Source organism: Poecilia mexicana, unplaced genomic scaffold (assembly GCF_051168715.1).
Source record: "Poecilia mexicana isolate PSO_F unplaced genomic scaffold, ASM5116871v1 scaffold_23, whole genome shotgun sequence".
Lineage (NCBI taxonomy): Eukaryota > Metazoa > Chordata > Actinopteri > Cyprinodontiformes > Poeciliidae > Poecilia > Poecilia mexicana.
Window position 1 is genome coordinate 17,997,167 of NW_028263392.1, and position 142,287 is coordinate 18,139,453.

Genomic DNA, 142,287 nt, shown 5'->3' on the forward strand with positions numbered 1-142,287 from the left:
AGTATTTCATTTTTACACATCAAAGTCAACTCAAAACTTTATACACAAAGCTTATGTTTAAAAACCTTCAGCATCAGCCTGAAGTGCTAAATTATAACATTTCAGAGAAACGAACAATACATGGTTCTGTGGTCTGAGATATGAGACAGGAATGCTGCTTGATGCTGTTATTACCTTAAGAACTATTTTACAGAATCATCTAAACACCTCATGTGTTTAAATGTCAAAATAATCACACGCCTAAACCCATAAAGACTGTTTAGAGAGTCAAAACCACTTTGCGTCCCCTCCAAGCTCTAATGCAGTTTGCTGGCAGAGCAGCGCTCACCACAATCAGAGCTAATTGAGCGTAGGAACGTGACACAGCAGCGCATTACGGAGATCCATCTGGTGACATCCGAGTCCCGCAGAACGCCTGCGACAGGCAGACTGCAGGCGCCTGGAGGCGGCCATGTTGGCCGATAAACTACAGTATAAACTGGTTTAGCAGGCTAAAACACAAAACTACAGCAGGCTAAAAAACCAAACTACAGCAGGCTAAAAAACCAAACTACAGCAGGCTAAAAAACCAAACTACAGCAGGCTAAAAAACCAAACTACAGCAGGCTAAAAAACCAAACTACAGCAGGCTAAACACCAAACTACAGCAGGCTAAAAACCAAACTACAGCAGGCTAAACACCAAACTACAGCAGGCTAAACACCAAACTACAGCAGGCTAAAACACAAAACTACAGCAGGCTAAAACACCAAACTACAGCAGGCTAAAAAACCAAACTACAGCAGGCTAAAAAACCAAACTACAGCAGGCTAAAAAACCAAACTACAGCAGGCTAAAAAACCAAACTACAGCAGGCTAAACACCAAACTACAGCAGGCTAAAACACCAAACAACAGCAGGCTAAACACCAAACTACAGCAGGCTAAACACCAAACTACAGCAGGCTAAAACACCAAACTACAGCAGGCTAAACACCAAACTACAGCAGGCTAAAACACCAAACTACAGCAGGCTAAAACACCAAACTACAGCAGGCTAAAAAACCAAACTACAGCAGGCTAAACACCAAACTACAGCAGGCTAAACACCAAACAACAGCAGGCTAAACACAAAACTACAGCAGGCTAAAACACCAAACTACAGCAGGCTAAAAAACCAAACTACAGCAGGCTAAAAAACCAAACTACAGCAGGCTAAAAAACCAAACTACAGCAGGCTAAAAAACCAAACTACAGCAGGCTAAACACCAAACTACAGCAGGCTAAAACACCAAACAACAGCAGGCTAAACACCAAACTACAGCAGGCTAAACACCAAACTACAGCAGGCTAAAACACCAAACTACAGCAGGCTAAACACCAAACAACAGCAGGCTAAACACCAAACTACAGCAGGCTAAACACCAAACTACAGCAGGCTAAACACCAAACTACAGCAGGCTAAACACCAAACTACAGCAGGCTAAACACCAAACTACAGCAGGCTAAACACCAAACTACATCTTGCATTGGAATTTTAATGTAATTTTCCAGTAACAGAGCCAGTATTCCCAGTAAAACCAGGCTCTGGGTTAAAGTTAAAGTCTGGTAGAAACTACGGGTGTCCATGTTGGGACCAAACCAGGATAAAACCAGGAGGATGGATGTTTTTCAACAAAACCCCCACTGTTGGTCTGTAAATTCCTCCAGAACCGATCCAGAACCGGGCCGCAGAACGGGAGGTGAGCCAGAGGTTAATGGCGGCCACCCCGGTTTCTGGTCCACCACCACCATCCATCACGCTGCGTCCCGTTTTCCCATCGCTGAGTCGCCTTTCCCGCCCTGAGAGCCCCTGATTTACTGCGGGGTTTCCTCCGATTGCTCATCCAGGGAACACCTCACACGATCCGGTTCCCCTCCAGAAACCAGCCTCCACCGGGTTCTGATCCGGTAGAACTGGGTTTACTCGCTCTGATGGCCGGTTCTGATCCGGTAGAACCGGGCCCTTGTTTCCAGGGTGACGTGATGTTTCGGAGCGGCTAATATTCGTGGGACAAATAATTTTTTATGGTTTAATGAGCTGTAATGTCGCCGGTCTCCAGAGCAGAGGTGGAGGTTTTACCGACACGTTTATGATGAAATAAAACAAAACTCAGATTTCATTTGCGGCCCACTCCAATGTTTCTGACCATAAAACCCCGACGGGTCAGGCCCTTAAAACACGGCTCTGTTCTGGGGTTTGGGTTCTGATCAGAAACCAGAAGTTAAAAATAATAAAACTAAGTTTGTGTTCATTTTAAAATACAATTGATTTTTAATTTTTTGGTCAGAAAAGTGGAAGAAATCTTTTTTTTTTACATCTGAAATGAAGAAAGTCACCTGGGGAAATAAAAAATGGTGATGTTTTCTTTCGGCACGCCAAGCGAACCAGAGACGGCACAAAGCTAACATACAACCAAAGCTAACATGCTAGCCTAGCGCTAGCAGCAGAAATGGCTCCTGGTCTACAGAGAAATCCTCCAATACTAAAATCTGACGCCTCCATCTTGTTTCAATTGGTGAAGAAGGAAGTTGCTCTCAGTGTCTTCAGAGGCTTTGGTTTCTTAGTCCAGCGCCCCCACAGGCCAGGAGAGGAACTGAAAATGGAACAAACGAACAAAAACAGCCTAAGGTCTGTTTAACCAGAACCATGTTTAACCCAGATCACGTCACCTCCCAGGACCTCTCCTGCCGGGTGGTTTAGTTGGTTCTGACCCGGTTTAGACTGAGGTGTGTGTAGTTGGAGACCTCTGGATCTCAGCGTGGGATCAGAACCGGGCCAGATGCCAGTGGGGCGTTCAGATGGAAGGTGAATGTTTATTGCATTTATCAGCTGCTTTGCCAAAATGCAGCAAATTTGTGAAAATGTGGAGCAGCTCTGCTGGATCGGATCCAAATGGTTCTGCTGCTGTTCTGGTACAAACAGAACCACAGCCAGTTCCATTCATGGAGGATCCAAACCCGGAGCGGGTTCTGACCCAGACTGGTGCTCTGCTGTGTTCCTTATGTGATTTTCTTGCTCCTGCTGGTTCTGGGTCATGATGGATGCATCAGAACCGCCAGAATATTGGACATATTTGGCTAAGTTAAAAACAGTTTGAGCGAACTGGGCCGGCAACTGCAGGAGGTTCTGATAAACATTTGGACCGGTCTGAAACCCTGGGAGGCCGAGCAGAACCTCAGACATTCAGAACCTCAATCAGCGGACATTAAACCCGGCCCAAAACAAACTGAGGAGTTCTGCTGCAGGTCCGACTCCGTCCCACCCAGGCTGCAGATCCAGAAGCTCGGTCCAAAAGGTTCTGGAGTCAGAACACCTGCTGACCCAAGGGAGGTCCGGTGGTAAACCGGGTTCCCTCTGGTGGGACCTGAGCTCAGTGAAGGAGGAAACATGGTGGCTCATTTTCCAAAATCGTATTTTGTCCATTTATGGAAAACGTCGCCGTTTCCAACAGATACTCAGTTTCAAGGTGAATCGTGACGTTTCTCCACCGCCGGCCCGTTTGTTCCCTCCAGAACCAGAACCGGCGGAGCAGCAGACTTGCATAACTGACCTTTCTGCTTCCGTTTGTCCGCCTGATTTAACGTCACTCATCGTGGACAGGTGGACGGGTTGCCATGGAGACGGGTCCTCTGTTACACAACGCTGCGAACGTTTCTGCAAACTGCAGAAACATTTTTTGCTGGTTCTGTTCTGGACTTTAGATCACCATTTTTGCTGTTTGAACATTTATTCTCTCTGGTTCTGGAAGCATTCTGACTTTTTATATCCAAATGGTTGCTATGACGCGTAACCATGGCAACAGCATTGGTTTTCCAACCAGCAGCAGCTGATTAGCATCTTAAAAGCTCGAATATTAGCTGAACTTTGACCCCAAACAGCAGCAAGAGGAGGCGAGCGGGAAAAGCAAAGGAGGCTGATTAGCAGACTGATGATGTCATCCAGGTCCTGCCGCTGTGGATGTTGAGCTGTTAGCATGTTAGCATGGGGCCGTCATACAGCAGCAGCCTTCAGTCAGAGGCCTCTTCAGATGTAAGACTGACGGCTACTGGAGATCCGTTATGACGATGTTTGATTTCCTGCTGGGATCAATAAAGTTTTTTGGATGTTCTGGTGTTGTGGTTCTGTCCGGCTATGATGGTGCCACCGCCATGCTGCAGTGTGGAGATCCGGTTCTTCCCGTCCGGCTCAGAATTTCTCTGGACTCCATCTCTGATGTTCTAACGGTTCAGAAGAACCGGGTCGTTTGGTAGAACTTGGACTCCAGTCCCGGTCCGTCACATCTGCATCACTAGCTTTTAATATTCCTAAAGGCGGTTCTGATGTCATCGGGTTTTCCTGCTTCTAATGAAGCAGCTGGAGAGAGTCGGTTCCGAGTGGACTGGGTTTAATGTTGGGAGTGGTTCTGGCCGGTTCTCCGGGCCGGGCAGAACAACAGCAGCAGTGTAGAGCTTATGTAAGAGCAGTGCTGTGTTGGTGGTCCGTTTGATCCACAGGCAGGAGGAGTCCGCTCCGAACCGGGTCCTGGAGCTGCGCAGGGGACTCGGGTTTCAGAGAGCGGTTCGGTCCGGTCCAATAATCGGGTCTGACTCAGCTGGACTTCCAGAACCTCTGCTGGTTCTGTTCAGCTGATGGAGAAACATCTCAGGACTTTTCTGATCCGACTCAGCGGTCCACAGTTCCACTCCAACCTGCAGCAGAACCGGGCCGGTTCTCTTCCCCGGATCCGGGTCAGCTGACCCGTGATGTCACAGCGGGCCAATGAAGGACAGCGACCTAAACGGAGAACGGCGCCCCGAGGAACTCCACGGCGCTTCGGCCATTTTGTCCCAAACCTCAAACCGCCACACAGACGGGATGTTTTCAGATCAGTTTTCATCCTGAACGTTTTCACCCTGCCACACCCCTAGGGGGCAGCGTAGCGCTAAGCTAAAACTGCCAATCAGATTGCTTCAAAACAAACATGGCTTCCGGTTTGGAATAAAACATTAGGAGGTTCATCTGCCCAGATCAAAGGTGTTTTTTCACTTATTTAGAGAAATTAAAACATTTAATTTAGTTAAAAAATGACTTACAGAAATGTTTGATGCAACACAATGTGATGTCTGGTACCTTTCTATCGCCATGGTAACCAGGGCGTGGCTTATAAAGTTCATCTTAATGAAGCAGATCTGCTTTAATTCTGGACTAAAACATGAAGAAGTTTCAAATAAACAACCAGATCCTGTTTTTATTGCTGAGAAAAGATTCAACATTTATTTAGTTTCTCCAATTCAGCCAAAGATAATAATCAAAATGGTCGCCTTTCATTTAACAAGGAAAAACTATTAGAAATTTTGATGTATAAAAAATCTTATTTAATTCAAATAGTTTATGTTCAGTTTGTTGTAGGTACAAAAAATTTTTTTTGTTGAGTTTAGATTTTTTTGAAAAAATTGAGTTGATGACTTTTGGCCCACGTGATGAAAGTTTGGACGCCTGGTGTACAGATATCATCTGTTAAGCTTTTAAACAGCGTATTAAATGTAAAGTTGGTAAAACACGTTGGATCGTGTTATATCACATTATTAGACGACCTAAATCTCCACTTTGGTCAGAGTTTATAAATCTTATTGTTTTTATAAATGTATTTCTCCAGTGGATTAAAGACAGAGCCGGCCCAAGGCATGTGTGAGGTAAGAGGCTGGTCAGGCCCTCCAGGCCAGCAGGGGGAGCACAAAGCCAGCGTGGTGAGATATACATGTATGTATCTATAGAGATAGATATATACACACACGGGAAGATGATTTCTATATTATTTTTATAGAAGTTGCAGAAATAATGGAGAATTTCTTCCTGCTGTGGGGAAATAAGAGATCAAACTTATTTACTTTGGTTTTTATCAGCTGATTTTACCTTCAAATAGTTCAAATATTTCAATTTCAAAAGTAACTTTTTAGTTTGTTTCTCCTGTCAGGTTGAAATCTCTGGAATGATGTGAGCTAATTATAATTGATGCTAACGCTAGCAGCTACGCTACACATAGCGTAGCTTAGGAACGTGTAGCTCAGGGCCCCAAAAAGGTTCAGACCGGCCCTGCAGAGCAGCAGGGCTCCACAGACACATCTAGAAACCATGGCAACAGAGGTCAGTCCGGGAGGGCAAGGTGCCGTCCAGATGTTCTGGTCGGTTTAAACCTCCAGCAGAACCTTCCTGGTTCTGGGTCCTGAGGTTGACCCCCGCTGACCCCTGATCTCAGCTCCTCTGAGCTGCAGCGCCTCCTTCCTCCTGCTCCTCCTCCTCTTCCTCTCTTGCTGCAGCAGCGCCGCAGCTCTCAGATGGATCTGCAGCAGCAGCCCAGCGGTTCTGCAGCTCTGCGGCACGCTGAGCCTCACTGGACCTCCTGTTGACGACCCGGTGACCCTGGGGACGGACCTGTGAGTGGAACCTCTCTGATGGAGTTCTGACCGGGTTCTGATGGAGTTCTGTCGGAACCAGACCCAGTTCTAGGTTTCTGCTTTCCTCTGAGATCCGCTTTCTGCTCCCCAGCAGAGTTTGGACCCGGTTCTGACTGTCCTCCTGCTGAGCTCTGGTTGTTCTGCTCCGTGTAGAGTTCTGACCCGGTTCTGATTAGTTTCTGTGAAGTTCTGTAGAGTTCTGCAGATTTCTGACTCTGGTTCTGCCGAGTCCAGTTTAAAGAGTTCTGACTCGGTTCTTGCACATTTCTGAGTCAGTTCTGTTTATTTCTGCCTGAGTTAAAAAGTTTGTTAGAGTTCTGGCTCGGTTCGGTTGGCTCTGACCGGCCTGTGTTCTGTTCTTCCCTTCCAGAACCATGTTGTTCTCCAGCAGCCTCCTGCATCGGTGGTTCTTCGCGGTCTTCCTGCTCTGCTCCCCGGTTCCGTTCGCGGGCCGGCCCGTCGACACCCTGAGCGGCAGAATGTAAGTCCAGTTCTCCTCCGGTTCGGTACCAGAGTGTAAATGTTCGGTTGGTCTCTGCGAGGTCATCTGGACCGCCAGCACGAACCAGTTCGGCTCGGAACCAAAGCAAACCGGGCCGGTCCGGCAGAACTTTTCCACATTTTCTCTGGGTCGGTTCTGGATGTGATCCGGGTCCAGCCGGGTCAGGTCCACTCCACGGAATCAGGACGGGAACAAGTAGAACCGCTGAGGTTCTGGATGTTTTATTTCAACAGAAACCAGAGTTCGGTTCTGGTTCTGATAGATAAAACATTTAAGTTGCTTTGCAGCAGTTCGGATTAGATGGTCCGAACCTTTCCGGTTCTGGTTTTTTGGGGTTAAACCGAACCTGACGGTTCTTATGGAGGGATTTGGATCAGAACCGCTCCATTAGATCAGAACCTGCAGGGATCGCTTTCTTCTCACAAGAGCCGGAACCGGAGCAAAGTTCTCATCAGTTTGTTCTCAGTGGGATGAAAGGTGTATCGGAACCGGAACCGCTCCCCCAGGAGGTTATTGCTGGTCAGCACTTTGGATCAGAACCGAACCTGCGGAGTCAGGTTCGGGAGCTGCTCTTCCTCAGCGGTTCAGCTGCATCCATCCCGCAGGTTCCGAAACTTTCAGACCCTCAGGTGGACCCAAAGAGGACGAGAGATTCTGAGCAGACGGCGCCCTCCTGTGGTCACTTTTATATTCTGTTGGATCGGGAAACGGATTAAAGCGGTTCTGATGAGGTTCGGCTTCTGGAAAGATGGTTCTGGTGGACCAGCAGTTCAGACCCAACATTTTATTAACTCGGTTATTAATGTCACAGTTTAAAACTAAATATTCAGTTAGCAAACATGCTAATTGTTTACATTGAAGCTAAAAGTTAGCAGGCTAAATATCAAACCTGCGAGCTTACCATTATTAAAAACAATGACAGTAATTAGTTTCTAAGCTAATTTCTTTGTTTCGAAAGAGGAAAAATGTTTTTTGTTTTTCATTTGTTAGTAAGTGTCATAGATTCAATCAAACATATTTAGCTAGCATGTGGAGTTAAATATTTAGCATGCTAACATTTGGTTAGCAAGCTTGCTAAACATTTACCTGGAGTTAAATATTCAGCTTTCTAATATTATTAAATTAATGGTAGTAATTAGCATCCTAACTATTCATAACTAGTGACATTTATAAATAAATTAAAAACTGGTGAAAATGTAACTGAACGATGGATCGCCGCTACAGAGCCCGATTTATTTCTGTTTGTCATTAACTTTCCAAACGGCACACCAAAAATCTGTTCCTTACTCATAGATGAAAAATTTTATTATTATTATTACTACTTAGTGTGTGCTGCCCCCTGCCCGTGGACCGAGGCTCAACTGTTTCTCTCTCTGCCACCAGGAGGCGCTCTGTGACCGACACTCAGCTCATGCACGACAAAAGCCGGATGCTGCAGGACTTCCGGCGGCGCATGTTCCTGCAGGGCATCCTGGACGCGGTCCACACGGCCGAGATCCTCCCGGTCCGCAGCGCCGGGGCCGGGGGCAGCAGCGGCGCTGGCGCCGGGCCGCCTGGACTGGGCCTGGGGGTCAACCCGAGCACCACGGGCAGCACCCTGCAGTCCAAGCCCCCCGGAGGAACCAAGAATCTCCCCGTCATGTTCCAGGCGGAGGAGGAGGAGGAGGGCACCCACCTCCCGCAGGAGACCAACAAGTCCTACAAGGAGAAAGTTCCCGGCAAGAGGAAGCGGAAGGGGAAGTCCGGCCGCCGGAAGGAGGCGGAGAAGAGGAAGAGGACGGTTCGCGCCGTCCGGCGAAGGCCAGGGGAAGAGGCGGGCAGCGGGCTCCACCTGGAGTGGAGGCCTCTGCTGGGCCTACAGGGGGCGCTGCAGTGAGACGCCGTCAGCCTCTGACGGAGGTGAGTGGGTTTGGGTCGCCAGGGTAACGGCCGGTCATAGAGGCGTAGCAGAACGTTCTGCTCCGTGGTTCGGCTCCTCAAGCGGTCCAGAATTGGTCCGGTGCTAAAGGAACCCGTTCACCGGTCCCGATCAGTGGGGCAGAGAACCGATAGGGTGCTGCTACTGCGGGTGCCAAAATAACTGTTTCTTTTGAACAATTACAAGATAAAAACATAAAATTCCAGTAAAATATCCTGTAGAATAAACTGGAAAACCAACTGACTCCACCTGGAGTTCAGGACAAACGTTTTCATAGCCTTAGAAACCAGCCGCTGTGTAAATGTTGGTCAGTACCTGAGAGGTTCTGGTACCGGATCTGTTTGGGTTCTGGCTGCCGGGCAGCTTTAACTGCTGGGTTAAAGCGGCCCAGCAGTTAAAGCGGCCCAGTGAGGTTCTGCAGGTTCTGACCTGCAGAACCTCACTGGTACAAACGGTTCTGGTCCAGTCTGGAGCTGATCAAGTTTCCATGGAGACCAGAGACCGGATTTAGCCTCCAGAACCAGATGATACCGTCAGTGAGGCTTTGGACCGCATGGTTCTGGTTCTGCTGTGGTTGGAGCATCTGCACCACTGTCCTGGTCCGATCCCATTGGCTGGTTCTGAAGCCCAGATTAAAATGAGAGAAATGTTTTCACCGGGAAACATTGGAGAGATTCCAGCAGCAGGGATTGATTGATTGATTGATTGATTTTGATTGTATTGTTTGTTCTTTGCTGTCAGAAAAGTTGAAAATTCCTTCATAAATCCACAATTTGATCGTTTTCTCTGAACTGATTTCATTAATAATCTGGATTAAATTAATAAAAACAGCTGAATCTTATCTAAAAATATTCCTCTAGATTTTCAGGATTTCCAGCAGAAACGTGACAGCTGGAACAAATGAACTGTTCGACCTCTGATGTTGGATAATCTGTGGTAATCTGGGTGCTCCAGGTTCTCCTCTGAAGGTTTTCTGTCTCTGTGTCTTGCAGACAGAAATCTTGGCCTCGCCTCCTGGACTCCTAAGTGTTCACGACTCGTTCTCCTGTCACGGAGCGTTTGGACCGCAGAAAGAAAATATTTATTGTGTGTAAATATCTGAGATTAAAAAGCAGAATATGTTTAAATGAAACCTTATCGGCGCTGTGTGCGGCCACAGATTTTAATCTTTGTGAATCCTTTTTTATTCCAGTAATGTCTGATTATTTCCAGTAATTTATTTTGGTGTATTTATTTTGAAACGTATCGAGGTGCTGCTGACCTTCTATATTTTTGTACCATAATGCACTTTAGATATCTGACTATAATCTATAAACTTGTTTTTGTTGACTGAAGTAAAGAAAACTCGACTTTTTTTTGTCATTTTCTTTCATTTGTTTAAACGTTTTGTTGAAGCTGTTTCCTCCTCGTGATGCCTTCACTGACCGTCGGTTTTCTCCACGCTCTGCTTCGCCAGGCCAAAGTTCATGTGTTCATGTTGGTGAAGCCTGTTGTTCTGAGCTGATTAAACATGTCGTCATATCTGAGTCCGACTGGTCCGTCAGAACCTCAAGTTCAGTTCTGGAGAATGAGTCCCATTAGATCTAAGGTTTTAGGTTCCAACACTTAGATTGTTTATTTTTTCTTTTACCAGTTAAAGTCTGAAACTCCAACATTTTCAAACATCACCTTTAATCAAATATAGAAACTACAGTTTAAAACAAAACATCTCATGGTTCAATTTCCTGTTTCAAATAAAACTCTTAGTTCAAAAAATGCATTTCAATCAATTATAAATATAATTAGCTGATATTCCCTAGTAAGTCTTGTAATCTGTATGGACTAATTATTAATTTATTTCTCATGAAATCTGTTAAATCTGGTTTTAATCTAAATATTTTACAACAGCAGTGCCTCTATGTGTCCACTATGGGGCGCCGTTTGCAAGGTTACAGGTTACACAGTCAAAGCTTAGCAGCTGTAATTTTAGCCAGAAGATAAAAGTTATATTCTTACCATATTAATTAAACTATAAATAAATGTGTGTATATGTGTATATATATATATATGTGTTTGTGTGTGTGTGTGTGTGTGTGTGTGTGTGGTCATCGGGGCCCTCGGGGCAGTCACCCCCAAACTGGAGAAGTGCAAACAGACCCCAGGAACAACATCAGACATCTCAGTCCAGAAATGTGCAGTTGTAGCAGCCAAGATACTGGATCAGAACCCTGAAGCTCCTCGGGGGGGGGGAGTGAATTTTATATAAAGGATGTTCTATAAATATAAACAGTATTTAATTTAAGCTAAAACTTATAAAATTAGATGACGGTGAGTATTTGACTAAACTGTTTAACCTATAAATACTTTCGGACTGTGTAGTTTAAAGGGAGGTTCTGCTGCTTTTCTTATGTGCTGTCTGAACAGCAAGGGCGTAGGTTCGGTCTAAGTTTTGGTGGGGACCTTGACCCCCCCCGCAGCACAGTGAAATGCCCAAGAGCACCGAACATTTTTGAGAAGGGGGGGGAAACCACATTGGCTTAATAACCCCCTCCCCCCAACCATAACCATATCATACATCTTATACAACCAGATACAGTCATACTCAGCAGATCAGTTCAAGAACACTTTACTTTTTCCTTTACAAAATTCAGCAAACGTTACAAGTAAGATCAAAAGAAATATCCTCTGGATACAGCAAACACAATTGCAGATAAGAAGAAATCAATAATAAAATAAAAAAGAAAAAATATTACATAATTAACAGACCTATTCTACCTCACATTCAGTGCTGACCTTACTAAACACCGGACTTTACAACAAATGCGTTGCGTGATAGATATCTAACTTATGGGTCCACTCACTGTACTTACAGCCGACGTAGCGAAATAACTTCTAATGTCTGTCCTTTTCTTTTTTGGTGGCGACATGGTCTCGGAGACTCAGAAGGAGACGCGTGTGCCCAGCTAGCCGCCGCCTTTTGCAGCTAATCAAAGAACGTCCGACGATTCAACTGACTCCCCCTCCCCCCACCCCCCCGACAGCACCGTTCCGACACGGTCTCGGAGGCTCATAATAAATGTCAAACTAAGAAGCTTCCGTTCCGCGCACCGCCTGTTGCTGCTAATCAAAGATCGTAGATCCACGTTCTTTGAGCCAATATGGCAAAAATTGGTCGGGACTTTTTCATATCCCGTGAATATTGGTCGGGACATGTCCCTACCGTCCCTACCCAAACCTACGCCCATGCTGAACAGAGAGGTTCAGGTTCTGCATGAGACGGGTTGAGCTAAAAGACTAATCTAGAGTTTGGCCACATGGGGGCGGTGTTGCGCTGTCTGGCGATGAAACAGCAGAAGAAGAAGCGCGGTTCCGTTCCTCGTGGGAGAAGAGGAGCAGCATGGCGCCTCCAGGAGGGAAAATAAACAGACCCAAGACGGTAAGAAGCCGGAGCAAACGGTTCTGGTTCAGGATCTGGGTCAGCCGAACTGAAAGCTGCCAGTCAGAGGTCCAGAAGGTTCCGGTTCCGATCCAACTGCCTGACCAACGGAAGCTGACAGAACATTAAAGCCACCGGCCAGATGTTTCTGGAAAGTCCGTCAAAATCCTTCAAGATCCATTTGGTCAGAACCGGATGTGAGGTTTATTTATCAACTAAAGGTTCAGTTATTGATTAAAGGAATATCTGCCCTCCTGTAAACTAGCTACCCTGTCCACTTGGTTGTGATGACGTCACAAGGGGCAGATGATCTGTTCTGTCAGTTTTCTTCATTTTCTTCACACGTTTACAGTGATTTTTAAAAAGGTTAACTCTTTTCCTCCAATATGGAACAGATTTTAGATCAGTTACTATGACAACATAATCCTGGTCAGTGCTCCTGTTCTGACACAGATGTTCTATAACAGCGCCTCCTCCTGGATGGTCATCTCTGCTCTATACTCCCCTGAAGCCTCCTAACCTTTGACCTGTCCTGGTTTCCTTCAGGAGCTCGGGAAGAAGCTCTTCAAGCGGCGCCGGGTTCTGGGTCGGCAGAAGAAGAAGCAGAACCAGATCATCGGAGCCGTAGTAGACCAAGACCTCATCACCATCCATCACCTGAAGAAGAGACGGTCAGTGCTGCAGATGGACAGAACTCACCTGTCCATCTCTCACCTGTCCTCTTCTCACCTGTCCATCTCTCACCTGTCCTTCGTGTCCTGCGTGTCCCTCAGGTCCAGCCCCAGAGCCAACATCTCGCTCTCTGGGAAGAAGAGGCGGAAGCTGCTGAAGCAGCTGCAGCACCTGCAGACGGAGAAGTCGTCCATGGAAGGTAGAACCTGTGACTCACCTGAAGGTTTATTTTTCTATCAGGCAAATGCTTGAGACACACGCAGACGTCTTCCTTACGAACTGTGAACTGAGCCAGTTGAGGCTACCGCTAACTAGTTGCTAATGCTAGCTAGTTAGCTAATAAAGGTGCAGAAAAGTAGTTTATATAGAGAATAGCATTTACTAGTCCTAGGAGTTCTGAATTAATTCAAAAGCCTTCAAAAAGATGTTAGATTATTTTAGTAAAATTATGTTTTTGAATAATACTTAGATTTTTTTTATCATTTAATAAAAAACAGATGGCTAAACTCCGGTTAGCTGGACAATGAAGCTAGCTACTAGCTACGTCACAATGAGGTGCCATCATTTCCTCAATAGCTTTCAGTGTGTTTAAATATCATATACGTATAAATGTTAGATTTTCTTTTGTACATTTCTGTGGTGATAAAAGTCTTAAATTTAATTCTTAACCGTTTTAAAAAGATCTTAGATTTGAGTTGGTGAAACCTGCTTCTGGTTCTGACCCGACTGGCTGCCAGCAGGAAAACTCAAGTCTGACTGTCCGTCTGACTTCAGTCTGAAATATTTCGTCCTCAGTGGGACCAGAACCACAGAAGAAGATCTCCTCTTCATCATCATCAGCTGCTCCAAAGAAGAGGAAGAAGACGGGGCTTGGTTGCCATGGAGACGTGGAGATGGAGGATGTGGAGTGAGCCGAGGTCCGATTCGTCAGGAAGGTTCTGCATGAATTCAGAACCACCTGGTGTGGATCAGAACCAACGATCAGAACCTTCTCTGAGCTTCATTCTGGTCCGGTTTATCGGAACCGAAGCTGCAGATTAATTTCTGTTTCTGAGGGCAGAACCCGGTCAGGACCCAATGGACATTTTTGCTGTTTCTCTGTTGTAATAAAAAGGTCCAGATGTTCCATCTCTGGTCTCAGTTGGTGATTGGACAGGAGAACCGGCCGTAAATCGGGTAATTTGGACCTGAATCCCCTGCAGGGGTTAAAGGTCAAACGTCTGAGCTGTTTGGGTTTCAGGTTCTGGTGGAACAGAGTCAGAATCCGGTCTTCATTTATACCGAGGTCTGTTTTGAATCAGATGTCTCAGTCCATCATGTCTGAAGACGAAAAAAAGTCATAAATGTTTTTCCGTACGATGTCCGACCATCATGAAGAGATAAACATTTTCATAAATAAGAAGTGAATAAAGTTTGATTTACTATTTTGGGTTATTTAGCCTAAGAGAAAAAATGTGGGTTCGTATTTTCACCATGTTGTTTATTTCTAAATGTTTTAATTTTAAACAGTTTATTTATTTAGCAGTTAGCCACCAATTCTGTTTGCCAAGTGAATAGAAATCCACTTGCTGATAACAGGAAGTGGACTATGAAAATAAAAGCTGGGTTTTCCAAACTTCTTTAAAAACTCCTGTTTCATTTCTTTTCCTCTTGAACATTTCAGCTTAAAACAGTGTGACCGTTTAAAGACAGTGACTTCATTAGCATCGAAGGATTCTGAATCAACTCCAGCTTTTATTTTGGTAATCCACTTCTGCTCATCAGCAAGTTCCATAAATATTTATTTTGGTGCTAAAGCTTGTTAACTAAATATTTAGACTGTAAATATTTAGTTGGTAAGCTAGGGACTTTAACAGTGACAACCAGCAGTGATGTTCAGCTAGCTTCCAGCTAACAAAACTTTCCTGGATTAAATCGCTGTTATTGTTGACATGAATGGGGACAGTATTTAATGTTCATAATATTAAACACTAGAACATTTACAGCCTTGGATAATTTGTAATTCTTGTCCCCAGATGCTCTGCAGGGGCCCAGATCAGATTCTGCTTCAGGCCCCATAGGATCTTTGACCGGCCCTGTATGCAATGTTTCCGCAGTTTAGAGGGTGTTTAATGCTCTAACGGCCTTCCATACAGCAGATACTGGTTTCTACATGGAGACCATCTTCTCTTTCAGATGTTTCCTCCATCAGCTCTTTAATTATTGATCAGCTCGTCTGATTAATAAACTGGTTTAAGTTCCGTCCTCTGCAGCTGAGGACCATAAAGCGTCTTTATAGTAATAATTAATGTGAGTGTTTGTTATTTTCGGGCTGCTTTCGGGGCTTGTTTTGCTCAGACTAGGGGTGCAGGCTTTTCCCTCCCCCTTCCAGAGGACAAAGACTAAAATGGGTCAGACTGAGGAGAGCAGCAGCGGATCCTGCGCACCAGCATCCGGAGGCAGAGAGCAGCTCCTGGCCGCCTTCCAGGCTCTCTGAGCGGGCACCTGCTGCTGCTTTCCTCCGCTGGTTCCTCCTGCTGAGCCCTTTATCCCCGCTCAGCTCACCGGCGTTTTCCTCATTCCTGCTCCGCTTTTCTTTGGTTCCCGACATGTCGTCCTGGGATGGCTGACGCCGCTAACTGGGAATGAACTGGTGCTGGTTCTGGTGAACTGGACCCGCTGGATTCCTCCAGCCTGCAGTGAAACACCGACTCATCCGCCCCCACACTGACCGCCGGAGGACGATGGAGGCCGGACTGAGCTGAACGGAGTCCCCGCTGACCGCTCAGGTACACCGCCGCTTTGTGTTTCTTATCGGCAGCAGTGTAACCAGTATAACCAGTATAACCAGTACGTACCAGTTAACGCGCCGTGATCGGGTTTTTAAAAAAAAGGTGGTTGTATATTTCCACAATCCGGAAACATCCAGTTTTTCCTGAGCATAAACAGCAGAAATCCAGAACCGATTCACTCACACTGAACTGGTTTCACACCGGTTACCAGTAAAACCAGTTCAGCCACCGTGTGACCCATAAGGTCTGAGTCTGGAACTACTATAGATCCTGGGTTTTTATTTCCAAAGTCCAGATTGACTCGGTTCAGTTCATAGCCACTATGGGACCCATATGAGCTGAAAAATGGGCCCCACCATACCCACAGCCTCCTTATTGGGCCCATTACTATGTAAGTTTGAAAAGCCATCAGTAAAGGGGTCAAGCCTCGTAAAAACACACAGAACCAGTTTGGGACCCATATTTAAGTTCTATGTGGGTACCATACGGTGGCCTAGAAATCAATCGGACCATTTAGGAAACAATAACGCTGGTTTGGGTCCAGTCAGGTTTTTTTCTTTCATGTTTCCAGCTGTTATATTTATATTTTCTTAGAACCAAGCTGATTCCTCCTGAAATGGGCCCCATGTGAGACCGGCCGGCTTCCATATTGACCCCATAGAGCATTTGATGAAACCCACGAAGGGGCAGTAAGCGGGCCTCCTCTGGAAAAGACTAACCTAACATATTTGGGTCCCATCTTTAACTTTGTGTGGTACCACATAAAAATGGGCCCCATGACGGGCTTTCCATGTGGACCATAAAGGGGCCTGCAGGTCAACACACATCTGAGCTGAGTATTACTACGGGTATTTTTAATATGTTAATTATTCATTTATAAATGTTGCCGTTTCAAACTGAATATTTAATTAACTAGCTTAGTTTAATATCAAGTTATCGAGCTAAATATTTAGTTTGGCGCCAAATAGCTAAAATGCTAATTCACTTATTGATCCGTTGGTTAACGTCTGTATTACCTTAAAACGGCTCATCCTTTGTTTTAAGCATTAATGTTCATTAAGCGATTTAAATCCAGAAGTTTTGGAAGACCCAGCTTTTATTTTGGTAGTCTATTTTTGGTTGTCGGCAAGTGATTTTTTTATTATTATAATTTTTTTTTTTTTTTTTTTTTTTTTTTAGCAGATTAGCTAAATATTTAACTCCAAGCTAAATATTTAGCTTAACTTGCAACTAAATATTGAGCTTCAAACGAAATAGTTAACCAGTTAGGTTAACTATTTACTGGAAATATGTAGTTTCAAACTCTAACATAACATTTATAAATTAATAGTAAAATCGTGAAAGTGTGATTATGACGGGCTAAAGGCTAACCCAAACGTGGAGCCAACATGCCTAGGTGGGCCCCATGTGGGGGAAAGGAGGGCAGGCCATATGGGTCCCATATGGGTTTGTCCGCGGGTTCCACGATGGCCCCACATGGGTTTGCCCATGTAGGGCCACAGCCCACATGGGCCCCACATGGACAAATACATTGGGGCCATCGTGGAACCCGCGGACAAACCCATATGGGACCCATATGGCCTGCCCTCCTTTCCCCCACATGGGGCCCACCTAAGCATGCTGGCAGGGAGGCCTCACGGAACTGGATCAGAACCAGAACACCGGGTATCGGTTCTGTTCGCAGTGTTCAAACATCATTCTGAGGAAAATTTACAGAGTTTCAGAAGCGACCAGAACCAGAACCTCTACTGCTGATGGTTCTGGGTATCAGTTGGTTTGTGTAGAGCCTTTGAGAATACAGAACCGGAACCATCTGATGAAGTTAGCGCTGATAAGGCCCAGAGTGTGATTGGATCAGAACCGGTTAATCTTAGAACCCAACAGGTTCTGGATGGGGTGGTTCTGCTGATGTCAACTGGACTATGGAGGTCCAGATGTTATCAGCTGCTGAGAAGTTCTGAAAGAGGAACCGTGTTGCTAACAGGTCAAAGTTCTGCTGACCGGACTCTGGACCCACACAACTCCTGAGGTTCTAAAGAGGCTGTGAGTTCTGGTTCTGGTTCTACTGGGTTTTTCTGTCTGTTTCTGTCCAGTCCTGTTAGGTTCTGTTTTGGTCTCTGTGTTCTGGCTGATCCAGAACACGACTCGTCTTTTTGCAGCAGAACTCTGACTTGGCCCGGTTCTGATCCGTTCTTCCTGTCAGGTGTGTTTCTGTGGTTCTCAGCCTCGTTTGTTTCCTGACCTCGATGAAGGAATCTAAAAATGGATCCTCCTCCTTCAGGAGCAGATCCATTTTTAGATTTCTATTTTCCTCCTTTGTCCGGGTCCGATTTAGCTCTTTGTGGCGCCGAGCAGAGGAGGGGACAGATCTGGGACGCCGAGGAAGGAGCTGCAGCTGCTGGAGGATGTTTTCTGTCGGTTCCAGAACCTCCAGAGGAACTCACTGCGTTCTGTTCTTCCTCTCCAGAACCTCCACTGGATCCGTTTTGAGACCTTTGTGATCCCAGCCGACACGCCACAGCCATGACTCCCCCGACCGACCTCCGACCTTTGCCCAGGCTGCTCTTCGTGATGCTGCTGATGTCACTTCCTGCTGCAGCTCTGGAACCAGAGACGTGTTTCTCCCGGCAGCATCAGGGCGCCGCCATCAACGTCAGGGTGGCGCTGAGCCGGGACGCGGCGGCCATGATGACCCGGATAGTCCGGTCAGAGCGAGACTGCGTCCTGGCCTGCTGCTCTGAAGAGGTCCGAACAGGTGAGACCCGATCAGAACCGCTGGTTATCAGCTCTCCTTCATCAGTGTTTTCAAGCTGGAAGTGGACCAAAGCCGAGCCATTCGGTCCAGTCCGCTGATCCGGACTGGTTCTGGTCAGAAATCTGTCCCATTTAAAGGGGCGGTAATCTCTGTTTTCAGCCATTTTATGGTTTAATCAGTAACTGGTTACCTTCAGCTGTTAGAAAAATCTGTGTATACATGAAATATGAGTTAGAAATTTTATTTCCTGATTTAACCTCTTGACATTGGGCCTCTGTGTCTTTAAGAAGCTCCTGCTCTTTCTGAAGCGCCGCCTCCAGGAAGACATCCCAACATGGCTCCTCTATTAACCCTTTAACGTTTTTACCAGCGTTGCTCTGAACAGCAGCTCCTATAATGAGCTCAGCAGATGTTTGCTAATTGCTGCTGGCTAGTCTGAAGGAGCTGAGTGGGGGAGGAGCTAAGCCTTGAAGGCAGGGCTAGGTCCAATCAAACGTTTCGGGCAGCTGAATGGTTGCCATGGAGACTAAAGGATTTGCATTAAAGAATCAAAGCAACACTGCATGTTTGTTTCTGATGAAGGAAAAACATTGAAAACATGAAAAGTTGATTTTACATGACACTGTCCCTTTAAGGCATCTGTTCAGAGCAGAGATGGTGTCTAGAGCTTCTGACTTGGACCGTAAGGTTTTATCAGAACCAGGGCTGCTGCTAACGATTGTTTTACTAATCAATTATTCTGATAATTAAAAGGATTTTTAAAAATTGTCAATCTGCAGATTTTTCATTTAACCATTTGACCATAAACTGAATCTAAACAGAATTTAACTCGGATCGTTCTCACTGCGAAGCTAGCTGCATGAAAAGTTCGATAACCAGAACCAGAAAGTGTTCTGGTACCATGGCCCGGCTGAGCCTGGTGGACCAGCAGCGTATCAGGTTGACTGTGTTTTACTATAAGCTAAAGCAGGGGTCCCCAAACTTTTCCCTGTGAGGGCCACATAACTTTTCCCTTCTCTGCTGGGGGCCGGGTCAGTTTGTAACAGAAAAAGTGACGATTGCAGGAGCCTAAATGTAAAAATGTATTGTTTTCCAGAAAGCACAATCAAATAACCCTCTCTGGGTTCTTCACAGAAACAATCCAGGAAGGATTATTGTCCGTATTTTCTGGACTATAAGCCACACCCCCAAAGTTTGTTTTAAAAACCAGTAAACACACATATAAGCCGCAGATTTCTCTGCCGCTCCAGGTTTTCCACAGCGATGCAGCAGCAGCAGAGGGGCGGACAGCCAACATCTGAGCCATAACAGGTCGATTGAATATCACATTTATTATGGTTGAAAAAGAAAAGTTGCCAAGTTTAGATTTAACTGAACTGATTACGGTAATTTCTGAACGGAAACTGTAACAGTAAAAGTCCTGATCCTTTATGTTGCTGCTAGCATGAGCTAAATGAAAATGGGCGCTTCCTTCTTCTTCTTCTTCTTTAGATTTCAACAGCAGCTTGCATCCATTATTGTTGCACTACTGCCATCTACTGGATCCTAATATCTGTACCTCAAATTCTCATAATGATCCCAGTATTATTAAAACAAACGAAAAATCTTCTTTTTCCCTCAATGCTATTTAACTGATCAACAACATTCTCAAATTTCAATTCCCTATTAAAACCTAATTCCGTTTTAATGAGCACTTTCTTTTTTTATTTCCAATTTTGACTTCCAATGATTCACTTCCTGCTAAAGAGCCCCCTGGTGGTTGAAGAAAAATCCACATATAAGCGGCTTATAGTCCAGAAAATACGGTATATGAAAAAAATCTAAATGCTCTCTGGTATTGTTCAGGGGGCCGGACCAAATGTGGAGGCGGGCCGGATCCGGCCCGCGGGCCATAGTTTGGGGACCACTGAGCTAGCTAGCTAGCTAGCTCCAGTAAGTGTTCAATGTGTAACACTTACTGCCATCTAGTGGTCAGTAAACTGAAGTGCCACCTGTGCTCTGTGTTCTGAAGGCGCTCGGTGCAACATGGCCGTGTTCAAAGCCAACAAACAAGCCGGCGAACACAACTGCCTGCTGTTCCACTGTCCCACCGAGTCGGACTGTCCTCTGATGAAAGCCGCCGAGGGCAGCAACACCTACGACATCTACAAAGGTCTGCTGCTTTTCTGTTTCACCTGTATGGAAGCCCATCTGTGCCATGAAAGAAAGCATAAAAGCCCAACAGAAAGTCAGATTCACCAACTTTAAAGCCTTCATTATGAGAATAAAAATAATTTTCACTTACCTCATAATTTTGACTTTCAGAGTCATAATTTTGAGAAAGTCATGCTGATTTTCTGAGGCTTGCTCCTGAAATTATGACTTTAAATTTCATAATTTACTTTAAAGTGTGAAATTATGACTTTATATGTAACAATTTGGTTGTATTTTTAATTAAAAACTCAAAATAATGACTTTTAAATTCAAATTTTTGAATTTAATTCTCAGAATTGTACTTCTATTTTTTATTATTATAACTGTCTCAAAATTTTGACTTTAAAACTCAGAATCTTGACTTTAACATTCAAAATTATAACTTATTTTCAAGATTGTTGTTGGGCTTTTTTTCAAAATTGAAGACTTTTTACCTCAAAATTGTGATTTTAAAACTCAAAATTGACTTCATTTTTTAAATTATGACTCTTTATGTCAGAATTATGGCTTGCTTTTGGACTTTTTTTCTTCTTTCATGGCATTTATGGTCTTCCATAGACAGGTCAGCAAAGATAATTCTACATCTCTGCTACCCTCTTGTGGCCAAAATGTCATAACACTTCAACTTTCCTCTGTCCTGCTCAGGTTTAAGTCATCCACCCACACTGAGACCTGTTCCCATGACAACCACTCTCCAGACTACCAGCACCTCCACCTCTACCACATCAGCACCAACTACACCAACCACCACCCAGCCCACCAGCACAACCAGCACACCAACCACCGTCCAGGCACTGCACTCCACCCCACAACCTTCCCCACCCATCATCATCATTGCCACAGAGCCTGCAGGTAGTCCATCCACCAACACCACTACAACCACCACCACCACCATAGGACCCTCTTCCACCTTCACCACTAGAAAACCCAACAAAACCAGCAAGAAGCAAAACAAAAGCACCAAGAAAGGAAAATCTCATCCAGCCATCACCACCACTACCCAAACAGCTCCCAGCTCCATGACATCACTTCCTGCTGAAACAGGAAGGAAGGAGGTGGAAGATAAACATACCAGTGTTCCAGAAACTACAACTTCAGCTACAACCACCACTGTGGCTCCGGCCACCAGTACAACCACTACAACTCCAACGACTACAGTCACCTTCCCCATCACCACCACCACCCTTCCTCCGACCACCACCTCCACCACCGAGCCAACCACGACAGTGACAGCTCAACCGCCAAGTCTGATCTTCATTCCCAAAGACCCGGTCCAGTCAGAGCCCGACCTCCAACCAGGCCACCCCACCCTGAACTCCAGCTCCAGCCGTGGGAAAGCGGTGGCAGCCCAGGGGGCGCTGAAGGGCGGCGTGGTGGCCTTCATGGTGCTGGCGCTGGCCGTGCTGACGCTGGCGCTGGCGGTGGGCGGCCGGAAGGCCATGGAGTCCTTCGACCGGCGCCATTACACCAGACTGGAGCTCAACGACCTGCACTATGAGATTTAATGAGAGAATCCAACATTTCTGCTTTATTTAAGGTTATTTAAGTATTAACTACACAACTCTGAACGTCTGCTCACGCTTTGTTTACGAAGTCAGAGAATCCTGCTCTCTGATTGGTCAGACTCGGCTGTTGAAGCTCATGACTCTCCATTGGCCACAGAGATAGTCCCCCGCCCCTTGGCATGGACGGAGAAACTCTGTTCTGTCATTTTTAAGGATTTTGCAGATGAAATTTACAGATAAATTAAATCAAATCTGGTTTAATTTGGTTTTTAAACTGGATCATTGATCTGATCTCTGATCAGTTCATTGATCTGGGCTGTGCAGTTCTAATAACCACCACTAGATGTCATCCTTTCTTCTGTTAATTCAGTTACTGTCACTTAGGATTATTAGTGTTAACCTGGAAATATTTAAATTTCTGAATAATGTACCTTAAATTATTAATATGTTTAAAATTTATATTAAAATATTTGTTCATTTCTGGTAAGGAACCAAAACTGTGAAAAGTTTTCCAAACATCAGGGCGGTGAAGACCTCTCTACCTTCATTTCAGTCATTTAAAGAAATATTAAGCTAACCAAGATTAATTAATTTATTGCTGATAAATATACTGCTAAAACCAGTTCCGCCTCCAGAGGGAATGCTCTGGTGTGAAGGTCAGCTTTATAAAGCTGCCACATGCACAGTGGCCACCAGAGGGCATCATCGTGACAAAAAATGATGAGACGTTAAAAGACCATAAAACCTCCCGTCTCCTGTCAAAATGGGACTAATGTAACAACTCTAAGCTATTTAATATTTTGATCAACCCCAGAAATGAACCTTGACTTCCTTCATGTGTTTTTGAAACTCTTATTTTGAAGTAAGAAGGGAAATAGTTCCTTAGTTGGCCTGTTGATTGATGGACACGACTCGGTGAAGAAACCTCCAACACTAAACCACCTGGAGGATTAGCAATCATTTTTAACAACTGTGAGAATACTGATTAACAAGTTATCTGCTAACAGATTTAAATTAACTGCTACCAAAGTTACAGTCGCCTGCTAACAGCGTTGCAGTTAGCTTCCATTAGTGATAATGTTAACTGCTAACACTTCAACGAAGTCCTGAAACTGTAACTAGAATCTTGAATTTTCCAGTTAATTTGTTGATTTTTATTCTTACTTTAATAAAACAGTTGTGAGTTTGGTGATTGTAATGCAGCAAGTTGGTAATCTGGGATCACTAGTTATGCACTTTGACCATCTAAGCTAGTCACAAAACAAACAGTGATGTTCGGTCTCTTAAAAGACCATAAACCGGGTCAAGGAGGTTTCCTCTGGATCTGCTGACCTTCCCTCTCTGTCCTGAATGTCCGACGCTCCAGCAATCTGCATGCTTATGCCCTCTGGTGACCATTCTAGCCATAGCATGAAAAACCATGAGATGGGAGGAGATGATTAACTGCGTGTTGGAGCTGGAAATCATCTAAAACTGGTAGGAGATCAGTGAACCCAGCTGGGAACTGAACCCACAATCCAGATGTTGCTGTGAGGCAGCAGAGCAGCTGGAAGCTCCAGGTTCTTCCAAACCCTTCTCCTGATTCCTCTGGTTTCCTCCAGGTTCCTCCAGGTTCCTCCAGGTTCCTCCTGGTTCCTCCAGGTTCCTCCTGGTTCCTCCTGGTTTCTCCTGGTTCCTCCAGGTTCCCTAAAGACCCGACAGCAATACCGCCCTCCCCCCAGCGCCTCTCAGGAAGCCTCTGAAGCGGAGACTCCAGATGCAGATCAGAACTCGCTGTGCACGCTCCTGCATGTCCTCTGGGCCTGTGGTGACCTTTGAACCCGCAGGTTCACTGTAGATGTCACATTCACTGTGTGTTTTTGTATTTCCACCAGAATTCCCGCCGTGGATCCAATCCTTTATAAACTGATGCACTACTGTGTTGTGTGTTTTTGATAATCAGCTGCTGTACATATTCCTGGTTGGTTTTCATAGCTCAGAGGAAAATGGCCGCCACTATTTTCTTATAATAAACACATTTTACTGGGTGTGTGTTTTAGACAGGCTGCTGCTGCGGCACCTCTCCAGCAGGGGGCGGCAGCGGGCTGGTCACGTTTCCGTTTTACTCTAATTACTGACATGGATGGTGATGTTTGGTGCCGTTTTGTCAAGTGATGCTTTCACATAACTTTAAATTTAATGTTTTGTTGTAAAGATTAAAAAAATGTGATTTTTGAATTTTTATCTCGTGTTTTCTCTACAAACTAAATCATCGGAGGGTCCAGATGTTCGACGACGTTCAGGGTCATTAGGTAGAAGAAAAAGAAACGAGTATATTTCTATGGAGCTAATTTTCTCGAAAATAATTTAAAATGTTAGGGTTTTTTCCAGAATTGTTATTATTATTATTTTAGCTTAATCTCTTTTTTTTTTTTTTTTTTCTGTGAAATGTACTTTTGTTTCTATTTACAATGGCCCTAATGCAATTGGAAATACACAGAAAGGTAAGATAACAATAAAGCGGAGCTAAATAACAGACGGACGGGTTCTGGATGGGTTCTGGAGGCGAGAGAGTCCAGTTCCAACATGGCCGCTCAGTGAAGTCAGAGCAGAAAAACATCTGGATTGGTTTGTAAATCCTTGACAGCCGGAGAGCTGAAGCTTCGCTACATCTGGAGGAAAAGGGAGGAAGTTGAAGCGGAGGCGCGGCCCTGCAGTGAAGCATGGAGGTGGCAGCATCATGCTGTGGGTCGATTTACAGAACAGACAAAAACATCTCTGAACCTCCCTCCTTCAGGTTCGTGGTTAGGCCCCCCGCTCTCCCCCCTCCCCCACCTGTTGTGGCCCCCAGCTCTCGGCTCCAGGTGTTTTCAAAAGCGCCTCGGCCCCCAGAGGCTTCTCCTGCTCTTTTTCAGAGCCAGTTGGGGAGAAAAAGTAGTCCCTTCTGGTGGTTCGGACCGGATGCGCAGGTCTCTGCGGTTGCGGGCGGTTTGCGGTGTTTTTGTTGCGGCAGTGTGCAGTCCGTGTGCGGCAGAACAACAATAGAAAGCGGAGGAGGAGGAGCACCAGCGGCACCAGCGGCTTCTGGCAGCGGAGCGACACCGACGATCCTGCGGGACGATATGAGACTTTGGATCGGACTCTTAAGCGAACAGAAGCGTGTGATGGAAGCTGGAAGGATCCGAGTCTGATCGGAACCGAACCGAACCGGAGCGGAGCGTGTTTTTGTTGAGAGGAAGCGGCCGCAGCCATGATGGGAATGCTGGGAATCCTGCGCTGAGGATCCACGGCGGCTGGGCCCAGGATCGGGAGAAAGATGGGAATGTGTGTTCGGATCCTGCTGCTGTTGGGTTCCTGCTGGCTTGTCTCAGGTGAGGTTGTGGTTCTGGAGGTTCTGGCTGTTTGGACCGAGGGTGGCGGGGTTCCTGCTGGATTCGGGTTTTGTGTTTAGATTTCCAGGGCCTGTTAACATTAGCTGCTAGCTAACATCCAGTTTGTTCTGGAAAAGGCTTTTTCCTGGGTATTCTGCTCATAAATCCAGTTGTAGGTTCCGGTTCTGGGCGGGATGTGGGGTCTGGTTTGGGTTCTGGTTGGATTCGGGAGTTTGGGTTGATTATTTGGAGCAGAGAGGGAATGTGGGAAACAACAACAGGAGCTATTGAAGCTAGTTAGCATCAAAGCTAACAGGTTAGAGCTGCTAACCAACTAAGTAACTAGCTAGCTGCCTTTCAGCTGGTTAACCAGGGTAGGTTCTGGTTCTGATCCAAATATTATTACAGAGAAAAATCAGTTTTCCTGCAGAGCAACGAAACATTCCTGCAGAAACACTCAGACTGGATGCTTCCCTGGAAAACCCTCCAGGTATGGAGATTCATCTATAACCTGCAGATTGATGGGAAACGTGGAGGAAAACAGGAAAACATGGAGGAAAACAGGAAAACATGGAGGAAAACAGGAAAGTCTCAGCTGGGAATCATCAGCTCCATTAACTTTAATGCACAGCGGAATCACAGAATAACAGGAAGTCCAGGAAATATTCCCTGGAAAACCTCAGAAACAGAAATGCTTGAGTCTGGATTTAAAGGAGCAGACAGCTTTCCAGGTAGCTGAGGAGTTCTGGTTCTGGTTCACTGCAGCCTCTCAGCATGACAGAACCTCCACTGTGCTTCAGTGATGCTAGAAGGAAACCTGTTGCCTCCAGGTTCTGCCATGTTGGGAATTTTGGGCTTTTTCCACATTTTCTTCATTAAATCACCAGAACCGGTGGTTGTGATGGATCCCCCAGGTTGTGAGCTGCTCTTTTTAGACTCCAACACTAAGCTGAAATATTATCTTATTTTATTGAATAACTTTATTGGTGCTGAAATCTCCTCCTGGTACCAAAGATCCAGTTTTTAACAGATAAACTATTCCCACTTTGTTTTATTTATTGTTTTTGGTTGCTTTTTTTAATTTTTTTGGGAAATAAAGGTTGACATCTATCATACTGTTTTTCTTTTATTGTGATAAATTTCCTACTATAACAAGAATTTGAACCTTTTATTGTCTCAGTAAATTCAGGTGAAAGATAAACAGAACCGTCTGTATTGTCAGGATTATTTTACTACTTTTTATGATGTGTGTTTAAATACATTATTGATCAATTAAAAAATAGTCTTGACTAAATGCAGTTATTGTGAGCAGTTTAAATGAAACCGGAGTCCAAAGGAAACAGAAATATGTTTGTGTTTTCAGTTATAAATTGTTCTTATTGCTACTTTTGTCATTATAGCAGTAAAACACATTATAATAATACTTTTTTTTTTAACAAAATTAAACCTTAGGAGAACTTTATTTATTATACTTTTATCAATATATTTCTTTAAAATTAGGAATGCACTGTTATTAATATTAGTTCTGCTGATTTTCCCGATAACCAGTATTTACTGATATTATGCATATTTCACTTCCGCTTCAACTCTTTTGGGGAAAAAATGACCAGAAACAAAAAGCAAGAGAAAAATAAATATCTGTTGTTCATATCGGCTCAGTTTGATTTATCGGACCGATACGGCGCCGATATGTCGCGCATCTCAACTTAAAATGGTCTCCAAACGCTGTTTTGATTTATCTCAGTAATTATTCATTCTCCATTAGTTCTGAAACCGGGTTCGGGTCCTGGTTTGGTTCCGTTTCCACTTCCTGTCTTCCTGCTAACACTTCCTGTGTGTCACCAGGCGAGCCGCTGCTGCTGTACGCCAACCGGCGGGACCTGCGCCTGGTGGACGCGGCTCGCGACAAGGCCAACGCCACGGTGGTGGTGGGCGGCCTGGAGGACGCCGCCGCCGTGGATTACGTCTACGCCCAGGGCCTCATCTACTGGAGCGACGTCAGCGAGGAGGCCATCAAACGGACCTCCTTCAACCGGACCGGCGCCGGCGCCCCCCAGACCGTGGTGCCGGGCCTGGTCGCGCCGGACGGCCTGGCCTGCGACTGGCTGGGCCTCAAGCTGTACTGGACCGACTCGGACACCAACCGGATCGAGGTGGCCGAGCTGGACGGGTCGCTGAGGAAGGTTCTGTTCTGGCAGGAGCTGGACCAGCCCAGAGCCATCGCCCTGGACCCGGAGCGAGGGTGAGTCCAGACGGTTCTGCTGCTGCTAAACAGCCTGGAAGTATCCGGAGTAGAGTCGGATCAGAACCACGTTTCTGTTCATTAGATGTGAAGGAAATGGACCCGGTGATCCCAGTGGTTCTGGTTCTGGGTTGTCCCCATGGTCTCAGCTGTGTGTCGTCCTCAGGTTCATGTACTGGACGGACTGGGGCGATGTCCCAAAGATCGAGCGGGCCGGGATGGACGGGACCAACCGGTCCCTGCTGGTGGACCAGGACATCCACTGGCCCAACGGGCTGACAGTCGACTACGGCCAGCAGAAGCTGTACTGGGCCGACGCCAAGCACAACTTCATCCACCGCTGCAACCTGGACGGCTCCTCCAGGTACCAGCTGCCAGGTCTGAGGCGGTTCTGCCGGGCCCGGACCCAGTCTGATGTGTGTGCTGTGTTGCAGAGAGGTGGTGGTTAAAGGGGAGCTGCCTCACCCCTTCGCCCTCACCCTGTATGAGGACACTCTGTTCTGGACCGACTGGAACACGCACTCCATCCACTCCTGCAGGAAGCAGACGGGCCGGGAGCAGCGCGTCGTCCACTCCCACATCTTCTCCCCGATGGACCTGCACGTCTTCAGCCCCAAGAGGCAGCCCGTCTGTGAGTCTCAGCCGCCGGCAGGGTCTCGTATCGACTGTCTCTGTTGCATATCTGGACCCGTCCAGACCTGCTACACTCTCCTCCCGGCCGGTTCTGACCCATTTCCATGTCACTGTATTGCAGCGCGGAGCAGCCCCTGCTCCCATGGCAACGCGGGATGCTCCCACCTCTGCCTGCTGTCCCCGACCCGGCCCTTCTACCGCTGTGCCTGTCCCACCGGAGTCCAGCTGCTGGAGGACGGACAGACCTGCAGAGACGGTGAGGAAGGCCACCATCATCACCACCATCATCACCATCATCACCATCATCATCATCATCAATCACATTTTATTTGTATAGCAAATTTCAGCAGCAAGGCATTTCAAGGTCCTTTACATAATTAATGAAAAAAATAAGAACAGCATGACATTGAATAAACAGTAAGAAAGAGAAAGAGATTTTGAAAAAAAAGAAAAAGATTAAAAAAGATTTAAAAAAAAAAAGATAAAAACAAACTTTTGTTACGGTATTTAAGCGCCTGGCGTCGCCGGACTCCGCCGTCCGTTTAACACAGGTATTATCCAGGTATTATCCAGGTATTTTCCAGGTATTATCCAGGTATTTTCCAGGTATTATCCAGGTATTATCCAGGTATTTTCCAGGTATTATCCAGGTATTTTCCAGGTATTATCCAGGTATTATCCAGGTATTTTCCAGGTATTATCCAGGTATTATCCAGGTATTTTCCAGGTATTATCCAGGTATTATCCAGGTATTTTCCAGGCCCCGTCGCCTGACTGGACGAAATTTACAGATTTTTAGTCAAAACGCCTTTTGACAAGGATTCTCACACCTCAGAGTTTTAGTTAAAACGCCATTTAAAAGAAATTAATAAATAGATCAAAAATAAAGATAAAAACATCGAAGACATCAAACTCACAGTCTAACCCTAATTTAGCCATAATCAACTCTAACCAGGTGGGTTTTAAGTTGAGATTTAAAGGCTCTCAGTGTTTCAGCTGTTCCAAATCTGTGGTGCATAGAAGCTGAATGCTGCTTCTCCTCGTTTGGTTCTGGTTCTGGGGATGCAGAGCAGAACCAGAAGATCTGAGGGGTCTAGACGGTTGTTACAGCAATAACAGATCTTTAATGTATTGTGGTGCTAAACCGTTCAGTGATTTATAAACTAACAGTATTTTAAAGTCTATCCTCTGAGCTACAGGGAGCCAGTGTAGGGACTTTAAAACTGGTGTTATGTCTCCATCTTCCTGGTTTTAGTGAGATCAGCAGCAGCAGCTTCTGGATCAGCTGCAGCTGTTTGATTGATTTATTAGTCAGACCTTGAAGACGCTGTTGCAGGAATCAATGCGGCTGAAGATAAACGCATGGATGAGTTTCTCTAGATCTCACTGAGACATCAGTCCTCTGATCCTGGAGAACAACAGAACCAGCACTGTGGTTCTCCCACTGTCTGTATTTATATGGATGTCATTGAACACTTTGACTAGGCCGTCTCCGTGCTGTGGTGAGCACGAAAACCAGACTGGAAGGAGTCAAAGCGATTCATTATTGTTAGGAAGTTATTTAATTGTTTAAAAACTGCTTTTTCAATAACTTTGCTGATGAATGGGAGGTCAGAGGTCGGCCTGTAATCCTGCAGTAGTGATTTGTCTAGATTGTTCTTTTTTATCAGTGGTTTGATAACTGCTGTTTTCAAAGTCTGGGATAAAACACCTGAAGAGAGCGATGAGTTACTATTTGGATCAGATCATTAATAACAGGCAGGACTTTCTTAAAGAAATGTGTGGGTAGGACATCCAGACAGCAGGAACTGGAGCTTAATTGACTTATAATTTCTTCTAGGGTTTTATAATGAAGTAGCTGAAATTGGGTCATTTTTCCTGCATTTGTTTTGTTTGGGCACAGCATTGGTACTGGCTTTGGAGAGGATGTCCAGATTAATCCTCTGATCTTTTTAATTTTCTCTGAAAAGAAACTGGAAAACTTGTTGCAGGCGGCATTAGATTCAAGTTCAGGTGGTAACGTCATAGGAGGGTTTGTGAGCCTGTCAACAGTAGCAAACAGAGCTGGAGCATTGTTAAGGTTTTGTTTATGACATCTGCACCATCATCACCATAAGGCCCTGGCCTGGTCTCAGTCTGTCTCAGAGAAGGAAACCAAATGTCAGGCGGTCAGAAATCGTTAGTTATTCTGAAAAACTTTATTTGTGACAATGATCAGTTTGAACTGGAAGCTGCTGCAGCCTGGTGGTTCTGGACCTGGTCCGGTTGGTTTTGAACCCGGTCCGGTTGGGTCTGGACCCGGTCCGGTTGGGTTGGCGGTCCGGTTGGGTTGGACCTGGTCCGGTTGGTTTTGATCCCGGTCCAGTTGGTTTTGAACCCGGTCCGGTTGGGTCTGGACCCGGTCCGGTTGCTTGTTTGTTGGTTCTGATCCGAACCGTTTGCAGAATTTCTCCCAGCTTGCAGATTGAGTCGATGGAGACGTTTGGAGCCAGACTTTGTTCTCCTCTGATCTGGAAGCGGCCGGCGCTGGGCCGACCTGCCGTTTCCGTGGCAACCCATCCCTCCCCCACCCGTCTCTTTTGAAGCACGGCCCCTCCCTCTGGCTCCTCTGTTTACATTTTTCGGTGGGAAGCCGGCCTCGGGGGCGGAGCTCCCGGACAAAGCCGCCTTTCAGGCCGTTGTTGTGGCTCCGTGGTGGGAATGTGGCGGCGGCGTTCCAGGACCAGGAAGTCCTCCCAGCTCTGCACTGGGAACGGGCTGAAGGTCCAGCAGGAAAACTGGGAAAACTCACAGAAACTTCTGGACAGTTTGTAGTTTAGTTTTTATCAGGAACCAGATATTTATTCTCAGGTTACTTTATTTTATGTTTAAGTATTTAAATCAGGGCTGCAGCACACAGTTATATCAGTAATCAATTATTTAGAGGATTAATCAGGAAAATGTACCGAATTTTCATTTAACCACTTATGTATTACACAGAAAAAAATTTAATTCCTTTTTTATATGAGAAAATAAACATTGTGTTGACTAAAACAGCTTTCCTTTAACGAACACCTGATAGTTTATAGATTGATTCATTTTAGTAATAACTAATAATTATTATTGTTTCCAGATTGTGGACCAGCCACAGGCCTGTTCAACCATAAATGTTTTATTTTGTCTTCCTGCTCAGTAAACCGTTACAGACTGATCGATTACTGAATTAGTTCAGTAATTGATTAATCGATTCACCCCTGATTCTGATCAATATTTGATTATTTATTTTATTGTTTTTTTAGTGGCTGTGATAATGACTCCTGGTTGATGCTAACATGCTAACAGGTGCGACCCAGATGCTGCTGCTGGCCCGACGGACCGACCTGCGTCAGATCTCCCTGGACACGCCCGACTTCACCGACGTCATCCTGCAGGTGGGCGACATCCGGCACGCCATCGCCATCGACTACGACCCGGTGGACGGATACGTCTACTGGACAGACGACGACGTGAAGGCCATCCGGCGTGCGCGCCTGGACGGCGGCGACGCCCAGTTCGTGGTCACCTCCCAGGTCAGCCACCCAGACGGCATCGCGGTGGACTGGATCGCCCGGAACCTGTACTGGACCGACACGGGGACGGACCGCATCGAGGTGACCCGACTGGACGGAACCATGAGGAAGATCCTGATCTCCGAGGACCTGGACGAGCCCAGAGCCATTGTCCTGGACCCGGTGGCCGGGTGAGTCCCGCCGCCGGCCCGCTGGACCCTCCGTTGGACGGCTCCGTGACGGTTCTGTTTGACCCGCAGGTACATGTACTGGACGGATTGGGGCGAGGTTCCGAAGATCGAGCGGGCCGACCTGGACGGGCTGGAGCGGCTGGTGATGGTGAACACGTCGCTGGGCTGGCCCAACGGCCTGGCGCTCGACTACGAGCAGCGGCAGATCTACTGGGGAGACGCCAAGACGGACAAGATCGAGGTCAGTTTGGTTCTGGTTCCGGTTGTGCTCTGCATCAGAACCAGCAGGTTGATCCAGCAGCAGATCTTTATTCTGTTCAGTGATTTATAAACTACTGGGTGTAGAACTGGGCGGTGTAGAACCAGGTGGTGTAGAACCGGGCGGTGTAGAACCGGGTGGTGTAGAATCAGGCGGTGTAGAACCAGGCGGTGTAGAACCGGGTGGTGTAGAATCGGGCGGTGTAGAACCGGGCGGTGTAGAACCGGGTGGTGTAGAATCAGGCGGTGTAGAACCAGGCGGTGTAGAACCGGGTGGTGTAGAATCGGGCGGTGTAGAACCGGGTGGTGTAGAATCAGGCGGTGTAGAACCGGGTGGTGTAGAACCGGGTGGTGTAGAACCGGGCGGTGTAGAACCGGGCGGTGTAGAACCGGGCGGTGTAGAACCGGGCGGTGTAGAACCGGGCGGTGTAGAACCGGGCGGTGTAGAATCGGGCGGTGTAGAACCGGGCGGTGTAGAGCCAGGTGGTGTCTCTACCCTCCTGGTTCTAGTCAGATCTCCAGCTGCAGCTTCTGGTCGTCAGTCTGACCTGCTGCAGGAATCAAACCACTAAATCCTGGATGAGTTTCTCTGGTCGGAGACTTTAGTCCTCTGGGCCTGAATGTCCTGCAGCTGCTAGAAGGACCACTGAGGAACAGAAGGGTCAGGGCAGAGGTCAGAGGTCAGCCTGATCTCTAGTTTCCAGATGGAAGAACTGAACCTGTGCCGACTCTAGATCTATAGTTCTAGATCTATAACTCCAGATTCTTCCTCTTTAGGACCAAAGATAACAACATGGTGAGTCCATCTACCAATCACGTTTAACTGCTAACAGCCAATCAGAGTGAGGAGTTCCCTACCAATCAGAACCAGGTGTTCTGGACCGGTCAGACCCGGTTCTGTAAGGCCCAGAGGAAAGATGGATGAGCTGGAAAAGAAAGAGCCATTTGCAAAGACTTCTGGGAGAAATCTGGAAACTTCAGGATCCATGACGGATCAGTCAGAAGTTCAGAATCATTTCTGATCTGGATTAAAAATGAAAAAGCTGTAAAAGTTTCCTGTTGGTTCTGGTTCTGGTCCAGAGTTGGAGACCTGCGGGGAGAAACCAGGCATTCAGGCTGGAAGCTTTGAAGACCCAGACTGATCTGGATCATATATCCGATCAGAACCGGTCCGTTCCGTTCAGCTCCCCTCCCCGCTCAGAACCACATCTGGATCTGATTGTGGTCCGGCTCTCCAGCTGTGGTCGGCTCTGTTTAGAACCGCGCTGCGGTCCGATCCGGCCGGCTGGGTCCGGCGCTCCCGATGGAAACTCCTTATTTATACTGCCAGACTGAGGAAGAGGAGGAGGAAGAAGAGGGCCGACCCGGCGGCAGCCAATCACAACGCTCCACGCCGCCGACCCACACATTCCTCCTGTTTCCAGAAGGATTATCAGAACCGGATCAGAACCAGGTTTTATCTTCTTGATCAGATTATTCTAGGTTATTATGAGGTGGTGACCTCATGAGGATGTGGGAAAGTTTTGGATCTGTGATGAATTTGGCACAAAAAACTAAAATCGTAATATTTCATTGGCTGGGTTTAAATCTGTTTTTTTAATTCTATGTTTTGTGTGTGTGGTGTGTGTGTGTGTGTGTGTGTGTGTGTGTGTGTGCAGGTGATGAACATGAACGGGACGGGCCGACGGGTGCTGGTGGAGGACAAACTTCCCCACATCTTTGGCTTCAGCCTGCTGGGCGACTTCGTCTACTGGACGGACTGGCAGCGTCGCAGCATCGAGCGCGTCCACAAACGCACCGCCGAGCGCGAGTTCATCATCGACCAGCTGCCCGACCTCATGGGCCTGAAGGCCACGCACCTGCACCGCGCCGCCGGTGAGTCTGCTGATGTCACAAGGGGGCGGGGCCTAGCCCGGAAGCAGCATCTTTCTTTTCTTCCCTTCTTCTTCTTTATTTGGTGTACATTAGCACCACCTAGTGGTGGGGAAAGAAGAATGGCAATACTGTTCAAATATGTTTAATTTGATGTGAATTATATCAGTTTCCAGATAAAAGGTGAATAAAGTTTAACTCCACTTCAGCTCCACCTCTCTCCGTTAACCTGCAGCTTAACGTGATTGGACAGTGTCAGCACTGTGACCTTTGAACCTTCTTAGAGACTGCCTGTTTCAGTGAACATTTTTATGACACTAGAGCGCTGAAATAAGCAATCTTATTGCCACATGGTTATTGTTTTTTTGCTGTATTTTTATTTTTGTTTATGAACTTCTGTCCTAGCTTTGTAACATTTATTAAAGAAAACGTTTTTACGTTTGTTCAAACTGTTTGAGTCGGATGGATCTCCCTGAGCTGCTACTTGACGAAATGAACCAAAAACAGCCAATCAGAGCCAAGAGGCGGGGCTTCTTGCTGTCAATCATCATGCTAAATGTGATAATGGTGGAGAAACAGTTTACTGTGACAGGAAAACTGTTTCTGCCATGCCAACTAGCCACAAGCATGCTAACTGCAGCGTAGCAGAGAGAAATGGGGAAGGGTCTGTTCTGGTTCTGGTTTTGTAGTTTTTGTTCTAGTTCTGGTTGTGACTGTGGTTCTGCCTGTGCAGGGACCAACCCGTGCGCTGACAGTAATGGCGGCTGCAGCCACCTGTGCCTGCACACGCCTCACGGCGTGCGGTGCGGCTGCCCGAACGGCCTGGAGCTGCTGGGCGACCTGCAGAGCTGCATCGTCCCGGAGGCCTTCCTGCTGTTCTCGCGCCACACCGACATCCGCCGCATCTCCCTGGAGACCAACAGCAACAACGTGGCTATCCCGCTCACCGGTGTCAAGGAGGCCTCCGCCCTCGACTTCGACATCACCGACAACCGCATCTACTGGACCGACATCACGCTCAAGGTGGGTCCAGGCCCGGCCTGAACCTCCAGAACCACCGGAACTGGCCTCTAACCTGTCCGCCCTCTGGTTCTGCAGACCATCAGCCGGGCCTTCATGAACGGCAGCGCGCTGGAGCACGTGGTCCAGTTCGGCCTGGATTACCCAGAAGGCATGGCGGTGGACTGGCTGGGCAAGAACCTGTACTGGGCCGACACCGGAACCAACCGCATTGAGGTGGCCAAGCTGGACGGGCAGCACCGCCAGGTTCTGGTCTGGAAGGACCTGGACAGCCCGCGGGCCCTGGCGCTGGACCCGGCTGAGGGGTGAGGCTCCACTTCTCCTGAGCCAGGTCCTGTTCCGACCCGGTTCCGTTTTGACCCTTTCCATCCCTGCAGGTACATGTACTGGACCGAGTGGGGGGGCAAGCCCAAGATCGACCGGGCTGCCATGGATGGAACCGGCCGCATCACGCTGGTGTCGAACGTGGGCAGGGCCAACGGACTCACCATCGACTACGCCGAGCGGCGCCTGTACTGGGCCGACCTGGACACCACGCTCATCGAGTCCTCTAACATGCTGGGTAAGGACCCGCAGAACCCGGACAGATCCTCCAGAAGCCCGGGGTCCAAACCCAGCAGGTGCTGCCCCGGGCTGAACCAGGGGAACCCGCTACTGGGTGCGGTTAAGGTTCTGGTAAAGTCTATGTAGCTCACCTGGGTTGGACCTTCAGAGAACTCGTATCAGGTTCTGCAGCTGGAGTCGGGTTTTTGGATTCAGCTGCTTTCGGATCAGTACTCGTTTTAGGATTGACCTGAGATTGTTTTTGAATTTCATGCCGTTAGTCTGGATTCTGGAAGGTACTGGACAGGTTTTAAACTGGTTCTCGGACTCGTCTGTGTGAATAGAAACTGGCTGATTTTCACAGAACCGATTGAACCCAGTTTGGTTCTGAACTGATTTCTGACTAGCTTTGGAAGGCCTAGATACTGTGTTCTAGAAGGTTCTGGACCGGTTTAAGACCTTTTTCCATTTACCTTAGCCTAGTGTTTGGCTCATAATGTTCTGTGTGAATGAAACGTACCATTGGACCCAGTTTGGTTCTGGACTGGTTTCAGACTAGCTTTGGATGGATTATAGCCAGTGGTTTTAGTATTGTTCTGGAAGGTACTGGACTGGTTTTTGGTGGGTCTAGACTGGTATCAGACTGGTGTTGGACTGGTTTTAATCTGGTGGTTTTAGTCTTGAATGTAGAAAGTATTCGACATTTTTTTGAATCGGTTCAAACTGGTATTGATCTGGTTTTGGAATGATTACATGCCCGTGATCCCAGTGTTGATTTTGAACTGGTTTTGGACAGGTACTGGACATGTTTTGGGGTTTAAGACTTGTGGACCATTTTCATTGCCTAGTCTTGGACTCATTACGCTCTGTGTGATCAAAAAACGGCTGTTATCGATCGAACCCGGTCTTGGTCTGGTTCTGGTTATGCTTTCGTCATGATTTTCCGATTTCTCGTCTTGCAGGCAAGGAGCGAGAGGTAATTGCTGACGACCTGCCTCATCCCTTTGGCCTCACCCAGTACCAGGACTACATCTACTGGACGGACTGGAGCCACCGCAGCATCGAGCGGGCCAACAAGACGAGCGGCCAGAACCGGACCCTGATCCAGGGCCACCTGGACTACGTGATGGACATCCTGGTGTTCCACTCGTCCCGGCAGGCCGGCTGGAATGCCTGTGCCTCCACCAATGGCCACTGCTCCCACCTGTGCCTCGCCGTGCCCAGCAGTTTCGTCTGTGGATGCCCCGCCCACTTCTCCCTCAATCGCGACAACAAGACGTGCAGCGGTGAGCCACCCGGACTCGGCCGCGACCTGGACGGGTTTTGTTCAGGTCTCTGATCTGTCTGCTTGTCACCTGCAGCTCCCACGGCGTTCCTGCTGTTCAGTCAGAAGGCGGCCATCAACCGCATGGTGATCGACGAGCAGCAGAGCCCCGACATTGTCCTGCCCATTCAGAACCTGAAGAACGTCCGGGCCATTGACTACGACCCGCTGGACAAGCAGCTGTACTGGATCGACTCCAAGCAGAACGTCATTCGCCGCGCCCAGGAGGACGGCAACCAGGTGGGGAGGCTGACCCGACCGAATCGACTTTGCTCCAACTCCTTTGGGTTCTGATGGTTAGTTTAGGGAGGTTGGAGACCCAACGAGCCCTGCTGAAGCGGGAAGGGTTTGTATGGATTAGCATTAGCGTTATGCTAACAAGAGCAACATTAGCTTTAAATAAACCACAGCAATTTTCACAACTGATTATCAGCTAAGAATAAGTAGCTGATGAAGAGAAAAAGTAAATAATGAAAATGAACAGCACAGAAGCTAACACTAATATATTGGAAGGTCCTGATCCAGTTGGCCGTGTTCTATCTGGTTCTGGTTCTGTTAGAGTGTGACGGTGGTGTCCAGCTCCCTTCTCGGACCATTTGATCTCAGCATCGACATCTTCAGCCGCTTCATCTACTGGACCAGCGAGGTGACCAATGTCATCAATGTGACCCGGACGGATGGCAGTCGGGTCGGCGTGGTTCTACGGGGTGAGCACGACAAGCCGCGGGCCATCGTGGTGAACCCAGAGAGAGGGTGAGTCCAAGTGGTTCTCCCAGTGCTGGGACCTGGGTCTGTGCTAACAGAACCTGCATAAGTGACCTGTTTGTTAGCAATGGGTGTTAGCACTGGGCTAACAAACAGGTCACTCATGCTAGCAGAACCTGTTCCGCAGGTACATGTACTTCACCAACCTGCAGGACCGCTCACCCAAGATTGAGCGGGCGGCACTGGATGGGACGGAGCGCGAAGTTCTGTTCTTCAGCAACCTGGGAAAACCCGTGGCGCTGGCTGTGGACAATGAGGCGGGGAAGCTGTTCTGGGTTGACTCAGATCTGCGCCGCATTGAGAGCAGCGACCTGTCAGGTGAGTTCTGTTAAAGACCCGACTGGAAGCAGAATCTGACCGGAAGCAGGACCCGACCGGAAGCAGAATCTGACAGGAAGCAGAACCCGACAGGAAGCCATCCTGGACTTACCTGCTGCTACCATTCAGCCTGCTGGAAACCATGATCTTTTTTCCAGATGGCGAAAAAAGCTTAGATGTAGAAATTTCTGAAGACTCACTGAGATAAATTTGATATTTTAGTTTCAGTTGGTGCCCCCTGCAGGCCATCCAGAGAAACAGTAGTGTGTCCATTGAGACAAAAACTAAAAGAAAAGAAGATACTTTGGTGTTGAGATATAAATCTCGCAGGTTTTTTTAATCTCATTAAAATGAGAAACTTCTCCTGCATTTATTTCCTAGTTCTGTCAGAGGAACATGAATCCTGATGTTCTCTAAAGCTAGAGAGGCTATGGGTTTTCCTCCACGAGTGAAGAGGATGACTGGATCAATAAAATACTTATTTCTGTCATTTCTAACCTTTCCATACAGAAGTCAAAGAATGTTGAAAAACTGAACAAAAGAATACTGAACTTTATCCCAGAAATATAAGAAAGCTCATTCTGATCATTCTGAGCTCAGGTTAAAGGTGTGTTTAATGGTGTCCCTCCCTTCTCCCTCCTGCCTCCTCTCCCGTTTTGTTGCCTTTGTTCCTGAAGTTCTCGCCCTTGTTTTTTTCTCCCTGGTGCTTTTATTTTGGTGAGCACTGCAGGAGCGAATCGGATCGTGATCGCGGACTCAAACATCCTGCAGCCAGTGGGCCTGACGGTGTTCGGGAACCACCTGTACTGGATCGACAAGCAGCAGCAGATGATCGAACGGATCGACAAGACGACGAGGGAGGGCCGCACCAAGGTGCAGGCGCGGGTCGCCTACCTGAGCGACATCCACGCCGTGCACGAGATCGACATGCACGAGTACAGTGAGTCCACCGCCGCCAGCGGAACGTAGACTGACCTACCAGCTAAGTGTCCAAAATTAGTCTAAGACTGTCCAGAACCAAGCCCAGAATAAAACATCCTCAAATTCAAAACCTGAGTCTAAATTAAATTCTCTAAAGACGTCTCAAACCCAAAACCAGTTCCCAGCTGAAAACTAGTCCAGTCCCAAACTGAGTCCAGAACCAGTCCAGAATCAGTTTAAAAACCGGTTTTAGACTGAAAACATTTCCACAGTCAATCTTAGACCAGTCCACCACAAAAATGACAGAAAAGCCTGAAATGTCTGAAACTTCAGGACCTTCAAAAACTGAGGCTAGAGCCAGTCTAGACCAGAATAACAGTTTTTGAGTAGTTTTCTAGCTGAAATGATCTTACAGCAATCTAGACCAAAGCTAAAGCCAGTCCAGAAGCAAACAAGACAAACCTGAGTTCTGGTTTATCTGGATTCAGCTCTAACTTCCTGTTTCCTCCTGCAGGAAACCATCCGTGCACCCGGGACAACGGCGGCTGCTCCCACATCTGCATCGTGAAGGGCGACGGAACCACGCGCTGCTCCTGCCCCGTCCACCTGGTGCTGCTGTCTGACGAGCTCACCTGTGGAGGTGAGTCCGACGCTCCGCCACCACGCCGCCGGTGGCGACCCATTGACCCGTCCTCTCTCTCCCCTCAGAACCGCCCACCTGCTCACCCGACCAGTTCGCCTGCGTCTCCGGAGAGGTGGACTGCATCCCCAACACCTGGAGGTGCGACGGCTTCGCCGAGTGCGACGACCACAGCGACGAGAAGGAATGTCCCGTCTGCTCCGAGTCCGAGTTCCAGTGCGACAGCCGGCAGTGCGTGGGGCAGAGCGAGCGCTGCAACGGGGAGGTCAACTGCCAGGACGGGTCCGACGAGAACAAGTGTGAAGGTGATCCAGGTCCAGTCCAGATCCAGAGGCCATGAAACCAGTTCTCAACTATACAACCGTCAGTCCAGTCTAAAACTGGGCCGAAACCAGTCCAGAAGCAAAAGCAGGAATAAACCTCAATAGAAACTGACATGTCTGAACCTTTATCCCAGATGTGGGAATGTCTCCCAGTTCTGGTTCTGATGTGTTCTGGTTCTGTTCCCAGTCCGGTGTCCGGCGGACCAGTTCTCCTGCGCCAACAGCCAGTGCATCGGGATCCACAAGAAGTGCGACCACAACACGGACTGCAGCGACAACTCGGACGAGATGGACTGCTGTGAGTCTGGTTCTGACCCGGTCCTGACCTGACTCTGACCCCGATCTGACTCTACTCTGACACGGTCCTGACCGGTTCTCGTGGTCTCTTTGTGCCGACGCTCTCCTGTAGTTACAGATCCGCCGGAGCTGCCGGCGCCGACCAACAGCACCATCAGCTCCATCGTTGCCGTGGTGATGGCGCTGTTCGTGGTGGGCGCCATCTACTTTGTGTGCCAGCGCGTCCTCTGCCCCCACATGAAGGACGACGGCGAGACGGTCGCCAACGACTTCGTGGTCCACGGCCAGGCCTCGGTGCCGCTCGGATACGTGCCGCACCCCGGGTCGCTGTCCAGCTCGCTGCCAGGTGAGACGGGTCTCACCGGGGGGCGGGGCCGGTTCTGACCCGGTTCTGACCCGCTGTCTCTCTGCAGGTATGTCCAGAGGGAAGTCTGTGATTGGCTCCCTGAGCATCATGGGCGGCAGCAGCGGCCCTCCGTACGACCGCGCCCACGTCACCGGAGCGTCGTCCAGCAGCTCTTCCAGCACCAAGGGCACCTACTTCCCCCCGGTGAGACCCGACCTGTCCGGTTCTGGTTCTGGTTCTGGTTCTGGTCTCATGCTGTCTGTCTTCCAGATCCTGAACCCGCCGCCATCTCCCGCCACCGTCCGCTCCCAGTACACCCTGGAGTTCGGCTACTCCTCCAACAGCCCCTCCACCCATCGCTCCTACAGGTACTGACGGGCCGGGTCGGAACCACCAAACGGATCAGGGCAGGCCGCTATGGCATGCAGTTTTAATTCAGATTTCTGATTATATTCGGACTAAATGACGTCAGATTATTAAAGATTATCAAATTTGAGATGCCAGGAATTTATTTTTAGAAACAGATTAAACTAATAAAAACAAATAATGACTCTGGATTTAGTTCTGACTCGTCGTGATTCCTTTTAATTCCCCTTCGATAAATTAAAGAGATCCTGAATGACTTTAATCTAGACCAGTTTTCTATGCTGATATCTTGAATTGACGTTTTGACCAGTCAGAATGACGTCACTCATATCTGCAGTAATTATTATTTCTAGTCAAACTGTTCAGAATGTTTGTTGCCGCAGCAGCTTTTGCTCCTTAAAGCCGTTTTTAGGTGTAAATAACGTCTGCAGCGAAAACAACATCTTTGATATCTTGAATCATCATTCTGTCAAAACGTCCCAAATTTATGAAACAATTTAAAATGTCAATGAGAAATGAAACAATTTTTTGAAAACGCTCCATTTCCAGCTTGTCGCACTTTTTGCTCCTTAAATATTTCCAGATTTATGAAGCAGTTTTTATGGAAGCATTTTGCTGCCCGAGGTTGGAAATCAATTCAGGAGAAAAATCTTATTAGAACAGTGTATATGAGATGATGAATGACGGTAAAGTTTCTCGTTACAATATAAAGATCCAGTCCTCTGACTGATCCTGGGTTATTAAAGACCCATAAATCTGTTCACTCTCTCCTCACAGCTTCAGCCATTCTGACTGAAAACTGAACACATTTTGGGTTTAATAAGATGCAGATCTCATCTTAACATGTTTTTAAAATTTTACTGAATTTCATCTGAACGCTTCCACGCGTTTTTCGCCTTCTGCTGGCAGCTGTATGGGCAGCTCAGTGTCAGCACTATGGGGCCTTAATCACAGATGCTTGGCCACTCGGTGACGCCATCTTGAAAAGCATTTGATCCATTCAAACTAAATAAATCTTCAGCTGTTTTTCCTTCTGCTCAGAACGTGAAAGTCAGCTGATTTTATGTTAAATTAGCTTGCCATAGGTGGTGAACATAAACTGATGTTTTCATCCTTCCAGCTACCGGCCCTACACCTACCGCCACTTTGCCCCGCCCACCACGCCGTGCAGCACCGATGTCTGCGACAGCGACTACACGCCGGGCCGCCGGCCGCTCAAATCCGCCGCGAAGGGCTACACCAGCGACCTCAACTACGACTCGGAGCCGTTCCCACCGCCGCCCACGCCACGCAGCCAGTACCTGTCAGCGGAGGAGAACTGCGAAAGCTGCCCGCCGTCGCCGTACACGGAGCGCAGCTACTCCCACCACCTGTACCCGCCGCCGCCGTCCCCATGCACGGACTCCTCGTGAGCCAAGCCCCGCCCCCTCCCTGTATATAACAATTGTTGATATCCAAGGCGAAAAGAGAAAAGAAAAACGGGAAGAGACTGCGGCGGCGGCGGCGGCGCTGCTAAAAGGGAAGCGGAGGACGGCGAGCTGCAGAACATTTGTACAGAACAGAGAAATCATATTTATATATTTTCTATACTGATGATGATGATGATGATGATGCCATAGAGTTTGTAATTTGTACATTTTTAACAGAAGCTTTTATTAAACTCGCCACAGAGAAAAGTTGCCTTAAAGTCGAACAGGACCGCGGCGGCGCTGGCCAGTCGGACTTCTGATGCCAAATACAAGCAGCAGCCACAGGCCCCGCCCACTCTGGGGTCCTGGGGCGGGGCATCATAGTTTTGTCCCTGTTGGGCGTCCAACCACACGCTGGCCCCGCCCCCGCCTGTTCTCACGCCACGAGGAAGATCTGCTCCTCATCATCATCACAATCTGTGCCTGAGCAGTGCCACAGCTACATGTGCTTTTATTTTGAAATCCCCACTGACAGCTCTAGTATTTTTGTACCACATACTGTGTAGATACGTATTTATAAGCTATATAGAGAATCGATGTAAATGTCTCGCCTGCAGCTCTTCATTCCTCTTTTTTATTCCCTCCTTCTATTTTTCTACAGAATCGCTGACAATCTCACAACCTGTCCTCATTTTTACCGTCCTCAGCATCAGGACGCAGGGGTCGAAGGTCACTGAACCCCTGAACCCAGTCCCAGTCAGAACCGCACCAGCACCAGTCCTGACAATCTCTAGCAGGTCTGACCAGAACCGAGGAGGTCCTGCTCAGACCTGAGAAAGCACAAAGAACCCAGGGCAGCTGGACGGGTTGGAGCTCCGCCCCCTCACAGAAAGCTCTGATTGGCTGATTACATGGAGTCCTTAACAAGCTTTTAAACATGAAGACCAAAATCTGACCAGCGTGTTTTTTCAACGCTGTTTGGCTCTTTCCTGTCTCCTTACGGCCTTGATACTTATTCACAGTCTGCTGCCAGTCCAGAACCTCTAAGGCCTCCACAAAACGTCTTGGCATGCAGGACTTCCATATACCTTAAATACGTCCTTTTGGGTCGCCTGACTCTGGCAGTGCGGGGTCTCTGAACATCACACCCAGTTTCTGTCTGTCCTTGGTCTCCATATTGCCACATTACCAAGTTTTTGGCATTTGGAAGCTCCCATACAGCTCAGACATTCAGTTTTTTACCAGCCTGAGTGTCTGTGACCTGAGGTCTGGTACTGCATGACCACATAGTGTCTGACCATCCCAAGTCTTTGTACTTCCTCCACATTTATTTTTTGACCATCCTGGGTCTCCTTACCTACTTAACATTTAACTCTTGGCCTTTCTGAGCCTCCATACATCCTCCATGTTCCATTTGGAGTTCTTCTGAGCCTTCGTACAGCCTCCAAATGTAGGTTCTTAACCATTCCGTTTTCTTCATTCAGTTTTCGATCCTCCTGTTTCACCATACCTCCTCCACAATCAGTTTTTGGCCCCTCTGAGCCTCCATTCCTCCTCCATGCGTCCTCAGACAATGTTGCCTGTATTTCTGCCCTGCTCCTCTACATGTGCTCTCTTCTGGCGGAAAAGTTCTCATTTCTGCACTTTAGACGGTTTTCTTGTCTGATTTTATTCGGTACCAAGTGACTGAAGCTGAGGCGATGCTAGAGTCTGCTCTGCACCGTCGGTTTTTAAAATCTGGGACATCAGATGTGAACAAAAGTCTTTAAAAACCTCTTTAAGCTGAACTGGAATCAAACCTGTGATCTGATTTTAAAAGCCACTAATGAACCATCTGAGGGAAATAAGTCAATTACAGTGAAATAAATGAGAACTGTTGATTTGATCCTGGTGTTTGTGTTTTTATCTGAAATGTTTTTCACAGATTTCCACCAAATTACTCTCTGTCGGGTTTTGGAGGATTTTCTGTTTGCTGAGTTTCCGGACAGATTACGGATGAAGACTAAATGATGATGATTTGCTCATTGATCCTGCAGACCCTCTTCCGGCCTGCAGGTGGTGCTGTGGGACAGAGAGGACAGTAGAGGCTCGCAGGAAGTAGAAAGGTGGACGGTGGGTTCGGCTCCAGCTGCCGCTATCAGCTCGTTACTCATCAGATGCTGATTCTGTTTTTGTTAAATATAAACTGAGTGAACTTTTCCTGCAAAGTCCGAGTGCTGATTTCACACCAACACGGCAGAATTAATCAAACATTTAAACCAAAAGTTTCCATTTCAACTGAGCAGGAATGTTTGGAATGTGAAAATATTAAATATTTGAATCTACAAACCTGAGTTATTTTCGGTTCAATTTTATTCAGAAAGAATCAAGCTGAGGAAGAACAGTTCTCCAGCTGAATGCCTGTTCAGAATGAGCTTTGCAGGTTTTGTTCTACTGGATCAGATGGAGCTGGAATCAGACGGCCAATCAGGAGGAAGAGGAGAAATGGTCCAGTTCTAGTTACCATGGCAACAGCCTGCAGGTTTCTCTGCATGTTTAGTTTCATTGCTGAAGGTTTCTTTTACTGCAGCTGTAATGTGTCAAAATTCAGTCCTGAGGATTGAGAATAATTTGGCATAAATCAAAAATAGTTTAATAAAAACTGTTGTTAGAAGACGATCCAGGAACTGATGAACCTTATAATTTAATAACATTTTATAACAGTTAGTTACTATTTAAATGATTAAAAACACAAAACAAGAGTAGATGAAATGAAAGATAGCATCTCTAACTACAAACTACAGCTAAATAAACCAGAAACTGGAGGTCCTGGAAATAATCTGAGCTGAATAAATAAACTTTAAAAATATTAGTTTAGTAATTTCTGAGTTCTCTCTGTTTTCAGAACCAAGGTCCAGTACCAGCTGGGACAGAACTGGTTTGGCCCAGTTGGTTCTGATTTCAACGTGAAGTGACACCTTGATGCTTTTGGGGAAGGAGGCGTCGCACTGCCCGATTGACCAGTCAGAAGGGCTCCTGAGAAGCGAAGCATCACATTTACTCCGTCAGTCAGAAACGAATCATGAAGCTGTTTTCACATCCAAGGTTTTACTCAAATAAGAAATAAAAAAACCTCACATTTAGAGTTTAACTCTTTAATCAATGAAGAAATGTTTTCTGACATTAGAGACAACAGAACAAATAATTCCCAAATATTCATCCTGTACGATTCAACTGAAAAACTGACGAGTAAATTAAAGCAGCAACAACCAGTGTGTCTTGGCATTGACACTATTTAACAATAAAACAATGTAATAATAATGTATGTATATTTGTATGTTTTAACTAAGCAGAGATCTGAATATAATTTGTTCTTATTGATGGTCTTTAATATTCAGAAGACTCAGAAATCCATAGTGTGGGAGATAAAGCTGTTAGACGTTTCTGAAGCCAAGTTTCTGTCAATTCAAGTTATTTTAACCAGCAGGGGTCGCCTGTGAGCACTCAGAGCAGCTAATTTAACCTTTTTCAAAATCAGTTTTAGTTTAGTTTTTCTCTCCTTCATGTGTAATCGCTCTCCATTTCTTTCTGCAAATTGTTTTATTTCTTCTGCTTTACAAATGTTTATATAAATATATGTTCTTATTTGAAACTGCAACTCCTCCAGTTTAACTTTTAAATATTTTACTTAGTTGACCCTCCATGTTTTTATTTTTATTAAGCTGGTTGATCAGTTTCACTTTTAGTTTCTGGTTTTTGTCTTTACCGTAGTAATTAGTCCCTTTGCGCTTCTGCAGTTTATGTTCTTCCTGTGTTTTAATTCTGAACTCACATCCTCCAGGTATAAGTTCATAAATTGTTTCCCGTTTTTGTTTTCTTTAAACTTTATTTTGTATGAATTCATCCACGAGGTAATGTGAAGGGCTCCGATTACAGATGGTACCCTCCTTCCTATATTACGGTAGCCTGTAGGTCCCACCCCGCCTCTGCCTGCTCGCTGATTGGTCAGTCGCGGTCAGCTGACAAAGGAGCAGCGGAAGAGGAGCCGAGAGCAGCAGAGAGGAGGTAAGGAAGTAAACAAAAATAAATATCGCTTTATTTTCAGGTAAACCCGCGGTTCTGGTTCTGACCCGAATATGGTTCGGTGTGGGAAGATGTTAGCTAACAGTTCCAGTGCTCTGACCTGTTTTCTGAGCTCTGCTTGACTCAGTTCTACGCGAGGGCCCAAGGTGCGCGTTCCCGCATCCATAGACGGGCTCGCGGCCGGCGCATGCGCGCTCCCTGCTCAGTCAGCCAGAATTAAACTCAAATCAATTCTTTAATCTATCCGTGATTGATCACAGTAATACGCGTAGCCGTCATGACGTCACGACCCGTTGCGTTAAACTCCCAGGACGGGACTTTCCAGGCTGCGTTACGTCATGCCGGGCTGTCCGGTACCTTTTGAACCTGCCTTGTCACCATGGCGACAGGCTGAGATCACGTAACCTGCTCCAGGTTCACGTTGAGCTGATTGAGCTCGCTTCAGTTGTGAGGCTTGAAGCTGGGCGTTGTTCTTATTGTGACCCAGAGGAGCCCGGTCCGGTCCGGTTCGGTTCAGCCTGGGATGGAACATCCTCGCGCGTTCTGAACCCACCTGCTCGTGGTTCTGGTTCTTCTGCAGGTCACAGGTCGGTTCTGGTTTTCATACAACAATAGAACAATAAGTGTAGAATGTTCCGGTGTCTTAATAAACTAAAATGTCTTCACTGATGGATAATAAGGCAAAAGTCTAAATCAGAGTTTAGGATCATAAAATCTAAACTTTATTTAAATCTGTGAGGGAAACAGATCAAACATTTCATTTTCTTTGGGATCAATAAACTATTTCTGAATTTGATTGATCGGTTTGGGCTTCTGGAGGTTTCTGGTTCAGCTTAAAGGAAGGAGCCAAGCGTTCCCAACGCCGGTCCTGGAGGAGAACCAGGAAGGTTACACAGGAAGTAGACAGAGGTCATTTCCTGTTTGACGCCATGAAACACCCTGAATGCATCCTGATCTCAAAGGTTGATCTGTCAGACCGGTGCTGAGGTCTAACAGGAGGTGGCAACATCAGTGATTGATTTGACTAGACCGCTGGCTCTATAAAGGGGCCTGGAGAAAAGCAGTTATTTATTTTATTTATCTTTTTCCTTTTTGAATCAGTTTTTTTTAACTTTATTTATTTCCAAGGAAGCAAATTTTACATAACATTTGGCCTCAACATCACAAAGAGGAGGACAAGTTGACCTCATGATTCAACTCCACTACCCTGAGGAAGATTTTCACTGTGTAAAGATTTTACAGAATGTAAAGAAGAAAAACTGAAATGGTTAGAAATGTAGAAAACAAACTAACAGAAGCATGTTGTTAAGTAATTATGAGGTGTTTGGTTTCTGAAAATAAAATCAGATCTTTTAGTTTCACCCAACTCTGCCACTGTCTGAGAGTTAAATGTTATTTCCATCCAGGCGCCTAAAGTTAGTTTGTCCTGTGATAACCATTTTCTTATAATGTTGTTTCTACTTGCTATTAATAAAATAGTCATCAGATATTTGTTTCTTAGGGTTATGCCAGAATACATAAGCTTGATCTCTTTTATAATTCAGTCCCAGAAAACACGATGATGGCAGCATATGTGTGTGTGTGTATATATATATATATATATATAAATTCCCTTCTCACCCTCCGCGGGTGGTCTCTCTCTCTCTCTCTCTGTCTCTCTCTCTCTGTCTCTCTCTCTCTGTCTCTCTCTCTCTGTCTCTCTCTCTCTTTCTCTCTTTCTCTCTCTGTCTCTCTCTCTCTTTCTCTCTCTCTGTCTCTCTCTCTCTTTCTCTCTCTCTCTCTCTCTCTCTGTCTCTCTCTCTGTCTCTCTCTCTCTGTCTCTCTCTCTCTGTCTCTCTCTCTCTTTCTCTCTTTCTCTCTCTCTCTCTTTCTCTCTCTCTCTCTCTCTGTCTCTCTCTTTCTCTCTCTCTGTCTCTCTCTCTCTTTCTCTCTCTCTCTCTTTCTCTCTCTCTCTCTCTCTACCAGAGGCCTGGGAGCTTGAGGTTCTCCTCCAGTATCTTGGCTGTGCCTAGAACTGCACATTTCTGGACTGAGATGTCTGATGTTGTTCCTGGGATCTGTTTGAGCCACTGCTCCAGTTTGGGGGTGACTGCCCCGAGGGCCCCGATGACCACAGGCACCACTGTGGTCTTCACCTTCCAGGCCTTCTCCAGTTCCTCTCTGAGGCCCTGGTATTTCTCCAGTTTCTCCTTTTTCCTGATGTTGTGGTCACTTGGTATTGCTACATCCACCACAACGGCTTTCCTCTGTTGTTTATCCACCACCACAATGTCCGGTTGGTTCTCCATTACCATCTTGTCTGTCTGGATCTGGAAGTCCCACAGGATCTTAGCTCGGTCATTCTCCACCACCTTTGGGGGTGTTCCCCACTTTGACCTCGGGGCTTCCAGTCCATATTCTGCACAGATGTTCCTGTACACTATGCCCGCCACTTGGTTATGTCGTTCCATGTACGCTTTCCCTGCCAGCATCTTGCACCCTGCTGTTATGTGCTGGACTGTCTCAGAGGCCTCCTTGCACAACCTACACCTTGGGTCTTGTCTGGTGTGGTAGATCTGAGCCTCTATTGCTCTGGTGTTTAGGGCCTGTTCCTGGGCGGCCAGGATGAGGGCCTCTGTGCTGTCCTTGAGTCCAGCTTTCTCCAGCCATTGGTAGGATTTCCTGATATCAGCCACTTCAATTATATATATAAACGTCTCATTCTCACATTTAACTTACACAGACCTAACACTGGACTTAACTTACTTGATTTACTTGTTGCAAAATAGTTTTTAACTTGCATTGTAGTACTGAGGATTAAATATAATTTCTTAATGTAGTATAGTTAATTATTTTTACGTCTTTCATGCTGCTGCTCATGGCAGCACCTATTAGTCGCTATGTGATGCCTTGAGTCCAGAAAACCATTCAGTTACAATGCAGGATGAGCAGAAATCTGTCACAAAAATATTAGTAGTGCCATCATTTATTATCAGATCTATCTATGAAATACAATTTAAAGTAAAGCTGAAAAAACGGATGTTTGATGCATAAATTCTCCGTGATACAAATCTATAAACAGTTGAGTTTCTGTTAATTATGTCATGAAGAACTTTTAGGGCTGCAGTGACCCACAATTAACGTACAATCAAGCTGATAAACAAGTGAGGAACCAAACTAGATAAAACCATTTCTGTTCTGCTTTTTCTGCTCCGTGTCGGCATCGCCCAACAGCGGACCCATTGCCAAATGCAACCGACAGACAGCAGCTCAACGAGCAGATAAAGCAGGGATACGTTCAATCCGATCAGGGGAATCGACACCAAACTAATATTTCCCACACAAAAAGTAGCAAAAACACCAAAACAGAACATCCAGTCCGTTACATTATGCTGTCAGGCTTAATGTCTATATTGTCATTATTAATAAGTTTTCGCCTGAACACAGCGGGGGTTGATTAGCTGATTTAAACAGCTGCTCTACTGATGACGTGGTGGCGGGTTGACCTGTTTAATGCTAACTGAACCAAAACACACCGAACTGCGCAGCACATGCTAAGGCTATCAAAGTCCATAGCGGGCTAGCCACAGTTAGGCTAGCATAACTGACCCACTGCTCACTTTTTCAATATTTTATTTGAATTAAAACTTTTTCCTCACCTGTTAAATGTGAAACAATTGAACCTTGTTATCGATGGCTGTCAGGTTTTAATTAACCACTAAACATTTCGTCCATTTTTCAGATTGCGGTATTTTCCTGACCACCGATATTCCTGACCAGTGGACGGCAATGGCGCACGATAAGTCACGTCATGTCTAGTCCAGTAATATATATACATCCATATTAATGCTGCTGCTTCAGGCCCTGTCCTTATAGTTTCTCTCCACTTCCCGCTACTTAGCAGTAGTCAGGTTACATTGTGTTGCATTCAATGTTGTCGAAAAAAAAATATTCATGAGCTTAATGTCCGATTTGCCATAACTATTTATTGAATTCATAGTCACCAGCTGGGGTGGCAACAGGGGTGGCAAAGCTCTCATTTGGGGTGGCAACTGCCACCCCAGGCCACCCCAGTAGATCCGCCCCTGCTCTAAGGAAAGATAACCCCAACCTCCCTTTTTCTCCTCCAGTTGTAAAACCTTATATCCAAGTCTGAGTCTTTTACCTGCCAAATATCCCTTGTCAGTTCTAGAGGTAAACTTAGAGGAGTGACATTCCATCCCGTGATATCCTATTTGATTTTATTTGTTTGGGAACGTAACTCCATTCAAATAGTTTTGAAGTGTTTTGGTGAGCTAACGCCCAGATGTTTGAGCTAAGAGTTTCTGCTTCGGATTTCCTGTGGTGGAGTATAATTGTAAGACAGCAACTGAGTTCTGTTAATATTAATTTTGTACCCTGATAATTTACCAAATTGTTTGAATAATTGTAGCGAGAGAGTAGGTCGGCTGTAAATTAATATATCGTCTGCATAACAAGCACATTTGTTCTTCCCTTTAATATTTATTCCTTTAATATCCTTGTGTTGTCTTAGCGTTTGGGCTAATGGTGCTAAGTAAAGTAACTGTGTCTTGACTCTCTTTCTGAAGTGAACCTGTCAGATAAATGTCCATTAGCTTTAGTTCTCGCTGTGGGATTATTGTATAACGCCTGTATTGTTTTTATTGTTGCATCATGTCGTCCAAATTTATGTAAAACCCAAAGAGAAAATTCCAATCGACTGAATCGAATACTGATATACCATACTGATTATAGTAGCTTCTATTTGTTCTTTAGTATGTGATCTATAACATGTAATGTTCTTATATTGTGTTTGACTTTTGATCCAGTTGAATCGTTAAGGATTCAGGAAGGAAAGGATTCTTCCACTTGTCTGGCCATAGAAGTGAAAAGTTGTTTATCAGTAATTATAACAGATATCGGTCGGTTTGATCCACAGTCCAGTTTAGAGCAGAACCAGAATCAACTCTCTGAAATTCCTTATCAAAAGTTGCTGTAACTATCTGACATGGTTTGATCGACTCGTGTTTTAGTTGTTTCTCCGTGACGTCTAAAGTCATTTTTCATAGACGGTAGCTCTAGCGAGTACTGATGCTCATTCAGGAGTTCCTCCAGACATTTTTCAACATGAGGTTTCGTAAAATATGTCATTTAAACATTTTGTTTTTGGGGTTTCTGATTCTGTTTTGTATTTTCTGCTGTTTTCTTGCCAGTACCTTCATAGATGTCGATCTGCCTTCTTATCGTCTGTTTAAGAAACAGCAGGTTTTTCTTAGTTTTCTCTGTTGCCATATTTTGTTTCTGATTCTTTTTAAATCTTCCAGTATGTCTGGTTTATGGTTTTGTTTGTGCTTTTGTTCTAGATCTTCCAATATTTTATGCAATTCCTCTGATCTTTTAATTCTTACTTTTTTCGAATGTGAAGACATTGCTATAATTTCTGCCCTCACTGTAAGAGTGTCTCGTAGCTTTGGAGGAGATACTTCTCCATCGTCATTAAAATCTAAACAATAGCTGATTTCTTTCAGTATTTGCTGTTTGAACCACAGGTTATTTCACAAACCTGAAATTAGTTTCAATATATTATTTCTTTTTGTAAGCCAAGGTCAGCTGTTAAACATACAGGTGAGTGGTCGCTCACATCTGTCCATCCTGTCTCTATCTTTAGAAATGTAAAAAAACAATCAATTCTTGTGTATAAATAAATATTTGGCTGTTGAACTGGACCATTCAAAGTCGCCATTAAGCTAATTTTCTTTTAGCAGCTCCACAAACCTTTATGATAAACGTTACCAAGAGGAAACAAACCTTATCTCGTCTTTTTCCTATCCTTCCTGTTTCCTTTCTCTCCTGAAGTCCTTCTTTTCGACATCGATAACTTTTCTTCCACCGCAGCGTTGGAAGTTTGGATGCTCAGTTTGCTTATGCCTTGGGTCGGCCCTGAACCAGGCTCACCACCAGAACCGCCTCATGCAGCGGTTGATACTGGATAATATTCTGACCCACTTCTGGACTGGTTCTGGTCGGAACCAGGCTCTGGAACAGTGACTGGTTCTGACGCATTCAGTCCATGCCTGCACCAATACAGCCTCGTTGACCCGGTCCGGTCTTGTTTTATGTGTCCACTTCTGGATCTGCGTGTGTGACTATCTGGGTTGGAACCGGCCGTGTTCTGATCCACTGCCCATCTCTCCAGGATCCGTCAGCCGTCAGAATGCAGAGCACCACCAACTACCTGTGGCTGATCTCCGACCTCCTGGGTCAAGGCGCCACGGCCAACGTCTACCGAGGACGACACAAGGTATGGCTGGCCGTGGGTCAGAATCGGTTCTGATGCAGCAGAACCTAGTCAGGCAGTTACAGGGGTGTCTCTGTGCAGAAAACGGGCGACCTGTATGCTGTCAAGGTGTTCAACAACCTGAGCTTCCTGCGGCCGCTCGACGTCCAGATGAGAGAGTTTGAGGTTCTGAAGAAGCTGAACCACAAGAACATCGTGAAGCTGTTCGCCGTGGAGGAAGAGGTGGGTCAGTTTCTGATGAGGGCTGAGGTCCAGATGTAGAAATGTTTCTGACCCGGTTCTGCTGGCAGACCAACACCCGGCACAAGGTCCTGGTGATGGAGTACTGCCCCTGCGGCAGCCTCTACACCGTCCTGGAGGAGTCCACCAACGCCTACGGCCTCCCTGAGGACGAGTTCCTCATCGTCCTCCACGACGTCGGTAAGGCCCGGATCCGGACCGGGACTACCAGGTACCGCCTCACCTGACCCGGTCTGCTGTGTCCTCCAGTGGCAGGCATGAACCACCTGAGGGAGTACGGCATTGTTCACCGCGACATCAAGCCGGGAAACATCATGAGGGTGATCGGAGAGGACGGGCGCTCCGTTTACAAGCTGACGGACTTCGGTGCCGCCCGTGAGCTGGAAGACGACGAGCAGTTCCAGTCTCTGTACGGCACCGAAGAGTACCTGGTGAGACACACACCTGGGGAGAGAATAGTGTGTTTCTGCCTGTAGCTAACCTGTCACAGTAAGTAGCTAATCTGTAGCTAACCTGGTTGTGTGTCTGCAGCACCCGGACATGTACGAGCGCGCCGTCCTGCGGAAGGACCACCAGAAGAAGTACGGCGCCACGGTGGACCTGTGGAGCATCGGCGTGACGTTCTACCACGCCGCCACCGGCAGCCTCCCGTTCCGACCATTCGAAGGACCACGCAGGAACAAGGAAGTGATGTAAGAGCAGGTTTCCACAGCAACCAATCCCAGCAGGCCACAGGTCAGCTGATCCCGCTCTCTCCTTCTCAGGTATAAGATCATCACAGAGAAACCGTCAGGAACCATTTCTGGCCACCAGAAGAGCGAGAATGGGAAGATCGAGTGGAGCACCGAGATGCCGGTGTCCTGCAGCCTGTCCAAGTATGGATCACTCAGATTATTGATCCGGATCAGATTATCAAACACAGCTGGAACTGCTGCAGAAGTCTGTGTGGTCTAGTTAAAGTTCTGTGTCTGTAGAACAAGGATCAGCTGATCCAGAGATGGGTTGTAAAGACTAGGATTTCGGGTAGCTGCAGGTCGGTGCTGCCCCCTGCAGGTAGTAGCTGGTAGCTGCAGGTCAGTGCTGCCCCCTGCAGGTAGTAGCTGGTAGCTGCAGGTCGGTGCTGCCCCCTGCAGGTAGTAGCTGGTAGCTGCAGGTCAGTGCTGCCCCCTGCAGGTAGTAGCTGGTAGCTGCAGGTCGGTGCTGCCCCCTGCAGGTAGTAGCTGGTAGCTGCAGGTCGGTGCTGCCCCCTGCAGGTAGTAGCTGGTAGCTGCAGGTCGGTGCTGCCCCCTGCAGGTCAGGCTGACCCTGGTCTTACCCCCAGGGGCCTCCAGAGCCTGCTGACCCCGGTTCTGGCCAACATCCTGGAGGCGGATCAGGAGAAGTGTTGGGGTTTCGACCAGTTCTTTGCTGAGACCAACGATATCCTGCACCGCGCTGTGGTCTACGTCTTCAGCCTGCAGCAGGCCACGCTGCACCACGTCTACATCCATGAGTACAACACGTGAGTCCAGCTCTGGTTCTGGTCCAGGATCCGGGATCCGCTCCGCGGCCCTGACCGTTCCTCCCACCTCCACAGGGCGGCTCTATTCCAGGACCTGCTGTGCCGCAGGACCAGCATCCCACTGCACAACCAGGAGCTTCTGTACGAGGGCCGGCGCCTCGTCCTGGACCCCAACCGCCAGGCCAAGACATTCCCCAAGACCTCCAGGGACAACCCGATCATGGTGGTGAGCCGCGAGGTCGTCACCACCGTTGGCCTCATCTTCGAAGACCGTAAGACCTTTTCCTGACCTCCGTCTGACCTTCACGCTAACCTTCCCACTTCATCAGCAGTTTTGTCTCCACAGCGAGTCCGCCAAAGGTCCAGCCACGCTACGACCTAGACCTGGACGCTAGCTACGCTAAGGTACGGCTAGTTACTCTAAGGTACGGCTGGCTACGCTAAGGTACAGCTAGCTATGCTAAGGTACGGCTGGCTACGCTAAGGTACAGCTAGCTATGCTAAGGTACGGCTGGCTACGCTAAGGTACAGCTAGCTATGCTAAGGTACGGCTAGCTACGTGAAGGTACAGCTAGCTATGCTAAGGTACGGCTAGCTACGCTAAGGTACAGCTAGCTACGCTAAGGTACGGCTGTAATCTGGGACAACTGGCCCTTTAAGAACATTCAAGATGTTGATGTGGAACTAAATGAAAATGTGTCTGACCTCTCTGACCCAAAAGGAAATGGTTCACTCACATTGACTCACCTTTGACCCCTCTGACTCCTGCTGTTGTGCTGCAGACTTTTGCTGGAGATGTGGGCCATTTGTGGAAAACCTCAGAGTCTCTGCTGGTTTATCAGGAGCTAGTGAGGAAAGGAGTCAGAGGATTGATGTGAGTGTGACTCCTACGGTGGCCTGGAAGGCCCACGCTGCAGCGTGTTGCCAAACATGCGTGTGCTGTAACGTGTTGATCCTCACAGAGAGCTGATGAAGGAAGACTACAATGAAATCCTGCACAAGAAGTCTGAGGTTTTCCGCCTGTGCAGCATCTGCACGCAGCAGCTGGAGAAGGCAGAGCACCTGTGAGTCTGACCCGCTGGAACCAGAACCAGAACCGGCAGGTCCAGCTCTGTGACTAACTGGAGGCATGTTCTGCTGCAGGTTGGAGGTTCTGATGCAGGCCAACATGCTGACCTCGGAGTACGAAGACATCGCTGACATGCACAAGAAGGCCCTCAGGGTGAGTCCTCTGGCTTCCAAACTAAATATTTAACTTTTGTAGATTCACTCAGAAACCTGGTGTGGCAAGAGAAGCGTTTAGTGGTTTCCATCAGCCGTTTCATTCATTGGATCTTTAAGGGAAAAATCTGATTAAAATGTGTGAATTAGTTTTGCTCTGAATGTTCTGGACTGAACTCAGATATTATTTTGTGAATCTGTCACAGTGGTTTATAAACTAGTCATTTATTTCATATGCATGGACAGTTTGCACCATTTGTTGTGGATCAATTGTGGAAAAAACTCAAAGTATGCAGTTTGGTATTTTTATTAGTGAAAAACTGAAAAATATCTACAATATCTCAAAGACTTGAACACATAGTTCTGTATCCCAGAGGGAAATCTGTGGGTTCTGATTGGTCAGGCTGTGGCTGCCGGTCCATTCAGGTGGTTCTGTGTAGGCTGTTGGATTTCTGGTTCTGGTTCTGATGGGGAATGTCTCTGCAGATCTCGAGTTCTCTGGATCCCATCGAGAGAACAACGCAGGACGTCAAGAGCAAGTTCCTGCCTGGAGGGGTTCTGACCGACAGCTGGACCCAGCAGGTCGGGACGCACCCCGAGGACAGGAAGTAAGGGGGCCGGGCAGGCGGGGCACGGAGGGGGGGAAGGGACGGGGATTTTTGATGACGCCGTTATGTTTCTGTCTGCAGTGTGGAGAAAATCAAGGTCCTGCTGGACGCCATCACTGCCATCTACCAGCAATTCAAGAAGGACAAAGCAGAACGACGTAAGACCCACTTCCCTCCACAGCAGGACAGGACAACCTGGAGGTCACCGGCTGACCCCCGAGGTCACCGGCTGACCCCTGACCTCCTCTGTGATTTCAGGTCTTCCATACAATGAGGAGCAGATCCACAAGTTTGATAAGTAAGTAATGAACCATGAAGGAACCAGGAAACATCTCTGGTTCTGTTCTGGCCCGGCCCGAATCGGCCTGGTTTTACAGAACAACCATAGAAATCTGACAGAGCATAAAATATTAATTTGACCTGTATTTAATCTGATGAGTGGGTCTGGTTCTGACTGGTTCTGGTTCTGGCCCGGTTCCTCCAACAGGCAGAAGTTGGTGATCCATGCTGGTAAAGCTCGCTCTCTGTTCACCGACGAGTGTGCCATGAAGTACCGACTCTTCATATCCAAGAGCGAGGAGTGGATGAGGTACGGTCCAGTCCCCTGGTCCTGGTTCCGGCCCAGTGTCCCGGTTCCAGTCCAGTGACCCGGTTCTCCCTCTGCCTGCAGGAAGGTCCACCATGTTCGGAAGCAGTTGCTCGGTTTGTCCGGTCAGCTGATCGGCGTGGAGAAAGAGGTGACCGTGCTGCTGGACCGGGCCGTCAAGGTGAACCCTGACACGGAACTGTCCGCATCCTCGTCCTCTGGTTGCCTTGGTAACCTGAGGCTGAGACGCCTCCTCTCCCTCTGGTTGCCATGATAACCAGCTGAGTCTGTGTTGGTTGCAGCTGCAGGAACAGTTTCCCCAGAAGGTTCTGGTTCCGAACGTGATGAAGGCCCAGCCGTACCTCAGCCCCAACACGCTGGTGGAGATGACGCTGGGGTAAGCCCGTCAGACCGCCGACCCGCTCCAGAACCGGGTCGGTCTGGTAACCTGCTGCTGTTCCTCCTCCTCAGGATGAAGAAGCTGAAGGAGGAGATGGAGGGAGTCGTCAAGGAGCTGGCGGAGAACAACCACTTCCTGGAGAGGTCCGCTTCCCCCAGCATTACTGGCTCTGTTTGGGTCACAACCAGATCAGGACTGGATCTCTGAATGCCACCCTGTGCTCAGGTTCTGAGTCGGTTCTGATCCGTGTGTGGGCCGGGTTAACCTGAGTTCTGGTTCTCCTGCAGGTTTGGGACTTTGACCCTGGACGGAGGGCTGAGAGGCTGACCCGGTTTGCGGCGCCGTGTACATACGCTCTGTAAATACTGTCGGACTCTGACGGGTACCTCGACCCGACCTGCTGGGGAACCATACATCAGAACTGCTCTGTTGGACGCAGAACCCACCATCACGTTTATGACTCCATTTCCCCAAAACACAGAGCCGGGCCAGAACTTCCAGCAGAACCTCCCGTTGCACACCAAGGGCCGGATCTTTAGCTGAATGCTTGTTCAAAAATGAGACGGAACAACGTTTGAGTCGTGGTGTTTTCCTTTAAATACTGTCAGACACATCACATCAGTATAATCTGCATCACAGCATTATGCTGCCATAACCTGATGGGATTATTAGCTGATCCTGCAGCTCAGAGTTGGCATTACTGGAGGATATTACTCATCTAGTTTTTATTGTTTCTATTTTATTTTTAAAGTTCTAAATAATATGTTGACAATGTTTTATTGTCACAGTAACAGCAGACCCCAAACGTGCTAAATACAGACACAGAAACGGCAGCAGTCTGGTTCAGGTTTAATAAAGCTCCAGCTGATAAGTGATATGTTTGCATATCCTCCTCCTTTCTGATGATGATCAGCATATGTTCTGTATATTTATGAAGGCAAAAACATGAAATTAAACAGCAATAATTTGGGTATTTAGCCTGACAAGACAAAAATAAACATTTTGATCATTATTCTTTCATTTACAAATGTCACTGTTTCAAGCTAACTATAGAAATTGGAGCTAAATATTTAGATAACTACTAGTTATAATATTTAGCTCTGAGTATTTAGCATCGTTAGTTGACAGCTGGGTAAATATCTTGTTTATTTAGCTTAGCGCTAGCTCAATAGCTAGTTTACAAACTTAGCTAGTTCAGAACTAAATATTTAGCTAATATGCTAATTTCTTTGCCGATATCGGAAGTGGACTATCAAAATAAAAGTACTTCAGTATAAACTGCTGGTGAGATAGAAATGCTGATGCGTCGCTGTTGCTGTTGCCGCGTTGACTTTAAAACGACTCAACCTTGTTTGACATGTTCAGGAGAAGAAACGACCATAAAGAGGTAACATAAATCGATTAGAAGAGTGCAGTTTATAGATTGTAGTTTATTTTGGCAGTCCACTTCCGTTTATCTGCCGGTGAATTAGCATATTGGCTAAATATTTAGCAGAGGCAAAATTTGTGTCAGATTAAATATTTAGCTTTGTAACTGTGATACTCATGAATATATAAATAAAGTAGCAAAAATATGACTCAAACTGTATTTATGTTATGTATTTTATTTTATTTTTTTTGCTCTGACAAGTTAAATGACCCAAATTGTTGCTGTTAGTTTTTAACTAACGAACTGCGCAGTCCTGATCAGCTCTCCAGCAACACGCTAAGCTTTTACAGATCAGTTCCTGAACCAGATCTGCTCGCTTTTATTTCATTTTTCCGGATCTAACCCCGACTGTTTCCCAGAGTCACAGGTTTTAAACAGTAAACCCAATTTACATGACGGTTCTGTTAAAGTCAAAAGCACTTATTGACACAAATAATTCAGCTGAACAAATCGCCAAGAACCCTGGATCAGATAACGTTCCTCTGGATGTTTGGGAAATAATTTGGATCATTTTGGAGAAGGTTTGTAGCTTTAATTGTTCAGAAAAATATTAGAATAAACCCAGTTCAATGTCTAATCGGCTTTCTTTGCTTTAATGAACGTTTGGTTCTAAACCGGTTCTTTTTTTTTATCAGTAATCCTCGTTACTTTCCTGGTTCCGTTTAATACAGAAATAAAGTGAAAGCAGAGCTAAGACCTGAGTGAAATTGGCCACCCACCTTCTTCAAATAAGATAAAATAGATGTCAAACATTTGTGCAGCAAAATGTTTCCTTTGTGCTGCTCGCATCATTTTAAAGATGCTAAGAAATGCTTCTAGAGGTCATGAAAGGTCATGACCTCCTCCTACCCCACACTTCAAATCAGGTAGAATTGGTGTCAATCAACTCGGTTTGGTTGATACTGCTTTACTTTTGAGATATTAAAGTTTAAAGGTCAAAAGGTCAACCTGCCCCCTTTTGCAAACTCGAAATGACCTTTAAACTTTTATTAATATCTTCAAAGCCAAAGCAACATAAACTAAAAATTTAGCTCCACAAACGTACCCTCTAACAAATATTTGTATGTGGTTCCGAGTCCTCCGACCGATCAGAACCAGCCTCCTGTAACATTCGGTTCTGGATGACTGAAGGCAGGCCGGGACAACAGCGCCCCCTGAAGGACTGGCTGTTCTCTGCTACTGAATGTGTCTCTGGCGTCCAGCAGGGGGCGCCGACGTGCTGCCAGCCTGTCTGGATGAAATGTTTACACCTGCTTTTGATGATGATTAATGGGTTCTTTCACATATTCACGTGTTTCTGTTAATTCGTCACTCTGATTGGTCCTCTCGGTGCCGCTCTGCCCACAGGTCCAATCGGTTCTGATCACCAGTTTCATTTAGTTTCTACTATGCCGTGCTCTGAAACATGTTTCTGGAAGATGAACCAGATTAGATTTTTCCTCCGCTGTCAGAACGTTCTGGAGGTTTTAGTTCCTTTTTCTCATCCTGGTTCTGATCTGTTCGTTCAGGGAGCCTTTGTTCTGCTCCTCTCCACTCCGCTGCTGGTTTCCCATGGCAACCGGCCGGTGCTGCGGTCGTCATGGTAACAAGCTGATACCACAGCCAATCAGAGCAGGGGGTCGTCTCCTTTTATAGAGGCACATAGAGGTTGCAGGTCCAGGAACAGCGCCCTCTATGGGCTGTGGGCTGAACCGGATCTGAACCTGTTCATGAAGTTCTGCCTCAGTCTGGAGAATTTCACCGAGATCCAGCCGGAGGTCCATGTCACTTCCTGCCTGTTACCATGGTAACTGCTGCTGCAGAACAGGTCAGGTTCCAGTTTCTAGATGAGATCAATGAATCAAAGCCCAGAAAAGATAAAGATGAGGCCACATCTCTTCATCACCAGGAGTGATGCATCTGTCTTCATGAGAGCATCTTTAATCCTGATGAAGATGAAGCTGATGAAGCTCTTCCTCTTCTGCTGGGCCCCTCTAACGCCTCTGTTCCGGTTCTTCTCCTAACCGGATCTTGGTTTCATCTCCATGAACCGCCCAGGTTCTAAGGTTCGGAACAGCTCCCCCTGCTGGCCTGGATCCCGCATTATGGACGGAGATCCGGGTTCTTCGCGGTGATTGGTCCGTTTAGCCCATCTGGCCCAGAGTCGAAGCCTGACTTCATTCACTCAGGTAAGAAGCATCAGTTTCTTCTGCTTGGGTTCTGGTTCTAGGGTTGGGCTCGGAACCAGAACCTCCATCTGGACCGGTCTGTTATTGAGGTCCGGATTGTTGAATATTGTGGAAATAACAGATTATTTATCTTTATCTTCAGATTATTGCTGACTCAATCTTAAGACTTTCAACAAAACCTTGGATGTTGTTTTACGTGTTAAAGAACTATGAACACGAACTCATTCAGTTCTAACTGGGAACCATTTCACATTTCAAATGTATTTTTAAAGGGACAGTGCTCAATAATAAACATAATTTAAGTTAACTTGAGTTAGCTAAAGTAAGCTAGTTTTCGATTATAGTACATTTAGCAGTTGTTCCATAAAAATTAACAAAATTAAAATAGTACATTATTAACAATTACATGACAAGAAATCATGTTTACTAGAGAAAGAAAAGCAGAACCATTTCTGGGTCCTAGTGGAGGTGTTCTTCACGTGTTTTATCTAGTCCCTTAAAGGTGTGCCTTCTTTTGTTACTTTCGTTTCTTTTATGACTTTTGTGAAATCTGATTAATAAATGAACGGAACATTTTTCTTATCCTTTATTCTTGTTTTTTCATCGGGGGCCCCTTGTTTTCCCGCCCTGGGCCCCAGAACGCGCCCGGCCCGCCCTGCTGCGCCTCCTCTTTATCATCAGCTTCATCCTGGAGACGGACAGCCATGATGTCTGCCGCTTCTTCTTCCTCCTGCTGCTGAAAACCACGGGATGAAGCTCCTCTTCTTCCCGCTGGTCCGGATTCTGTAGCGGATTCGGAACCCGCCGAACCGCTGGTTCGGTTCCGTCTAGCAGCAGCAGATGTTCGGCCGCCTCGCTGACGCTGCGACACGGTTTGTTTACGAGCGAAGAGGATGAAGATCCGGAGATCCAGGAGGAAGAACGACGACAGGAAGCTCCAGTGATGCCGAACATGTAAGATTCGGTTCGGTTCGGTTTTAGAAACATGTGCGGTTGTGACGGTGGCGCCAGTAATTTTCCATGAGGTCCAGTTTGGACGTCAAGGCGGTGATGAAGATGGAGGCTGAGTTTAAGGAGGAAGGTCTGCTGGTTCCGTTCATGATGGATCCAGATTCTGGAGCGTCTGGGTCTCAGTCAGAACCGGATCAGAATATTAACTGGACCAAACAATCTCATGTCTGTCCTGATCTCAATTTATGATTTCATTTTCTTATTTTTAAAGAGTTTAAAACATATTTTTATGAGTCTGAATTTTTTCCTTTCATTTGGGAGAAAATCAATAAGATTTATTGATTTTGTTTTGCTGCTGTGATCAGAACTCTGTCATTTGGCTCTGAATCGATTCTCATTTGATTGGTTTGTGTATTTTAAAGGACCATGTGTTTGTGCATATTTCCTCTGGATCTCAGGCAGATCCCGGATTTCTTTAGCCAGAAAATCTTAACCACGATTTAATTCAAGAGCTTTAAGCTCAGAGGGAATCCGTCCAGAAAAGTGTTTCCTAACAAGAAGATGATCCGGATCAGCGTTTGGATCTCCGGTTCCGACCCGTTTGGTTCGCTCTAACAGGTTGCTAACGAGTAAATCCAGCCGTGCCAACAGGTCAGCATCTGTAAACACAGTTTTCTCTCATGGGTCCCTCCCAGTGCTAATGGGTTCCCCCAGAGGAGCCGCGGGTCCCTGCAGAGTCCTAACCGGTCCCAGTGAGGGACTGGAAATCAGGAGCAATGAAATCTGTGACTGGGGGATTAAGAGGAGGAGGTGTTTCAGGTTGGTACCAACACTACTAACCAGTGATCTGATTAACTCAACCACCGGCTGATAGAGGAACGCATCCTGCTCCAGCCTACTTATGGATCAAGCTAGTAAAACCAACATGGCCCCTCAGTTTTTATCTTTCTGAGTATCCACCCAGTTAAAACACCAACCTGTCAATCAGTCTATCCAAAAGGATAAAAAAACATCAACCAAACCATTCAGCAGTCAGTAAGTCAACCTAACTACCAACTCCTCCCCAATCTGCTCTTGGTCTGTTCACCGACCGACAGGGGGAAACCTTACTAACACTGCAAATTACAACCCAGTCATATTTACCAACTAAACTGGCCAAGGAACCAAACTTTTAACTAGTATTACATTAAGATCTTTTGACCAACCAACCAGCAGATGGCCACCAACAACCAACCAACCAGTCAACCAAGTAGCTAACTCCCTGGGCATCATTACCAATCAACCAATCTCTGATCTAGTAATTGGATCAACATCTAGCATTACATTAAAATCTTCTGACCAATCAAACAAACATATGACCACCTAACCTAGCTAACCATTGAACCAACTGTCCTACCACTCGGCTCATCTACCCAACCACCCACAGACCCAAGAAAATCCCAATATGTGATCAGTTCTCTTAAACAGAAATATGCTGATGTGCTACAGCAGGGGTCCTGCAACCTTTAAATAATAGTCTCTGGTACAACACACCTCAATCAAATGGTTGAATCACCTCCTCAGTCCAGTTCTTCTGGGTTTTGCTAATGACCTGATTATTTGACTCAGGTGTGCTGAAGCAGAAACATTTAAACCTGTGGACACCTGGCCTGGAGGCCTGGATCTGAGGATCCCTGTGCTACAGTGTTAGTTGAGTCTGAAAACGTTTTGGTATCATTTAAACAGTTTCAGGTTCACTCCTGTTTTTAACCTATGAACCATCAACTCAACAGTCAGTCAACAAATCTAGCACCCAGCTGATAAACCACCCTGTAGACCAGAGTTCAGTTTGTTGGTTCAATTACATATTCACACCTTCCCAACTGAACTGGACTGTCTAGCAAATGGACTGCTAATAAGTCCAGGGTGAACTAAGGTTTCATGATGGTGAACCCTTAGTTCACCATCATGGTTAATACGCATAGCAAAAGCACCACTGGCTATCACAAGCTAGATAATGGTTGAACTGTCCTAGAGGGATGGGAGAACCTCCTCCCATCCCTCTGAACTTCAGAATAAATTGAAAGAAAAGGCTGGAAGGGAGTGGGCTTTTCCAGGGAGACGAAACTCACCCAACAACTTCCTCTTCTACTTAGCAACCCGTTACCCTTACCAACATCTAACCACTGGCCAGACTGTTAACTTGTTTGGTTACTGACAGGTCATCCAATCTAGAGCCAATTCTGAGTTTTACTAACGGTTCATGTTTAGGTTCTTGGTTACTTCAGCAGGTCTGGTACCTCCGATGGTACCGGACCTGCTTTATAAATACATTCAGAAGGTTGTTCCCTCAGCTCTGTCTGTCTGGTGACTGTCTGTTTCTGTCTCCACAGCTCATCTGTGACGCTGCGATATAGAAATGGTGTATGCTCAGTCCACAAACAGAGTTGGTGTGAATCCCTCCTTCTACTCCCCGTTCTTCAAGAATCAGATGTCATTTAACTTCTCCAAGAAAGAGAACTTCACTGTGCTGGCTGCCTTGCCCACCACTGCGCTCTACAGCCTCGAGGGCTCGACCCCCAGGCAGCCCAACGCCACCGCCGCCTCCGGCGACCTGTCCTCAGGGGAGGTCGCCATCCTGGGCCTGGTGTTCGGCTTCCTCTGGCTGGTCTCCATCCTGGGAAATGCCCTTGTTTGCCTGGTCATCCACAGGAGCAGGCGGACTCAGTCCACTACCAACTACTTTGTGGTGTCCATGGCGTGTGCAGACCTGCTCATGAGCCTGGGCTGGGCTCCGTTTGTCCTTCTGCAGGTGGCTGCAGGACAATGGCCACTGAGCGCTGCTGCCTGCAAGGTTGTTCGTTACCTGCAGCACCTGTGCCCTGGTGTTCAGGTTTATGTGCTGCTGTCCATCTCTGTGGACCGCTTCTACACCATTGTCTATCCGCTCAGCTTCAAGGTGTCCAGAGAAAAGGCCAAGAAGATGATTCTGGCCTCATGGTTGTTTGATGCAGCCTTTATTGCCCCCTGTTTCTTCTTTTATGGCTCTGCAGACAGTCATTGTGACTTTTTCCTCCCAAGCAGTTGGGGCAGTATCACCTACGCTGCATTTCACCTTCTAGTTGGCTTTCTGGTCCCAGTTGGACTCATCATTTCCTTCTACCAGCGAGTGGTTCGCTACATCTGGAGGATCGGCGCTGACGGCCATACGGTGCGTCGGACCATGAACATCGTCCCGCGGACTAAAGTTAAGACCATCAAGATGTTCCTCATGCTGAACTCAGTTTTCTTCCTCACCTGGACGCCCTTCTACGTGGCCCAGCTGTGGCACCCTGAGGAGGTCAACACGCCCAGCAGGAAGGAGCTGCTGTTCTTCACAACCATCGCTTGGGTCTGCTTTAGCTCCACGGCCTCCAAACCCACCCTGTACTCCGTCTACAATGCCAACTTCAGGCGCGGCATGCGGGAGACCTTCTGTATGTCATCCATGAAGTGCTACCGCAGCAACGCTTACACCATCACTGCCAGCTCCCGGATGGCCAAGAAGAACTACGTTGGGGTGGTGGAAATCCCAGTCCAAGCTAAGACCATCACCAAGGACTCGGTGTACGATGCGTTTGACCGGGAGGTGAAGAAGAAGAAGGTAGCCTGGCCCACCAACACCAACCCGCCCAACACTTTCGTTTGAGCAACTGAGCCAACGCCACGGTTATAGGGCGCCATTTGTCAAGTTACACAGTAAAATATTACCAGCAATAATTTGGTTTATTTAGCCTGTTATAGAAGACAATATGCAACTAAACATTTAGATATCAAGCTAAATATTTAGCTTGCTATCCAAATACTTGCTAGTTAAATATTGCGGTTGTAACTGAATATTTATCTAATAAAATTACTATCCGATGTTTAGTTATATTTAATTTGAAATAAATATTTGATTTGGAGGTACTATCCATATTAAATGTTTATTTTGCTAACCAAATATTGAGTTACAACCTAAATATTTACTTTGCAAGCTAAACACCCACATTTGTTATCTAAATACTTGAAAGCTAAATATTTAGCTTGTAAACTAAATATCTAATTAACCATTGAAGTTAGAACCCTTACATTTATAAATGCATGAATAACTTGAAGACTAGACTTTGAAAAACAAGCAGCCACATTTTTTCTTTGAGAGGCCAAATAAACCAAATTATTTGTGTTAATGTCTTCCTGTGTGACTGAAGAGAGACTCCCAGATTGTTGGTTTAAAGGGCTTCTTTCTGATTGGTCCGCGCTCCTGGCAGCCATGTTTTCTACGTCACGTCTCATGTTTTCATGTTAATTCCTGAGCGCAGCCAATGAACATCAACAGCTACTTGTGTGATTTGTGAGCTAGAAGCTAACGTTAGTAAAGACTAACGTAGCGCTGACGTCATGTGTTGCTTCAAGAGACGTTAGCAGAACCGTGAAGCTGGTTCTGATTACCTCAACTGGACCGAAGCCGAAGAGTTAATGGGATGTAGTGTGGCCAGTAGGTGGCACTGTAGGCTGTCTTTAGTTGTTACCACTCAGAACCGGAACCAGAATCAGAAGGAACCCGGTTCTGGTAAATGATGTAAAAATGAAATAAAGGAAGCCGAGAATTTTCATCAGAATCATGATTCTGGTTTATTTGCTTTGACAAACTGAAGTTCTGTAAAAGCTACAAAGGTTCTTCAGAACTCACAAAGTGCTTCTGCTACAATAAAGAAAGTGCACAACATTCAGGAAGGATTACATCAACCAGAACCAGAACAGAAAATCTGGGATTCCTCGGGAAACGGGTTCTGGATCTGCTGATTTAGACAGAATCACCTGAAAACAAAGCAAAAAACGGATCCAAGACTGGATTAGTCAGATCCAGAACCGACCGATCCAGAACAGAAACGTTTAGCGAGACGATCAAACTTTAACGTCTTTTTCTCAGGAGCTGAAAGCCGAGTGGACCATGTGACCTGGAAACAGCCAGGTAACCTCCGAGTGTCGCCTGTACAGGTGGGAGGCTGAAAGCGGGGAGAAGACAAGATGGCCGACCTCAGCAACGTGAGGAGAGATCAGAGCAGATGGAGCGGACCCCGGTATTCGGGTTTTATCCGGGCGGTGTCCGGGTTGTTTGGGGTCACAGAGTCTGTAGCTGACATGGCGGCGGCGCTGGGCGGCGGTCTAGCTCTGGGCGGCGGTCTAGCTCTGGGCGGCGCTGGCGCTGCTGTTCTTGCCGTTCTTGGCCGCCTTGGTGCCGGCGCTGCTCTGAGGAATCTTCTGCTCGTCTCCGGTCAGCAGAGCTTTGATCTCCGACGGGATCTTGCCCTGATCCATGGCCGAGCACCACTGCTTGTACTGCAGGGAGAGAGGCAGGTGAGACCGAGCCGCACCAGAACCACAGCAACATGGTTCTGATAACAAACTGGTTCTAATTAAATGAGTCCAATTCAAATGGCTGAATTCACTGGGAAACTTTGTGTTTTAGGTGATGGATGGATGGACGGACCCAGATTTAATCAGAACCAGTCAGAACCTAATGTCTTGGTTCTGATCGGCCCAGTTCTATAGCAGAACTGGAAGTGTCCTGCAGCAGCTCACCATCTCCAGCTCCTCCCGCAGCGCGCAGATGGCCCTCTCCTTACTGGAAACCAGTTCCTCCAGGTACTGGTAGCGCAGCTTCTTCCGGGCCCGGCACTCCCTGGCACTCTGCCGGCTCCGCTCCAGCTTGGCCTTCAGGTCGATCTTAGCCGGCTTCCGGCCGCGTTTCCCGGGCTTCTTCACTTTCCCAGCCACCATCTGGGGGGTAGAGTTCGGAACCAGAGGACAGGTTCAGTAATGGGTCTGTGGTTCTGGAGCTAAATCCAGTATAAGATACAGAACCAGAACTTTAATGGCTTTCACCTGTTGGACCTTTGGAATTTGCTTTACTTCCGGTTCTTATTTTGATTTTCAGAATAAAACCTGACTCATGTTACAGAACAGTAAAAAGTATACACACCCTTCCAGGTGCTTTGCGGGCCTAAAGAACTCTGTCTCAGAACCGCTGACCCAAAGAAAAAAAAATACTCAGAGTTCAGAACCGACTCCAGGCCTCCAGAAGAACCAAACAGAACCAGCCAGCATACCTAGGTAGGGCCCCATATGGGAAAAAGGAGGGCATATGGGGAAATTGTCTGTCCTCCTTTTTCCCATATGGGGCCCTACCTACGTATGCTGGCAGGGCACCTGAACCGCACTGAGCATGCGCAAACCCCTGATTACCTACTAATGGACCTGCAGAACCTTCCAGAACCAAAGCCCAGCCTCTGTCCGACCCGAAGCGGGGAACCACTAGCTATGTTCACATTACATGAGATCGATTCTGATCCAGCAGAACCAATTTGGAGACAGAATCTTGACCAATCAGAACCGAACCTTTATACTCTAACCGGGTTCGGTGGTCTAATCCAGTTGATTTTGGACGAGCCCGGTTCGGCAGAGTGATTCATTACCTTGTTATCTTCCATTTCGATCCAAAGCGAAACAAAGACTCGGGATCGGAAACGGAACCGAGCCCGAGCAGCAGAACAGCAGCCGGTTCGGCTGACCGAGTTCAGGAATTGCTTTTAGTGTCGAACCCAACTGATCCAGCTAAAGATGGAAGATGGTTCCGTTTGATCCAGATCAGGGAAGTTTCTGATTTGTTTACATCTTCGCTTCCTGTCGTTCTTCTTCTTCTTCTTCTTCTTCTTCTTCTTCTTCTTCTTCTTCTTCTTCTTCTTCTTCTCCTCCTGTTGATCGCTCGCTGCAACTTGTAGCGCACCGCCCCCTGCCGGACGCAGAGGGCACAACACCAAATTAAGGTCAGCAAAGAACAGACTGATTCTGCACGGTTCTGTAACATAATCATATTTATTCTCATTTTATTCTCCATTTATTTAATTTTATTATTGTTTTCTGTTCACATGGAAACCGTTTGAAGACCTGAACAAAGTTTTCCTGAACTGGAAATGCCTGGAGGAATTCTGCATGTTAGAAATGAACAGGTGATAGTCAGGTTAAATTCTGCTTTTAGTTTTCCCAGAATCTTGTCAGAACCAGGGAGACGTTCTGACTAATGGACCTCCTCAGCTGACTCCTCTTAATGTGGAACAGCAGTTCTCTGTGGTTTGGGTTTATCTGAACCAGAACAGGGTCTGATGAGTTGACCATCTCTTCCTCTGATTTTTTTCTTCAACGATCTCTGTATCAGATTTTCTCAGGGAGTTATCCATGCATGCTAATTGCTCCAGAATGAGAAGGTTTCCTATGTGCAGCGTTCCTTTGTCCCGTCGCTGCTCCCTCTGGAGCAGCATGGGGCTCAGCTGACTTCCTGTTACACAACCAGAGAGGACAACTCTCTGCAACTAGCATCAGCCTCAGCCGGCCGGTTGATCCTGAACACCATCTAGACTCGGAGGGTTTCCTCCGTCACCTGCTGGGTTCGCTCCTCCAGAGCTCAGGTGTCCTGAGGGAAAGCAGCGCTGCTGCATTAGTTCTGATTGGTTCTTAATTTAGATGTTTGTTTCATGGATGCAGAGAGAGAAGCAGGAAGTTGAAACCATCTCTTCCATCCATCATAATGGATCATGTCCCCTACTCCAGCATTTTTCTAGGCAGACGGACAGACAGGTTTAAAGAGGAGTGGCAAAAGCAAAGGAGGTGGATTAGCAGAGCTATAAGCATCCAGTCACACCACACATCATACAACTGTACCATTAAAAAACTGAAAATAAATACATCTGTGTGAAGACAAGATAGGTTTAAATAAAATAAGATTATTATGGTGCAATATAAAAGTATATTATGATATATTTCACAAACAGTTGATGGAATATTTTAAATAAAATGTAATTTTTATATTCATGCATTAGATTGCTCTGTTTTAAATTGGTATGTTTTTGTAACTTTTAGTTGTGTTTGTATTGGACTATTAATTTAATCACAAATCTTAAAATATTTTTAAAATTTAAATGTAATTTGATGCTTTCTTCAATATGTTAATCTTATTTTATTGGACCATATTCATTTATTACTGCATTTCTTCACTTGACTGATTCTTATTTTAATTTGATGTGTAGTTCAGTGTATATGATTATTTACTAATAATATCTTATTCTTTATAATCATTATTTTTATGTTGGTTTTGGGGTGTTATGTTTGTTGTTATAATTACTTATTTATTACAGATTTCTTTTTATTTTTCACATTTTTATATTTATTTATTATAAATGTTAATTAGAAGAGATTTATTTTTGGGTGTCCTTTACTTCCATAGACCATATGCTTATAAGACTATGATAGTTCTGTTTTAAATTTGTAAGTAAATTGTTTTACATATTCATTCCATTTAAATGGAAATACATATTTATGTTCTATTATCTAATTTTATTTTTAGAACATATTTGTTTAGCCATACTTCAAACATTTACTTTTCTATTTGATTTTTCTGTTGTTTCCAGTAAACGTATTACTTTGATATTTTAGCAGTATTCTGTTTATTATTATCATTACATACTGAATTTATTTTTGCACTTTATTTTAGTGTATTATTTTTACTTTATTTTATTTTTTGCAGTTCTAGAGTTCCACACTCCATGCTGAATGTGTTCTTAAAGCAACAGGACGCTGAAGCTGCTCTACTGTATAGCGCAGCGTCAGTAATTGGGACGCTGGCCCTTTAAGAGTCCTCCGAGTTCTTCGGACTCTGCTCCGGATGACGACTTGCTGTTATTTTTACCGCGGTGACCTCATCTCTTATGGCAGCGTTAGGACTTCGGTTCACTCAACCGCTTTCTGCTCGGTTTCTGCCGCCTCTTCTATTCCCTTTCTCGGCCTTTAATTTCCGCTACATTTCCGCGAGCTTCCCCCGGAACATCAAGCGGGACGGCGAAGCTGTTAGCCGGACTGTGACGAAGACTTTTCAGGCGGTGAGTTCACCGAAATTTCTCGTTGAGGTCCGAAGCTTCGGCGGCGGTTGGAGTTCCGTTACCGGGGCCTAAAGTTCGGGTCCTGGTTCCTGAGCGGTTCCATGGGCCTGGTTCCGATGGTCAGTCGGTGTTAAACCGCCAGACAGTCCGGGAAAATGTCAGCGATGATCGGGGTCGATAGTTCAGAACCCAAAAGTTCTGGAAAGGTCGGTCCGAATCCATCAGGTCCACCTTAAAGCTTTATTTCTTTACTCAATATCCACCCTGAAGTTATCAGTGCTCACGAAGTTTATTTTAAATATAACAAATACAATCCAGATTTTGTTGGAGCATGGAGTTAAACCGCAGGTCCACTTTAAAGCCATCAGGTAAACTAAAAATACACAAATAAACCGCAGGTCCACCTTAAAGTGGTGCTATTATCGGCCGGTTCCGACAGAAACACCAGGTCCCTTCAGCCCAGGTGGGGTTCTGGTTGAGGTTCGGGTGGTGTTCCAGAAAAGCTTACAGCTTTCACTTTCTCTAAATTGGCTTTAATATGAGCGCCACTTCCGGTTTTACTTCATCTGGTAATAAAGCTAAAAGTTTTGGTTCATTTAATGTTCATTCACTTCAGAGCCGATTCTTTCTGCTGATTATAGATCTTTGATTTCAGGAACCAATGAAGCCAAACGTTGTATCTGTTCCTTTAAGGGAAGTTATTGTAATAAATGAGTTATTACAGAATCTGGTTTACAGTGAGGTTTGGACCTGAACCGGGTCAGATATCAGCCTGTGGTTCTGATTCTAAAGCGTTTAGCTCTCATTTGGGTCCAAACTTCAGTTTGGCTCTGTAGATTCTGAGGCTCAGAAAAATGTAATGGAAGGAAGAAATGTTTTTAGTTATTACCCATCTAAGCCGTTCCTGAAACTGAGTGGCGTTCTGTAAATGTCCCAGTGGTCCGGTTCTGGATCCAGATGATTACTTTATCAGAAAATATTCATCCCTTCTTCATGGAACCAAATGTTTATTAGTAAATCACGTTACAGCATCAAGGCACTGCAAAGTGTTTTACACCATAAAAACATAAAATCATCTTGGATTCATTAAAATAAGTTTTTGACTGCAGTGTGTTTTTTATCCTGGTGAAATAAAGATTAAATAAGGAAATCAGTAAACATCAAATATGTTGATCATAACTCAGATTAACTTGGATTAATTCCAACCAGCTGGTTTTAATCTGGATTAAAGGAACTCGGCGTTTCTGCTGTTTTTCAGTTTTCTGGAAGTTTGTTCCAGATCTGTGGAGCATAGAAGCTGAATGCTGCTTCTCATCTGGTTCTGGTTCTGGATGCAGAGCAGAACCAGAACCAGATGATTATAAACTCATCAAAGTATTTAAATTCTATTCTGGGAGCCAAGTCGGGGCGGATTGGGTCGGACACGCTGTGGTTCTGATGGTCTGGATGTTTCTGTTTCAGGAAGCGTTGGCGTGATGAAGATGATGATGCCCCGCCCCCAGATGTGACATCATCCTGCCTTCATCTTCCTCACCCGCTCTTCCTCATCAGGACTCTCTAACCTGTCCAGAACCATGAAGTTCTTCTGAGCCTCTCGTGTTCTGGAACCCGACTGGACCGCCACCGAGGAAGAAGAGCCGGACCGGAGCGGAGCGCGATGCCCCGGCCCAGCACGGTGCGGCCCATCGGGCCAGAGGCCCTGGTGGTTCTGCTGGAGGGCGGGTTGGACCGGGTGGTTCTGATCGACAGCCGGCCCTTCGTGGATTACAACACGTCTCACATCCTGGAGGCGCTGAACGTCAACGGCTCCAAGCTGATGAAGAGGAGGCTGCAGCAGGACAAGGTGCAGATCACCGAGCTGCTGCAGCACTGCGCCCGCAGCCAGGTGAGGAGGGGGGGAGGGGGGCGAGGGGAGGCAGCCAGGTGAGGAGGGGGGGAGGGGGGCGAGGGGAGGCAGCCAGGTGAGGAGGGGGCGAGGGGGGCGGCGGGAGGCAGCCAGGTGAGGAGGGGGGCGAGGGGAGGCAGCCAGTTGAGGAGGGGGGGAGGGGGGCGGCGGGAGGCAGCCAGATGAGGAGGGGGTCGAGGGGAGGCAGCCAGATGAGGAGGGGGTCGAGGGGAGGCAGCCAGGTGAGGAGGGGGGCGGCGGGAGGCAGCCTGGTGAGGAGGGGGGCGGTGGGAGGCAGCCAGGTGAGGAGGGGGGCGGCGGGAGGCAGCCAGGTGAGGAGGGGGGGAGGGGGGCGAGGGGAGGCAGCCAGGTGAGGAGGGGGGGAGGGGGGCGAGGGGAGGCAGCCAGGTGAGGAGGGGGCGAGGGGGGCGGCGGGAGGCAGCCAGGTGAGGAGGGGGGGAGGGGGGCAAGGGGAGGCAGCCAGGTGATGAGGGGGCGAGGGGGGCGGCGGGAGGCAGCCAGGTGAGGAGGGGGGCCAGGGGAGGCAGCCAGGTGAGGAGGGGGGGAGGGGTTCGAGGGGAGGCAGAAAGGTGAGGAGGGGGGCGAGGGGAGGCAGCCAGTTGAGGAGGGGGGGAGGGGGGCGGCGGGAGGCAGCCAGATGAGGAGGGGGTCGAGGGGAGGCAGCCAGGTGAGGAGGGGGGCGGCGGGAGGCAGCCAGGTGAGGAGGGGGGCGGCGGGAGGCAGCCAGGTGAGGAGGGGGCGAGGGGGGCGGCGGGAGGCAGCCAGGTCAGGAGGGGGGTGAGGGGAGGCAGCCAGGTGAGGAGGGGGGCGAGGGGAGGCAGCCAGGTCAGGAGGGGGGTGAGGGGAGGCAGCCAGGTCAGGAGGGGGGTGAGGGGAGGCAGCCAGGTCAGGAGGGGGGTGAGGGGAGGCAGCCAGATGAGGAGGGGGTCGAGGAGAGGCAGCCAGGTGAGGAGGGGGGCGAGGGGAGGCAGCCAGGTGAGGAGGGGGGGAGGGGGGCGGCGGGAGGCAGCCAAGGGAGGAGGGGGGGAGGGGGGCAAGGGGAGGCAGCCAGGTGAGGAGGGGGCGAGGGGGGCGGCGGGAGGCAGCCAGGTGAGGAGGGGGGCCAGGGGAGGCAGCCAGGTGAGGAGGGGGGCAAGGGGAGGCAGCCAGGTGAGGAGGGGGCGAGGGGGGCGGCGGGAGGCAGCCAGTTGAGGAGGGGGGCCAGGGGAGGCAGCCAGGTGAGGAGGGGGGGAGGGGTTCGAGGGGAGGCAGAAAGGTGAGGAGGGGGGCGAGGGGAGGCAGCCAGTTGAGGAGGGGGGGAGGGGGGCGGCGGGAGGCAGCCAGATGAGGAGGGGGTCGAGGGGAGGCAGCCAGGTGAGGAGGGGGTCGAGGGGAGGCAGCCAGGTGAGGAGGGGGTCGAGGGGAGGCAGCCAGGTGAGGAGGGGGGCGGCGGGAGGCAGCCAGGTGAGGAGGGGGGTGAGGGGAGGCAGCCAGGTGAGGAGGGGGGCGAGGAGGGGCGGCGGGAGGCAGCCAGATGAGGAGGGGGTCGAGGGGAGGCAGCCAGGTGAGGAGGGGGGCGAGGGGAGGCAGCCAGGTGAGGAGGGGGGAGGGGGGCGGCGGGAGGCAGCCAAGGGAGGAGGGGGGGAGGGGGGCAAGGGGAGGCAGCCAGGTGAGGAGGGGGCGAGGGGGGCGGCGGGAGGCAGCCAGGTGAGGAGGGGGGCCAGGGGAGGCAGCCAGGTGAGGAGGGGGGGAGGGGTTCGAGGGGAGGCAGAAAGGTGAGGAGGGGGGCGAGGGGAGGCAGCCAGTTGAGGAGGGGGGGAGGGGGGCGGCGGGAGGCAGCCAGGTGAGGAGGGGGGCGAGGAGGGGCGGCGGGAGGCAGCCAGATGAGGAGGGGGTCGAGGGGAGGCAGCCAGATGAGGAGGGGGTCGAGGGGAGGCAGCCAGGTGAGGAGGGGGGCGGCGGGAGGCAGCCAGGTGAGGAGGGGGGCGAGGGGAGGCAGAAAGGTGAGGAGGGGGGCGAGGGGGGCGGCGGGAGGCAGCCAGGGAGGAGGGGGGCGAGGGGAGGCAGCCAGGTGAGGAGGGGGGGAGGGGGGGCGAGGGGAGGCAGAAAGGTGAGGAGGGGGGCGAGGGGAGGCAGCCAGGTGAGGAGGGGGGGAGGGGGGGCGAGGGAGGCAGAAAGGTGAGGAGGGGGGCGAGGGGGGGCAGCCAGATGAGGAGGGGGGCGGCGGGAGGCAGCCAGGTGAGGAGGGGGGGAGGGGGGCGGCGGGAGGCAGCCAGGTGAGGAGGGGGGCGGCGGGAGGCAGCCAGGTGAGGAGGGGGGGAGGGGGGCGGCGGGAGGCAGCCAGGTGAGGAGGGGGGGAGGGGGGGCGAGGGGAGGCAGAAAGGTGAGGAGGGGGGCGAGGGGGGCGACGGGAGGCAGCCAGGGAGGAGGGGGGCGAGGGGAGGCAGCCAGGTGAGGAGGGGGGGAGGGGGGGCGAGGGGAGGCAGAAAGGTGAGGAGGGGGGCGAGGGGGGCGACGGGAGGCAGCCAGGGAGGAGGGGGGCGAGGGGAGGCAGCCAGGTGAGGAGGGGGGGAGGGGGGGCGGCGGGAGGCAGCCAGGTGAGGAGGGGGGGAGGGGGGGCGGCGGGAGGCAGCCAGGTGAGGGGGCGTTTAAAGCGACCCAGCTAATGGGCTCTTTGCACCTACGGCGTTGATGTCACATCTCCAGGAGCTAATGCGGCTCACTTTTTTCCGCTTTGAGTTACCATGACTGGTAGAAAAGACTAAGTCGTATTTCAGATGCAAAAAAACAATACTATTAACATTGTTGTCTTCCTAATATAATGGGCTTTTAAGTTTTCGTTAATTTCCAAGCGATCCTGAATTAAGAAGATGGCTTGTAAATATCTGTCGCTACCAGCTAACGCCGCACAGCAAAGTTTGCAGCCTTCACTTCACTCCGGATCAGCCTAAAACTACAGGGGATACGGATGGTAAATAAAGGAGCCTCCCTGAGTTATTTCCATGGAATCACTTCTATATTCAGCCTGAAAGAGTTTATGGGAACGAGAGAGCAGACCAGAGCCAGACAGCCGAGCAACTGATCCGCCTGTACATCCTGCTGTAAACACCGTCCTATCTGAGCTCTGAACAAGAAAAATGCAAAGGTAATAAAACGAAATAACACGGAGACATGAAGCAACACGGTCATATTTTTCTAAAAGCAGCAACTTTGAACCTGAACAGCTGAACCAGATCTCTGACACCAGAGCTGCGCTACTGTCAAGCTATGAGGCTCGTTGTGCCTCGTCAGGCTTCGGAAGTAAAAAGCCCGAACCGGAACCTCCCCGTTAGTCTGTGACACTAACGACAATAAACACACATAATATACTTGAAAATAAGATAAACAATGTCCGAGAATATTGCCTACTAGCATAAGCTAACCTTAATGTTAGCCACAAAGTTTAAGTAAAACTCGCCTTCGTGTCAGTGAATGTATAACGAGGCGAACATCTTAAAACCTTTCTCCAGCTGACTTGTTGGGGCTTCGGATCGATGTACAAACCTTGGCCAAGCACTGCAAGCACCTAATGTAAATGATATGTTTTGGATCGGAAACAATCGAGCCGCTTTACCCCGAACGCGGAAGCTGAGGTGCAAAGAGCCCATTGTTCAGTCGTAGTTTCAGAGTTAATCCCTGACAGGAAGTGACCCGGAAGCTGTTATCTCTGTCCAGCTGGAGCTGCAGGGCGACCAGGAAGTGGTTGTCTACGACCAGAACTCTTCGGACCCGGCCGCACTCGGTGCCGACTCGTTCCTCAGCGTTCTGCTGGTGAAGTTGGAGAGGAGCTTCCCCTCAGTCCACCTGCTGTCAGGTCAGTTCCTCCTGCTGCTCATGACCTCTGGATGACCTGTCTGCTGGATGCTGATTGGGCCAAGCAGAACCAGTAACAGAACCAGTGAGCTGAACCGGACCTTCAGCAGGCTCGGTTCAGCTCACCGGTCCCAGACCAGCAGGATGATGAAGATGAGGAGTCTTCCTCCTCCTCTGTGCTGCTTATGTAACGATGATGTAATCATCCTCTGACTCCGCCCCCAAACTCCCTCCAGCTGTTACACAGAATCGGACCTAAAGGAGGTTCTGCTGCCCTTGAGCAGAACTGGGTCGGTACCGATGATCCAGGATCTTCTTAGAGACTAGGGCTGTTGTAAACGAATATTTTAGTAATCGAGTAATCAGATAAAAAATATTCTGACATAAAATATTGGTAAATCTTCCATAACACCAGTGTTACTATCAGATATCAATATCAGTCCATTTTTTTCCATATTTGAGCTTCCCTAACAGTAACTTTTCTGTAGTTTAGAAACCTGTAACAATAACAGCTCACTTTCTAAGTTAACCTGAAGAAACGTTATACAAAAATACGGGATATTTACGGCTCCTTCGTTTGTCACACAGAAACTCATCGTTGACCAGCCATGATGATTTCCGCCTCCCGTTTGTTCAGACCGGGATGATGTGAAGTTTATTGTGCGGTTCGTCCGTAAAGCTGCTCTTACACTGTAAGCATCAGCCGCCCGCCTAGTTCAGTCTATCCGCTCACCTGTATAAATTCTCCAGCTTCTTCCCGCCGTTCGCTTTCAACCAGCAGCTCCGGAGCAGAAAGGCTGCCAAACACCCGGCATCACACCAGTCATGTTGATGATGCTTATTGGTCCCCCAAAAACGATGAATTATCACCAATCAATAAAATCCCCACAGGCCGAACTTGAAGATTGGACGTTATGCTGCTAACACTTAGCTTTCATCAACAACTCAGAGGCGGAAGTCAGAGCTACGCGCATCGCAAATAAACTTCCAGCCGGAACACGGCGCGCTAACTGATAAAACATAAATTAACGAAGCTTCGAGGCAGGAAAATTTCCCTCAAGGAATTTTAATAATCGAGGTACTCGAGGAATCGTTTCAGCCCTGTTAGAGACGCACCGATCCGATACAGATATCTGATACTGCTACAGAACAGCTGGATGGATTTAAAGCGTTTTAAACAGACATAAATGAAGTGATTTATGTAATAACAGCACCAGAACAGTGAAAACCACCAACAGCTCCACCAGCTGGTCAGACATGGAAAAACAACTTAATGTAAAATAAATAATAAGCAATAAAATCATGATTGTGTTTTAGATGTTACAGGTGCAGTTAATCAGCGCGGGCCGCAGCGCTGCTCCCCGTCAGCAGCTGCAGGCTGGGTGCCTTTAGCTACATGATAATGTCCTAGTAAAAGTTCTAAGGCTGAGAAACTGAAAAATGTCATGAATCATCAATTAGCCGTAAGCTAGCTTCAGACTTTCTCATCTTGTGGTTCTGGTTCTGGTGTCAGGCGGGTTCTGTGAGTTCTCCCAGCTGTTTCCGGGCCTGTGTGAGGGGAAGTCGGTTCTGGTTCCATCCTGCCCATCCCAGTCCAGCCCGGCCATCTCCGGCCTGGGCCCAACCCGGATCCTGCCACACTTGTACCTGGGCTGCCAGAGGGACGTCCTGAACAAGGTGAGGAGCTGTCCAGCAGCCGGATGCCTTGGTTCTGACCCGGTACTGACCCGGTTCTGTTGCAGGAGCTGATGGAGCAGAACGACATCGCCTTCGTCCTGAACGCCAGCAACACCTGCCCTAAACCGGACTTCGTCCCAGAATCCCACTTCCTCCGGGTTCCCGTCAACGACTCCTTCTGCGAGAAGATTCTGCCCTGGCTGGACCGGTCCCTGGACTTCATAGGTGTGTGTCCACTCTCAGTGGGCTCTCTGGTTCTGGTTCTGGCTCTGCTCAACCCACTCTGTGTGTTTCAGAGAAAGCCAAGGCATCGGACGGCCGGGTTCTGGTCCACTGCCTGGCAGGAATCTCCCGCTCTGCCACCATCGCCATCGCCTACATCATGAAACGGATGGACATGTCTCTGGATGAGGCGTACCGGTCAGAACCAGAACTGCCACCAGCACAGTGTTACCATGGCTGCCGCCCTCTGACACCTCTCTCTCCGTCAGGTTCGTGAAGGAGAAGCGGCCGACCATCTCACCCAACTTCAACTTCCTGGGTCAGCTGCTGGACTTTGAGAAGAACATCAAGAGTCCGGACGGTTCCGAGAGCCAACCCGACCCACCCGGTGCTGGGCTTCTGGCCGGACAGCAGGGGGCAGAGCCTCCATCGGAGCCCCAGCCCCCGCCCTGCGACCCGGCTGATCAGCTGGCCGAGGCTCTGGGCGGCGCCCAGCTGGCAGACGGGTCTGAGGACAGCGCCCGCCTCAAGCGCTCCTTCTCCCTGGACATCAAGGCATTCGGAGAGCCGGGCGCGAGCCCCGCCCACCGCGCCTTTGGGCCGCACACCGGGCCTGGTACGAGCCCCGCCCACCGCGCCTTCGGGCCACATGGCAGCCCGGGCGATGACTTCTACAAGGCGGCGCCGAGCAGCAAGGCGTGCCAGTTCTCCCCAGTGGAGGAAGTGTCGGAGCAGTCGACCCCGGAGCCGAGCCCGGACCAGGAGGAGGCGTCCAGGCCGGACCGGGCCAGCGGACCCGACCGGGAGGCCTCGCCAGGCTCCTGTCCTGCCCCCACAGACCAGCTGGGCTCTAGCCCTGCCCCCAAATCCCCAGCCGGCCCGCAGCACCTGCAGCGCTCCGGCAGCATGGAGGAGAGCAGCACCAGCTTCCTGCTGGGCCTGTCCCACAGCCAGCAGCAGCTGGCCCGACCCGGCTCTGGTTCTGGTTCCGGTTCGGCTCTGAAGGGCTGGCACTCGGACATCCTGCTGGGGCCCATGGCGGTCTCCGCCTCCTCGCTGACCGCCGGCTGGTACCTGTCTTCTGAAACTACGCGGTTCTACTCGTCTGGGTCGGTCCTGAGTGGTGCTGGATTCGGCCCGCTGGGCTGCGGTGCCGGCCTGGAGGCGGTCCGGCGCCGGCAACGGGCCGGCGACCGCGGCAATTCGCGGCGCAGCTGGCACGAAGAGAGCAGCTTTGAGAAGCAGCTGAAGAGGCGCAGCTGCCAGCTGGATGGGTCCAGAGAGGACATGAGGCCGGTTCCGACCCGGCCAGGCTTCTCCGGCAGCATGGAGGTCATCCAGGTGTCCTGAGCTGCAGCGGCGCCGTGACATCACAGACGGGGCTATGCCCACTTTAGGACAGGCATCTGGGAGCCGGCAGAACCCGACTAAACCTGGTGGAGTCTGGACTTACCAGGCTCATGGAGAATAACCAGAACCAAATCAGAATCACAGAGCGGTTCTGATCCAGAGGTTCTGTTCTGGACTGATCCAAGCAGAACCAAACCCACTGATTCTGATAGAAGTCCTGTGATTAGTAGGTAGCAGCTGGTTCTGGTGCAGAACCGGGTTTGGATTTGCTTCTGGATCAGAACCAGAACTGGGTCTTAGTAGATGATCAATGAAAGTTTGAACTTCACCTGGGCAGTTCTGTGTTCTGACCCGGGTCATGATTCTGCAGAACTGTGATCTCAGGCTGAGACGCTCCAACATGTGGACCTGAGATACAGTGAGACGTTAGAAAGCCTCTGATTGGTTGATTGGTTCTGGTTTATTGGTTGGTTCTGATTGGTTGTTCATCAGGATCTTGTTGACCTGCAGGTATGAATAGGTTTTGTAATCTATAAGAGGCTCAGAAGTTCTTGGAGGTTCTGGTTGGTCAGACTGGGTCCATCTCCAGGGGAACCCTCAGGTGTCTGAGGGTCAGCAGGTCATGTGACCTCCCTCCGCTCACAGGTAATGTTGCACTATGTTTGACTGGTGAAATAAACGGGCTCACCTGAAGTCACATGACTTCAGGTGAGTCTCCACGACTGGTGTGTGTGTGTGTGTGTGTGTTTCTGTGGGTACAGGAAGCCGGGTGGGACATTTAGACCAATAAAAACTTTATGAAAACTTCCTGTCCCAGTGTGTGGTTCTGGTTCCGCTCAGGCTTCAGAACCGCTGTCTCCTAGCAGGCTTGATGATCTAAGGGTTCTTTTTCCAGGTTAGTCCACACACAGCTGCATATCTGGGAAAACTGAGACATTTTTATTAGATTTGGCCTTAAATCCAGTAGAAAACTGAGTTGAATATCACTAAAAATGATTTATACAACTCCGACCACAGTGGAGATGTGAGAAAACTCCATATTTTTGTTTGTTTATGGGAATATTCAGGTTCCCGCGCTTTATGGTTGAGACAAAAAAAAGCGGTAATATTTCCACACATAATTTCTAATCACATTGTCTTGAGTTTTATTAATACGCTGTTTAAAAGCAGTTTAATTTATAAATAAACCTTTATTAAAAAAAACATGGCGCTATGTTGAATTCATAACAGGAAGTGCTGGTTGTCTCAAAGCAATCTGATTGGCTGGCAGGTTTTGGCTTGCGCTAAACTGCCCGCTTTGGATGCGAGAAGTTTAAAACGGATTTGCTCGGGTTCAGTTGGATGAAAAATTTCAGAAATCGATCCCGTGTGTATATTATTTTCATCAATGTGGAAGAAATATTGGTGTTTGAAAAGACTCAGCAACGTGCATAAAAGCCCTGAATACGGTAGGGTGAGTTAACCCCTGCATGACGAGCATATTTAGCAGCTAGCATAGCACCGCTTGCCCTAACTGTCACTCAAGACTGCGGCCTTCCTGAGGAACATTTGCTGAGTCCGATTAGTCCATCCGGTTCTCCAGACGCTGCAGGTCTGCAGTCCCAGAGCAGGTGAATTCTGCTACTGTCCTAATGGTTCCGTGGTTACGAAGCTGAAGTTGGTTCCGGTTCGGGAAATGGCTAACGGGCGATTCCACCTAATTATTCACGACTTTCCGCATCTTTAATCAACTCTAGTTAAAAAACTACAACACCTGGACACTCCAAACCTGGACTGGGTTATTCTGCTCTAACAGCAGAATATCTAAAACCATGTTTGGGATTTGTGAAACTTTTTTTCTGATTTGTGAAACTTCAATAAAGTTCTGATGACTATTCACACTTGCTCCATGCAGGTTTGTTCAAATTCAATTAATCCCAAAGGGAATTAAATGTCGGTGCAACTCATTCATTCTTCAAAGTGTCATTGTAGATGGTGATGGCTGTTGGAAGCAGCGGTCTGTGAAGTGCAGTTTCACAAATCCCACACATGGTTTTAAATATTCTGCTATTAGAGCAGAATAATCCAGTCCAGGTTTGAAGTGTCTAGGTGTTGTAGTTTTTTTAAACTAGAGTTGCTTAAAGATGCGGAAGCCAGTGAATAATTAGGTGGAATCGCCTTTAGCCATTTCCGGATCGGAACCAACTTCAGCTTCGTTCCGTGGTTCATCTATTGGAAATAATTTTGGTCTAATAAACCAAGCAGCAGTCTTGATAATGATCTTTGTTTCAGGTCAGCCGTAAAATGATTCCTGCATGATCTGAACTCTGGTTCATCAAATAAAAACCGATCAATAACTGATCAGATGGGACTGCTCAATAATGATTTGCGACATCAGGAGCGCATTTGTTTCTGTTGCAGGGCTTTAGTTGTCCGGCAGAGGGCGATAGAGCATCACTGAGCTGCGACTGGCAGATTTATGTCTCAGATGGTGAAGATGCTGCAGGTTTTGTATTATTTCCATCTGATTTAGTCTGAGATTATAGCAACGTTTGAGTTTAGAACCGGAAATTATTCCCAGGTTTTACTTTGAGACGGTATATTTGAAACTTAGCTATGAGAAAACGTTCACATTGGAGCACCATAATTCTGATTTTTATAGATTCAGTTCTATTTATGGAAGAATAAAACTGGACAGAACCTCCTTTCCAAACTGGGGTTCTGGTTCTGGAGAGTTTTAAACCAAGTTGGTTGGAAGATATGATTTTTAAAACTATTTTATAGTAAAATAAATGAATTGGATTAAATTGTTTCAACAAATTATGAGCAGAGAATCAGATTAAAGCTTAAGACTTTTTTATTTTTATTTTAAGCCGTAGAAAACGTTTCATTTTTTTCTTCTGGAGAATAAATGATTTACAGGCATCATGTTACTGAAGCTTAGATTATTTGTACATTTTTAAATATTTTCAAATTTCACATTTTTCCTTCTTGTTAAAGGAAAACTTTATGACTGCAGAAAGCCATAAAGTTTAAAATATTAATATTTTTAATGTTTATTTAACAGCTGCACTTTTATTTGGTAAAGCTGCGATTTTATTTTGAAAGTCCGGAGGGGCGTGGCCAGGGCGCCGCGCTGCCTGTCAGTCAGCGCTCAGGGACAGTTTGACCCTCGCTGCTTTGCAGAAAGCTGCTGTAAGCCGAACCGGACCGGAGTCCAACAGTTTCCACTGAGCCGCCGCTGTCGGAACGGGATCCGACCCGAACCGGTGAACTGAGCCATGCGGTTCTGACCCGGTCCGGACCGGTGGATGAGTCCAGAGCTGCAGGTAAGCTCGCTTTAATTCTCCGAGAGCCGCTTCAGCTCCTCCCAAAAACAAACACAGGTGGACCGGGAGGTTCGGGGTCTGGACGGACACGGAGGAATGTCAGAAACACCAGCAGAACCTCCAGCTGGTACCGGATGGTTCATAAGATTTAAAGACAGAACTTGAATGGACAGGAACCAACCAAGTGGAACCACTGGTTCTGTGACCAGAGCAGATTTGAGGTCAGCTGACCTGCTAATCAGGAGCAGCTGATCCAATCAGGAACCAGAGTGGTCCCGTTTGGACTCACCCTTGTTCTGAACAGGAGTTCTTGGTGGTTCTGGTGGTTCTGGTTCTGTTGACTGTCTACATGTAGAACTGATTGATCTGAAGTCAAGGCGGTCCAGTTCGTATCAGAACCACTCACTGGTTCTGATTCGACTGGGTTCTGCTGTCGGAAGAAGCATGGGGCGACAGTGGGCGGTTCCTGAGGACCAGGAGTTCTGGTTCTGGTTCAGCTGTTTGGTTCTGGATGTTCTGACTGGAATGGGTTCAGTTAGTAGAACCAGAACCCGTTTCTATGTTCTGTTCGGGTTCTGGAGTTCCTACCTGCCTGGTTCTGGTTCTGGTTGGCCTGGGGGCGGTGCTTGTTGAGTGCAATGACCTCCCTGACCAATCGGCTCTCGTCCTGCCGCTGTAACTGTTACCAGGCGTTTCCCGGGAGACGCCTTGTTTGTGCAGTTGCCGGGGCGACGGTGTGATGTAACCGTACCTGCCAGGTGTGCTGCAGCAGTGCCGAGAGATCAGGAGTCGAGTTGCAGAGGAAGCTCTCCTTTACCTGCTGCTCCCGGACCGGATCGCTGTGAGGAAGGCCCGGGTCGCCCAGAACCAACATGGCCGCCCTCGGCCCAGTCTTCACTATTATTATTTATAATAAGAGAATAATTTAGTGTTGGGAGTCTGGATGTAACCGATACAGTGGGTTTTGTTGGGTCGGTTCTGACCCGGTTGACGGTTCCCTGGCCATCTGCCACCTGTTGGCTCACCTTTACGCCCCGCCCCCACCTGCCAGCCACCAATTAGAGGCTTAACGAGCTGATCCCCACTAATCTGCTCCTTCCTCCAGTCAGCGGACTGACAGCAGCCTGGTTCTGGTTCTGATTCACCAGATCGATTCAGCTCCTGGATCCAGTTAGAACTGACAGCACCAGAACCAGAGTAGAACCTAGTGGAGAACTGGAAGTGTTTTGGGGTTTAATAGATTAAAGCAGAACCAGTAGAACAGCTTCATGGCCCATTTCAGAACCAGCTCAGAACTGTCCGGTCCAGATCTAAATGTTAAACTACTACGAGATGAACTACTCGGTTCTGATCCATATTCTGCTGATGGTTTGTACCTGTCCGAACTGCAAGCCCAGCATGTTGCCTGCTGAGATCCAAACGAACCAATCAGAGCACACTATTGATTGAAACTCATTATTTTCTCTTCCTGTCTGTAAGCCCCGCCCCTTTAGCTCCGCCTCCTGTGAGCGGGAATGCCGACCTGGCTCTTCCAGGATTACTATGGATTATTTTTAGGCCCGTGCTGCATTCAGGTTCTGGGCTGGAACCGGGTCAGGCAGTCCGTGTGGACCCTGCAGTCTGCCTCACGTGATGGAACCTCTCTGCAGCAGAGGTCGGAGGTCACAGAGCCTGCTTCCTTCCAAAATAAAATCCCTTCTGATGCCAGCTAAAGCAGGGCTGCAGAACCTGTCCAGAAGACTCCTATTGGTTCTGAACTTGTTTTGGACTGATCTGGTTCTGGTACTAGTTGATCTGTTGAACAGTGAGCATCGTCCTGATCATAGATCCAAACAGAACTGGTCTGAGAGCGGATAGAACCTCACTGGTTCTGTGTGAGAAAGAGTTGGGTCTGTATGGGTTCTGGTTCCTTAAGAGGCTGAGTCAATGATTCTGGAGGTTCTGGTCTGGGCCTGCAGGTGCTTCTGGTATGTGGTTCTGGTCCCAGGCCCATGGGCAGGCTGCATGTAGGTTACTGGGCTAAAGAGGCCCGGTCGGCCTGGATTCTGGAGGTTCTAATCAATCGGCTGTCAATAGACCGATCGGGCCGACCCAGTAAACCCAGTGATCCCAGTGCTTCCCATCCTCTGCTTTTGAAATGGGAGTGGGACGAATGGAGGACGGCCAGAACCCAAACCGGACCCAAACGGAGCCCGAATCGGAGCTTAAATGGTTCTAAGAATTACATCCACACCAGGACAATAAATCAGCAGAACAACACAAGAGCTGGGTTAGAACCACCAGGTTCTGATTGTCGCACCGGGTCAGAACCATCATCTCTCTGAGTTAAATGCTTCTGGAAGAAAATCTGGAAAAATCCTCCCAAGTTAAACTGGGTTTGTGTCATAGTTCTGCCTCTGATCAGAATTGTAAAACCTCTCAGGTTCTGGTCCAAACTGACCTGTAGAACTTCTGGTTCTGATTCTGTGGTTCTGCTGAGCCCAGGCTGATGAATAGCTGTGTAATGATTAGCCGGTAAGCAGCACAGGGTCGTGGGTTGTGTTAACGGGTAATTTGTCATCTCTTAATGAATGACTGGAGGGGAAGTCCAGAGACCGGACCAGAACCCGGTTCCTTCTGTCCCGGCTCGGTTCTGATGATTTCTGATGACTTATTGATTTATTTATCGCTCAACCAGCAATGGTGACTGAAGCGCTCCTGGAAAATCACCAGAGAAAGAAAGAAAAGCCTAGAATCAACAACAGAAAAAGGAAAAGCTACGCTAGGCTAGGCTATGATGCCTGAAACAAAGATGGCGGATCAGAGGGGAAGCGGAGGTGCAGACCAGTGAGTCAAACATCCTCACTTTCTTCAGGAGCTGGTTGAGCCAGAATATATAAAACCCACTAAACTACTAAAAGATTAAGAAATGGCATTCAAAAAGCACTTCATTGATTTTCTGAATCTAATTTAGAAATATTTGCAAGAAATTTTGCGAAATTTTTGTTTAAGTATGACGGTAAATGCCGCTTTTTGTCACTCGCCACATCAGCCGAGAAGGACCTCGCAGCAGCAAACAGACCACTGTCAGTCTCGGACCTTATTTGGAAATGGGACCATTTCACTCAGGAAGTGAAGGGGGCGCTATTTCCTATATTATCCGCGGTTTTCCGGTTTTATTTTCTTTTGAAATCTGTGATGCATCTTCATCTTTGGGAAGGAGTTTCACTCAGCGTGTATTTGAATTTCTCTCTTTCATTCACTGCAGTGCAGCTCACAGCTTTTAACTATTGTATAACTATTGTGATTCTATGAATGTGTTTTATTTGATCACTTCAGAGTTGAAGGAAAATTTCCACCATGGTAAATTAAATAGTTTCATCATATTTTTTACTGTATATAAGACTCTACCATCAAGAAGTCTCGGAATATGGCACAGTAAAAGCAAAAATGTGAATTTTTACTTTTATCTGTTTAACAACCAGATTATTGTTCTGTTAACCCTAAGGAGAGATTTAGAAGTACACAGAAAGCAACAGAATTAGTTGAAAACTGTGAGCTGGGCTGAATTAAATAAAAGAGAAAAATTCAAATACACGCTGAGAGTGAAACTCCTTCCCAAAGATGAAGATGCATCACAGATTTGATTCAAAAGAAAATAAAAACGGGAGACCGCGGATAATATAGGGAATATAGGCGCTCCTTTACTTCCGGAGTAAAATGGTCCCATTTCCAAATAAGGTCCGAGACTGACAGCGGTCCGAACCGCCGCTCTGACTTTTTTTTTAGTGAGGTTGGACTTGCAGCAACCACGGACAGTAACTTGACATGAAGTCGGCGGGGAAGTAGAAGAAAAAAACACTGCCCCCTGCAGGTGGGAGTTAGCATCGCTTAGACTGAATGTTGGGCACCATTTTGGCTGAAAATCTGCAATAAGCTCACAATTATTGATTAGCGCTAGAAAGTGTGGGGGTCTGTGGATTTTGTGAGAATTCCTGTGACAAACTGGAGAGACGGGTTGATGGAATTTGATAAAAATTGTTTGCTTTGATTGATAAAATAATATTTTGGCTCTGGGCTTTTAGTTTGACACGTGATCTACCACAAGTTGGTTCCAGTCAGGGGAGGCATTCATACCTGTTCAGGTGTTTGTACCTGGTCATGTACCGGGCCGCTCCACTTCAATCGGACCAGAAACAAAGAGAACAAAGCTGCTGAGAGTTTCAGTTCTGTGGTGGAAACTAAAGAGGATTGAAAAGATTTACACCCATGTGGACTCTGACCACACACACACACACACACACACACACACACACACACACACAATCACCTCCCCCGCTGAAATCCAGGTAAACAGAACATGAAGGAGACCTGCAGCTTGGAGCTGATTCACACACCACTGACTGGCTCTGTGTGTGTGTGTGTGTGTGTGTGTGTGTGTCCCTCTGAGTTCCTCTTCAGATAAAAGCTGTTGTCAGGAGGAACCATGTGGGAGCGTTCACTTTCTCCACCCAGAACAAACAGGAGGAACCACTGACCTTTGACCCCCACTCTTTATTAATAAACGTCCAGTAAATGCTATGACATCATCAGAGGGGCGGGGCATTGGGGTGGCAGGTGTTCTGGAGGAAGTAGAGCCTGTCTTCCTCTTGTTGGCTGGGGGAAGTTCCTGTTTGTTCCTCCTGTACCTGCATGCTAGCATGGTGCGTTCACTGGTCAGGAAAAAATTAGAATTTACAGTTTGGCTGTGAGGTGAGCTTCTGGTAATAATGTTACCAGAAAAAAAGTCGTATGATAACAGAAATAATTCGGAAAGTTTTACGACAAAGTCCAAATAAAATGAGGTCAAATTTGTAGCAATATAAAATCATTGTTGTTCTTCCAGAATAAAGTCGCAGTAATACTAGGAAATTGTACAAATTGTTGAATAATTGTTGTAATGATGCGAGAAACTGTATTACAATTTTAGATATTACAAAAATAAAGTTGTAATATTACGAGAAAAAGCGATCCGATTTTAAACTGTTTAAACCGGATCAGGTCCAGTTGAAAAACATTCCAGAATGCTTTTAAACTGGTCCTGGTTCCGTTCCAGCCGGTCCTGGTTCTGTTAAATGTGTGTTCTGCTGTCCCTCTGTTTTGTCTGGCTGTGGGCTTTTCCTCTCTAATCGTCGCCTTGCAGGCGGCTCTGCAGAGATACAGTCAGGTTTCCATGGAAACAGGCTGGGAATAAAAGCCAGTCCTGGGAAAAGTAATCACACGTGGCTGAAGGTGCAGACTGGATCATAAATCAGCTCTGGATTCATTCAGCCTGAATGGGAGGTTCTGACGGGTCGGAACCGGATCATCAGAGGTTCTGACGGGTCGGAACTGTCACATGGGCCAGCGATGGGTTCAGGTACCTGAAGCGTGGTGAGGAGGTTTGCTGATCAGCAACAGTAAACGCTTCAGACTGAAATTGATCCAGAGAGAACCGACGTTCAGGCTGATGGATCAATCAGGGATCAATAACTGATCAGCAGCGTTAAACTAGAGGTTCAGTCTCTTCACTATTATATTTCTCTGAAGTTCAAAGAAAAAGTTCAGCACTAAATTAGATACCAGCAGGAAGTGAGGGGAAAGTTTGGTGGAAGGAAAAAAACAAATCAAGATTTCTCAGGCCAAAGGCGAAGAGCTGCTGGGAGTTTAGGTGCTGCTGTTCATTACACCTGGATGGTTCTGGTTCTGGTTGTGTCCCTGACGTGTGTGTGTGTGTGTGTGTGTGTGTTCCAGCTGAGCGTCGCTGTGCCGCAGGATGAACGGATTTGATCCTCCAGCTCTGAACGTCTTCAGCTCCAACATCAAGTGAGTCACATGATGATGACATCATAATGATGACGTCATCGTGATGATGATGATTACATCATCATTATGCCATTTAATTAACTGGAAGCTTTGATCTTTTACATCATCTATAGTTTTTATTATTCAGTTCAAATTTTAAAGTTGTGCAAAAACCAAAAGATGAAACGTTTTTAAACTGGAATAAAATGGATCAGAACCAGAATTCCCGATCGCTTGGGAATTTCTTAGTCCAGATGTGTTCATGTTTTATTCAGTACCTGGGGGTCCAATGTTCTGCCTGATCAGAACTTTGTTCACGTCTATAGTATGAATCTCTGTTATTGATCAAAATAATAAAAATATAAACTCAGAGTTTTATTCAGAGTTAAACTCTGCAGGAAGAATTGGTTCCGGTTCCAGACGGAGACTCTGACCTGAAAAGCTGCTGAGCTTCAGAACGCTGCACTCACATTGTGTGTGTGTGTGGGGGGGGGGGGGGGGGAGGGGTTGTGTGTGTTTCAGAGTGTTTGTGCGCCATCTGTCAGCTGATCCCGTTTTTCATCAGCAGCTCAACGTGTGAAAATCTGCTCTTTCAGCTGATCTGAGGTCAGACGATCGGATCAATAATCGGTTTATACTGATAAGTCATTGATCTGCAGACTGATCCTGTCACATCAATAAATTAATTAATCGATCAGTAAGTTTGAAAACAAACTTTAAGCAGTTAACAAACAACATTTCTGTTTTTAAAACTGTTTATTCTTAATTTTATTATTTTATTGGTAACAGAAAATCAACCTGAAGAGAAATGAAGGAAAAACAGTCAGTTCCTCTTTAAATTATTATAATTATCTAATTTATTAAATGAGTGTTGATGGAGGAGTTCATCCATCCTCACTGGGGCTGGTTGGATGGTCAGCAGCAGGGCCGTGCAGAGGCCACTAAAGGGGCAGGTGCTCAAACAAAAGGGCCCATCTAACCGCATTCTAGGTCAGAATATTAAAGCCACTCAGCTTTCAGAGTTTAATAAACAATGATAAAATACAAAATTGTGAGATATACAATCAAAGCTAAGAAAAATCTCTATAGATCATACAACTATGGATATGTAAGATATTTTATTAGTAATTTCTTTCTGCAGGTCTATTTTGTTATAGGAAAGTTTTGCAATATTCAAACCCGCAATTTAGCAGAATATGTAAATCAGAGCTGGACCACCAGACATATTTTGTCTTTACAGAATTACACTATTAAAGATATAAACAAGGGCCCAATGTACCTTTTAGTGACTGTAATCTATAAACAGAGCTGCCTGGTTGCTGCAGTGGAGATGAAGATGGTCCATCCAGGAAAGCAGAGCTGCATCAAACTTTAAGGTGGAACTGCAGAAAAAGACAAAAACAAAAGCAAAAATTGAATTGTTAATGCATGTCACCATAGCAAAGTCGTAGCTAGCAGCTAGCTAATAGCACAACAACAACAGCCTAATGTCTGTATGATAAAAACACTGAATGATAGATCAGAACAGTTTCTCCTCACCTGGCTGTCTCCTCCCCTCAGTAGTTCTTCAGAGAAAGGCAGACAGAGGCCTGTCAGTGTCTGTTGTATCTCATTACCTCTCTGCTTAAACCGCTGAAGCAGAAACGAGACTTCAACGTTTTCCGTCATCTGACAAGCAGCAGGTCTGCTCCACTTTATTCACCAAAACGTTTTAATTCACCAAAAACTGATCTGTGATCTGGAATGTTCGCTAGTTGAGCTCCAGTTAGCCGCCTTATCTCACTGCGCGAGAGGCAACTGGGTCATGCGTCACGGGGAAAAGGTCAAAGGTAACAAGGTGACCGGAAGACCTATTATGTTGTACAAAAAAAAAAACTAATAATTTTAGTACATGTTATTATGAGTCAGAAGAGGGCTTAGGAAATAATAATACCAAAAAAGAAAAAAAAATTGACCAAAAGGGCACTTGGGGGCAAGGAGCAAAAAGGGGCAGGTGCTCAAGCCCCCCCAGCCCCTCCCTCTGCACGTGCCTGGTTGGATGGTTGGATGGATGTTGGATGCCCAGTCGGCCTCCAGGCGGTTCTGACCAATCCGTCTCTGTTCCAGCGGACTCGGCGCTCCGTCTCCGGATCCTCCTAGGAATAAAGCCAAGAGTGGTGCCAAAGCTCTGTATGGTGAGTCTGGTTCTGGTTCTGTTCTGGTTCTGTGGACCTAGATCAACACCCCCTGCTGTCATCTGTCCTCCTGACAGGACCAGAGGAATCGTATTTCCTTCGATCGTCTTCCAAACAGAAAAAGAAAAGTGAGCAGTGTGACCCAGTCTGACCCGGTCTGACCCGATGTGTGGTTCTGATTCTGACATTTGGGTTCTGTTTGGAAGCGGTTCTGGTGGAACAAGCTGCTTTGCTCCACCAGAACCATCTAACCAGATCAGAACCCTGCAAAGCGCTCTGCTCTCTGTGCTGTAGCTGCCGGTTCTGGTTCTGGAGTCACGTAGACCCAGAACCAGAACCATGAAGAAGAAAGCTGGGCCTCCAGGATGGACCCAGTAAAACCAGTTAGAGTCCCAATCAGGTCCCAGCACAGAGGGAGGCGCTGTGTTTCCCAGCATGTTGTGGTTCCGAGTGTCAGTGGTTCCGAGTGTGGTTCTGTCCGTCCCTTTGGGGAGGTGGAGCCTAACCAGCTGTGATTGGCTCCTGCAGCCTCAGAACTGGCCACTTCCTGTTGAGACGTTTGGACTGGTTCTGCAGTGAAGCTGAGATGAGAGCAGACAGCAGCTGGGGTTTACGGAGCGTCCCTGAATGCATCAGGAGTTGATCCGCTGTGAGCGACCGATAACCGTCAGAACAAAGCGGACCAATTGCTGATTGATGGATCAGTACTGAATGATCCACTCCGGGTTTTATCTCCTCCCGCCGGGTCACCTGAACGTCCACAGAGCAGCTGAACTCATGTGACCTTGAGTTAATGACCTGCGTTACTGTAGCAACGACGCCAACCCCAGAGAGGTTCTGGATCCTCCAGAACTGTCTGCGATCAGAACCCGGCGGAGAATCTGGGTTCAGCAAAGGTCGCCGTCAGTCAGGATTTCCCTGAAACTGATTCAGTGATTCAGTTTTTTTTTTTTTTTTTTTTTTTAACAAAATCTAAAATCTGATGCTGGGATCAAGAATCTGGAACCTCTCATGTGTCACTTTCCTACGGAAGAGGATTAGTGCCAACAAACAATAAAAAACAATTAAGAATTTTTTTTCCCCCCTCAGAATCATAATTATTTAGATAGTTTCTGCACCCAGAGACAAATCTAGTCTGAAAATTAAATTTGGGGAAGATTTTTGGTGTGGATAAAATTCAGGTTTACAAATCCTATAACCAGGAAGAAATAGTTTTTATATTCATAAGTTTATATGCTGGCAACATATCTGACAGACATTTAAGAATGCTTATTTGGATTTATTTTGGAATAGACTCACCAAGAATTGTTAGGATTTTTTTTTTTTTTTTGGCCCTAACCATCTTCCGTACTTTCCGTCAGAACGTCCTGCAGAATGATCTTATCAAATACCCAAACTGAATGAATGTGTTGTTTGTTCAGAACAAAGGAAGAACTTCTCCAGAAGCAGCATCAACAGCCTGACCGACACGTCGCAGTACCAGGTGGAGGTGAGTTTTGCTGGTTCTGGTCCGACTCCGGCTGCTGGTTGGGTTTGCTGAAGCTTCAGGAACCTCTCCGTCTCTCAGCACCTCACCACGTTCGTTTTGGACCGGAAAGATGGGATGATCACGGTGGACGACGGCGTGCGGCGGCTGCGCCTGCTGGATGCCAAGGGGAAGGTGTGGACGCAGGAAATGCTGCTGCAGGTGGAGGACAAGGCGGTCAGCCTCATCGACCTGGACTCCCAGGTAGGACAGGATGTCCAGAACCAGAACCTGTTAGAACCTCTGGCTGGTTCTGAATCAGCATGTTTGTTTTATCTGGGTGTGCAGATCTGATCTGGTAGGAGTCTTGGGACGCCGCCGTGAGGAATCCCTCTGGATTCATTCAGCTCCAGTAATTCACATTTAGAGTCTGCAAGGCATAGATCTATGTTGGAGTAGAAACGGTTGGGTCTGATGTAGGGCTGGGCGATGTATCGAGTGTATTCAATGTATCGCAATATTTTCAATGTATGATAGTTAAAAATGGCTATATTGCAGCTATCGAGTATAAATTGTCGTTCAAATAATAAACTTTCGCAGTCAAATTCACTGCGAGTTTGGTTTATCCAACACCCTATGAATGCATCACTAGTCCCTCCCCCCTCCCAACCTGAAAACCAAACAACATGGTGACTGCGGGAGTTTGAGGCAGAAACTGAAGAGGAGTCAGATGAACTAGTCTAGTTCTGAACAGAAACAGCGCTGGGTCAATAATTTGGCAGTAGTTTGGATTTTATATGGATGATGTCGAAGAAAATGAGGTAATTTGCAAGACATGTTGTAAAACTATTGCCATTTAAGGTTGTTCCACAAATTTATTTCCCCCCTAATCAGACTATTCTTTTACATGCCGTTCACAGCCCAGCCCAGTCCGTGAAAGTGAAACCTGGAGACTTGGTAGGATCCAATTAGTGATATGCAATGGGAAAATAACTCAAAACCACTCATTCTTCTTTCTCTCTCTCTCTGTCGGCTTTACGATGCACGTAAACTCGTTGCCATAGCAACTGACAACAATGCAACTTTATTATCAGGATTCAGGACCAACAACTCTTAAACATTCAGTTCGTTACAGTTTTGGGGTTTTAGGCTTGATGTAGCATATCTGTGTAAACAGTATACTGTATTTCTAAATGATTGAAAATAGATCATGACCAACAACCAATCATGTTGGTCATTTGTATAGCAAAATAAAATTAGCTATACAAATTTACAAATGACCAACATGATTGGTCACTTGTAAATTTGTATAGAAAATTTCAGCAGCAAGGCATTTCAAGGTGCTTTACATAATTAAAAAACAAAATAAAAACAGAAAGTGACATTGAATAAACAGTAAGAAAGAAAGAGATTTTGAAAAAAAAAAAAGATAAAAACAAAGTTTTGTTACGTTATTTAAGCGCCTGGCGTCGCCGGACTCCGCCGTCCGTTTAACACGGGTATAATCCAGGTATTATCCAGGTATTATCCAGGCCCCGTCGCCTAACAGGACAAGGTCTGCAGCACCAGGCTCCGTCCACCTATCACACGAATTTTTGCGCTAGGACTTCGCCGTCCTACACAGATTTTTGTGCACTATTTTTACCTGTTGGAGTCTGGAGTTTACAGGGTTTTTCTGTGCGCGCAATGACCCTCAGTCACTCGTCACTTTAACATAAGTAGATAAAAGTAAAGATAAAAACATCGAAGACATCAAACTCACAGTCTAACCCTAATTTAGCCATAATCAACTCTAACCAGGTGGGTTTTAAGTTGAGATTTAAAGGCTCTCAGTGTTTCAGCTGTTCCAAATCTGTGGTGCATAGAAGCTGAATGCTGCTTCTCCTCGTTTGGTTCTGGTTCTGGGGATGCAGAGCAGAACCAGAAGATCTGAGGGGTCTAGACGTTGGTACAGCAATAACAGATCTTTAATGTATTGTGGTGCTAAACCGTTCAGTGATTTATAAACTAACAGTATTTTAAAGTCTATCCTCTGAGCTACAGGGAGCCAGTGTAGGGACCTTAAAACTGGTGTTATGTCTCCATCTTCCTGGTTTTAGTGAGAACAGCAGCAGCAGCTTCTGGATCAGCTGCAGCTGTTTGATTGATTTGTTAGTCAGACCTGTGAAGACGCTGCTGCAGGAATGAATGCAGCTGAAGATAAACGCATGGATGAGTTTCTCTAGATCTCACTGAGACGTCAGTCCTCTAATCCTGGAAATGTTCTTCAGGTGATAGAAGGCCGACTTTGTGACTGTCTTAATGTGGCTCTGAAGGTTCAGGTCAGAGTCCATCACTACTCCCAGGTTTCGGGCTGATCGCTGGTTTTCAGTTGTAATAACTGAAGCTGTGCATTGATTCAAGGTCAATGGGCTAGTTCTCAGAGGTCAAGATACGACTCATGAAGTAGTAGACGGACTAGAAGTTTGCAGATGTGAGTGCCTTGTATTCACAGTGAATAATTATATGCATATGTACAATAGGAAAAAAAATATTCAAATGGCCATATTAAATAAAAGAAAATAATACACAAGGAAAACAATTAAATGAACAAATCAAAGAAACATAAATCAGTTCCATAGTTCTAGCAACAAGCCACACCATTCAGTTTATAAATCCCCAGAACTGGGGTGGTTCAACGGGTCAGGTGAGTTGGTTAGAGCGCTTGCTGCAGTTCCTAGGCTGACAAAAGTCAGATCAGAGTGGGAACAGTTTTGTTCCTGGGCTGCAGGAAGTCTCTCACCAGCCTGGTGGGGAAACCAAACCTTTTGGCACCACAGGTGAAATCCTTTTAGGCTCTTAGACCCGAATCTTCAGCTCACCATCGAACCTGGCCTGGATAATAAAACAGGACCAGTCTCAAATATATATAATCAAAACATTCCAGTGTGCACACAAAAACATAACGATTAGCACTCATTGCACTAACAATCCTAATAATCGTTTTACTAATCAATATGTATTTCCAAATAAATACAAAAATTCAAGATAAATCTTATTCATAAAAAGTCAATAAATATACTCCATACATAAATCAAACAACACCAAAGATGTAAAATCATCAAGCTAGGTAAATATTTTTTAATAAATATTTTAATTTTTTGTTTGTTCAGAGTCAGATTTGTTTGTTCAGATATCCGGATTGATATCGACCAACGCTAAGTCTTCATAGAATCACTCACCATTACCACAGTTCATAAGGCATACAAGCGGTTTTGTGTTTCTCTTATCCTTCAGCTCAAAACAGGAGACTCCTAAAGTTAGTACAATTTTATCAATATCATACAGAAAAATACAGAACGTTACACTTAACCGACCTGCAGCTCTGCTCTCCCAAACTCGTTCTTATCTTCCATGCTTCTCGCTCCAGCTAATATACCTAGCTAATGGCCCGACGGTGGTACATGTAACTCAGACACTCAACAACGATTGGCTGCTTAGTAATTCTCATGAGAATTGCAGTTTTATATATCAAACTATCGCGAGATTTTGGAAGACGAAGGGGATAAATAGTAGAGAACCAGAAAATGGAACTCAACATCTACACTCGGGTTACATGTATTTTGCGATTATTAATGAGTGATAACTGTGGTAGACTAGCCACCGCTGCTATTAGCCATGCTAACACAGCGGTGGCTGATTAGCCAATTTAAACACCTGCTTTACTGATGATCTGTCAGTTTGTGTGTAGGTCGCCTTTTTTATTTTTAGGCTGAACCAAATCATATCTTATTCCACAGCACATCTATGTTGTTAAGTTTGTCAAAGTCAAGCATAACTTATTATAAGCTTATTAAAGCTTATTTCTCACCTTGTTATCTAGTCATTATAGATCAGTGTTTCTCAACCTTTTTTGGGCCAGCACCCCCCACCAAAGAATTTGCAGGCTACTTTGCACTGACCATTATTTTATCATTAATATTACTATCACTATTGTAGATGTTTTGATTTTTATGCTTGTTTCTGTATTTATCATCAAAAATTATTTTCTCGAGAACTAAAAAGCCATGGGAATAGAAATTATTTTCACAGGTGTCTATGAAAAATGCAATGAACATTCAAGTTAAAATCTGTAGGCCAACAGCAGCCAATCAGAGTGGAAAAAATATTCTTATTTTGTAACATTTTCTAGCTGTTAAATCTTGGATAAAATTACCAGATAAAAGATGAACAACATGCCAGTTTAAACTTTGAACTATTAGCAAACCGACTGAGCTCTGCAGCATTAAAACATGGATAGAACTGTAACTACATTAATCATAGCTCTTCTTCTCTTCTGGTGGTGCAGCTCTGTGCTGCCTTCAGGAGAATGGGACATCAGAGTATCATCCATAAAATTTCACCCACATGGCATTTACTGTGCAAACCAGAGCTTTCAGTGGAAAAACAAAAGTTCCTTTTAATGCCGTACAAATAGGAGAGAGAAACATGGATTATATCTTCATATAGACCTGTCTATTGATTATAGATTAATAGTTTTACTGGACAGAAATTACAAAGAACAAATCTGGTTCTTAATCAAATCCTAATGAGTCAAACTGAAAGTGTCATGGAGTCATCAGCCTCATGACATTAACACTGACATGAAAAATAATATTGAAGAAATACATATATAAAATCTAATTAAAATATAAGTGATCAGATATCAGATCAGATATTTATTCTCAGTACTAGATGTGGTCTCAACAAACCCATGGCACTTCATCAATATTATTTCACCTTTTATCTGGAAATAGTGTCTGTTTATTCTTGCCATACAGTCTCTGTATTAATTATTGCTCTAAAGGTCTTGCCATACCAGTTTATTCCTCTGTATTTACTTTAGTTTCTTAGTTTATTCTTGCATTTTGTTCTTCATTCATTTCTATTTAGTTTCCTCTGATTAATATTATCCTCTCCTGGTTTATTGCTGTGTCCACTTTAGTTTCTTTCCTGTTAGATTTATTTTATCATTTATTGTCCATCATTAATCTTCACTCATCACCTGCTGCTCCGTCTAATCATCATGTTTCACATCATGTGTTGATTTTTCACTGTTCAGCGTCAGATTCTCTGTTTTTATGCCATAATTCACATCTAGTTCGTCGCCCCGTTTTATGTCCCGCTTCTCCTGTTTCAGAGTTTTGTGCGTCTTTATTTTTTTTACCCCCTAAGGTGCAGGGCGGTCGGGAAGCGTATCGATGGGGAAAGGCAGACTGACATAAACCTTTTAAAACAACGGAAACAATTTCTGCATTCTGATTATTGAAATTTAAAAGTGCCGTGCTGTTCTATCACCCTCGTTTCATACCGGACCTTACAGCTCCGGTGTTAACGCTATAAAATGAACGCTCTCTATCGGGGTTTCACCATGGAGGGATTTCTTTATTTAAATGGTTCATTTTTCAGAGGGATACACAGTGAGGGTATTGTGATTTCAGCTACCAGTAGCAGGAGAACGGAGCTGCGCCAAGAAGCTAACAGAAGCTAACAAACACTGAATAGAAGAAGAGCTGCCATCGATACCGTTGCAGCCAAGCATGTTTAATGTTACACAATACAGTTTTACCAAGTTGCTCAGAGTCTAAACTGGCATTGTTGTGCATATAAGGTGTAAAGTTTACCTTCCACCAAACGCCCCCCAGAGGAATCCCAGCGCCCCCCTTTTGTAAAAATGTCCGCCAACGCCCCCTGCCGTCCTCTGAACGCCCCCTGGGGGCGGTACCGCCCATGTTGAGAACCGCTAGTGTAGACAGTTTATAGCAAAACACTGCATCACTTTTTATATGAGCTTATATTTAAGTCTAGCAGAGAAATGGGGTCTGCAAGGAGTCTGGTTTAAAAATAACACTGGAGCTCATATAAGAATATTGTGATATATATTGTGTATCGTGATATAGCAAAAATATATCAGGATGTTAGATTTTCCTCATATCCCCCAGCCCTAGTCTGGTGGTTGAGCTGCAGCTGATTGGTCTGGACCAGAGCTGAAAGCGCCGGCGGTCTGGATGTGTTTCAGAACGAGCTGGAGAACTTCCCCATCGGCTCCGTCCAGCACTGCCAGGCGGTGATGAACGCCTGCAGCTACGACTCCATCCTGGCACTGGTGTGCAAAGACTCGGGTCAGAGCAAGGCGGACCTGCACCTGTTCCAGTGTGACGACATCAAGGTACCGGACCAGCACCGCGATCCAGACCCCTCTTATCTCAGCACAGACGATGGTTTTCGTTGCTCCAACGTTTTATTTCCGTATTCGCTGTCGTACATGGCAGCTGTTCCAGATGTATTCTGTTTCATCAGTTTGGTTCTGATGGAAATATTTCCACATCTGGGGCTTTTATGTTTCATCTGGAATCAGATGTTGAAAGATTTATTCCTAAAAGTTAATTGAAGTTAAGGATCAGACATGTAAAGTGTACATTTAAAGAAAATCAAACGGGACCGAGAAAACGATCCTGTGGTACTCCAAATCCGACTGAAGACGTCATTCAGAACAGCCTCAACAGAGCAGCTGGTGTTTTCTGAGTTTGTGTGACTAAAATGTGTTGAAGGTGTCGTGCTCCAACAGGCGAATCTGATTCACCTGGACGTAGAAAGTGCCATGATCGATGCCAAAGGGGGCAAAGTGAGGAAACGACCTGAGACACTGAAGTAAGAAAACCTCAGACACTTCCTGATGCGGCTTCTAATGCTGGCTGCTGATTGGCTGATCCATCTTACAGGATGATCCTGAAGAGCGATGGCATGATCCCGCCTCCACCCACCACCCCCGCCCCCGAGGCACCAGCCTCATCCAATCAGGACAGTAGGGGGCGTGTCGCCGCCTGGTCGGCATGGGCCAATGAACAGAAGCACTGTGAGTGATGTCATAGAGGGGAGGAGGGGGAGTAGTTATGTTTGCGGGTGTAATGACCTGGTGGATATGCAGAACGTACCTCAGAATGTCCGCCATGTTGTGAGTGGCATAGGTTTATTGGGAATAAATAAAATTACACTTAAAGCTGGAATTTCACAATAAAAGTCATGCTTTAACAGAAGCTGAACTTAAATTTGACTCACAATAATAATCAGGGGTTTGGCACCGCTAGCTAACAAGTTAGCTGCACTAATGCTAAAGCATTTATCATAAATATTAGTGGACGGTAATGCTTAAGTGCTAACATATATTACCCAGAATGTGTCAATGACACATGAGCTATAATAAAGTATAGTGCCCTCAGCAGGTTCTGCTCGGTTATTCCACATTTATCACACATTTATCGTTTAGGCCTGTTGCGATAAATGATAAATCAATTAATCGCACGATAAATTAAACCTATCGACCTCATTTTAATTATCGGCTTTATCGTCTCTTCCTGCCTTTTCTCTTTCTGTTGATGACACTGACTGAAAAGAGGCTCAGCTCCGGTGCTCTGCACTGACCCTCCCTTCCTCATTTGCTTAGTGTAATGTCCAGCTCACAATAAATACACCAGTTGTCGGCCCATTTTCAAAACCTGAGAGACACATTAGCCGACAGAAATCTACGGTATAACGGTTCAATCGGGTTCGTCGTGCCGTGTGGTGTCCAGCCACATGGGCACAAGATAACGGCTACAAGTCCAGTTAACTAATTTTAAAACCAGGCATTAATCAGTGTTTTACTAGAATCTACCTGTGATGCATGTGGCTGGAGTCAGCGTAAAGTCCTGACTGAATGAAAATTATTATAACCTATTTATGTTAACGAAGAACAGCTGAAAACTTACCGGGTTCATCAACTGCGGTAGCAATTTGGCTCCAACTCCTCTCCTTGTCATTTCTATATTCTTTGCACGAAATGTTGGATAAATATTAATGTTGTTTCCACAAATCATCTCCGATGTCCGCTGGACTTCGGGTTGCGCTGTGTCAGCTGTTTGGGATTCCCCTCCGTAATTTTCCCTCAGCAAGCAGGAGGAGAATCCAGCTTTCTGATTGGCTACCTGTCACATTCAGCGTTAAGCTCCCAGTCGGGGAAAAAACCCTGATTTAGATTGGAGCGGCCATGACGACCTACATCACACTGCAGGATGATCGGTTACGAAATCACCAGCGAGAATCTTAGATCGGCCAACGATCTAAGATTGTTACAAGGGGAAAATAGGGGCAAAAAAAATCGTGTAGTATGAACTACAGCATCAGGTGGTCGGATGTGCCCATTAAATCTAGTGATTACTGAAGGGCAATACAGTACAGACTTTATAATCTGCACTCTTTTGGTTGAATGCATTATTTATTTCCACTTTGGCTTCATGTTGTTTACTTTTTATTCAAGTACGTTTTTTGGTAATGGAGACTGAGAATCCGTTTTATTTTTGTTTTTGGTTGTTTTGTTAATTTAGTTGATCAGTTCCAGTGTTATCTGTTCTTTTGGAAATAAAGTGTATCTATGGCAGGAAATAGCATCCATTATTACATTATTTCCATTAAATCAGTGTCAAAAGGTCTTGAAACAATATTATCGTCTGTCAAAATAAATTTTTAGACAATCGCTCAGCAAAATTTGTTATGGTGACAGGCCTACACATACCTGTACGTTTGTGGGTCAGGAAGTGAAACTTTCACTCAAAATATATCAACAAGACGAAAACGCTCAAGCACCAATTTAACATTACAGTCTAGATGTTCACTAAGACATTATATTACACCTTGGTCTCTGCTGTCCATTTTATTTTTTCTTGTTGTTGTTTTAAATAGTTATTTGAGGAAAAAACTAAACAAAACCGCTGTAAACAAATGTCAAAATAAGAGCATGAATATAAACATCTAATTTGAATAATTAAGTCAAAAACCAAACCTTCAACACAGATTTTGAACTTTTTTACATTCTAGTAAATTAGCGTTTATTAGGCTAACTTAATTTAAAGAAGCTAAGTGTGCTAAATGTTTCCAGCTAAGATGTTATGTTAAAAATTAGGTTTGCTATATTAGCAGAAGTGTCTCCACTTATAATAAATATTAATTTAACTGACCATCGTCTAGATATCATAATAAGTAAAACACAATAACCTGAAGCTAGCCTGAAAACACAGATTATAATCTAGTTTCATCTGGATTATAATCTGGACTGGTGAGGCTGCTGGTCTGAGCTCCTCTCCCTGCTGGTTTCCAGTTTAGTTTTCATACAAACTCTAACTCAGGGGTGTCAAACTCCAGTCCTCTGCTGTCCTGCAGGTTTTAGATGAGCCACAGGGACAAAACACTGGAATGAAACGGCTCCATCACCTCCTCCTGGTGTAGATCAGGTCTCCAGAGCCTTATTAATGACCTAATTATTCTGTTCAGGTGGTTCAGCACTGGAGACTGACACGTGTGCTATAACTGGACCCATTCCACAGTTAGTCAGGGTGGGCGGCTCCAGGCCTGGAGGTTTGGTCTCCTGTAACCTGTAGATGTGTCTCCACTTCCACACACCTGAGTCTCCTTACAAGGTCGTCAGCAGGAGAACCTGCTGATTGAAGCGTGTTGGACCAGGGAGACACTAAGCTGCAGGCCGCCGGCCCTCCGTTGTTCTAAGTGATGACCTGCATGGCGTTGCGTTGCAGGCGAGCAGCAGCCGTCGCAGGACGATGGTGCGGCGGACATGGCGGCCCTGCTGGTGGATCGGGACGTGGTGAGGCTCACATCTGGCGCAGATTGCTGCATGGAGAAAGTTAAGCTGATTGCAGGCCCAGTTTGATCTGAACATAATCAGAGTTTGGAGGAAAATCAGCTTAAAGTTTAGAGCAGCGGGCAGACTGTTGGTTCAGGTTTAATCATTAATGCCTCAGCAAACCGACTCGTAATCCAAGTTGTTGTTTGTGCAGCAAATCCTGAACCACATCCTGGACGACGTGGAGTTCTTTGTGACCAAACTGCAGAAGGCGGCCGAAGCGTTCAGCGAGCTGAGCAGGAGGAAGAAGGGCAAAAAGGGCAAGAAGAAAGGGCCGGGAGGTGGCAAATTCAAACATTACTGTATCTAATGCAACATATTAGAAATAATTTAAATAAAGATTTTAGACTTTTATTTTGATATACCTTATTTTTAAAATATATTTGAATTTTGGTTCAAATTTAAAGGTTTTTAATTGTTTGCATTTTGAAAACTATGGAGAATTAGTTTTAGTTGATTTTTAAATCCCAACTAAATGTTTTCCGTGTTAGTTTTACTAAAGATCAAAATGAGTTATTTTTCATTTTAAAATATAAGGATTATCAACAAAAAACTTTTTAGACCTTAATTTTAATATCGTTTACTTGGTGCTTTTTTGTATTTTAATTTTAGTTCAATTATTTGTTTCCTAAACTGTCTAATTGTTTTTGTTTTGAGGAAATAACACAAAGAACCAACAATAATTGGCTTTAAGTAAATAAGAGAAAAATACAGCATTCTGACGTGCTGGTGCTCGTTTCGTCCACCAGAGGGCGTCCTGTCCCTCAGGTCCAAGCCTCCCAGTGAAGAAGAGTTTGTGGACTGTCTGCAGAAGTTCAAACATGCCTTCAACCAGCTGGTAATTGATTCCAGTCCATTGAAACTGGTTTGGTTCTGATCCAGACTGTAGCCAGAGGTTACTGGTTCTGCAGAACCTTCTGACCGTCTGCTCTGACCCACAGGCGAAGCTGAAGGACCACATTCAGAACCCCAGTGCCGTGGATTTGGTCCATTTCCTGTTTACACCACTCAGGATGGTGAGTCCAGGAATGACATCACTAACGGTGGACCTGCTCCAACAGAACCGAGCAGAACTCCAGGGTCTCCCTGTCTCCAGGTGGTCCAGGCGTCCGGTGGTACCGAGCTGGCCCGGAGCGTCCTGGTTCCGCTGCTCAGCAGAGACGCCATCGAGTTCCTTCACGCCGCAGGAACGGCCGAGGAGCGCCACCTGTGGGTGACTCTGGGCGACGGCTGGACCAAGTGCAGGTTAGAACCATGACTCGGTTCTGTTCTATACTGGACCTGGTTCTTTCCAGGTTCTTGGCTGTTTCTATATTTGGCTCATATTTCTTCCTGTAGCAGACCAGAGAACAGGATTGATAATGTCCTGGTTCTGGTTCTGGTTCTTCTCAGTATTTCTGTCAGTTTCAGTGAGATTTTTTTTATGTTCATATTTGCTTTATGTTCTCAGCAGAAGTTTCTCTCTCATGTTTGTTCAGCCTGAATAATTTACTCTATTTCCTGATTTCTGTTAAGTAGTTGTTGGAGCCTCTCTGGTCTCTGTTTCCATGGTTACTGATCTCATGGCGGCCGCTCTGTTTGTTTTCCAGGCTGGAGTGGCCGAAAGACCACTTCTTCCCCCAGGTGGCGCTGCGGTTCCGGGACGGCTGGGAGCCCCCGGTGGTTCCGGCTGTGGCTCCGAGTCGGGAGCAGGAACTCCTGCAGCTGGCCGAGAGCCTGGTGAATGCCGACGCCCGCGGCGCGGCCGACCTGCGGCCGTGTCTGGAGGTCGGTCGATCGGAACCCGGCGGAAGTTATGGTGCCGACGCCCGCTAACGCGCTTCGTGTTCTGTGTTTCTGCAGCAGGGGGCGCTGCAGCGGTTTCCTCTGGCTGACGGGTACGCTCTCCATAACTCCGCCTACAAAGGCTTCCAGGTCCTGGACCAGAACACGGCCGTGGCTGCTTTCAAACACGCCGTCAGCCGCCGTGTGGACCGGTAACCGCAGGTCACATGACGCCCTGGAGAACTGGCCCCGCCCCTTGGCAACGCCGCTGGGGCTAGCGCTGCCCCTTCATTGGCTCAGTCATTAATAAATACATGATGAATCAAAATACGAAAAATATAATAATCACACTGAACATATTTAAAAATATTGATTAATATTTATTTACATTTGAAAATTGTAATAATTCAAAATATTTACTGTTTATGTGTTTAATGAAGATAAAGATTAACTGATTAACTTTTCTACACCTAGATTTTAACAGAAAATAACAATTATTAGTTATTCTGACATTTAAAAGAGTTTATTGGGTTTGTCTGTATTGTAATTATTTCTTTAATTGAATGCATTTGTCTTAATTTATAGTTTTTTGGTTAAACCGTAAGTCATTTGATAAAAATCAAATGTTTTCCTTCATGTATTTATTAATGTTTTAAACTGATGAAGTTTCGTTCTTTCTTTCTTGATTCTGTTCTTCATTTCCTCTTTTCAAACCAGATGATTGGACTTTCCTCCATCTTTAAATCCTTCTGAACTGCAGCAGAAGGTTCTGGGTCGGGTCTGGATCCAGAACCTTCTAATCACAGGGAACATTTCTCCAGGGCGTCGAGCCCATGTTGGGTCTGTTTTGATCCGTTAGCAGACTCTCAGATGCTCCTGGTATCGGCGCTGCTGCAATCCGGTTCTCATCGTGACCCGTTCTGTCCCTCAGGAGTTTGGACGCGCAGATCCAACTGGATCAGAACCTCTTTGCCAAATCAAAGTACGACTTTGTGGCAAGGAACAACACGGAGCTGTCGGTTCTGAAAGACGAACTCCTCGAGGTAAACCGCTAACCGGTTCTGGTTCTGTTCTGGGTCTGAATGAACAGCTTCTTTAGAATACAGAACCAGAACCATTTCTAGATCAGGAGTCAGAGCTGATGGGCCCTGGTTCTGTCTGGCAGGTTCTGGATGACCGGAAGCAGTGGTGGAAGGTCCGGAACGGTGCCGGCGCCGCCGGCTACGTGCCAAACAACATCCTGGAACTGACCAGAGCCTCGGACCTGACTGGCCGTGGAGACCCGGTCTACAGCCACACCATCCAGGTACCTCACCTTCATCCTCATCCTCATAATCATCATCATCATCATCTCGCTCATCTTCATCCATGTTTCGTTTCTCTTGGCTGAAGCTCATGATGCCAAAGAAGGAGTTTGAGTTGTTTAAGGTAGGAAGAGCCGGACTCCGGTTCTGATGCTCCGGTTCTGATGGTCCAGTTCTGATTCCTGGTTGCTTTGCTGTAGGTCTCTTAAAGGAACAGTCCCTCATTTCTGGTCATTTGGGTCAGATTCATGTCTTCATCTCTCTGTATCTCAGAACCATCATTAAGGGTCAAACCGGGTCTTTACCCGACCCAGTTATCATTCTGGTCCTTTTCCAGATTTTCTCCAGAATGTTCAGCTCAGAGTGATGGTGGTTCTGACCCGCTGGGATGATCAGAACATTTTGGGTTTAGCCAGTTTCTCCGTCCGATCATAGTCAGGCTGTGTCCTCTGCTAGATTACTTCCTGTTTTCTGTCCAATTAGAACCCAGTAGATTCGACCTCTGGCTCTGGAGGAACTGGACCTGAAGGTTCTGTGAACTGGCCCACGTGAAGTTCTGACCCACAGCTGGTCATTTCCCATCAGAACCAGTGTAGCCAGTTGGTCCAGAGGACCGGTTCTGGTTCTGTATCTGTGCAGATTGTTGGACTGTTCCTTTAATCGGTTGGAGCCGCGGGTTCCTCAGCCTGGCAGAGAAAAACGGGTTTTAGAAAAACTCTTAGCAAATATTTAACGCCAAGCTAAACATTTAGTTTCGAGTTAAATATTTAATTCAAAGGCTAAATATTTAACTTTCTAACCATAAATAGAAAGCTAACTATTTAGCATTTATAAATTAACTTTTTAAAATTAAAAACACAATGTGACTTATGAACCCTGATTTTTTTTCTCTTCTGACTAAATAACCCAAATTATTGCTGTGAGTTTTTGACTGTGACCCTACAGATGGTTGCTACAGTAGAGTCCCTGCTGGTCAGATTTAGTGAGTTCATGGTGAATAAAACATGTTTTATCTTCTGACCTCCATCTTTGCTCCATTTCACCTCAGCAGCAGTTACTGGGAGAGTTAAACGAGGTAAACCATCATTTCCTCATCGTTCAGGACGATCCCAGAGATCTAATAACTCATTTATCAGAGTTATTAGATCTCTAACAAAATCCTGTTTTTGATTTTAACTTGATCAGGATGTTTCATCTGCTGGTTTTTATTCCTGGCCTGGATCAGGCTAAAGCTGAGCAGCTGAGACTTGCTAACAGGAAGTTCTGAGTTTCTCATCCTGATGAATATTATCACATTAAGGTTGTATGAATATGACCAAAGCTGAAAACATTTAATGTGACATCATCCATGTCATGAAAATGAGTAACAATTTAAGGTAATTTGTTTAAAAGGCTCTAAAACTGCGGCCATTTTGAAAAATGTTCTTCCTGAAACTCAAGTGGCTGATGGGAAATCTGAAAAGCATCCAACCTGAATGGTTAGCATGCTAATGTTTATGCTAGTACCTACATATTGCTACAGTGATGAGCTGCAATACGAAGTAGGAATAGTTTCCTCAATTTCAGGTTTTAAGGCAGACCTTTACTGTTACCTTTGAACTTCTGATAAAGCTCCAAACATCAGGAAGAACCAGACACTAAGGCGGTTCTGTTCTCCTCCAGAAACAGACCGCAAAGTCGGACCCGTCTCCAGATAAACCTCAGATGTCCGAGATCCCATCGCCGCCCGCTCCCAACCGGCTCCCCACGCCGCCACTTCCTCCCCCTGCCGCAGAACCTGACAAACCGAGCGGCGCCGCGCTCAGCCGCAACAACAGCAGCACGTCCAGCGATGCCGGTGGCACCGCCGCCAGGGAGCCGGTTGCCCAGAGAGCCACCGCCGCAGGACGTAAGTTCACTCCTCACAGGACAAGACATTTTGGACAGGAAGCTGTAATTGGGAAGCTGTATAGACAGGAAGCTGTAAACAGGAAGCTGTAAATGGGAGGCTGTGGACAGGAAGCTGTAAAGGAGAAGCTGTGGACAGGAAGCTGTAAACGGGAACCTATAGACAGGAAGCTGTAAACAGGAAGCTATGGACAGGATCTGTAAACGGGAAGCTGTAAACGGGAAGCTGTAAACGGGAAGCTATGGACAGGAAGCTGTAAAGGGGAAGCTGTATAGACAGGAAGCTGTGGACAGGAAGCTGTAAATGGGAACCTATAGACAGGAAGCTGTAAACAGGAAGCTATGGACAGGAGCTGTAAACGGGAAGCTATAGACGGGAAGCTGTAAACGGGAAGCTGTAAACAGGAAGCCATGGACAGGAAGCTGTATAGACAGGAAGCTGTAAACAGGAAGCTGTAAACAGGAAGCTATGGACAGGAAGCTGTAAACGGGAAGCTATGGACAGGAAGCTGTAGACGGGAAGCTATAGACGGGAAGCTATAGACGGGAAGCTGTAAACAGGAAGCTATGGACAGGAAGCTGTAAAGGGGAAGCTGTATAGACAGGAAGCTGTAAATGGGAGGCTGTGAACAGGAAGCTGTAAACGAGAAACTATGGACAGGAAGCTATAGACAGGAAGCTATAGACAGGAAGCTATAGACAGGAAGCTATAGACAGGAAGCTGTAAACAGGAAGCTGTATAGACAGGAAGCTGTAAACGAGAAGCTGTATAGACAGGAAGCTGTAAACAGGAACTTATAGACAGGAAGCTGTAAACGAGAATCTGTGAACAGGAAGCTGTAAACGAGAATCTGTGGACAGGAAGATGTAAACGGGAACCTATAGACAGGAAGCTGTAAACGAGAATCTGTGGACAGGAAGCTGTAAACGAGAACCTGTGGACAGGAAGCTGTAAACGGGAACCTATAGACAGGAAGCTGTAAACGGGAAGCTATGGACAGGAAGCTGTAAACAGGAAGCTATGGACAGGAAGCTGTAAATGGGAAGCTATGGATAGGAAGCTGTAAACGGGAACCTGTAGACGGGAAGCTGTGGACAGGAAGCTGTAAACGAGAAGCTGTATAGACAGGAAGCTGTAAACAGGAAGCTGTAAATGGGAGGCTGTGGACAGGAAGCTGTAAATGGGAGGCTGTGGACAGGAAGCTGTAAATGGGAACCTATAGACAGGAAGCTGTAAACAGGAAGCTATGGACAGGAAGCTATGGACAGGAAGCTGGAAAACGGGAACCTATAGACGGGAACCTATAGACGGGAACCTATAGACGGTAACCTGTAGACGGGAACCTGTAGACGGGAACCTGTAGACGGGAACCTGTAGACGGGAACCTGTAGACGGGAACCTGTAGACGGGAACCTGTAGACAGGAAGCTGTAAACGGGAGGCTGTGGACAGGAAGCTGTAAACAGGAAGCTATAGACAAGAAGCTGTAAACGAGAAGCTGTGGACAGGAAGCTGTAAACAGGAACCTTTGGACAGGACGCTGTAAACAGGAAGCTATAGACAGGAAGCTGTAAACGGGAAGCTTTGGACAGGAAGCTGTAAACAGGAAGCTATAGACAGGAAGCTGTAAACGGGAAGCTGTATAGACAGGAAGCTGTAGACAGGAAGCTGTAAATAGGAAGCTATAGACAAGAAGCTGTAAATGGGAACCTATAGACAGGAAGCTGTAAACAGGAAGCTATGGACAGGAAGCTGGAAAACGGGAACCTATAGACGGGAACCTGTAGACGGGAACCTGTAGACGGGAACCTGTAGACGGGAACCTGTAGACGGGAACCTGTAGACAGGAAGCTGTATAGACAGCAAGCTGTAAACGGGAAGCTATAGACAAGAAGCTGTAAACGGGAGGCTGTGGACAGGAAGCTGTAAACAGGAAGCTATAGACAAGAAGCTGTAAACGAGAAGCTGTGGACAGGAAGCTGTAAACAGGAACCTTTGGACAGGACGCTGTAAACAGGAAGCTATAGACAGGAAGCTGTAAACGGGAAGCTTTGGACAGGACGCTGTAAACAGGAAGCTATAGACAGGAAGCTGTAAACTGGAAGCTGTATAGACAGGAAGCTGTAGACAGGAAGCTATAGACAGGAAGCTGTAAATAGGAAGCTATAGACAAGAAGCTGTAAATGGGAGGCTATAGACAGGAAGCTGTAAATGGGAACCTTTGGACAGGAAGCTATAGACAAGAAGCTGTAAACGGGAACCTATGGACAGGAAGTTGAGCCATTATGAGGAAAATGTTGTCTGATAACTCCAGACTCTAGCTCAGCCTTGTGTTTTTGTGACTCTCTCATGTCATGTGGTTCTGGTTCTGCAGGCAGGAAGTCCAACATGGAGGAGGTCCAGGACGAGCTGGTCCACCGGCTGACTTTGGGTCGGAGCGCACAGAAAAAGTTCCAGGTTCCGTCTCGGAGCAACAGCGGCAACCTGCCGGCTCCAGGAATCACCTACGACTCTCCACCAGATGAAGTGAAGGCCTGGCTGGAGGCCAAGGGCTTCAGCCCAGTGTGAGTGCAGCGGACCGGACCGGGTCTCTGAACTGGACCGGGTCTCTGGACTGGACCGGGTCGTGACCCCCTGCTGTTTCTCTGCAGGACCATCAGCAGCCTGGGCGTTCTGACCGGAGCCCAGCTGTTCTCCCTCAACAAGGAGGAGCTGAAGACGGTTTGTCCCGACGACGGGGGTCGGGTCTTCAGCCAGGTGACGGTCCAGAAGGCGGCGCTGGAGGTGAGAACTCACCAATAACTACCAATAACTCACCAATAATCTTGGCACATTAGAGCTTAAGTTGCTGCAAATTAATAAATAAATAGAATAAAATCAAAAAATATATTTTCTGGGAAAATTAAAAAGGAAATTCCCAAATTCAGTTCTAATATTTTGATAAAAATATTAAATAAGAATAACTGATATATTAAAATCAGCATTAGTTATTCAACAAATTTAATAAAATTTTAATTTCACAAATTTCATTGAAATAAAAAAAATCACTGTTTTGACATAATTACAAAGCATCAATAAACCTAAGAAATTCAGTTTTATGTTGTTAAAATATTACTTAGAAATAGATTAGTTTTTTATTTATTACATATTGAATGATGTAAAAACATGAATGAAATCCAGCCAGTCCAAAGTGGACGAATCTGAATTATAGTTTTTTTTTCCAGATTAATAAAATAAAAGATCAGATTAAAAATGAAATCAGACTTTATCTCAGTTCTGATGATGATGATGAAGATGTTCACCTGGCGGAGCTTCCAGCTGATTGGTCCATTAGAGGAGAACCTGGAGGCCCAGAACCGCACGACCGTTTCATACTGGTACTGCTGCAGAACCAGCCATGAGTCGGTCCCTCTGGCCTGACCCGGTCCGGTCCGGTCCAGGTCCTGGTCTGTGTCCCGGCCTAGTCCGGTCCGGTCCGGTCCATGTCCCGGTTCTCCAGCGTCTCTCTGCTGTCGCCGTCTGCTTCCCTCCTGCAGGTTTTCTTCTGAGCCTCCTCTGATCTTCTGACTGGCTGCATTCAGGTACCGTTTCTCTTTGGCGCCTCCACAGCCCGGTTCTGTTGGCCAGAACCGCAGTAAAGTCAAATGGACCGGACCCAGACGCAGCTTCCTGTAGAATAATTAAACAGACTCTGACCTGAAAACCAGCAGAAACTGAAGTTGAGTAAATATTTTTAACTGAAATGAAAACATTTAGTTTGTAAAACTAAAACTCTGAGATTTCAGATAAAATGTTTTGTTCTCATGTTAATGAATCTGAGGAAGTGAAACAAACCCAACATCATCTGTAAATCCCGGCGCTCCACTTCCCGCTTGCGGCGCTACGCTAGTTGTTCAGCAGCTGAACGCATTTTATTATCTCCTGTTGAGTCTTCATAACCCAACTGATGTAAACATAATCACAATACGGCCTTTTTGAATTCTGCACCTATAAAAAACTAAAACATAGCTAATAAAAACTAAAGCATATTTAGGAAACACCAGCAAACAGTAAAAACTAACAAATTAACTGAATTAGACAACGAAATAAAACCAAAGTATAATAAAAAAACTAAACGGTTAGAGCCGGTGTTTGTTCATGATACTGATTAACTGCCATCAGACTCTGAACGCTTTCTGACAACAAACCGACCCAAGAAGAAGAACATAGCCGTCGCCAAGCAGCGCTCCATTTACGGCAGTAAAGATGGCTGCCGCAGCGCTCCGGATGGATTTTATTTATTTTTTGTAAGTTGCACAGATCAGGGAAAAACATTGTTATCAGACACAGCGTTGGATCCAGGGCCGGCCCAAGGCATAAGCAAACTAAGCAGCCACTTGGAGTCACTAAGGGGCCCCTCAGTGGAGCTGATTTTTAGTAGTTTCTATGTCATATCAAAAACACATAATTTCATTATGAAGTGATTTGTTTTTACTATATATATATATATATATATATATATATATATATATATATTTGAAAATGTATGTAGAAATTATTATTTTATTAATAAAAAGAAAATAATAAATTTCTCTTGGGGCCCCCTGGTGGCTGCGGTAGGTACCGCACGCTTCGCCGGTAACATGAGCTGCAATGAGCGTCCAAACGTCCAAAGCTCCGGTCAGAAGCTAAGTTAGCTAAACAATGTCTCAGAAAAGGACTCATCCTTCAGGGAGGGAGAGAAGAAGGAGGAAGAACAGAAAAAAGCCCAGATAAAGGTTTGTTTTAATGAACCTTGGTGATGTAAAGATTAGTAAAACTGCCAATAGTAAATTAGCCTGATAGCGACCTGGACCGGTCCAGTTCAACAGCCAGACATTTATGCTAGGCTCTCTGTGTGAAACTGAGTTTAACTTTAAATGAGGTGATTCTCAGGGTGGTTCTGTATATTTCTGAGGTAGTTTTGGCTTCAAAACGCCGAGTTTGATAATAATTAAAACTTCTGACTGTCTGACATCGTCTAGCTAAATGTTTCTACATCAGGCTACATGGATGAGCTGCTCTGTGCTGTAGCTGGGATTTGCTGTTTGCTGCTGAGCAGAAGCATTTTGTGGCTAAAACAAACATTATTTTTCTAAGTTAAGTGTAACTTCTGTTGACATCATCTGAAGGCTCAGAATCAGTCCAGTACCGGTACCGGTCCAGATTCTCAGGGGAGAAAGACTCACCTGGTATAAATGACATTTTTAGCTGTTGGAGTTACGCTTTAGATAAATTAGTTTAATCAGAGAAGGTCATGAATGTGTGTAGAGCTGCACCGACTGCAGTTTTCTGGCCGATCCCTGGTTACCGATCTTTAAAAAGCCTGAGCTGCTGATTTTGGTTTTGGCTGATATGAATTTTTTTGTCTGAAATGTTGCTAAATGTAGCAAGAAAGTCACTGAGTTTCCACAGTGGGTGAATATTAACTGTAAAGGTTCAGACCTGGTGGTCTGTCAGTCAAACCTCTCACTGCAGAGCAGAAGAGGACAGAGGCTGAGTTATAACCTTTGCTGATGAAGATCAGGGGATAAGATCAACTTCACATGTAAGTTTCAGCCAATCACGATGCCCCAAAATTAAGGAAATCGACCCAGAAATCAACTGGTGGATAAATCAGTTGGCCTATAAATGTATCCTATATTATACATGTATATGATGTAAACAGCCAGAGATGCAGTCAGTTTATAGCAGGTGTGTGAAAGATCCGATCGTCTAACTGTTGAGTCCAACAATCCACAATGTTAGAGCTAGAGGCCCCAAAACCACATTTCGCTTAGCCCGGTGTTTTACAACCTTTTCTGAGCCAAGGTAATTGTTTTAATTGAAAAAATCCCGAGGCACACCACCTACCAAAAATGTAAACAAAGATACTCTGTAGCCGCCTACATTACATATATAGTCATTCTTATCAAAGTGTCTTGAATAGGAATCAAATAAACACAATAGGAATCAAATAATGTAAAATGTATCATATTTTACATTTCTTATTTCAAATTGCACTTAACGTGTCCACTTCAAAAATACACCTGAACACCTGAACAGCCACAACACTGGTGTGATGCATGAATGTAGTAACATTCATGCATCACTAATTCTCTTGTTTTAATGTAAAATGCTCTGTACCTACTGCCATCTAGTGGTAATAAAATTACATGATTACGCCGCTAGTCATTGCTACAGCAGAGACACTCAAAGATGGCATCATTTGCAGATAATTAATTAGTTTTCAAAAAATCTTTTAAGAGCAATTATCGTATTTTCCGGACTGTGAGCGCACCATGCTATAAACCGTACCTTAAAATTTTTTAACCCACCTCCCCCCTCCTGGAAACTTACATATATCAGCCGCACCGGGCTACAGGCCGCTGGTGTCTCTGCCGCTCTCAGTTTCCCATAAGAACCAGCAGAGGGCAGCAGAGGGCTGCGTCCTAATAACTGCTGGATATATTAAGGACACAGTTCTCCGTCTCCAAATCCGGTTTTGTTCACGCCGAGTTTACGTGCAGCGGCTTTATTTCCCTCCTGTACTGCCAGATCAATACTCCTCAACTTAGAAGCTGCATCATATGAGTTTGAAAACATTTCTCCGTCGTGCCTGCTGCTAGCATGTGCTTGTTCTAAATGAAAATTAGCGTGTTCTTCTTTGATTTCCAATTTTAACTTCCAATGACTCACCCCCTGCTAAAGAGCCCCCTGGTGGTTGAAGAAAAATCCACAGAAAAGCCGCACCAGGCTACAATGGTTCAAAGTGTAGGAAAAAAGTAGCAGCTTATAGTCCGGAAAATACGGTACAGTAGGTGAAATTGGATCATTTCCACGGCACACCTGACGATCAGTCACGGTACACTAGTGTGCCGCGGCACAGTGGTTGAAAAACACTGGCTTAGGGCATCATGGGGGCTTGGGCCGGCCCTGGTTGAATCTGTGGGGTTTTGAAGTGACCTCCTGACCTTTTTACAGTCAGATTATTGACCTAAATCTGGACCAGGATGTCCCGTCCTTAGCTTGGACTGTTGGCCTGACGACGACCCCACATGGACAGTCTCAGGGTTTAGCCGGACCTGGCCAGCAGAACTAGTCTAGAGGAGCTTCCTGTGTAGCTGCAGCGCATGTCCTCCCTGACATGGTTAGCTCTGCCCCACAGTGACCCCATGACCCCACCACCATGACCCCACTCCCTCCCTGCAGAGAGCAGCTCTAGATCAGGTCTGAGGTCTCTCTCTCTCTCCCCTCCCCCATTTCCGTTTAGTCTACAGATGGGTGAGTATCAGTTACTGGTTCAGACCTGGACCTGCTGCAGTACAAACATCACAGCTCAGATTATTCTGGATCCCAATCGGATCCAGAATCAGAACCAGATTCTGGATCAAGACCCTCCAGAGGTTGCTGACCCCCTTCAGTGTTTGGGTTTTATCCGGCTGGTTCAGGCTCTGCGGCGCCGCTGCAGATGTTTGTGCTCCCAGCCGTTACCCAGCATGCATCCTGATTCCTGCGGCTGACCCTTGTTGCTTGGTGGTTCCCCGACCGGGTCGGCGGCGCTGGACAAAGCCTGGCTGGCGCCGACAGAAGAGGATGCTGGGAAACCTTCTGCTGCCAGGCGATGCTGACGCTCATTAGAGTTTTGGCTCAGAGGCCAGCAGGTCTGTGGGAGACTCTCAAAGTGGACCAGAACCAGTTAAACCAGATGAAGCTCGCTGATTGGTTCATAAACAGGAGGCTCATCGGTCTGCTTGGTGACAGCCCCAGGGGTCAAAGGTTGGATTGATTTTGTAGTAGACCTGAGCAGTAACCGTTACTTTAGCGCTAGCCGGCGGCGCGCTCCGTTTTCTTGCGTTTTGATCAGTTGGGGTCTCATCCGCGATCTCACACTGACTGAGTCCTTCATCCTGGAGACCTCAGAACCTAAAACTTGTCCGGTGGGAACCCGTCCTCCGTTTCTACATCTTTACTGGAGGGCTATTGGACGACCCAGCAGGAAGCGGCTCACTCAACTTCCTGTTAGCTCAGCGGGTCATAAGCAGCAGCAGAGATGGTTTCATAGCAAAGTGTCCCTGTGAGAGTCTCCTGCGCTAAGGTCTCCATGTCCTGCCCGTGTCCTCACGTCTGTCCTCTCTGTCTCTGTCTCCCTCAGAAGAGTTCAGGCTCTGAGCTGCAGGAGATCATGAGGAGGCGGCAGGAGAAGCTAGCAGCTAGCACCGTCGACTCGGGGGTGGAGTCTTTCGACGAAGGCAGCACCCACTGAGCGTCCGCCGTCTGTTTCTCCCGCTCTCCACCCACAGGTGGCAGCTGACCGGGCCGAGTTCGTGGAGATCATGCGACGCAGACAGGAACTGCTCAGCTTGTCACCGTAGCAACTGATGGACATCCAGAAATCACAGAACCTTCTGCCATGTTTGCCTGAACTTGACGGGGACGTTTTGCTACTTGTAGCTGATTTTTCCAAAGCGAAGCCTCACAGTATTAATGTCGGACCGCCTGCAGGCAGCTCTTTGTGCCTCTCGGGTTTTATTCTCACTTCCTGGAAGGCAGAAAAACGTTCATGCATAAATACTTCCCTGATTCATACTTAAAGCAAAACCATTTTCATTTTCCTGCCAGTTCCTGGATTTAAATAAAACTTTGTCAGATTGTGAAATAAATCTCGAGTTCTGCTGATAATATTCATCTCTGCATGAATGTGAAGCTGGATTTATTTCTCAGGAGCACAAAGTTTAGTTCATATGTTTAAAACCTGGAATATTCTAGTTCTTCTGTGACTGAATGGGATAAAAATCCATGAGAAGCACAAACTGAAGCTGCTGAGTTAATAAACGTAGATTGATCCGTTTAGAGTAACATAGATTTTCTGATGCCGTTCTGAGGCTGTAGGCATTAACTTTAAAACTAAAGGATGATATATTAATGATTAATTTAAGATAAAACTGCTGTACACAGAATTATTTTAGATTTGATCTTCAAATGTGAGAATGTATTTGAGCTCAAGGTGAAGAATGTTGGACTGTCATGAATGTCTCCGCCCACATGTGCAGGTGAGTCATCCCACCCGGCTGAAGCAGAACCGGGTCCGACTGAGGCCGGTCCTTCAGGGATGACCTGGAAATGATTTCTGTTGTACCTATGTGAAAACTTCTGCTGAAAGGAAAGGAGAGGAAGTTGGCATGTGTACTGTAGCGCTGCAGCGCTGTAATGAGACTAACTGTCAGCTACTTTGCTTTAAACATGATTAGAGATCTTTACCCAATCAGGTGTAGCAGCCAATCAGAAAGCAGCATTAACAGTTTTCATCGTGCCTTTTTCCATGTAACTGCTCATTCTGCAATAAAGGATTTCCATAAATCCCAGACTCTTCCTGACTCCTGCAGGTTTAATCAGCAGCTGAACCAAAGAGTTTTAAACAAACTCATCTGTTTAAAAATAACTGGGTGTTCTAATTTGTAACATTCTCATTACTTAGGGAGAAATATTTGACTAATGGAGACGATATGATGTCAAATTTTTAGGGTTGCACGATTAAAAAACATTGATCATAGCTTCAACATGAAACTACATTAGACCTATGTCATTTTTTCACTTTTTCGATGTCATAGTAACCTATGACTCATGTTTGCACCTTTTCGACATCATACTGTTCTATGACTAATTTTGCAGTCATAACACATAGCGATACTATGTGTTATTTTTCCACATTTTCGACGTCATACTATACTATGACTAATTTTGGCAAATTTTCGACATCATGCGATACTATGACTCATTTTTGCAATTTTCGACATCATACTATACTATGACTCATTTTTGCAATTTTTGACATCATGCTATACAATGACTAATTTTTGCACATTTTCGACATCATGCTATACTATGACTCATTTTTGCACATTTTCAACATCATACTATACTATGACTAATTTTGGCAAATTTTCGACATCATGCGATACTATGACTCATTTTTGCAATTTTCGACATCATACTATACTATGACTCATTTTTGCAATTTTTGACATCATGCTATACAATAACTAATTTTTGCACATTTTCGACATCATGCTATACTATGACTCATTTTTGCACATTTTCAACATCATACTATACTATGACTAATTTTGGCAAATTTTCGACATCATGCGATACTATGACTCATTTTTGCAATTTTCGACATCATACTATACTATGACTCATTTTTGCAATTTTTGACATCATGCTATACAATGACTAATTTTTGCACATTTTCGACATCATGCTATACTATGACTCATTTTTGCACATTTTCAACATCATACTATACTATGACTAATTTTGGCAAATTTTCGACATCATGCGATACTATGACTCATTTTTGCAATTTTCGACATCATACTATACTATGACTCATTTTTGCAATTTTTGACATCATGCTATACAATAACTAATTTTTGCACATTTTCGACATCATGCTATACTATGACTCATTTTTGCACATTTTCAACATCATACTATACTATGACTAATTTTGGCAAATTTTCGACATCATGCGATACTATGACTCATTTTTGCAATTTTCGACATCATGCGATACTATGACTCATTTTTGCAATTTTCGACATCATACTATACTATGACTCATTTTTGCAATTTTTGACATCATGCTATACAATGACTAATTTTTGCACATTTTCGACATCATGCTATACTATGACTCATTTTTGCACATTTTCAACATCATACTATACTATGACTAATTTTGGCAAATTTTCGACATCATGCGAAACTATGACTCATTTTTGCAATTTTCGACATCATACTATACTATGACTCATTTTTGCAATTTTCGACATCATACTATACTATGACTCATTTTTGCAATTTTTGACATCATGCTATACAATGACTAATTTTTGCACATTTTCGACATCATGCTATACTATGACTAATTTTTGCACATTTTCGACATCATACTATACTATGACTCATTATTGCATTTTCGACATCATACTATATACTATGACTAATTTTGCCATTTTTGAAGTCATAGTAAGCTATGTGTTATTTTTGCAAATTTTCGATGTCATACTAGACTATAACTAATTTTTGCAAATTTTTGACATCATGCTATACTATGACTCATTTTGCGATTTTCGACATCATACTATACTATGACTCATTTTTGCACATTTTCAACATCATACTATATTATGACTAATTTTGCAATTTTCGACATCATACTATACTATGACTAATTTTTGCACATTTTCGACGTCATACTAGACTATGACTCATTTTTGCACATTTTCGACATCATACTATACTATGACTCATTTTGCCATTTTTGAAGTCATAGTAACCTATGTATTATTTTTGCAAATTTTCGACATCATACTATACTATGATTAATTTTGCCATTTTTGAAGTCATAGTAACCTATGTGTTATTTTTCCACATTTTCGATGTCATACTATACTATGACTCATTTTTGCACATTTTCGACATCATAGTGTACTATGACACATTTTTGCACATTTTCGACATCATGCCATACTATGAATAATTTTTGCACATTTTCGACATCATACTATACTATGACTAATTTTGCCATTTTTGAAGTCATAGTAACCTATGTGTCATTTTTGCACATTTTCGACATCATGCTATACTATGACTCATTTTTGCACATTTTCAACATCATACTATACTATGACTAATTTTGGCAAATTTTCGACATCATGCGATACTATGACTCATTTTTGCAATTTTCGACATCATACTATACTATGACTCATTTTTGCAATTTTTGACATCATGCTATACAATGACTAATTTTGGCACATTTTCGACATCATGCTATACTATGACTCATTTTTGCACATTTTCAACATCATACTATACTATGACTAATTTTGGCAAATTTTCGACATCATGCGATACTATGACTCATTTTTGCAATTTTCGACATCATACTATATATACTATGACTCATTTTTGCACATTTTCGACATCATACTATACTATGACTAATTTTTGCAATTTTCGACATCATACTATACTATGACTCATTTTTGCACATTTTCAACATCATACTATACTAAGACTCATTTTTGCAATTTTTGACATCATACTATACTATGACTCATTTTTGCACATTTTCAACATCATACTATACTATGATTAATTTTGCCATTTTTGAAGTCATAGTAACCTATGTGTTATTTTTCCACATTTTCGATGTCATACTATACTATGACTAATTTTTGCAATTTTCGACATCATGCTATACAATGACTCATTTTTGCACATTTTCGACATCATGCTATACAATGACTCATTTTTGCACATTTTCGACATCATACTATACTATGACACATTTTTGCACATTTTCGACATCATACTATACTATGACTAATTTTGGCAAATTTTCGACATCATACTATACTATGACTCATTTTTGCAATTTTTGACATCATACTATACTATGACTCATTTTGCCATTTTTGAAGTCATAGTAACCTATGTATTATTTTTGCAAATTTTTGACATCATACTATACTATGATTAATTTTGCCATTTTTGAAGTCATAGTAACCTATGTGTTATTTTTCCACATTTTCGATGTCATACTAGACTATGACTCATTTTTGCACATTTTCAACATCATACTATACTAAGACTCATTTTTGTAATTTTTGACATCATACTAGACTATGACTAATTTTTGCAATTGTCGACATCATGCTATACTATGACTAATTTTTGCACATTTTCGACATCATACTATACTATGATTAATTTTGCCATTTTTGAAGTCATAGTAACCTATGTGTTATTTTTGCAAATTTTCGACGTCATAATAGACTGACTCATTTTTACACATTTTCAACATCATACTATATACTATGACTCATTTTTGCACATTTTCAACATCATACTATATTATGACTAATTTTGCAATTTTCGACATCATGCTATACAATGACTCATTTTTGTACATTTTCGACATCATACTATACTATGACACATTTTTGCACATTTTCGACATCATACTATACTATGATTAATTTTGCCATTTTTGAAGTCATAGTAACCTATGTGTTATTTTTGCAAATTTTCGACGTCATAATAGACTGACTCATTTTTACACATTTTCAACATCATACTATACTATGACTCATTTTTGCACATTTTCAACATCATACTATATTATGACTAATTTTGCAATTTTCGACATCATACTATACTATGACTAATGTTTGCACATTTTCGACGTCATACTAGACTATGACTAATTTTTGCACATTTTCGACGTCATACTAGACTATGACTCATTTTTGCACATTTTCGACATCATACTATACTATGACTCATTTTGCCATTTTTGAAGTCATAGTAACCTATGTATTATTTTTGCAAATTTTCGACATCATACTATACTATGATTAATTTTGCCATTTTTGAAGTCATAGTAACCTATGTGTTATTTTTCCACATTTTCGATGTCATACTAGACTATGACTCATTTTTGCACATTTTCAACATCATACTATACTAAGACTCATTTTTGTAATTTTTGACATCATACTAGACTATGACTCATTTTTGCAATTGTCGACATCATACTATACTATGACTCATTTTTGCACATTTTCGACATCATACTATATACTATGACTAATTTTGCCATTTTTGAGGTCATAGTAACCTATGTGTTATTTTTGCAAATTTTCGACGTCATACTATACTATGACTCATTTTTGCACATTTTCGACATCATACTATACTATGACTCATTTTTGCACATTTTCGACATCATACTATACTATGACTAATTTTTGCAATTTTCGACATCATACTATACTATGACTAATTTTTGCACATTTCTGACATCATACTATACTATGACTAATTTTTGCAATTTTCGACATCATGCTATACAATGACTCATTTTTGCACATTTTCGACATCATACTATACTATGACTCATTATTGCATTTTCGACATCATGCCATACTATGACTAATTTTGCCATTTTTGAAGTCATAGTAACCTATGTTATTTTTGCAAATTTTCGATGTCATACTAGACTATAACTAATTTTTGCAAATTTTTGACATCATGCTATACTATGACTCATTTTGCGATTTTCGACATCATACTATACTATGACTAATTTTTGCAATTTTCGACATCATACTATACTATGACTCATTTTTGCACTTTTTCGACATCATACTATATACTATGACTAATTTTGCCATTTTTGAGGTCATAGTAACCTATGTGTTATTTTTGCAAATTTTCGACGTCATACTATACTATGACTCATTTTTGCACATTTTCGACATCATACTATACTAAGACTCATTTTTGCACATTTTCGACATCATACTATACTATGACTCATTTTTGCACATTTTCAACATCATACTATATTATGACTAATTTTGCAATTTTCGACATCATACTATACTATGATTAATTTTGCCATTTTTGAAGTCATAGTAACCTATGTGTTATTTTTCCACATTTTCGATGTCATACTATACTATGACTAATTTTTGCAATTTTCGACATCATGCTATACAATGACTCATTTTTGCACATTTTCGACATCCTACTATACTATGACTCATTTTTGCAATTTTTGACATCATACTATACTATGACTCATTTTGCCATTTTTGAAGTCATAGTAACCTATGTATTATTTTTGCAATTTTTGACATCATACTATACTATGACTCATTTTTGCACATTTTCAACATCATACTATACTAAGACTCATTTTTGCAATTTTTGACATCATACTATACTATGACTCATTTTTGCACATTTTCAACATCATACTATATTATGACTAATTTTGCAATTTTCGACATCATACTATACTATGACTAATGTTTGCACATTTTCGACGTCATACTAGACTATGACTCATTTTTGCACATTTTCGACATCATACTATACTATGACTCATTTTGCCATTTTTTAAGTCATAGTAACCTATGTATTATTTTTGCAAATTTTCGACATCATACTATACTATGATTAATTTTGCCATTTTTGAAGTCATAGTAACCTATGTGTTATTTTTCCACATTTTCGATGTCATACTAGACAATGACTCATTTTTGCACATTTTCAACATCATACTATACTAAGACTCATTTTTGTAATTTTTGACATCATACTAGACTATGACTCATTTTTGCAATTGTCGACATCATACTATACTATGACTCATTTTTGCACATTTTCGACATCATACTATATACTATGACTAATTTTGCCATTTTTGTGGTCATAGTAACCTATGTGTTATTTTTGCAAATTTTCGACGTCATACTAGACTATGACTCATTTTTGCACATTTTCGACATCATACTATACTATGACTCATTTTTGCACATTTTCAACATCATACTATATTATGACTAATTTTGCAATTTTCGACATCATACTATACTATGACTAATGTTTGCACATTTTCGACGTCATACTAGACTATGACTCATTTTTGCACATTTTCAACATCATACTATACTAAGACTCATTTTTGCAATTTTCGACATCATACTATACTATGACACATTTTTGCACATTTTCGACATCATACTATACTATGACTAATTTTGGCAAATTTTCGACATCATGCGATACTATGACTCAATTTTGCAATTTTCGACGTCATACTATACTATGACTCATTTTTGCAATTTTTGACATCATACTATACTATGACTCATTTTGCCATTTTTGAAGTCATAGTAACCTATGTATTATTTTTGCAATTTTTGACATCATACTATACTATGACTCATTTTTGCACATTTTCAACATCATACTATACTAAGACTCATTTTTGCAATTTTTGACATCATACTATACTATGACTCATTTTTGCACATTTTCAACATCATACTATATTATGACTAATTTTGCAATTTTCGACATCATACTATACTATGACTAATGTTTGCACATTTTCGACGTCATACTAGACTATGACTCATTTTTGCACATTTTCGACATCATACTATACTATACTATGTCATAGTTTTGCCATGAGTCATGGCAAAACTATGACTCATTTTGCCATTTTTTAAGTCATAGTAACCTATGTATTATTTTTGCAAATTTTCGACATCATACTATACTATGATTAATTTTGCCATTTTTGAAGTCATAGTAACCTATGTGTTATTTTTCCACATTTTCGATGTCATACTAGACAATGACTCATTTTTGCACATTTTCAACATCATACTATACTAAGACTCATTTTTGTAATTTTTGACATCATACTAGACTATGACTCATTTTTGCAATTGTCGACATCATACTATACTATGACTCATTTTTGCACATTTTCGACATCATACTATATACTATGACTAATTTTGCCATTTTTGAGGTCATAGTAACCTATGTGTTATTTTTGCAAATTTTCGACGTCATACTATACTATGACTCATTTTTGCACATTTTCGACATCATACTATACTAAGACTCATTTTTGCACATTTTCGACATCATACTATACTATGACTCATTTTTGCACATTTTCAACATCATACTATATTATGACTAATTTTGCAATTTTCGACATCATACTATACTATGACTAATGTTTGCACATTTTCGACGTCATACTAGACTATGACTCATTTTTGCACATTTTCAACATCATACTATACTAAGACTCATTTTTGCAATTTTTGACATCATACTATACTATGACTAATTTTTGCACATTTGCAACGTCATACTATATTATGACTAATTTTGCAATTTTCGACATCATACTATACTATGACTAATGTTTGCACATTTTCGACGTCATACTAGACTATGACTCATTTTTGCACATTTTCGACATCATACTATACTATGACACATTTTTGCACATTTTCGACATCATACTATATACTATGACTAATTTTGGCAAATTTTCGACATCATGCGATACTATGACTCAATTTTGCAATTTTCGACGTCATACTATACTATGACTCATTTTTGCAATTTTTGACATCATACTATACTATGACTCATTTTGCCATTTTTGAAGTCATAGTAACCTATGTATTATTTTTGCAATTTTTGACATCATACTATACTATGACTCATTTTTGCACATTTTCAACATCATACTATACTAAGACTCATTTTTGCAATTTTTGACATCATACTATACTATGACTCATTTTTGCACATTTTCAACATCATACTATATTATGACTAATTTTGCAATTTTCGATATCATACTATACTATGACTAATGTTTGCACATTTTCGACGTCATACTAGACTATGACTCATTTTTGCACATTTTCGACATCATACTATACTATGACTCATTTTGCCATTTTTTAAGTCATAGTAACCTATGTATTATTTTTGCAAATTTTCGACATCATACTATACTATGATTAATTTTGCCATTTTTGAAGTCATAGTAACCTATGTGTTATTTTTCCACATTTTCGATGTCATACTAGACAATGACTCATTTTTGCACATTTTCAACATCATACTATACTAAGACTCATTTTTGTAATTTTTGACATCATACTAGACTATGACTCATTTTTGCAATTGTCGACATCATACTATACTATGACTCATTTTTGCACATTTTCGACATCATACTATATACTATGACTAATTTTGCCATTTTTGAGGTCATAGTAACCTATGTGTTATTTTTGCAAATTTTCGACGTCATACTAGACTATGACTCATTTTTACACATTTTCAACATCATACTATACTATGACTCATTTTTGCACATTTTCAACATCATACTATATTATGACTAATTTTGCAATTTTCGACATCATACTATACTATGAGTAATGTTTGCACATTTTCGACGTCATACTAGACTATGACTCATTTTTGCACATTTTCAACATCATACTATACTAAGACTCATTTTTGCAATTTTTGACATCATACTATACTATGACTAATTTTTGCACATTTTCAACGTCATACTATATTATGACTAATTTTGCAATTTTCGACATCATACTATACTATGACTAATGTTTGCACATTTTCGACGTCATACTAGACTATGACTCATTTTTGCACATTTTCGACATCATACTATACTATGACTCATTTTGCCATTTTTTAAGTCATAGTAACCTATGTATTATTTTTGCAAATTTTCGACATCATACTATACTATGATTAATTTTGCCATTTTTGAAGTCATAGTAACCTATGTGTTATTTTTCCACATTTTCGATGTCATACTAGACTATGACTCATTTTTGCACATTTTCAACATCATACTATACTAAGACTCATTTTTGCACATTTTCAACATCATACTATACTAAGACTCATTTTTGCAATTTTTGACATCATACTATACTATGACTCATTTTTGCACATTTTCGACATCATACTATACTATGACTAATTTTTGCAATTTTCGACATCATACTATACTATGACTAATTTTTGCACATTTCTGACATCATACTATACTATGACTAATTTTTGCAATTTTCGACATCATGCTATACAATGACTCATTTTTGCACATTTTCAACATCATACTATACTATGACACATTTTCGACATCATGCCATACTATGACTAATTTTGCCATTTTTGAAGTAATAGTCATAGTCTATGTGTTATTTTTGCAAATTTTCGACATCATACTATACTATGACTAATTTTTGCACATTTTCGACATCATACTATACTATGACTAATTTTTGCAATTTTCAACATCATACTATACTATGACTCATTTTTGCACATTTTCGACATCATACTATATACTATGACTAATTTTGCCATTTTTGAGGTCATAGTAACCTATGTGTTATTTTTGCAAATTTTCGACGTCATACTAGACTATGACTCATTTTTACACATTTTCAACATCATACTATACTATGACTCATTTTTGCACATTTTCAACATCATACTATATTATGACTAATTTTGCAATTTTCGACATCATACTATACTATGAGTAATGTTTGCACATTTTCGACGTCATACTAGACTATGACTCATTTTTGCACATTTTCAACATCATACTATACTAAGACTCATTTTTGCAATTTTTGACATCATACTATACTATGACTAATTTTTGCACATTTTCAACGTCATACTATATTATGACTAATTTTGCAATTTTCGACATCATACTATACTATGACTAATGTTTGCACATTTTCGACGTCATACTAGACTATGACTCATTTTTGCACATTTTCGACATCATACTATACTATGACACATTTTTGCACATTTTCGACATCATACTATACTATGACTAATTTTGGCAAATTTTCGACATCATGCGATACTATGACTCAATTTTGCAATTTTCGACGTCATACTATACTATGACTCATTTTTGCAATTTTTGACATCATACTATACTATGACTCATTTTGCCATTTTTGAAGTCATAGTAACCTATGTATTATTTTTGCAATTTTTGACATCATACTATACTATGACTCATTTTTGCACATTTTCAACATCATACTATACTAAGACTCATTTTTGCAATTTTTGACATCATACTATACTATGACTCATTTTTGCACATTTTCAACATCATACTATATTATGACTAATTTTGCAATTTTCGACATCATACTATACTATGACTAATGTTTGCACATTTTCGACGTCATACTAGACTATGACTCATTTTTGCACATTTTCGACATCATACTATACTATGACTCATTTTGCCATTTTTTAAGTCATAGTAACCTATGTATTATTTTTGCAAATTTTCGACATCATACTATACTATGATTAATTTTGCCATTTTTGAAGTCATAGTAACCTATGTGTTATTTTTCCACATTTTCGATGTCATACTAGACAATGACTCATTTTTGCACATTTTCAACATCATACTATACTAAGACTCATTTTTGTAATTTTTGACATCATACTAGACTATGACTCATTTTTGCAATTGTCGACATCATACTATACTATGACTCATTTTTGCACATTTTCGACATCATACTATATACTATGACTAATTTTGCCATTTTTGAGGTCATAGTAACCTATGTGTTATTTTTGCAAATTTTCGACGTCATACTAGACTATGACTCATTTTTACACATTTTCAACATCATACTATACTATGACTCATTTTTGCACATTTTCAACATCATACTATATTATGACTAATTTTGCAATTTTCGACATCATACTATACTATGAGTAATGTTTGCACATTTTCGACGTCATACTAGACTATGACTCATTTTTGCACATTTTCAACATCATACTATACTAAGACTCATTTTTGCAATTTTTGACATCATACTATACTATGACTAATTTTTGCACATTTTCAACGTCATACTATATTATGACTAATTTTGCAATTTTCGACATCATACTATACTATGACTAATGTTTGCACATTTTCGACGTCATACTAGACTATGACTCATTTTTGCACATTTTCGACATCATACTATACTATGACTCATTTTGCCATTTTTTAAGTCATAGTAACCTATGTATTATTTTTGCAAATTTTCGACATCATACTATACTATGATTAATTTTGCCATTTTTGAAGTCATAGTAACCTATGTGTTATTTTTCCACATTTTCGATGTCATACTAGACTATGACTCATTTTTGCACATTTTCAACATCATACTATACTAAGACTCATTTTTGCACATTTTCAACATCATACTATACTATGACTCATTTTTGCACATTTTCGACATCATACTATACTATGACTAATTTTTGCAATTTTCGACATCATACTATACTATGACTAATTTTTGCACATTTCTGACATCATACTATACTATGACTAATTTTTGCAATTTTCGACATCATGCTATACAATGACTCATTTTTGCACATTTTCAACATCATACTATACTATGACTAATTTTGGCAAATTTTCGACATCATGCGATACTATGACTCAATTTTGCAATTTTCGACGTCATACTATACTATGACTCATTTTTGCAATTTTTGACATCATACTATACTATGACTCATTTTGCCATTTTTGAAGTCATAGTAACCTATGTATTATTTTTGCAATTTTTGACATCATACTATACTATGACTCATTTTTGCACATTTTCAACATCATACTATACTAAGACTCATTTTTGCAATTTTTGACATCATACTATACTATGACTCATTTTTGCACATTTTCAACATCATACTATATTATGACTAATTTTGCAATTTTCGACATCATACTATACTATGACTAATGTTTGCACATTTTCGACGTCATACTAGACTATGACTCATTTTTGCACATTTTCGACATCATACTATACTATGACTCATTTTGCCATTTTTTAAGTCATAGTAACCTATGTATTATTTTTGCAAATTTTCGACATCATACTATACTATGATTAATTTTGCCATTTTTGAAGTCATAGTAACCTATGTGTTATTTTTCCACATTTTCGATGTCATACTAGACAATGACTCATTTTTGCACATTTTCAACATCATACTATACTAAGACTCATTTTTGTAATTTTTGACATCATACTAGACTATGACTCATTTTTGCAATTGTCGACATCATACTATACTATGACTCATTTTTGCACATTTTCGACATCATACTATATACTATGACTAATTTTGCCATTTTTGAGGTCATAGTAACCTATGTGTTATTTTTGCAAATTTTCGACGTCATACTAGACTATGACTCATTTTTACACATTTTCAACATCATACTATACTATGACTCATTTTTGCACATTTTCAACATCATACTATATTATGACTAATTTTGCAATTTTCGACATCATACTATACTATGAGTAATGTTTGCACATTTTCGACGTCATACTAGACTATGACTCATTTTTGCACATTTTCAACATCATACTATACTAAGACTCATTTTTGCAATTTTTGACATCATACTATACTATGACTAATTTTTGCACATTTTCAACGTCATACTAGACTATGACTCATTTTTGCACATTTTCGACATCATACTATACTATGACTCATTTTGCCATTTTTTAAGTCATAGTAACCTATGTATTATTTTTGCAAATTTTCGACATCATACTATACTATGATTAATTTTGCCATTTTTGAAGTCATAGTAACCTATGTGTTATTTTTCCACATTTTCGATGTCATACTAGACTATGACTCATTTTTGCACATTTTCAACATCATACTATACTAAGACTCATTTTTGCACATTTTCAACATCATACTATACTATGACTCATTTTTGCACATTTTCGACATCATACTATACTATGACTAATTTTTGCAATTTTCGACATCATACTATACTATGACTAATTTTTGCACATTTCTGACATCATACTATACTATGACTAATTTTTGCAATTTTCGACATCATGCTATACAATGACTCATTTTTGCACATTTTCAACATCATACTATACTATGACACATTTTTGCACATTTTCGACATCATGCCATACTATGACTAATTTTGCCATTTTTGAAGTAATAGTCATAGTCTATGTGTTATTTTTGCAAATTTTCGACATCATACTATACTATGACTAATTTTTGCACATTTTCGACATCATACTATACTATGACTAATTTTTGCAATTTTCGACATCATGCTATACAATGACTCATTTTTGCACATTTTCAACATCATACTATACTATGACACATTTTTGCACATTTTCGACATCATGCCATACTATGACTAATTTTGCCATTTTTGAAGTAATAGTCATAGTCTATGTGTTATTTTTGCAAATTTTCGACATCATACTATACTATGACTAATTTTTGCACATTTTCGACATCATACTATACTATGACTCATTTTTGCACATTTTCGACATCATACTATATACTATGACTAATTTTGCCATTTTTGAGGTCATAGTAACCTATGTGTTATTTTTGCAAATTTTCGACGTCATACTAGACTATGACTCATTTTTACACATTTTCAACATCATACTATACTATGACTCATTTTTGCACATTTTCAACATCATACTATATTATGACTAATTTTGCAATTTTCGACATCATACTATACTATGAGTAATGTTTGCACATTTTCGACGTCATACTAGACTATGACTCATTTTTGCACATTTTCAACATCATACTATACTAAGACTCATTTTTGCAATTTTTGACATCATACTATACTATGACTAATTTTTGCACATTTTCAACGTCATACTATATTATGACTAATTTTGCAATTTTCGACATCATACTATACTATGACTAATGTTTGCACATTTTCGACGTCATACTAGACTATGACTCATTTTTGCACATTTTCGACATCATACTATACTATGACACATTTTTGCACATTTTCGACATCATACTATACTATGACTAATTTTGGCAAATTTTCGACATCATGCGATACTATGACTCAATTTTGCAATTTTCGACGTCATACTATACTATGACTCATTTTTGCAATTTTTGACATCATACTATACTATGACTCATTTTGCCATTTTTGAAGTCATAGTAACCTATGTATTATTTTTGCAATTTTTGACATCATACTATACTATGACTCATTTTTGCACATTTTCAACATCATACTATATTATGACTAATTTTGCAATTTTCGACATCATACTATACTATGAGTAATGTTTGCACATTTTCGACGTCATACTAGACTATGACTCATTTTTGCACATTTTCAACATCATACTATACTAAGACTCATTTTTGCAATTTTTGACATCATACTATACTATGACTAATTTTTGCACATTTTCAACGTCATACTATATTATGACTAATTTTGCAATTTTCGACATCATACTATACTATGACTAATGTTTGCACATTTTCGACGTCATACTAGACTATGACTCATTTTTGCACATTTTCGACATCATACTATACTATGACTCATTTTGCCATTTTTTAAGTCATAGTAACCTATGTATTATTTTTTGCAAATTTTCGACATCATACTATACTATGATTAATTTTGCCATTTTTGAAGTCATAGTAACCTATGTGTTATTTTTCCACATTTTCGATGTCATACTAGACTATGACTCATTTTTGCACATTTTCAACATCATACTATACTAAGACTCATTTTTGCACATTTTCGACATCATACTATACTATGACTAATTTTTGCAATTTTCGACATCATACTATACTATGACTAATTTTTGCACATTTCTGACATCATACTATACTATGACTAATTTTTGCAATTTTCGACATCATGCTATACAATGACTCATTTTTGCACATTTTCAACATCATACTATACTATGACACATTTTTGCACATTTTCGACATCATGCCATACTATGACTAATTTTGCCATTTTTGAAGTAATAGTCATAGTCTATGTGTTATTTTTGCAAATTTTCGACATCATACTATACTATGACTAATTTTTGCACATTTTCGACATCATACTATACTATGACTAATTTTTGCAATTTTCGACATCATGCTATACAATGACTCATTTTTGCACATTTTCAACATCATACTATACTATGACACATTTTTGCACATTTTCGACATCATGCCATACTATGACTAATTTTGCCATTTTTGAAGTAATAGTCATAGTCTATGTGTTATTTTTGCAAATTTTCGACATCATACTATACTATGACTAATTTTTGCACATTTTCGACATCATACTATACTATGACTAATTTTTGCAATTTTCAACATCATACTATACTATGACTCATTTTTGCACATTTTCGACATCATACTATATACTATGACTAATTTTGCCATTTTTGAGGTCATAGTAACCTATGTGTTATTTTTGCAAATTTTCGACGTCATACTAGACTATGACTCATTTTTACACATTTTCAACATCATACTATACTATGACTCATTTTTGCACATTTTCAACATCATACTATATTATGACTAATTTTGCAATTTTCGACATCATACTATACTATGAGTAATGTTTGCACATTTTCGACGTCATACTAGACTATGACTCATTTTTGCACATTTTCAACATCATACTATACTAAGACTCATTTTTGCAATTTTTGACATCATACTATACTATGACTAATTTTTGCACATTTTCAACGTCATACTATATTATGACTAATTTTGCAATTTTCGACATCATACTATACTATGACTAATGTTTGCACATTTTCGACGTCATACTAGACTATGACTCATTTTTGCACATTTTCGACATCATACTATACTATGACACATTTTTGCACATTTTCGACATCATACTATACTATGACTAATTTTGGCAAATTTTCGACATCATGCGATACTATGACTCAATTTTGCAATTTTCGACGTCATACTATACTATGACTCATTTTTGCAATTTTTGACATCATACTATACTATGACTCATTTTGCCATTTTTGAAGTCATAGTAACCTATGTATTATTTTTGCAATTTTTGACATCAGACTATACTATGACTCATTTTTGCACATTTTCAACATCATACTATACTAAGACTCATTTTTGCAATTTTTGACATCATACTATACTATGACTCATTTTTGCACATTTTCAACATCATACTATATTATGACTAATTTTGCAATTTTCGATATCATACTATACTATGACTAATGTTTGCACATTTTCGACGTCATACTAGACTATGACTCATTTTTGCACATTTTCGACATCATACTATACTATGACTCATTTTGCCATTTTTTAAGTCATAGTAACCTATGTATTATTTTTGCAAATTTTCGACATCATACTATACTATGATTAATTTTGCCATTTTTGAAGTCATAGTAACCTATGTGTTATTTTTCCACGTTTTCGATGTCATACTAGACAATGACTCATTTTTGCACATTTTCAACATCATACTATACTAAGACTCATTTTTGTAATTTTTGACATCATACTAGACTATGACTCATTTTTGCAATTGTCGACATCATACTATACTATGACTCATTTTTGCACATTTTCGACATCATACTATATACTATGACTAATTTTGCCATTTTTGAGGTCATAGTAACCTATGTGTTATTTTTGCAAATTTTCGACGTCATACTAGACTATGACTCATTTTTACACATTTTCAACATCATACTATACTATGACTCATTTTTGCACATTTTCAACATCATACTATATTATGACTAATTTTGCAATTTTCGACATCATACTATACTATGAGTAATGTTTGCACATTTTCGACGTCATACTAGACTATGACTCATTTTTGCACATTTTCAACATCATACTATACTAAGACTCATTTTTGCAATTTTTGACATCATACTATACTATGACTAATTTTTGCACATTTTCAACGTCATACTATATTATGACTAATTTTGCAATTTTCGACATCATACTATACTATGACTAATGTTTGCACATTTTCGACGTCATACTAGACTATGACTCATTTTTGCACATTTTCGACATCATACTATACTATGACTCATTTTGCCATTTTTTAAGTCATAGTAACCTATGTATTATTTTTGCAAATTTTCGACATCATACTATACTATGATTAATTTTGCCATTTTTGAAGTCATAGTAACCTATGTGTTATTTTTCCACATTTTCGATGTCATACTAGACTATGACTCATTTTTGCACATTTTCAACATCATACTATACTAAGACTCATTTTTGCACATTTTCAACATCATACTATACTAAGACTCATTTTTGCAATTTTTGACATCATACTATACTATGACTCATTTTTGCACATTTTCGACATCATACTATACTATGACTAATTTTTGCAATTTTCGACATCATACTATACTATGACTAATTTTTGCACATTTCTGACATCATACTATACTATGACTAATTTTTGCAATTTTCGACATCATGCTATACAATGACTCATTTTTGCACATTTTCAACATCATACTATACTATGACACATTTTTGCACATTTTCGACATCATGCCATACTATGACTAATTTTGCCATTTTTGAAGTAATAGTCATAGTCTATGTGTTATTTTTGCAAATTTTCGACATCATACTATACTATGACTAATTTTTGCACATTTTCGACATCATACTATACTATGACTAATTTTTGCAATTTTCGACATCATACTATACTATGACTCATTTTTGCACTTTTTCGACATCATACTATATACTATGACTAATTTTGCCATTTTTGAGGTCATAGTAACCTATGTGTTATTTTTGCAAATTTTCGACGTCATACTATACTATGACTCATTTTTGCACATTTTCGACATCATACTATACTAAGACTCATTTTTGCACATTTTCGACATCATACTATACTATGACTCATTTTTGCACATTTTCAACATCATACTATATTATGACTAATTTTGCAATTTTCGACATCATACTATACTATGACTAATTTTTGCACATTTTCGACATCATACTATACTATGATTAATTTTGCCATTTTTGAAGTCATAGTAACCTATGTGTTATTTTTCCACATTTTCGATGTCATACTATACTATGACTTATTTTTGCAATTTTCGACATCATGCTATACAATGACTCATTTTGCACATTTTCGACATCATGCTATACAATGACTCATTTTTGCACATTTTCGACATCATACTATACTATGACACATTTTTGCACATTTTCGACATCATACTATACTATGACTAATTTTGGCAAATTTTCGACATCATGCGATACTATGACTCAATTTTGCAATTTTCGACGTCATACTATACTTATGACTCATTTTTGCAATTTTTGACATCATACTATACTATGACTCATTTTGCCATTTTTGAAGTCATAGTAACCTATGTATTATTTTTGCAATTTTTGACATCATACTATACTATGACTCATTTTTGCACATTTTCAACATCATACTATATTATGACTAATTTTGCAATTTTCGACATCATACTATACTATGACTAATTTTTGCACATTTTCGACATCATACTATACTATGATTAATTTTGCCATTTTTGAAGTCATAGTAACCTATGTGTTATTTTTCCACATTTTCGATGTCATACTATACTAAGACTCATTTTTGTAATTTTTGACATCATACTATACTATGACTCATTTTTGACATCATACTATATACTATGACTAATTTTGCCATTTTTGAGGTCATAGTAACCTATGTGTTATTTTTGCAAATTTTCGACGTCATACTGGACTATGACTCATTTTTACACATTTTCAACATCATACTATACTATGACTCATTTTTGCACATTTTCAACATCATACTATATTATGACTAATTTTGCAATTTTCGACATCATACTATACTATGACTAATTTTTGCAATTTTCGACATCATGCTAATCAATGACTCATTTTTGCACATTTTCGACATCATGCTATATACAATGACTCATTTTTGCACATTGTCGACATCATACCATATGTCGAGAAAAGTCGAGCTCATCCCACTTCCCCATGCTGGAGATTTTAGTTTAATAATAACAATAAATAAAGTTATCTTTAAAACTGATTACACAGGTGACATCAAGACCCAACAGTAGAGTCAGATGGTAATAAAATTAATCTGGTTGTGTGTGTGTTATTGTGTCCTGCTTTAATTCTACTTTTTTCTATATAATCATAAAAAAAATCATAGTCAGGCAGAAAGAGAGTCATGCAACAGGAAAAGCAGGTTTCCTGGAAAAAGAGGAAGTTTCCAGCATGCAGTGGTTAAAAATAGTTCAGACTGCTCATTTTGAGCACTAAAGGTTTAAGGAATAAAAACTAGACATTTTGAGTAATTGGATAAAACCCAGAGTAAAATACTTAAATTAATAATGATAACTTATAATTAAGTTAATAATCAATATTGGTTTAACCGGTGGTTGATGTTGGTTTGATTATAAGAATATTTACACTTAGTCTTATACTTAAAGGTGAAAGAAGTAACTGTAACATGGTGTCAAATGATTAGAATAATGAATTATTATTGGTTTCTTTTCAGAAATGTCTGTAAGAACTCACATTATGATTATAAGAGTAACTAATAAGTAATGGTTATTATAATATTATAAGTGAATGCTAAATCAGAGAAACTAAAAGGGTATGAATGTGATTTTGACATTGAACTGGAAATGGTGTAAAATGTGTAACTGTAACTAAAGGTCACTGATGTTGTGTTAGAGGTAGATGGTAGGTGAAGGGTCAGGTGGAAAGAGGAACTGATGGGAGAGCGGAGGTGTCCAACGCCTTATTGCTAAACTTCAACTTACCTAAGAGAAGGTTAGACACAAGAGGACTGTTGAGCAACTCGGGGACATTAGAACAGACATCAGGTCATGTCCAAAGATGGTGATGAATATGAGATTATCGGTCCAAGCAGTCAGCCAATGAGACAAAGCTAGCCAATGCAAATGCACTAAAAGGGTGGATAAATCCTATATAAGGTGAGTGCAAAGAGGAGTCTTTGGTTGGATCCTTCAGGCAGCTTCGAGCCAAGATCGAGATGGACAAAGAACTCTGCAGCTGAAGAAGAGCCGGGGCCACAGAACCGAAGACTGTTCTGCACATGGGGACCAACCCGTTAGCCCCGCAACATGTGGCTTCAAATTGCACTTTTCTCAGCAGGGTTCGAGACCCCAAAGACAAAGCCAAAGACAAAGACCAAGGCAAAGATGAAGATAAAGACAAAGACAAAGAACAAAGGCAAAGAGGAAGAACTGGTGTGTTCCTTCCGTGAGACCAGCCCTTCTACATCTCGAGAGACCAGAAAGATCGTGAGACGAGGAGAAAGGAGCTACAGAGCTGCAAGACAAGAAGGAGAGGGCCGCTACGAGCATGAGGAAGTCACCCTGAGGCCCGAGACCTGCCGCTCTGACTCAGTACTCTTCCTGTACTGGGAGCCTCCTGCTGCTGCAACACCTTTTTCATCATCAGGCCAGTTCTGGGGTTCAAAATGCCAAACTCCGTCCGTCTCTCTCAAAGTTTTTCTTTTTTAGTTCACAGTGTCAGCATTAGGGAAAGATAGGCTAGATTATTGATTTTACTTATTTGATTATTTCTGCTACTGATTTAAGCTGTACTGACCCTTGCAAAATTGCCTTACTAATAAAATAATTAGCATTAAGAAAATCTAAAAGATGTTGTGGACATTCAGTTAATGAGTCACCTTAAAGTTCTTTGATGGTTGTAAAATAGCTATGAAGTTTGATTCTGGGAGGAGAAGGTGGAAAATGTTTTATAGGTTGCTTTTAGCCAAAACTAAAACAACACCCTTGGGACTCGCCCGAGTCACTAAAACCAACCTGGTTCAATAACAAGTGCAAGTTGTAATAAGAGAAAGAGCGACCGTTAACAGGTGTGCTCTGTGAAACTAGCTGATTCCGGGCTACTCTATCTGGCTAATTCACAGGGTGAAAAAGGGTGGGACATCTGGATGAAGGTCGTCAGAAACCAGGCTAGTCTTTCTCGCACCCAGCTTAAACAGAGTTTACTTCAGTTCTGGGTAGGGTAAATCTCGGCAGATTTAGGAAACTCAATTCACCCGTTAGACGGAGAGCTGGGAGCAACATCTCCCTCCTCTCAGAAGAGGAAGTAGAGAGAGAGAAGGGGGGGGGGGTGCTGTGCAACAACAAGGTGGCGCCCAACGTGGGGCCACGCCCCTTGAGAAGAGGTGGGGCACCGCCCCTTGAGAAGAGGTGGGCCCATTTCAAATGAGTAGGAAGGACCTACGTTAACCAAGTCAGTAAAAACAGAGAGGCGAGTATCTGAATAGCTCACTTGGAGTCTAGCTCTTAAGGAATAGAGTTAGTGGTGACTGATCCAGCTGTCAGTCACAACCCTTGCAGTAACTGTATGGCATGCAGGTGAGGGAAAGCTTCTACTGAGGATAAACGATCGTATCCAGACGAGAAGCCAGTAGCCAATAGCCTGGACCCATCCCTGCTCGAAGGCTAAAGAGAGGCTTTGGGGGAAAGGCGACTCGAACACAAAGACAAGCAGGAGAGAAGATGAAGATTGATCCCTGTCTAAATCCCTGTTCCAGTCAGCCCCAGTGAGAGTGATTCTGTATGGAGAGGGATTTGAGACATGGACTCGAGTGAATCAAAGGAAGGTTGTCTTTGTTGGAATCGAGAAGTGGGACAGTTCTCCCAGAGGAAGGGAGGTCCCAGAAGAGTACGGGGACGAGGTCGTGCGGAGCGTGCATGGGGCCCTAGGACATGCAGGCGTGCGATCCACCCGTAAGGAGCTGGTGGAACAAGACCTTTGGACGTCCCTTCAGACCGTCCGATGCAGCTGTGAGACTGTGAGTATGTGGTCCATACGCAGGGCTCTCAGGGCAGCGGATGGAAGGGTTGTTCATCAAAGAGCACATTACCCAGGGCTTTAGTCTGCATGGATGTAGCAGACCCCATGGATAACAGAAAAGAGAGGTCAGGAGTACCTCTTGGTGCTGATGGACATGATGTAACAGTGACAGCTGTAGAAGAGTAGGTCTTCCCCTGCAGAGAAACTCCGTTCACGTCACGGAAAGCAGGAGGGCGGAGGCGCTTCTCCTTTTGGCCCAGAGAGGGAAAGGGGAAGTTGCGGTTTGCAGTGTCATTGAAAACAGGGCAGAAAGTTTGGATTAAAGCTCAAGATCAGCCTGCAACAACGGTGATCAAGCTGAAATTCAATGGAAAGAATTTTGTGAAGCAAGTACTGCACTGCAAAACAGTACTATTAATGAGGAAAGGGGTCCACAAGGTCAGTGCTCAAGCCAGTTCTTAGCTAAAGCGAACCAGAACATTGCAAGAATCAAGCAACATGCCATCATGTGTTAGATTTTCCACTATTACAGGATGATTGCCATTCAAAGAACAACTTCAAGGCTTTGACTGGGAGGGCCCTGAAGAAATTGGATTATGCTAAAGAAGAACTCCTGTCACAAACGGATGGATTAAACTGGAAAAGGGACTGAAGTCGTGAGGAAGGAGTGGCATCATAGAGAACCACAAAGATCAATCCTGCAACAAAGTATTGAACACCTGGAAGGGGAAGGGTCAACAGTTTCCCCCCAGGACCTGAACAACTTCTGATGCCTCCGACAACTCCAGTACCCCTTGATGACCTCCAGCGACGGAAAAGGATTACGATTGTGGATAAAGCATCCTGCTGCTTATGCTTTTTGTGTAGTTCTGCTGAACTTCCAGATTTTTTTTTTTGTGAAGTTTCTGCCTCAGTCCGTCAGCTCATCAACCTGTCCTTAAGGAATTGCCACATCCTGAAGAATCGACAGTTCATCCAGCTGAGGATCAGAGCGACCTGGGTTCTCTTCGACATTCATCACTTCCTGGGAGGCATCAAAACTCCAAGGAGGGGGTGTCAAAGAGCAGTGGAGTTTTGAGAATCTTCATCTTCACATCGGCTGCTGAGGCCTTGGTGACGACTGAGGATCTGCATCCTTCACATCCCAGAGGACCATCTTCTCTTTCCAGGGGATGACGACGCAGACCTGAAGGAGGGTGTTGGGTTCCCAGCATGTGAAAGGTCCGACCTCGAGGAGGGGGTGTCGAGAAAAGTCGAGCTCATCCCACTTCCCCATGCTGGAGATTTTAGTTTAATAATAACAATAAATAAAGTTATCTTTAAAACTGATTACACAGGTGACATCAAGACCCAACAGTAGAGTCAGATGGTAATAAAATTAATCTGGTTGTGTGTGTGTTATTGTGTCCTGCTTTAATTCTACTTTTTTCTATATAATCATAAAAAAAATCATAGTCAGGCAGAAAGAGAGTCATGCAACAGGAAAAGCAGGTTTCCTGGAAAAAGAGGAAGTTTCCAGCATGCAGTGGTTAAAAATAGTTCAGACTGCTCATTTTGAGCACTAAAGGTTTAAGGAATAAAAACTAGACATTTTGAGTAATTGGATAAAACCCAGAGTAAAATACTTAAATTAATAATGATAACTTATAATTAAGTTAATAATCAATATTGGTTTAACCGGTGGTTGATGTTGGTTTGATTATAAGAATATTTACACTTAGTCTTATACTTAAAGGTGAAAGAAGTAACTGTAACATGGTGTCAAATGATTAGAATAATGAATTATTATTGGTTTCTTTTCAGAAATGTCTGTAAGAACTCACATTATGATTATAAGAGTAACTAATAAGTAATGGTTATTATAATATTATAAGTGAATGCTAAATCAGAGAAACTAAAAGGGTATGAATGTGATTTTGACATTGAACTGGAAATGGTGTAAAATGTGTAACTGTAACTAAAGGTCACTGATGTTGTGTTAGAGGTAGATGGTAGGTGAAGGGTCAGGTGGAAAGAGGAACTGATGGGAGAGCGGAGGTGTCCAACGCCTTATTGCTAAACTTCAACTTACCTAAGAGAAGGTTAGACACAAGAGGACTGTTGAGCAACTTGGGACATTAGAACAGACATCAGGTCATGTCCAAAGATGGTGATGAATATGAGATTATCGGTCCAAGCAGTCAGCCAATGAGACAAAGCTAGCCAATGCAAATGCACTAAAAGGGTGGATAAATCCTATATAAGGTGAGTGCAAAGAGGAGTCTTTGGTTGGATCCTTCAGGCAGCTTCGAGCCAAGATCGAGATGGACAAAGAACTCTGCAGCTGAAGAAGAGCCGGGGCCACAGAACCGAAGACTGTTCTGCACATGGGGACCAACCCGTTAGCCCCGCAACATGTGGCTTCAAATTGCACTTTTCTCAGCTGGGTTCGAGACCCCAAAGACAAAGACCAAGGCAAAGATGAAGATAAAGACAAAGGCAAAGAACAAAGGCAAAGAGGAAGAACTGGTGTGTTCCTTCCATGAGATCAGCCCTTCTACATCTCGAGAGACCAGAAAGATCGTGAGACGAGGAGAAAGGAGCTACAGAGCTGCAAGACAAGAAGGAGAGGGCCGCTACGCGCATGAGGAAGTCACCCTGAGGCCCGAGATCTGCCGCTCTGACTCAGTACTCTTCCTGTACTGGGAGCCTCCTGCTGCTGCAACACCTTTTTCATCATCAGGCCAGTTCTGGGGTTCAAAATGCCAAACTCCGTCCGTCTCTCTCAAAGTTTTTCTTTTTTAGTTCACAGTGTCAGCATTAGGGAAAGATAGGCTAGATTATTGATTTTACTTATTTGATTATTTCTGCTACTGATTTAAGCTGTACTGACCCTTGCAAAATTGCCTTACTAATAAAATAATTAGCATTAAGAAAATCTAAAAGATGTTGTGGACATTCAGTTAATGAGTCACCTTAAAGTTCTTTGATGGTTGTAAAATAGCTATGAAGTTTGATTCTGGGAGGAGAAGGTGGAAAATGTTTTATAGGTTGCTTTTAGCCAAAACTAAAACAACACCCTTGGGACTCGCCCGAGTCACTAAAACCAACCTGGTTCAATAACAAGTGCAAGTTGTAATAAGAGAAAGAGCGACCGTTAACAGGTGTGCTCTGTGAAACTAGCTGATTCCGGGCTACTCTATCTGGCTAATTCACAGGGTGAAAAAGGGTGGGACATCTGGATGAAGGTCGTCAGAAACCAGGCTAGTCTTTCTCGCACCCAGCTTAAACAGAGTTTACTTCAGTTCTGGGTAGGGTAAATCTCGGCAGATTTAGGAAACTCAATTCACCCGTTAGACGGAGAGCTGGGAGCAACATCTCCCTCCTCTCAGAAGAGGAAGTAGAGAGAGAGAAGGGGGGGGGGGGGGGGGGTGCTGTGCAACAACAATTTACTATGACACATTTTTGCACATTTTTGACATCATGCCATACTATGAATAATTTTTGCACATTTTCGACATCATACTATACTATTACTCATTGTTGCAATTTTCGACATCATACTAGACTATGACTCATTTTTGCACATTTTCGACATCATACTATACTAAGACTCATTTTTGCAATTTTTGACATCATACTATACTATGACTCATTTTTGCACATTTTCAACATCATACTATTATACTATGACTCATTTTTGCAATTTTTGACATCATGCTATACAATGACTAATTTTTGC

General features: G+C 44.1%; 9 protein-coding genes across 13 annotated transcripts; 8 read left to right on the forward strand and 1 right to left on the reverse strand.

Annotated features, from left to right (window-relative positions):
• The first annotated feature begins 6,336 nt into the window (after positions 1-6,336).
• pthlha (parathyroid hormone-like hormone a) lies at positions 6,337-10,401 on the forward strand. Its single transcript, XM_014985804.2, has 4 exons — positions 6,337-6,434; positions 6,826-6,936; positions 8,341-8,856; positions 9,868-10,401. The coding sequence occupies exons 2-3, from the start codon at positions 6,830-6,832 to the stop codon at positions 8,831-8,833; spliced, it is 600 nt and encodes a 199-aa protein (XP_014841290.1). The 5' UTR covers positions 6,337-6,434; positions 6,826-6,829; the 3' UTR covers positions 8,834-8,856; positions 9,868-10,401.
• A 1,835-nt stretch (positions 10,402-12,236) lies between these two features.
• On the forward strand, positions 12,237-14,090 carry c4h11orf98 (chromosome 4 C11orf98 homolog). The gene is made up of 4 exons (XM_014985803.2): positions 12,237-12,290; positions 12,837-12,961; positions 13,064-13,161; positions 13,758-14,090. The coding sequence occupies exons 1-4, from the start codon at positions 12,252-12,254 to the stop codon at positions 13,871-13,873; spliced, it is 378 nt and encodes a 125-aa protein (XP_014841289.1). The 5' UTR covers positions 12,237-12,251; the 3' UTR covers positions 13,874-14,090.
• Positions 14,091-14,232: 142 nt separating this feature from the next.
• mansc1 (MANSC domain containing 1) lies at positions 14,233-24,403 on the forward strand. Its single transcript, XM_014985802.2, has 4 exons — positions 14,233-15,730; positions 18,201-18,488; positions 20,500-20,640; positions 21,327-24,403. The coding sequence occupies exons 2-4, from the start codon at positions 18,257-18,259 to the stop codon at positions 22,184-22,186; spliced, it is 1,233 nt and encodes a 410-aa protein (XP_014841288.2). The 5' UTR covers positions 14,233-15,730; positions 18,201-18,256; the 3' UTR covers positions 22,187-24,403.
• A 612-nt stretch (positions 24,404-25,015) lies between these two features.
• Positions 25,016-44,416, forward strand: lrp6 (low density lipoprotein receptor-related protein 6). The gene is made up of 23 exons (XM_014985801.2): positions 25,016-25,536; positions 27,382-27,778; positions 27,945-28,142; positions 28,213-28,409; positions 28,533-28,667; positions 31,733-32,129; positions 32,199-32,370; positions 34,046-34,262; positions 34,993-35,282; positions 35,358-35,584; positions 35,657-35,841; positions 36,785-37,108; positions 37,184-37,386; positions 37,706-37,899; positions 38,039-38,229; positions 38,960-39,169; positions 39,665-39,790; positions 39,859-40,095; positions 40,301-40,411; positions 40,523-40,756; positions 40,824-40,960; positions 41,027-41,124; positions 42,243-44,416. Exons 1-23 carry the CDS (start codon positions 25,482-25,484, stop codon positions 42,532-42,534), a joined length of 4,827 nt encoding a protein of 1,608 aa, XP_014841287.1. The 5' UTR covers positions 25,016-25,481; the 3' UTR covers positions 42,535-44,416.
• Positions 44,417-46,493: 2,077 nt separating this feature from the next.
• Positions 46,494-59,432, forward strand: tbk1 (TANK-binding kinase 1). Its single transcript, XM_014985796.2, has 21 exons — positions 46,494-46,575; positions 52,769-52,873; positions 52,952-53,092; positions 53,161-53,290; positions 53,360-53,541; positions 53,642-53,802; positions 53,875-53,985; positions 54,432-54,611; positions 54,687-54,883; positions 54,958-55,016; positions 55,394-55,485; positions 55,574-55,675; positions 55,755-55,833; positions 56,319-56,440; positions 56,522-56,598; positions 56,699-56,738; positions 56,928-57,029; positions 57,111-57,207; positions 57,329-57,423; positions 57,498-57,569; positions 57,714-59,432. Exons 2-21 carry the CDS (start codon positions 52,787-52,789, stop codon positions 57,751-57,753), a joined length of 2,166 nt encoding a protein of 721 aa, XP_014841282.2. The 5' UTR covers positions 46,494-46,575; positions 52,769-52,786; the 3' UTR covers positions 57,754-59,432.
• A 2,216-nt stretch (positions 59,433-61,648) lies between these two features.
• On the forward strand, positions 61,649-66,593 carry gpr19 (G protein-coupled receptor 19). Its single transcript, XM_014985798.2, has 2 exons — positions 61,649-61,977; positions 64,347-66,593. Exon 2 carries the CDS (start codon positions 64,373-64,375, stop codon positions 65,639-65,641), a length of 1,269 nt encoding a protein of 422 aa, XP_014841284.2. The 5' UTR covers positions 61,649-61,977; positions 64,347-64,372; the 3' UTR covers positions 65,642-66,593.
• crebl2 (cAMP responsive element binding protein-like 2) lies at positions 66,582-68,721 on the reverse strand. The gene is made up of 3 exons (XM_014985799.2): positions 68,451-68,721; positions 67,558-67,755; positions 66,582-67,314 (listed from the first exon to the last, which is right to left on the reverse strand). Exons 1-3 carry the CDS (start codon positions 68,463-68,465, stop codon positions 67,159-67,161), a joined length of 369 nt encoding a protein of 122 aa, XP_014841285.1. The 5' UTR covers positions 68,466-68,721; the 3' UTR covers positions 66,582-67,158.
• A 2,003-nt stretch (positions 68,722-70,724) lies between these two features.
• Positions 70,725-80,697, forward strand: dusp16 (dual specificity phosphatase 16). Of its 2 annotated transcripts, XR_015762223.1 has the most exons (8): positions 70,725-70,907; positions 72,369-72,792; positions 76,507-76,645; positions 78,158-78,321; positions 78,387-78,546; positions 78,618-78,741; positions 78,813-80,562; positions 80,602-80,697. XR_015762223.1 is itself a non-coding variant. In XM_014985797.2 (7 exons), exons 2-7 carry the CDS (start codon positions 72,565-72,567, stop codon positions 79,891-79,893), a joined length of 1,896 nt encoding a protein of 631 aa, XP_014841283.2. In that variant the 5' UTR covers positions 70,725-70,907; positions 72,369-72,564; the 3' UTR covers positions 79,894-80,697. The 2 variants fall into 2 exon arrangements, 1 of the variants encoding a protein (XP_014841283.2); XM_014985797.2 differs by having other exon boundaries at positions 78,813-80,697.
• Positions 80,698-82,989: 2,292 nt separating this feature from the next.
• eps8a (EGFR pathway substrate 8a, signaling adaptor) lies at positions 82,990-116,645 on the forward strand. 4 transcript variants are annotated; one of them, XM_088003407.1, is made up of 22 exons: positions 82,990-83,201; positions 88,953-89,024; positions 91,110-91,177; positions 92,599-92,666; positions 92,745-92,906; positions 98,680-98,829; positions 99,229-99,311; positions 99,383-99,516; positions 102,227-102,294; positions 102,488-102,614; positions 103,083-103,171; positions 103,275-103,349; positions 103,430-103,578; positions 103,923-104,100; positions 104,176-104,309; positions 105,029-105,140; positions 105,263-105,403; positions 105,490-105,525; positions 107,064-107,289; positions 109,663-109,852; positions 109,940-110,072; positions 115,589-116,645. In XM_088003407.1, the coding sequence occupies exons 2-22, from the start codon at positions 88,975-88,977 to the stop codon at positions 115,658-115,660; spliced, it is 2,445 nt and encodes an 814-aa protein (XP_087859533.1). In that variant the 5' UTR covers positions 82,990-83,201; positions 88,953-88,974; the 3' UTR covers positions 115,661-116,645. The 4 variants fall into 4 exon arrangements, with proteins under 4 accessions (XP_087859533.1, XP_087859531.1, XP_087859534.1 ...); XM_088003405.1 differs by having other exon boundaries at positions 82,992-83,201; positions 115,441-116,645; XM_088003408.1 differs by having other exon boundaries at positions 82,993-83,201; positions 104,176-104,210; positions 115,441-116,645.
• Positions 116,646-142,287: the final 25,642 nt, after the last annotated feature.

Bases quoted from the DNA above. Each gene is read 5' to 3' on its own strand.
- eps8a (XM_088003405.1), top strand. From the start codon at position 88,975: ATGAACGGATTTGATCCTCCAGCTCTGAACGTCTTCAGCTCCAACATC. The intron at 103,350-103,429 runs GTGAGTCCAGGA...CCCTGTCTCCAG, and splicing joins TGTTTACACCACTCAGGATG to GTGGTCCAGGCGTCCGGTGG. The intron at 104,101-104,175 runs GTCGGTCGATCG...GTGTTTCTGCAG, and splicing joins ACCTGCGGCCGTGTCTGGAG to CAGGGGGCGCTGCAGCGGTT.
- dusp16 (XM_014985797.2), top strand. From the start codon at position 72,565: ATGCCCCGGCCCAGCACGGTGCGGCCCATCGGGCCAGAGGCCCTGGTG. The intron at 72,793-76,506 runs GTGAGGAGGGGG...ATCTCTGTCCAG, and splicing joins AGCACTGCGCCCGCAGCCAG to CTGGAGCTGCAGGGCGACCA. The intron at 76,646-78,157 runs GTCAGTTCCTCC...TTCTGGTGTCAG, and splicing joins CTCAGTCCACCTGCTGTCAG to GCGGGTTCTGTGAGTTCTCC.
- gpr19 (XM_014985798.2), top strand. From the start codon at position 64,373: ATGGTGTATGCTCAGTCCACAAACAGAGTTGGTGTGAATCCCTCCTTC.
- crebl2 (XM_014985799.2), bottom strand. The intron at 67,315-67,557 runs GTGAGCTGCTGC...CTCTCCCTGCAG, and splicing joins TGCGGGAGGAGCTGGAGATG to TACAAGCAGTGGTGCTCGGC.
- mansc1 (XM_014985802.2), top strand. From the start codon at position 18,257: ATGACTCCCCCGACCGACCTCCGACCTTTGCCCAGGCTGCTCTTCGTG. The intron at 18,489-20,499 runs GTGAGACCCGAT...TGTGTTCTGAAG, and splicing joins CTCTGAAGAGGTCCGAACAG to GCGCTCGGTGCAACATGGCC. The intron at 20,641-21,326 runs GTCTGCTGCTTT...TGTCCTGCTCAG, and splicing joins CACCTACGACATCTACAAAG to GTTTAAGTCATCCACCCACA.
- pthlha (XM_014985804.2), top strand. From the start codon at position 6,830: ATGTTGTTCTCCAGCAGCCTCCTGCATCGGTGGTTCTTCGCGGTCTTC. The intron at 6,937-8,340 runs GTAAGTCCAGTT...CTCTGCCACCAG, and splicing joins GACACCCTGAGCGGCAGAAT to GAGGCGCTCTGTGACCGACA.
- lrp6 (XM_014985801.2), top strand. From the start codon at position 25,482: ATGGGAATGTGTGTTCGGATCCTGCTGCTGTTGGGTTCCTGCTGGCTT. The intron at 28,410-28,532 runs GTGAGTCTCAGC...ACTGTATTGCAG, and splicing joins CCCCAAGAGGCAGCCCGTCT to CGCGGAGCAGCCCCTGCTCC. The intron at 35,585-35,656 runs GTGAGGCTCCAC...CCATCCCTGCAG, and splicing joins GCGCTGGACCCGGCTGAGGG to GTACATGTACTGGACCGAGT.
- c4h11orf98 (XM_014985803.2), top strand. From the start codon at position 12,252: ATGGCGCCTCCAGGAGGGAAAATAAACAGACCCAAGACG. The intron at 12,291-12,836 runs GTAAGAAGCCGG...GGTTTCCTTCAG, and splicing joins AAATAAACAGACCCAAGACG to GAGCTCGGGAAGAAGCTCTT. The intron at 12,962-13,063 runs GTCAGTGCTGCA...CGTGTCCCTCAG, and splicing joins CATCACCTGAAGAAGAGACG to GTCCAGCCCCAGAGCCAACA.
- tbk1 (XM_014985796.2), top strand. From the start codon at position 52,787: ATGCAGAGCACCACCAACTACCTGTGGCTGATCTCCGACCTCCTGGGT. The intron at 53,291-53,359 runs GTAAGGCCCGGA...TGTGTCCTCCAG, and splicing joins CATCGTCCTCCACGACGTCG to TGGCAGGCATGAACCACCTG. The intron at 53,542-53,641 runs GTGAGACACACA...GTGTGTCTGCAG, and splicing joins ACGGCACCGAAGAGTACCTG to CACCCGGACATGTACGAGCG.